The sequence below is a fragment of the Beta vulgaris genome, chromosome 6 (assembly GCF_026745355.1).
Source record: "Beta vulgaris subsp. vulgaris cultivar EL10 chromosome 6, EL10.2, whole genome shotgun sequence".
NCBI classification, from domain to species: domain Eukaryota; kingdom Viridiplantae; phylum Streptophyta; class Magnoliopsida; order Caryophyllales; family Amaranthaceae; genus Beta; species Beta vulgaris.
The window spans coordinates 65,645,096-65,788,420 of record NC_079207.1 but is presented as its reverse complement, the minus strand read 5'-3'; the positions used below and the strand labels follow the sequence as shown (position 1 = coordinate 65,788,420).

Here is a 143,325-nt window from a genome sequence, read left to right as displayed (position 1 = left end):
TTTGTGCCTTGATGATATCCTAGGTTGAGCTAATGTGAATTGAATATAAATGAGCATGTGGGGTAAAAGTGAATAATTGAATGCTATTAATCTGATGTACGGATAGATTCTATAAAGGGTGAATAATCCATGCATTGTTTGAGGGGGAACAAAAGTCAATATGCATACTTTAAGGGGGAACAAATGTTTATTCAACAATATTATATTCATAGTTTGTCATCATCAAAAAGGGGAAATTTGTTGTGCATGTAAATGTTATGTTTTATGCACATGTTATGTTTTGATGATGAAAATTAATATAATATGTTATAGCATGAAAGTATGTAACAGTTGCAACAGATGCATGAAGAAGAAAGAAATTGATAAACGAAGACTTTGAAGAAAAGAAGAATCAAGAATGAAGTTCGAGTTTATAATTTCTTAGTATAGTAACTTTAGATTAAAATGTAATATGCTTAGTAATATGCAATGTGCTTAATATAGAAATATAAAGTTAATATAATTATTATCTTCTTTGAGTTAAGAAAGTAAATAATTATATTAAAATTATATTTCTATATAAAAAGGAAATAAGTTTTCAAAATCAGAAATCAAAAGGGATTAGGAAAACGAGTTTTTAAAGAAAAAGATTTTTCTAAAAAATTGCGTTTTAATAAAAACAAGTTTTGAAAAAGATTTTATAAAAACCGTGTTTTTATAAAACGAGTTTTAGAAAAGATTTTGATAAAAACAAGTTTGGAAAAAGATTTTGTAAAAACCATGTTTTTATATAAAACGAGTTTTAAAAAGATTTTGAAATAAAATTATGTTTTGATAAAATCCGCAAGATTTGGAAAAAGATTTTATTTTCAAAAACGTGTTTACAAAATCATATTTTGGTTTGAAAAATATTAGTGAGTTGAAAAAGAAAATCTATAAGAAAACTTATCTTTTGTGTTTAAAAGATAAAGATAGAAAAAAGATAAAGTTTTATCCCTTAAATCAAGGATTAAAAGATAAAGATATTTTTAAGTGATTTTCGTCCTAAATAAGTCTTATAAAAGGGAATCAGAATTCACTTTTAAATCTCACGTTTCAGAGAGAAAAATCGAGTCTAATTAAAAGCTGAAAACTATTTCCTTGGCACTGAGCATAGCACTGAGCTAGATAGGTTTAAGTTACTATTTCATAATTGTAATTGTCCTCTATTTGCTTGACTAAGAAGCACATCATTGAGGATCGTTCTTTCTTGTAACTTTTACATTATAGAGAGTGTCAACACTTAGAGTTAAGTGTTGGGAGTCATTACTAGGGTTAGTAGTGAGGGGAATCTTATTGTATCAAGAGTTTGATATTTTAGGATTCAAAGAAATAAAAGAGTTTTTGTTTCTTGTGGACGTAGATCTCAGAGGTGAGATTGAACCACGTTATATCTTGTGTCAAATCTAATATCTTTTAAATTTATTATTCGCAAAAACGTAAATTAGCGATTTTCGAGTGTCTGGCTCAGAGCCTGGCACTGAGTCGTAAAAGGATTTTTGCGAAAAACGATTAGATTTCACCACTCAATTCAACCCCTCCCCTTCTTGAGTGTTCCCTTGGGTTCCAACAAAGCTCATTCTCTCTCTGCTGACCAGTCAAATGAACCACCAAAAAAACTCTATAAAAAGATTGAAATCAGCCCCCTTTCGTCCCACTCTTCTTCAGATTCCCACTCTCTTACCCAAACTCCACCAAATACTCCGAACTCCATTAACTCCTTCAATTCAGCCCAGTCGGATTTTCCCTTTGAAGAGTGGGATTTCGAAATTGAAGATATGGATTTGAACCAACATTTCTCTTCTGCTGAAATCTCCCAGTCTGTATCCCAAAGCCAATCTCAATCTAAACCAATAATCAGAAGAAGGAAAAGACAATGGAGGCTGGTAGGAATCCTCGTGAGAACTCAGAAAATATGAAGAAGAAGCAAAAATTCTCTCGGCACAAAAAATTTCGATCTCAACCTCTCGCCAAAGGAAGAGCAAATGATCAGTGAGCCAGAAAAAGTTAAAAGATTGAAGGTGCAGAAGAAAACGAAAGGGAAAGGAGTTTTGAAGTTCGGACTTAGCGAAGAAGACAAACCAGACACAGACTTTTCAGAATCAGAGACTTACAACTCAACTGTTTGCAAATGCATCAAGAAGAATGGAAGAAAGAAGAAGCTGGTTAAGATTAAAGGTGCGGCTAACCAACAGCCTAGGGTTCATAAATGACTATTTTAAGCTGGAATTGTAGAGGACTCAAAAGCCTTAGTCCTCAGATCTTAGGTTTTATTAATTCTACAGCTAGCTCTAATAATATTAATGTTATCTTTCTTTCTGAAACAAAAAGTCCAGTGTCTAGTCTTGAGTCTGTTTTCTCTAAGTTGGGTTATTCTGATTGTACGGGAGTAGATGCGGTAGGCAACAGTGGTGGGTTGTTTCTTTGTTGGTCTAGGAAGGTAGAAGTTTTAATTCTCCAAAAAAATCTTAACTTTGTTTGTTGTAAAACAGCCGATATGGCTGGTAATGAATATTACGCTGCGTTCGTTTATGGCTCGCCTCACCTTTCTTTGAGATCGGTAGTTTGGAACGACCTCACAAGGATTATGGAACAAAATAAGGGCAAATGGTTGCTTATTGAGGATTTTAACCAAGCTAAACACAAGGACCAAAAACTAGGAGGATCTAGTAAAATCCAAGGAGCAAAATCTTTTATGAATTGGAAACTGCAGAACAATCTCTTAGACCTCCCCTTCCAAAGTGTTTCCTACACTTGGACAAACAACAGAACAAACAATGAAGCCATATATGAAAGAATTGACAAAGCTTTCAGTAACCCTGATTGGCGAAACTCGTTCCCAGAGGCGGAGACTTGGAATCTCCCCATTTTGCTTTCGGACCATAGTCCCATCATCTTGCATCTCCAAGAAACCAATAAAAGAAAAATCTCAAGGCCCTATAGATTGGATGCGTGGAGCTTAAACTATGAAGAAGTGCAAAGCATAATAAAGGAATAATGGAAAGAAACTCAGATAGGTTCATCCTCCTTTATCCTTCAAAGGAAACTTCAAAACTCCCTAAGAAAGATTCGAAATTGGAGTCTAAGTTTCAAGGCTAAGAACAACATTGATTGGAAAGACATCAACCAAAGCCTTACTGTCCATCAAAATAACATCACTGTCATCCATCAAGCAGAATCAGATCAACAATTTCGTAACCAAGTGATTGGATCATTGGATATGAAAACTCATTATTGGAAGCAAAGAGCAAAATCGCGATGGGATGAGTGTGGTGATAAAACTTCATCTTTCTTCTACAAGAGTGTTAAACGTCGCCTAGCGAGAAATAGGCCATAAAAGATCAAGATGGTAACTGGACTACTGATCAAACTAATATCAAGAATATTTTCCTCTCGAACTTCAAAAACCTTTACCAACCAGAAACAAATGATAGAGTCTTGATATCTGAAGAAGAACCTTTTCTAGGACCGGTCCACACCCTCTCTCAAAGACACCTTGATAACCCGAATCTTCCTTTCACAAAAGAAGAAATAAAAAAAGCCTGTTTCTGCTCCAAACCCTTGAAATCCCCAGGCCCAGATGGTGTACCTCCAGTTTTCTTCCAAAAGAATTGGGAAGTAGTCGAAAGGGATGTGTATAATAGTGTGTTCTCTTTCCTCAACTCAGGATTCTTACTCAGAGAGCAGAACAAAACCTTTATAACTCTTATCCCAAAAAATGACAGACCCCAAGATCCAAAAGACTTTCGACCAATAAGTCTGTGTAACTCCTCGTACAAAATAATCTCTAAAACCCTGGTTAACAAACTAAAACCAATCATGGGAGACATTGTCGACAAGTACCAGAACGCCTTCGTTCCGGGAAGACAGATGTCAGACAATTGCTTCATCTCCCACGAAATCATCAATTGGGTGCGTAAAAAGAAAAAAGGAACCAACTTCGCTGGAATCCTAAAAGTGGATTTAAGTAAAGCCTATGATCGTATCAGATGGGACTTTGTAGAGGCTATGCTACGAAAGATGAGATTTCCAGAAAAGTGGGTCACCTGGATCATGCAATGCGTGACTACTGTTTCATACTCTGTCTTAGTCAATGGAGAGCCTTCTACCACTTTCGTTCCCAGAGTTGGTTTGCGACAAGGTGATCCCCTCTCCTCATATATTTTTATATTGTGCATGGAGGTTTTGTCCAGAATTCTCACCAAAATGCAGCAAGTAGGAGATTTAGAGGGGCTCAGAATAGCTAGAAGCACCCCTAGAATCTCGCATCTCTTTTTTGCAGATGACGCGCTCTTTTTCTTCAAAGCCAATCCTAAGAATTGCTGGGCTATAAAGAATGTCCTTGCTTCATTCTGCAACAAGTCGGGAGAATCCATCAATTTCGAGAAGTCACATGTCATTTTCAGTCCCAATACTCCGAGAAAATTCATGAAAATTCTGAGAAAACCTCTTGGAGTTAAAACAAAAGACAAAATAGGAGAATATCTGGGGTGCCCAATGGAAGTAGACGGAAGAACTACATCCCAATTTGAGAATATATCCACCAAAGTTACAAACAAAATCCTGTCCTGGAAATTCTCTACCCTATCTCAGACTGGAAAGCTCATCCTCATAAACACCATCCTAACCTCGATAGCAGCAAATGTCATTTCAATCTACCTTCTCCCCAAGAAGATCTCAAAAAACATCACGTCCATTCTGCTGAAATTCTGTGGGCCTCCTCTTTTGACAAAACCCCGATATACTGGAGAAAAAGAAGCCTTCTTGAGAATCACAAGAATATAGGGGGTCTAAGCCTCAGAAATTTTGAGAATACTAACAAGGCTCTTCTGTTTAATCAAGCATGGAGAATCCACAACAACAAAGACTCTCTCATCAAACAAATTTATGTGGCAAAGTATAAGAAGGACCTGATAGAAATGGTCATGCAGAGAAGTAAGCCAAAAAATTGTTCTTTCGCTTTTGGTAGTCTTTACAAAGCTTGCACCTCCTTCAAGGATGGTCTGTATAAAAGACTAGGCAATGGGAAAAACATCAACATTGATAAAGATCGATTTCACCCTAGTGAAACCCTGAATCCTAAGTTCCCAACTACTCATCCTCTCAGAGAAAACTACTCAACGATTGCTGATCTAATCAACGCAAACAGAACATGGAAATCCTCCGTAGTCTGGAAGCTTTTCCAAGCAAAAAACCAAAGGAAATCCTGGCTACGCACATCCCCAGAGAAGATGAAAACGATGAAATTGGATGGAGATTAACGAAATCAGGTCATTTTACCGTAAGAACAGGATATTGGTTCTTACAAACGAATGCTATTGATCAGAAAGACAATACAAGTTTTTGGAAGCATTTCTGGAAAATGGATATCTTCCCGCAATGGAAACTCTTCCTTTGGAAAATTCTCAACCAGGCTCTGCCAACTGCGAATAACTTAGTCAAGAGAAAAATAAAAGATGTCAACCCAATCTGCTGCTTTTGCAAATCCCAGATAGAAACCGCAACCCACCTTTTCAGAGATTGTGCAATCTCACGCAATCTCACTGGAGTACCTCAATGGGTATCTCAGCGACTCAAGGTACCCATCTGTTAATTCCGGAATGGATTAAGAACTTTCTCAATTTATTCAAGAAGCAGAAGGAAGATTCAGGAGAGGATATAGAGATAGACTTCATTTCTACCCTTTGGGATATCTGGATACATCGTAATGAAGTCATTTTCAAAGGTATCTCTCCTAACCCCGGTAGGATTATAGAAGAAATCAAACACAACACCGAAAGGGCTCAGAACACGAGAAAGAAGAGAAGGCACAACTTGAAGAAAGACCCGAAGGAAAATATCATAGAGGTTAAATGGGAAGTAGAACAAAATCGGTCGATAAAGGTACAAACCCTTGTAGTAGATGGAGCTTGGAAGAAGAATGTCAATTCAAACCAGTGGCAAGCAGCTATTGCCTGGAAGAACGTAAACAATGACCCAGAAGAAGAGTTTGCGGGGAAAATTTTTTGCTACCTCCCCAGCGCAAACCGAAGCCTATGCGATCATGAAAGCATTGACAGATATGCAATGGAGGTGCTCGGAGCTAATCATAAAGACGGACAACGAGGAGATAATCCGGGCTCTGAATAATCAAAATGAGACGAATAAAGAAATAGAGAAGATAGTCAAGGACATCCGAAAGTTAGCTAATAGCTTTAGTTTTGTTAGTTGTAAGAAAGTTAAAAGGGAAGAGATCAGATTAGCTCCTAATCTAGCTACTAAAGCTAGGAAAAGCTAGTCTTCCTTTTCTTATTGTTTCTTTTACCCATTGTAAAAAAAAAAAAAAAAAAAAAGAATGCTTGAGTTAAAAAATTGTGTGCAAAAGATTATATATGAGGTCACGAGTTCAAACCCCACTACTTATGTTTAGGAGTAAGGATTCCTTTATATCCCCCACTCTCGAGGGTCCTTCTTCTTACCCGGTCCCCAGTGGGGCCCAAAAAAAAATAGAGATTTTTTTAATGTAAAAAAACACCATAAAAGGAAAAGGGAAATTATCCATCATCAAAATGAAGTTTTTGTCTTCATAACGGTTGACCAGAAAGAGTCCATAAAAACTTGTAAGAACTTCACTTTTTTATTTGCATAACTACTAACTAGTGAAAAATAAGAATGCTCTGAGTAAAAAAAATTTATGTATGTGCAAAAGACTATATATGAGAAAGGATACAAAATATAAATTCGTCCAATCATCCAAGATGAACTAATTACGACAGTCTTATCCGTTTTTATATTTTCCAGATCCAATTATTTAGTTTCAAATCTATTTCTAATATGATTTATAGAAAGGCGCAATTTAAAGTAATATAGACAAAATTCGATCTCACATTTTGAATACCTCTGAAAACTTTAGTGAGTTAAGTACTCTAAATGAAGCTTTTACTAGTTAGTAGTTATGAAAATGATACCATGATAAATGAAAAAGGGCTGTACCATGATAAATGAAAAAGGGCTACCACACCAAACAAGTAATAACACACCCATTGAGAAGGACTGCTATGAAAATGACATTAGAAACATTTCAAATGGGATGTAAGGAACTTTCTATGAATAAGCACATCAAAACTTGAATCATTTGAAAGAACCCTATCCTGTTTTCTAAAGCAGAAATTAGTTTGCATGTAACCAAAGTTCTCTAAACTATCGCCCGAGAAGATCTTTGCAAGTTGCAAGATTCAAGAGAACTAGAAAAAAGAAGTCACCAGATTATTGTTTTAAAGTACGATTCGATCAGTTGGATTTCTTATCCGAAGATTGAGATGTGTTGACAGAAGTCTGGTGCCTATCCTCGGAAATCTTCCTCTGGATCTCGTCTCTTTCATTGAAATACCTCTCGAATGCCCGAGGAAGGAACCGAGGGATCAAGAAGAATAAGAGGTTGATGGAGAAATACACTAGGTTAGCAACTGCCAAGCTCCTTCCAAACCAATACCACGTAAAGTCCTGAGGAGTATACCATGCACATTACAATTAGCCCGCTAAACATGAATATAAACTGCATCTCAAATAATGTTTATGACAGGATGGTTTATATAATACTTCCAACAACGCTATGGCTATAACTAAAGACATCTTATTGCTTCTGGCTCATATAGATGATTTAGACTGGGAGCGAACATATTTTAGTTACCGGAGTGCTATTTATTGAAATATTTGGGAGGTCTTAAAATCCTAAGTACAGTTGAAACTTTTTTCTAATATAGGACAGGTTTGTATTATGCCACGAATAATCCACGAATAATCAAAGCAACTACTTGCTTTTTTTCCTTCTATTTTATCCCATTTCATCAGCTATATAATTTAAGGACAAAACGTATATAAATCTTCCTCTGATTGTCAAGTAAAATGTGAACAATGTAAGGCCTAGATATTACGTACCTTAAGAGAAGCATTGACTTTCAATGTCTTGTTTATCCAAACATCCTGCATCCAATCAAGAATAACGAAGATCCTGCGGACTGTGTACAGCAAAGGAACCAATGCTCTCACAGGAGGGGAAAACAAGGAAAGTCCGCTTATAATGTTCTCGGTGAGTATTTGAAATGAGAGCAAAAACAAATGAGGCGTTGCTGACCTGACTGCATGATCATCCCCTCTTGCAAACCCCCCTAAGACATATGCAAGAGGCAAGAACAATCCTATTGTAGTCCCCAAAATTACATAGACCCGAAAAAGCCTACTTCCCCTGAAAATCTCAATTGAGTGAGACCGGACATTGGTATAAGAAGGAAACGCAAACCGCGAAAGTGCAATGATGTAAGCAGAGGCAAAGGCAGGGAAGATAAGATCGAGAAGTGGGACTAATCCACTGATAGAGAAGACCATAATGAAGGCTACTAGTTGGAGCTCTATAACACGTAATGACCCAATTATTCCCGTGGGGGCATTTGGTTGCTGATTAGGAGTATTTGATTGGAAGGGTTTGGCTTCGAGACTTGAGGTTGGCGTTGTGGTTTTGTCAGGCCCACTTCCAGGAGCCACGGCTAAGGTTACACCAGACATTGTTCTATTACCGTGTTTTATATATTCTACTTTGGTTGATTGAAAGGGTTCTCTTACTTTGATCAAGAAAACTAAGTTGATGACTTGATAAGATAGCTTTTTAAGATAAGCCAACTTTAGTAGTTTAGCAGACTTGTCCTTGATGTTCTCAGAAGCTGCAAAGATATTGAAAGCAAACAAAGATCAGCATTTATGGAGCAGTAATGACAAATTAAATACAGAGCTCAACCTTGCATAAACGAATTAAACAAGCAATCCACTGTAATTTTAACAATATTTGAAGCTAATCTCAAAACAATATTGACTAGCCAGAATGACAAAATGTTGCTACACACTTGCACTAACTACAAAATTCGTACATTCAAACTACTAACGCCTGCCTATTTAGGCTTAAGCTACTAGCTAAATGCGTGCTCATCAACCGCATAAATTCATAAGAGCAGAATGTTCACTTCTGGCTAAACATGCATATATTCCTATTTGCTGTGATTTCTTAAAAAAAACAATACATAATTGAAGTGATAGAATACTTTCCATAAAAAGTGCTAATTTATCCAAGGCACTGCATATATTGATGATAAATATGGTTAAGAGTTGAGACATCTTCATTCGCCACAACCAAGAGTGATCTAAACCACCCCTTCATGGCAAAACAAGAGAGATTTTCAATAGTTCGGTCTGTAGGAGTGGCCTTGGTTCAATAAACGAGAACCCGGCACAGAGAGCCCAGCGAGACGGGAGTCCTCACCTTGGTCCAAGCCAGGTACAGATTAATAGACCGGCAGGCAATCATGACGCACCCAAACACATGAAACCTCATAAAAGAAATCCAAAAGAATATATATTGATAGTCCAAGCTAGGGGTGAGCAACACTAGGTACCAAATGAGATTTCTAAGAACCTGAACCCTTTGGGCCTAACCAAATATTTGGAAGTGGAACAGACTATAGAGGGTTTTGAATTCCAAGTATCCAGTCAATTTTGATAATTTAGTAGTAGCTATTTTAGTATTTAAGACCATTTTTTAAGGAAAATTTCGGAAATATCATATCTTTTAGAGATATCGAGCATATGTTATGTTGGGAAACAAATAGGAGTTGATTTATATCCTAAACCTATGAAGAGAATAATGTGCATATTTTCTCTATCAGAAATTAATAAATCAAAACCAACCAACATAAAGTTGATAACTGGCGTCTTTACAAAAGTCTCAAAGATGGCAAGGCTGAGCCATCTCAGTTTGGTAGCATTCTCAGTGATATAAGGCTGTATGCAAATAGATGTTCTTATCTATCCTTTTCTCATACTAAGAGGGGAGGGAACTCAGTAGCACATTGCCTAGCAAAGCTCAGTAAACAAACAGAAGGTCTGTTAGTGTGGTTAGAAGAGGGTCCTTCTGAAATAGCAAGGCTTGTATCTGCTGACAAATTTCTTGAGTAATAAATGTTTTGTTGTTTCCTGTCAAAAAAAAAAAAAAAAAAAACATAAAGTTGTCTAAACCACAATGCTGGAGCTTCATTAATGAAACATCTTCTAGAATTTCAAGCGTAGTAGAGGTCTATTAATTGGACCCGCTCAATAGGTACGAGGTACATAAGCTAGTCAAATTAACTAATACAATAAGAAAGATGCACTTGTTCTAATTTTAGTCTCAACTCTTTAATACTCCCTCCGTCCCAAAATATAGTTTTCATCTCATTTTACACAGTCTCCAAGACGTACCTTTAACCTACGATATCTTCATTTTTTTATTAGCAAAAAATATAAAAAGTTGATATTACGAATTTATACATTGAGACGAATCTAACAAGACTCCTCGTGAATATGTTTTTTTTTTATACATTAGTAAGAATACTCCCAAAATAGAAATAAGAACTATATTTTGAGACGGATGGAGTATTTGACTCGCTTGTACAATCTACCCAAAATGGATCGTTCCCTAACCGAAATTAAGGCACCCTACAATTTCTCTTACCCCTAGTCCTAAGTCCTAACTCCAAAATCCACACTCCACGTTATTCAGTCAAAATGTATACTTCAAAGATGAGTAGCAGTAAAAACAATTGACTAATACTAATAATTGTATCAGAATATTTGAAACAAAAGAGTCGCTTTGGCCGAGTGGTTAAGGCGTGTGCCTGCTAAGTACATGGGGTTTCCCCGCGAGAGTTCGAATCTCTCAGGCGACGAAATATAACTTTTTTCCACCATTAATTTTTGCCGATTTTCTCCTTTAAGCATTCAAAAACTACAAATTTTAGCAGGAAAAACACAATCAAAACGAAAGTACACGTATAAAAAACAGGCAGAAGAAATAGATTAACTAATTTTTCCGTAACATAATAACTGCAACAAATGGAAATGAACGTAACATTATTTGTGAGGTATAAAGTATTCATTTATTACGCACGGTTCTTATGTTACGAAGTATATTCGATCTACTAAAGAAACAAATAAATCAAGAAAACAAAAGCACCTGAAAAGTAATGGAATTAAGTAGCAAGAAATTAAAGAAGAAGAAATTCAGATGTAACTTACTTGTAGAAAGATTGAAAGAAGATGAGCTAAAAGTTCTTTTTTTTTTTTTTTCTGGAACACCGAATACAAAAACCAACGTGCAGTGGCAAAGTAAAAGAACAAGAGAGAGAAAGAGAATGGAAAGTTTGGATTTACGCTTAAGAACAGAATATTGTGCCACGTGGCAGTTTTTACTACTAGGAGGAGTGTGCTTATACTCCACGTGGCAACCTCAAAGCACACCGCATATGTTCTCGTGTCGAAGGTCTAGTTCATGAAGTATATATGATTATGTAAAGATATATTGAGTTTATTTAAAACTTTATATACAAGCTTCATTATCCACCCAAATCATTTTCCAAAACATCTATACATATTTAAAGTCAGTCTTAAACAAGAGCGATTCCACGTATCACTCTTCTAATGACATACCTTATGTAAGTTACATACGATAAAAATTTAGAAATTATATATTATAGCTTTGATCTTGTTTATATACTAAAATATTAACTACTAGATTAATTAATATTTCGTATTATCATTTTAAAGTGTAATATTAATAAATGAAATTTTCTTTATTCGAAGTATGTTCGGTCTAATAACTTGTTGAATATTATAAGCAAATGACATCAATAATATAAGGTATTAGTAAATGAAGAAATTTAAACAAATTATATGTCTTACATCAATGAAAAAGTAATTGAGCTGGTAGTATCCTTTCTAAAGTACCAAGACCGACTAACTAAGGCTTTGTAAGCATATACACAAGAAGAATAAGGTCAATGAGCAATACGCAATCAAAGAGATAGAAGAAGAGGTAGAGGTGGTAGCTCAGTGAAGTACCACTTCAAATTTTAGGGTATTACGCAGGGTTCAAATCATTGTTCCAATAATATGTTGGATTATTTACTTCTGAGCTGTTTAGCCTTATACCCAAGTGTCCCAGCCTATGAATTGGTGTATCTTACGGACTAGTAGCCTAACAAATAGAAATTGAAGATTAAGGTATATTCCATATTATTGTCCGATGGAAGTTTAACATGATGTATGTTTCGGTTTGAAACAGTTAGCGTCCTCGCAAGAGTCCGCCAAGTCTCGAGAGCTCACGTCCTTGCTGGAAAGCTGCACAAGATGCAAACGTAAACTACCCTCGGGGTGGTTTTGAGGAAACCCCCTCCGACGCTCAAGTCAGATATTTGGACCACTAGGATGTAGAGAGAGAAACAAGAGAGAGAGAGAGAGATAAGCTATTTTCAGTGTGTAAGAGAATGTACCTGCATAATAGTACCATTGGGGTATTTATAGAAGTACAATTCCTCTGACAGGGCGTATAATCCTTTGACACGTGTAGGGCTATGACGCATTTGACAGGTGGGAAGATTCCCTTTATTTTATCTTGTTAGGCGTCCGCCAACACTGTCGGTCCTAGGGGACGAACTGGCTCGAACGGTGCTTTTAATGGTTTTATCGTACTCGCGTCCATAAACTTATTCGCGGCCGTAGATGAGAAGGCCGCTAATGAACTTGGGTTATACCCATACAACTAGCCCCCCAGCATCTTTTGGGGTCGCGACCACTAAGGATGTTATCGGATGGACGCGGACATTTTTGCGACGATATTTTTATATCTCTTTTTATTTTTACTCTGATTTTTTGTCTTTTCTTAATGGGGTAGGTTTGTGAAGTGCCACGTGTCGTCGTAGGGAGTTGAAGAATTTCGAAAAGTTAATGATTACCTTTTCCGAAAATCCCGCCCAAATGCTTTATTAGGTTTTAGTGTGGCCTTGACACTTGGCACGCATCTGGGAGGAAGTTGAAGGGTTTACTTAATCCTGGCCACTCATCCTGGTATAAATGCAAAAGGCGGTTTACTTTTGGAATTTTTTATCCTCTTACTTACAAAAAATCCCTTTCTTCTTCCTCTTGCTCTTCTGACTTAGCCCCCATTATTCGAACTTCTTTTTCTCCAAAAGTCGACTTCTAGTGCTTGATTCTTGCCGAAAAGCTCGTCATTTTCTTAGTTTCTTCGCCTCGGTTCTTGTGATACTAAGAATTTTGCGTTTTTCCGACTTGCATTGTTTGGGTTTGTTCTTTGCTTTGGCTTTTGTGGTTTTCTGAGTTAAAGTTCTCAGCTTTCAAGGTTGCTCTTGCTGTGTTGGAGTTTTGACTGTCTTTTCCGGCGACTTCTGCTCTTTGTTGCTTCACTTTTTCCGGCGACCTTATATTTCCAGGTAATTCTATAATTTCTCTCCTCCTTTTCTTAAATCTTTTTTCGCGTTTTCATCATCATGTCGGACTTATCTGATAGCCAAAATGTTTCTGCCGAAGCTTTTTTAACTGAAAGTGATCCCTCTTCTCCTTATGTTGGTCCAAACTCTGAGCCTGAAAATAGCCCTATTGGGAGAACTAGGCTGTTAGCGGACATACCCCCCACAACTGATAGAGAGAGAGAGTTAAGGTCTAAGTTTCTTAACGACCCATCCACTCCTGAGGAGCTAAATTTGACTTTAAGGTATTTGACCGCTAGCCAAAGCGGCGATAAGCAGACGCTTAGGGAACTTAGGCACCAGATTCTAGCTAGGCGTATCCGTAGGCATCCGCCAGCCGATGTCGTCCCTGGGCTTGATGTCCCCCCCCCCTAGAGAGCATGCTTGGTTAGATAGTTTGGCGGATGCGGGGGTGAGGGTTCCGTCCAACTTTTACGACCGCTTGCAGGAGTCAATCACTCCTAATCCTCCTATTATTGATCTAGGTGACGACAGCAATTCTCCTAATAGCATGGCCCGAGGTGACGATAATGAGGCTACCTACCAGCGTCGAACTGACGTCTCTGCTTCAAAGGCCCCAATGGTTGAAGAGGTTTCTCTGACTGAGGAGGAAAATGAGACGGGGCCTGGGACGGGAGCTCTTTGGCTTCCTGAAGATGATTGTAATGGCCCCCTTTCAGTAGAGATAGATGAGCCCTGGCGCCGGGATGCCTTAGAGTTACACTATCCCCGAGTGGCTCGGAATTTGTATCATATGCCAGATTCTTATCGGTTGGTCGTGCCGTCCGAGGGATCTGTCGTCACTGACTGCCCTCCTGGCCATGTGGCTGTCTACACTCACCACTTCGAGTTCGGCCTTCGCTTCCCTTTGGACTTTTTTTTGGTGGATATTTTAAAGGCCTTTAACGTTTGCTTGGCTCAGCTGACTCCTCTGGCCATCCGCAACATCATCGCGTACATCTGGGTGGTACGCTTTCTCGACTTCCCCCAGACTCTGAATTTGTTTCGCCATCTTCATTGGTTGAAGAAGAACGAGTCTTCCCGTCTGGCTGGGTGGTGGTCCATTATGACGGCCGACAAGAAGATGACGGTCCAACCGAAAATGACCAGTTTGAAGGGTTGGCAAGATGCCTTCTTTTGGGTACGGGTACCAGATGACTTCCCTGTACGCCGTCATTTTACGAAGCCTGCTCCTCATATGGAGCTTCTGCCTTTGAAGCCGCTAACTAAGGAAGAGTTAGTGGCATATGATTACTTTGCATCAGCTGACTATGACACCACCTATGATGACGGGAAGGTGGTTAGGACCAGGGCCGTTCCTGAACATTATTGGGCCCGGGGTAATATATGAAAAAAGGGCCCCTAATGCATAATAAATTTAACAAAATATGCAGGTTTATAGGATAAAAACTATTTGAGAATCGACTAATTCATGTTTATCAACAGCTATTTCTTCAAAAAAAAAAAAAACTTTTTCATTTTTATATGATTAATAATTTAATATATATCTAATATTCACTCCATCTAGAAATCTGTACACTTATTAGGTCACGTAATGTAAAAAATAAGTTCTAGTGTTGTTATCAAATGTTATTTTTATTTTTTTAAAAAAAGGTGTATGTGATAGGAGTTGGTGGGTATCTTTTAGTGAAAATGAGAGGAATCACATTATAATAGTTGGACCATGTCAAAAACTACTGAAATGAAAGAAACAAAAAACAAAGTGTTCTGACTATTTGTGGGACGTATGAAGTAGCCTTTTATAAACTATATAAACTAATGACTTGACGAATAAAATCGAAAATAAAAAAATATATTTTATCACCCAACACCTATAAAGAATATTAAGAATCTAAGTATTGGCTTTAGGTTGTAAACATTATTTTTTTTAATAATTTACAATTTCAATGTATATAAGATATAAAATCATACTGACTAAAAAAATAAAATAAAATAATATGGTGGTGGAAAGGAAATGAAGATGTTGGAAATATTGTAAAAGGAAAATATAAAAGAAAAAGAAAGTAACAACTAATAAAGAACATCTTTGCCAATTGCAAAAAAAAAAAAAAAAAAAAAAACAAACAAACTTTGCCAATTGTGCACAAAAACAAAAAGAAAAAGAAAAAAAAAATGGATAATTGTAATAAGAAGATTCGAACCATTGACGTCCTGCGCTCTCAACTTTCCCACATGAACAAACAAACACCATCTTTCCACCACAAGATATATGCAATACTCATGCTGGATTAATTACTTAACCAAATTCAAATTTATGGGCCCTGGGCAGGCGCCCCGCCAGCCCCGCCCCAGGGCCGGGCCTGGTTAGGACTAAAGAGCCTTCAACCTGGCTTCCCCATACGAAGTACATCCTGGGAGATAGGCCTTTGTATCTCCGGCTTATGAAAATGGTAAGTGGTGTTGTCGGATTGGTCCGTCTGACGACTGTTATTTGCTTCATGTATATATGTATTCCCCTTTTTTTTTTTTTTTTTTAAATCCTTTTGGTTCATTTCTTCTGCAGGCCTTGATCACCTTGACCTTGACGCTCTCGGCGTTGACAGTGAGCATCGGCCGCTAACACATTTACCTGCTCCTCCCTCATCCGACTATTTAACCATGATAAGCTCCATCAACGGGCGTCGAGGAGGGAACCGCCATGGCCCTCAGAACCTTCGGAGGAGGGGTCGCGGCGCGTCCACTAGTGTTCGCGTCCCAATTGCTGCAGCTACTTCAAATGCCTCTCTATCCCCCGCTATTCCTTTGCGGTCCTCTGCCACTCGGACCGTCAGCAGAGGTGCTATAAACAGAAGGCGTACCAGGGAGCCAACTGTTGACGACTCTGCTGCCAACAAAAGGCAAGCAGTTGAAGAGCCTGGCGCCTCTGTTGCTAATGAGGTGGTGTAGGTGGAGGATCTGGACCCGAACACTTCTGAAGGTGTTCAGGGAGAGGGTGGCCTCGATGCCGGCCAGGGTAATGCTGGCGGCACTTCGCTGCTTTCTCGGTCCACCTCTTCTCTTCGAGAGAAACTGAGGGAGCTGATTGCTACTCCCAGTTTCCTTTCGAATCTCTCTCCTGGCATCTTTTATCGATTCCGGGAGTGGATCGAGAAGAAAGAGGTGCCGCTAAGCAACGCGGTTGCTGCTGCTTTCGCTCCTCAGACCGTCACTCCTGGCAAGGTCTATCAGCCAAATTGGGACGTCAGGGAGGACGAATCTTTGTACTCTGACATCCCTGAAAACGGTGGCATCCTTGCCTACCGTATTCTTAAGGGTATGCAGCTACCCTTAGATCGTCCTTCAGGCTCCCTGAAGACTCCAGCTGCTAGGTTGGCTCATGATCAGCTAGTGGTATGACTTAACTTTCCTTTTTCTTTTTCCTCTCATCTTTTTTTTTTTTTTTTTTTTATATGTAATGTACTGACGTCCCTTGTTTTCTTTCGAAGGCCAACAATGCTGCTATCGAGCTGATAGAGCAATACCTGGAGTATCAAAGGCTGACGGACACCTACAAGGCTTCCCTGGAGACCTGCCAAGGACTGTTGAAGGAGGTTGAGGAGAAGGTGGCGCCCTTAGAGGATGAGGTGCTGACTCTAAGGGACAGGGCGGCCTTGCTGGAGGAGGCTGGGAAGACGTCAAAGCTTTGACCAAAGCTGTTGAAACTGCCAATTCAGAGAAGGAGATGGCGGTTTTGGATGCTTCTGCTGCTGAAGCGCGGGGTGCCGCGAAGGCGGTTGCTGAGTTTAAGGGGTTTGATGATTATGTGGCGGAGCTCCACAAACGGTATGATGGCGGCTGGGCAGCTGCCATGAGATGCGTCTGCAAAACCGTTCCTGGTTTCGACTGGAACGTGATTGAAGATGCTCATGCTGCCGGTCAGCATCTTTCGCCGTTTGAGGGGATCCGAACTTCGCAGACGGACGCTATTGCCGACATCGACCCTCCGACTCTGAAGCCCCCCCTTCTTGAAGTTTTTGGCGGCCATCTTTAACTCCTCTTGTTCTTCAAACATTTTTAATTTCTTAATTTGTCCTGTAAAGACTTCTTCAGATTTGTAGTATTGTAATTTGCCCTTTGTTGGCGTTTTTAAACAATTGCTACATTTAATTTCGCTAAGTACTTTTTATTTTGACTAAAAGCCTTTTCTTTTAAATTGGCCGCCACGGTATATCTTTTTGTAGTTGGCCGCCAAGCCAGTAGCTTTTAATCTATGAGAAGTACTTTTGTTCATTTATGCAGTTTGTCGTATTTCCTGCTTTTATTCTTCCTTGTTATTTCGCGTTCACAATGTTCGTCGTATATGGCTTTGATTATGTCTTCAACTTAGGTGCAGGGTTTATCATATGACCGCTAATACACTTAGCCTGTTATATGGCTTTTAATTTGTGTGCTAGGTCTGTCATGTGACCGTTGAATGCACTTAGCCTGTATATGGCTTTGTTTGTGTGCTAGGTCTGTCATATGACCGTTAATGCACTTAGCCTGTTATATGGCTTTGATTTGTGTGCTAGGTCTGTCATATGACCGTTAATGCACTTAGCCTGTTATATGGCTCTAATTTGTGTGCTAGGTCTGTCATATGACCGTTAATGCACTTACTTTTTCCGTAGACGTCAATAAAGATATGATACAATAACAAACAAAAGAATTTATCAGAACGCAGGTAGTTAGTATATTATTTATGTAATTCAATCAAAGGCTCTTGGCCAATTACAATTATTGCCTACACATAATACTTTTTCAGAACATCCGCATTCCAGCAATTATTGAGTTCTTTTCCGTCCATATCTTTAAGGATAAAGGAACCGGGACCTATCTTCCGAGCGATTACGTACGGGCCTTCCCAGTTCGCAGTTAGCTTCCCTTCAGCATGCGCTTTACCAGTGGCGGCTGTTCTCCTGAGGACGAGATCATTGACCTCCAGCTGCCTTTCCCAGACTCTCTTGTTGTAGGCTTTACTGATTCTTCTTATAAGCAGCTGCTCTTCAATTCCGCCATGAGCCTTACCTCAGGTAGGAAATCCAGACTTTCCTTGAGACTGTTCATTCGCGTCTAGATCCTGATATTTCACCCGGTATGAGGGCAGACCCACCTCGACCGGCAACACTGCTTCTGCTCCAAAAGCCAGTTTGAAAGGATTTTCTCCCGTCGCTTCTTTTTCTGTTGTTCTGTTCGACCACAGACGGCAGGCACCATATCTGCCCATTTCCCTTAAATTCATCCAGCTTCTTCTTTAGGGCGTTTAGGATTTGTTTATTCGCGGCCTCCGCTTGGCCATTGCTTTGGGGTGGCACACAGCTGAGTATGCGAATTTTACCCTATACTCTGTCAGGAAAGCTTGTATTGGACGATAATCGAACTGGACGCCGTGGTCGAAAACAATAGCCATGGGGATCCCAAATCTTGTCATTATATTTTTCCAGATGAATCTCTTGACTTGGTGGGCTTTAATTTGAACTGTCGGTTCCGCTTCTATCCACTTTGTGAAGTAATCTATGCCCACTATCAAGAACTTCCTTCCTCCGGTTGCCTTTGTAAACGGCCCCAGGATATCCATCCCCCACTGCGCAAACGGGATGGGACAAAATATGGGCTGCAAATCATTAGCTGGTCTGTTGATGACGGGAGCAAATCTTTGACAATTATCACATTTCTTGACATAGCTCTGAGCATCTGCTAGCATGGTTGGCCAATAGAACCCAACCCTTAGCGCTTTTAACGCTAAAGCTTTTCCGCCAATATGATTTCCGCAAATACCCTCATGTATTTCTTCTGGTATCTTCTTCGCTTCCCATGCCGTTGCGCATTTTAGTAGGGGCAGGCTAAATGACTTTTTGTATAGCTCATCCCTGTATATGATGTACCAATTGGCTTGTCGTCTCAATTTCTTTGCGGCGAAGGGGTATTCGGGAGCGTACCCGTCAGCTTATACGCTACTAATTCACTGAACCACTCCTCCTGCTGATTTACTGTATTAACGGTCACAATTTCCTCTGAAATGCTTTTATCTTTTTGCATGTCTATGGTGACTGTTCTTTCGACGTTAAATGAGTTAGAGCTGGCAAGTTTTGAAAGAGCATCTGCTTTCGCGTTCTCCGCTCGCGGTATGGCTTGTACTTCGAAATATCGAAGTTGAGCTATCAACTCTTTAGCTTTTTCCACGTACTTTGCCATGTTTATTCCTCTAACTTCAAAATCCCCTTTCAGCTGGCCGCTAACCAACTGTGAGTCTGTCTTGAGAAGTACTTGCTTGGCACCAGCCGCCAAGCACATTCTTAGACCAGCTATGGCTGCCTCATATTCCGCTTCATTGTTTGATGCTAGGAAACCGAATCTGATAGCGTACTGGAAAGTGTTACCTTCCGGGCTTGTCATTACTATACCGGCTCCTGAGCCGCTATCAGAAGCGTATCCATCTACTTCCAATAGCCAGCTTTCTTTCTGCTCTACCTCTGCTTCTTCATACGAGGCCTCTACCATGAAATCCGCCAAGGCCTGAGCTTTAATGGCGGTTCTGGGCTTGTATTGAATATCATACTCAGATAGCTCTACGGCCCATTTCAGCAGACGACCCGAACTATCCATCTTCTGAAGAGCTTTTTCCAGTGGTTGATTTGTGAGCACCTGATGGGATGACAATCGAAGTATGGCCTGAGCTTGGCTGCTATGATGACTGCCAAGGCCATCTTCTCTACCAACTGGTAACGGCTTTCTGGGCCGTTAAGGATATGACTTATAAAGTATATGGGGCACTGTCGTTTCTCCTTCTCCACCAATAGTACGGCCGCGACCGTCTTTGGTGACGCTGAAACATACAACTGCAGTACGTCCCCTGTCTCGGTCTTGTGATGTGTAGGTAATTTTTTCAAGTGCTCTTTCACAGCCGCGAAGGCTTTGCTCTGGTCTTCCCCCACTCGAACTTTTTGTTTCCCTTCAAAGAGCGAAGAAAGGCAAGGCCTTGTCGGCTGACTTGGAGATAAATCGGGTAAGGACGCCATTCTTCCGTGTTAACCTTTGGATGTCTTTCACCCCCTTAGGTTCTGGCAAGGTCATGATTGCCTGAATCTTTTCCGGATTCGCATCTATTCCCCTTTTGCTGACAAGAAAACCAAGAAACTTCCCTGCCTTCACTCCGAACACACATTTTTTAGGATTAAGCTTCATCTGGTACCTTTTCAGCGTTCTAAACGTTTCAGCCAAATCTTCTAGGTGCTCGCGGTCAGATCTACTTTTGACGATGGAGTCGTCAACATAAGCTTCTATGTTTCTGCCTCTCTGATCCGCAAACACTTTATCGACCAACTTCTGGTAAGTGGCTCCGGCATTACGAAGCCCAAAAGGCATCGCCTTATAATTGTAAACTCCACAGTCTGTTATAAAGCCGTCTTCTTTCTATCTGCTCCGAGTAAGCTGATTTGATGATATCCTGAGAATGCATCCATAAAATGAGAGAGCATGACCGCTAGTAGATCTACTAACTGGTCTATCCTAGGCAAAGGATAGCAGTCTTTTGGGCAGCCCTATTGAGATCCGTGAAGTCCAACACATTCTCCATTGGCCGTTGCTTTCTTTACCATAACGACTTAGCCAACCATTCTGGGTAGTCACATGGCTCGATAATCCTGCCGCCAACAATTTATCTACCTCCTCTTTTATGGCTTTATTCTTGTCGCCGAAAAATTTTCTTCTTCTGCTTGATGGACGGACGACACTATCCACGTTTAAGCGATGGACAATTACAGAAGGGTTTATCCCTGGCATCTCATCAGCGGAGAACGCGAAGACGTCTGCATTCTCTCTTAAGAGTGCCACCAAATTGATCCTAACCTCCGGATCTATATCTGTCCCTACGGCCACCGTCCTCGCCGGATCTTCCGCCAGCATTTCTTGCTGAGTTTCCCCATCAGGCTTTGGCCTTGGCGTATCCTCTGGCCTGGCCTCTAACTCCTCCATTGATATTTCCATCATCTCTTCCTTATCTTTCTCCGATTCTTTCTCTTCTTGTTCATTCATCGCGACCCTTCTTTGAGCCCTTCTTTGCTTTCTCCCGGGTGGATTTGCTTCTTCCACTGGCATCCTCCTAGCTGGCTGTTTAGGGTTGTCAAATAGCATGACTTTGCTGCCTCCTGGTTCCCCTCAGCTTAGCTGTCGTCCCTTCATTGGTGACATACAGCATTGTCAGATGATAAGTGGAAACGATACCTTGGACATCATGTATCAGAGGACGTCCCACTATGGCATTGTAGGCCCCAGGAACGTCTACCACCAGAAATTCAGTCATGACATCCGGACTTCATTGCCGTCTCCTATCCGGACCGGGAGGGTCACCAAACCCTCCGGAGTTACAGACGCCCCGGTGAACCCAATTACAGGATATCGGACAGGCTTCAAGTATTCTCGTCCTATCATCAATTTTTCGAACGTTGAGAGATACAGGATGTTAGCTGAGCTTCCACCGTCTACCAGGATCCTATGGACCAAACAGTTCGAAATTCTTAAAGTGACCACCAATGGGTCATCATGAGGGAAAACCACATGCTCCTCTTTAGTGTAAAAGTAATTGCTGGCATGGCTGGCGGATGCCTCCACTTCATGCTTTCATTGAAATTGACTTGGTGCCTGAATTCTTTCAGGCTGGCTTTGGCTCCATTCACACTACCTCCATGAATAGGTCCGCCACTGATGACGTGAATTTCACTGATCCTTGATTGAACGTTCTTGTTGATTGGTTTACCAGATCTCCTTCTTTCGTTGTGCTTTATATTGGCTGAAATAGCCTCTTCTTAACAAATCTCTAGATTATCTTTCAAGTGACGACAATCTTCGTGACATGGCCGTGATCCCCATGGAAATCACACCATTTGCTTTTATCACGATTTTTGTGAAACATAGGCTTAGGACGCTGCCATTTGTCGCTATCCTTGTTCTTCAAAAAGATCTGACTTCTTGAGGTAGTCAGTTGGGTGTACGCGTCAAATCTGTCTTTGCGCTCACCTCCTTCCCGAACTTTCCTTTCACGATCCCTACGATCGCGGTCATACCTCTCACCATCCCTTTCTCGTTCATCCCCCCTTTTTACCATATGCGACTCTTGTCGTCTATCATCTCGGACGCGATCAAATTCTCGGCCCTTATCTTTCTTTTGCTTATCCTCTTTCTTCTCAGATTCACGGTTACCCACAGCTTTGTCAAACTCCTCCCCCTGATATAATCATTTGCTTTACCCAGGACGGGACCCAGAGTGGTGTAAGATTTACGACCCAGATAATTTCGAAATGGTGACCCCTCCTTGAGGCCAGTCATCAAGGCTAGCACCGCTACATCTTGCTGTAAGCGTGGAATTGAAACGGCTTCAACATTAAAGCGACCGATATAATCCCTTAAACTTTCGTTGGCCCCCTGCTTGACAAATAGCAGTTCTCCCGTAGTACGCTTGCGGCGTCTATTACTGACAAAGTGAGTACTGAATGTGGACGACAACTGGGAGAAGCTAGAGATGCTACCTGGCTTTAGACTCTTGAACCAAGTCTGGGCTATGCCTGTCAATGTGGACGGGAAGACCTTGCACCATATGGCATCATGTCAGTGTAAAGAAAATGTGGCCTCGTCAGCCACATGGTCATCTGGATCCGAAGTGCCATCCTACTTGGAGGTTGGCATCTTGATTCTCGTCATTGGATGATTCAATATATCCATGGTGAAAGGGGAGAGTTTAGGCTTGATGAGTAGGTGACCCCCCATCAAATAGTTACTAGCGCCTGAGGCACTGTACTCATGACGGGAGCCACCCTGGGCCTCTTCCTCTGAATGGTATAATTCTTCTGTCTCCAAAATGTCTTCTTCATAGTCTGACTGATCAATCCTTTTTTCCATCTCTCGTCCGCTAGGATTCAAGGATCGCATCTTTCGAAGAGGGGTGTCGTCCGCGTTCCTACCGGCCATGGCCAGTGGTCACTTACGTGCGCCGCCAGTAGGTTGATTGGGTGTGCTTTGTTGGGGTTGGCAGTCAACATTTGAATGAAAGAAGCTACAGTTTGCAGCTGTTCAGGTGAGAATTGACTTAGCTGAGCTAAATTGAGAGGTACGTTACTATTTGGAGTTTGTCCCTCGGGAGATTGGTAGTTGAATTGTGGGTTCCCCATCACCCCAGTGATGACTGGCTGCGATGAGGTCTGGCCGGCATCCTTATCTTTGGATCCTTGATTAGTGTTGTTTACGTCACCCATGGTTGTTTCTTTGCTAAGGTTGGGAGCCCCCTCCTTCTAGCGCCAAATTGTTTCGGTTTGAAACAGTTAGCGTCCTCGCAAGAGTCCGCCAAGTCTCAAGAGCTCACGTCCTTGCTGGAAAGCTGCACATGATGCAAACGTAAACTACCCTCGGGGTGGTTTTGAGGAAACCCCCTCCGACGCTCAAGTCAGATATTTGGACCACTAGGATGTAGAGAGAGAAACAAGAGAGAGATAGATAAGCTATTTTCAGTGTGTAAGAGAATGTACCAGCATAATAGTACCATTGGGGTATTTATAGAAGTACTATTCCTCTGACAGGGCGTATAATCCTTTGACACGTGTAGGGCTATGACGCATTTGACAGGTGGGAAGATTCCCTTTATTTTGTCTTGTTAGGCGTCCGCCAACATTGTCGGTCCTAGGGGACGAACTGGCTCGAACGGTGCTTTTAATGGTTTTATCGTACTCGCGTCCATAAACTTATTCGCGGCCGTAGATAAGAAGGCCGCTAATGAACTTGGGTTATACCCATACAATGTATATAAATTAAAACGAGTTTAGTAAGAATAGATTGTATCAGTAACATGTTGACAGTAGTAAATATAGGCACATCTCAATACATAACTTTTGTGGGGGACTTTGAGACGATGGATCACGAGGCGTACATTACTAGATGGTAGTTTACCATGATGTATTACAAATCTGAGCTTAGTAAGAGTGGATCGTACCCATAACACACTAATAGCAACATACATAGGCAATATCGCGAGACGCGATACTTGACTTTTGTGGTGGACATGATATGGTTGTACACATAATTAACATGCCTATAGCAACATATATAGACAACATTGTTGGAGTTTATAAGAGGTTTTTTAGAAACTCAAAAGTTTGCTTCAAAAGAATGTGAAGAGTCTCTTATTCCACACTGAAAGAATAAAAGGGAACTGTAAAGGTTTATAACTATTGGATAATATTATATGTAAAGGGATAATATTATTATGTAAAGGGTAGAATGGTACTTTACTATAGTCATAGGTCTGTAATGTACACTATATATATTGAATGTCAGGTTAACCTACAGAAGGTTAACACAATTATTTCTCACTCTTGTACATGGTATCAGAGCCCAGGATTTTCTAAAGAATTAATTTTTTTTTCCACAAAATTATAGTCGTCCTGATATTGCTTATGCTGTTAATATGGTGTCTCAGTTTATGCATGCTTCTCGTACTACTCACCTTCATGCTGTGAAAAGAATTTTCAGATATCTGTAGGGCACTCTGGATTATGGACTTTATTTATATAGCAGCAGTTCTCCTACTGTTGTTATTGCCTATTCTGATGCAGATTGGGCAGGATGTCCTGACACATGGCGTTCTACTACTGGCTATGCTGTTTTTCTTGGGAAGAATTTAATTTCCTGGCGTTCGAAAAAGCAACCTACTGTCTCCAAGTCCTCCACTGAAGCTGAATACAGGGTCGTTGCCTACACAGCTGCAGAAACTATTTGGCTCAAGCAACTTCTTGCTGACATTGGCCATTTTCTCCGCCGTCCTGTGATTGTCTATTGCGACAATGTCTCTACTACTTATCTCACTGCTAATCCAGTTCATCATGATCGTAGCAAACATATCGATGTTGACTATCACTTTGTTCGAGAAATGGTTGCCAAGGGAGGTCTTATTGTTCGACATGTTCCTACTCAGTCTCAGGTTGCAGACATTTTTACTAAAGGCCTATCTACTGACTTGTTTACTAAACATCGTACCAATCTATCCGTTGTTTCACCCCGTAAAGATTGAGGGGGTGTATTGGATAATATTATATGTAAAGGGGTAATATTATTATGTAAAGGGTAGAATGGTACTTTACTATAGTCATAGGTCTGTAATGTACACTATATATATTGAATGCCAGGTTAACCTACAGAAGGTTAACACAATTATTTCTCACTCTTGTACAATAACCATTACTCTTCCTCTACCCTTTCAGTTGTGTAGCAATGAGACTTTTAGTGGATATGTGGTGATTGGAGTCACCACACGCGCGCCACCCGGTCCGGGCCTTGGGCCTTGGGATTTGGGGAATAAAATTAACTTAACTAAATTTTTGGGTCATCAGTTTTATGACCGTTTTAATCCAGTATTATGTTACCGTTTTCCCCCTTAATGTGACAGTTTCCTTAATTCTCTCCATAACTGCTTCCATGATTCTCCCCACTAAGTGACCATTTTTCCCCCACATTTTCAACCACCTTCTTGTTTCATCTCTTTATAAATACTGGGGTAAATTATTTCATGGACACAGAAAAATAGGAAACACTTTCTTCTTCTCTGCTTTCTTTCTCCTCTAAAATCCTGGGCAATATTCAAGAGCGTTTTCAATCTGTTTTTCCATCAACACTGGAAACACAGATTCCGTGTATCCCTGGAGGTTGATTGCTACGAGTCCGTGTGTTGTTACGGGGCAAATTCAACTTTAGGGTAGTGATCTTTTCACGCCAGGGTTATCAGATAAATTAGATTTTATTGTTACCAATTTTCGTTCCTACAATCTCGATACTTAACTTTATTTTATGGTGGATTTTGTGACATTAGATTATGGGCCAATTGACCAATTTGGTAAAAAAAATTAGCACCTAATGGCAATTTGGTAAAAAAGTTAGCTTCCGTGATAATTTAGTAAATTAACTTAGCTTCGGATGATAAATTGGTAAATAAACCTAGGTTCGGGTGACAAATTGATAAAAATAGTTAACTTTTGCGACAGTTTGGTAAAAACAATTGAGCTCTTGCGACGTTTAGGCCAAAATTTTGAAAACCTATTTTTTTTTCTTTTTATTTATTGTTGAATTCAAGGGTATCTCCTTTTAATTAATACATACAAGCGAGAATCATTAAAATATTATTTCACTCATCACATGTGGAGAGCAAATGTATTCATGTATGTGTGTGATATTTTTGAGATTTTCTTAGGGATAATTCAATGCATCATTGTCCCCAAAGTTGTCATATATCTTCATTAGAAGATTGTATTCATCTTAAAAATTATCCACAAATATATTAAATACATTTCAATACATATCGAATACAAATGTTATTGTTCTCAAATGTTAGTTAGAATGAAAATGGAGAAGAAAATATAGGGGATAATTGGGTAAATAATTGCATATAGAAAAAAGAAATAATGGTGAAATTAATAAATTAAAAATATTCTCTTTTCTACACAATTATTTTTTCTCTTGTTTGCATTCTAATTAACATTCGAGAGCAACCTTTCAAAAAAACATTGAAAAACAATAACATTTGTATGCAATATGTATTGAAATTTATTTCAATATTTTTGTGGAATATCTCTAAGATAGATACAATATTTTAATGAAACTATACACTCCAAAGTAACAACTTTAGGGACAATAATACATTAAATATTATAAAAAATATTGAATACATTTGCACTTAAACTATGATGAGTGTAATAATATTTTTATTCTCCTCTTGTATTAATTAGAATGGAAAGAATATATGGTAAAATAATAAGTGATAGTTGGGTAAATAAATGTGTGGGAAAGAAGAATAAAATTTAACAAAAATGGAAAAGCATAGAAAAATAGATTTTTAAAATTTTGGCCTCAACGTCTCAAAAGCTCAATTTTTTTAATAAATTGTCGCAATAGTTAACTTTTTTTTATCAATTTGTCACCTGAACCTAAGTTTATTTACCAATTTGTCTTCCGAAGCTAAGTTTATTTACCAAATTGTCACCGAAACTAACTTTTTTACCAAATTGTCGTTATGTGCCAATTTTTTTACCAAATTGGTCAATTGGTTGTAAATTATGAGGCAAAGTGTTGAGATCTGAAGAAAAAACAACGACATAAAGTTGTTTACATTTCATGTAAATTCAAAGATGCCCATAGAAAAATAAGATATTATATTGTGACATTTCTATTTTAAAGAAACGTAATAAGTATTTTTAAATAAAAAAGTAGTAGTTTTAAAAAAATAGTTCCAATTAGATTGTCAAATCAAAGGATTAGACTATTTGGATCTATAGATTGTTCCATGAGTAAAACGATTTACAGTAGTTAATAGTAGATCGATTATTGGTCCGGTCATGGTTGTGTGATGGTCTTAATTGGGTCGGGTCTTAACGGGGTCACATCATACAATGTGGTGGCGCGTTGGGCCAAACGAGTATTGGGTCAGTAAGTGGACAAGAAAAACAAGGAACAAAGAGAGTCAAAAGTAAGTATGACTGAAAACGAATCTATACATATAATATTATTTTAAAAATCTATTTTATTTTTCAAAATTATTGGTTTTTTTTTTGTTCGTTGACCCTGTCCAATAACGGCCTTGTTCAATAAAGCCCTATAAATTTAACCATAAACCTTTAGCCATTAAACTACTATGGCCCTGTTTGACAAATAGAGTTTAGAGTTTGTTGTTAGAGTTTTAACTTTTTGTTCAGCAGATTTGACTGCTGATTTGACAGTTTTTTTTTTATAAATGTGTTTGGTAAAAATTAACTAATTACTAAAAGCTTATTGTCATTTGTTTGTGTAATATGACATTTATAGACATTTTAATAGATATGTGTAGTATTATTATTAGGGGCAAAAAAGTCATTAAACATATTTCTACATAATCCATTATTTGAAATGAAATACAAGTTTCCAAACACAACCTAAAGAAAAAGCTCATAATAGGAGCTTTTTCATTTTGAGAGTTTTCATTCCAAAACTCTCTCTAAAACTTTCTTTTACCAAACACCCCTTTTAGAGTTTTTGACTGGTCAAAACTCTAAAAGTGGTCCAAACCTCTCTTTTTGCTCCAAAATTCTACTCCCTCCGTCCCATAATATAAGTCCCCTTTCCTTATAATGTGTCCCAAAATATAAGTCTTATTTCTATTTTCAATCAATAATTATGCCCAAAATATCCTCATGAAAATAATATAATTCCCAAAATGTCCTCATAATTTCACCTTTCAATGCACCATCATTAATGACAAAATGGAATCTTTTACCCCATTGAACTACTCTACACATTAAACCATACAACATTAATGTCAGTTTTTATTTTTTATTAAAAAGAAAAACACAATGCAAGTGTTTCCCAATAAAAATGATTATTTTTATTCAAATAAAAGAAAATTTCACTTTACCTTAATTCCCGCGTAAAAACAGAATCAGGACTTATATTATGGGACGGAGGGAGTAATTGTCAAATAACCCATGATTAGATCTAGTTGATTGTAATTAGATACAATGAGCCTTAAGATTTTGGGCTAATCCAACAGGTTTAACCAGTAAACCCATATATCTGGGCTCGGCGCTTGGGACACCGGGAAAGTCGAATGGAATACCGAATCTTATATCTTATATAAAAAGGGAATTGGGGTTTGGGTGCACAAGGGTATGTGCACCGACCCAACATTCCACAAAATTTCAACTACTGCCCCCATGTATGATGTCACTTCCTTCTTCCTTTTTTTCTTTTCTTTTTTTGTTTCCTTTATTTTATTATTTATATCTCAAACACAACAAGATATCCATATAATTCGGAAACTTGCTTTCCCTTCACCATAATCTGAAAACATAATGTACTACTGAAATTATAGTACACATGGCACATTTGCAAATCAATATACATAAACTGAGATGAGATCAACCTCCTTTTATTTCTTTTTTTCCTTTTTTCATTTTATATTAGGTGACTTTTTTTTATATAAACAATATTCATATCTTCACTCTATCCTAACTTACACAATACTTTCTTTTTTATCTCAATTTTTTTTCTTATTTTTTTTGTCTTATCCCTTGAGTTGACTAGGCAATATAATTATCCTGTCCTCTCTTTTTTTTTTTTTATTTACTTTTCTATATTCCTTTTTTGCTTTTGTTTTTCCTTTTTTTCCTAGGAGATGTTTACAATTTAGATTACTTTCCAACACCAATACACCATGATATCTTCTACCATGTCAATCACGCTATTTATGCACCATCTTAATTGTTTAATTCTTTCATTCTCTCTCCTCTCATTAGGGATGGCAAAGGATCGGTCTTGGATCAGATTATACATAATCGGACTTTATCCCTATAAGAAGTCATATTTTAAATTTTTAGTTCGACTCCTATTCGGACATCCTACTCCGAAAATTCGAGTTTGATCCGACTTAAAATTCTAACATACGACTCCGATCCGACTATTTCTTAGCCCCATTTTTTAATAAAAAAATCTTCTACAATACATATAATCTAATTATTACTATTTTATTAATAATCGTATGAAAATTATATATAATTAAATAATCTAAACATTACTATTATTTTTAACAATCATTTCTTCAGTAGAAAAATCTTAAATAATACAATTGTCTTTAAGTCAGGGCCAGATTATACATACATAACACATTAATACAAATAATAAAAGGATTAATTGCCTTAAAGTCGGAGTTGGATCCGGGTGTCGGATTTTTATATGGTATCCGACTCCAACCCTCCTCCGACTCGGAGTTGGACTTTTTAAACGAAATCGGATCATTTTTTTTATCAGAGGTGAATCCATTTTCTTCTTTCGGATTGGATTGTCATCCCTACCTCCCGTGTTTGTTCTATGCTCCCTCAACTCGATTTCAAAAACTGCATTTTCGCGGGCCAAAAGGAATGATCTCTAATGAGTAATGCACGAAACTTCTATGCAACCAACGCCTCATTAGCTGATTCACAAAATGGGTCTTATGCATCCCGTCTTTGACATATAGTTTTAAGTTATTTCCTCCGTATCAACTTAAATGCAACAATTCCCTTGACACCAATGTTATCAGGATCGGGATCCTACTTTGGATCGTAGGGGCTGGTAGAATCGAATCGGTGGGATCGGATCGTAGGATCGTAAGATCCTACAATTCGGTGAAATAGAGATAATCCATAACCTTTTAAAAGTGGGAAATTTTGCCACTATTCAAAGGAATAGTGAAATGGGTCACAAAAGCATGAATTTCACTGTTTATAAGCATGGGCAAATCTGAGCCTTCCATCACCGCTACATCTCAACCGCCCGATTTACTTCTTCTCCCTTCTCCTTTCGCTGGCACATGTATCTCTCTCACTCACTCACTCACTCACTCTCTCTCTCTCTCTCTCTCTCTCTCTCTCTCTCTCTCCCTTTCTAGATCTAGAAAATTTAGGGTTTTGGCTATGGTTGAGCACGCAGAAATCGAAGGCCAAATCAACGCTTGAGAAGATCGCCCAAAAAAATCACCAATGAGACTCATCTTCCAACTCCGATTCCGAATTCGTCAGTCAGTTAATAGCTCCTCTCAATCGTTCGCGGTCAAGGCGGAGGAGATGATGAGGATGATAACAAGTTTTAGAGTGTATTTTGAATTGTAAGTAATATATTTTCATTGAATTCGATTTTTTTTTCAGGGTTTGGTGTTGATGTTGAATCTATAAATTTGGGAAAAAAGCTAATTAGATTTTCTAATCCACTCTTCTCTTCCGAACTCCCCTGTAAATTAAGAAAAAAAAACTCGTGTTCTATTTTTGCTACAGCTTTCAAACCTCTACTCACAGACGGCACACAAATCCAACGTTTTTCTCAAAGCGTGGTAGTTTTCTCTATTTTAATCTTTAATTTCTTCCATATTTTCATAAACGAAACCACAATTTAGACGAATTTCAGTTTTCGTTGATAAATTTGAATTTCTGTTAAATATATTTGCGATTTCATAGGGTTTGTTCTGGCGGGTAAAGGAAGCATTTCTCAACTGGAATGTATAGTTTGCCTTTGAAGAAATTACATGGATACTCATAAATCTGGGTAAGATTAGCTTTTTGTTGGCGATTTTAAGATGATTTTATTTTGTTTTGGTTGCTTTTGTTTGTTCTTGTTTAACGTGATAATCAGGTTTTTTATAAGAAAAAAAATGTGTCCAGAGCTTTTCTTCTGTATACTACTAAAGATGGAAAACATATCAGGTGATCTATATTATTTGTTTTGTATATGTGAAAACAATCTTATGTGCCCTTTGGTTTCTAGAAATTGAGGCGCGCTTTGGTTCTGTTTACTAAGCACCACTTTACATTCTTTCTTTCCTGTTTTAGTGTTTTCAGACAGGTTGTATAACTTTGCCTTTTTTCCTTTTTAAAATTATGTACAGGAGAAAATTTATATGAGTTGAATTCAACACACATTAATACCCATAATATTCATGCAACTGGTTGCACGTTGACATCAAGTATAGTAGCTGAGTTAGCCAAAGGTTTATTTACTGATGCTATCACCTGTTATGGTGTTCTTTCTTTAATTTTGCCGCTATCTCTGTAGGTGTCCATGTGTTATTAGGAGGTCATTGATACATTGGCTCTGAAAATTTGCACGCTTTATGTGTCATCACTTTCTTCTCAACTTTTTATAGATTACTAAAAGGAGGATCATTACATGGTTATAATCTCATCTTATACATGGATCTAAATTAGGTCTATAGTACATTCTTCTCTTACTTATGCTATCTCGCAAATAGGGTAACATTCAAGCAAGATGTCTTGGATGAAACTGGAGACATGGCTTTCACATCATTTAGCAAAGAGTGTGAGAACCCTATGCAAGCTCCTGTCTGCTGAAATTTACTCACAGTGAAAGACGTAAGCATTTTCCTTTTTGTTACAGATCTTATTTTTATTATTAGTATTAAACAGTGCAATGTTTTAATCTTTGTGCAATGAGGTAGTCTACAACCCGTATGTTGTAGCAAAGAAACCTATGATAAGCACAATGTATATTATAGTTACAGACATCATAGATGCACCTAAGACAAACCTCCTTAAATGCATGAGCAAAATACATCAGAGAGGAATAGTCATATTCAAATACTGGCTTACGATAGCTTGTAGAAAATTGTCCTATTAGAGTTAGCCCATCATGATGTACCAAAGTGGCTCTCAATGATTTGCTTCATGTTCCCCTGAGTGTCAGGTACTTCTTTGTGCTATATTTTCAATTTTGCATACTTTAGGAGACGGGTTGTATAGCAAGTATCTAAATCTTTTCTTCTATGCATAAGCAGAAGGGATAGGCTCTATGTTATTTTATGTCACATCATCAAGTTTGATGGCATTCATTTTGCAGGTTAGCCTATTATATTCATGGATTAGGGTCTAAGGATAATGCACCTCATGAATATCACATAATTTATGGGTGTTGATTATTAACTCTCCATTTTTAGTTGATATGAAGTAAAATCATACACTTGGGTAAAGCATGAATTACAATTCTTTAGGTTTGGGCGTAACCACTATCAAATCAATTGCTCTTTTGAATTTAAATTAGTTATACTCATTCATTTAAAAAGGTGTTATGCTTATTATGTTATTCCTTCTTTTATCTTCTTATCATTTCTTCTTTCTCTTTAGATCTTATAATCTTGGCTTTTTAAGTTGGAGAATTGACTTTCTTGGCCGGAATCCGGCATTGTGGGTTGTTCTATATTCATATGTCACTGGATAGAGGCATTGATATTGGTATGGGTTAGAGTGCAATCTTGGAGCAGGGAAAAATTTGAAGACTTCAAAACAATAGATAAAATGATAATATCTAATATAGTAGATACTAATCATATGTATTAAACAATTTTTCATTTATTTAAATACGTTTTTGGTGGGTAAACACAGAAATTAAGCTTTCACAGATTAGTGAAATGTCCTTCAATACAAAGGCGTCTTAATAAACATGACCTTTTAAAAGTAGCAAAGGTTTCTACTATTCAAATCAATAGTGTTTTGGATGATAAAAGCATGAAATTTACTATTCCTAAGCAACTGAACATCTTAGCCCTCCAATCTTCATTCAATCTCAACAATCCGATTATTACTTCAGCCATCTCCTTCCTCTCTGTTTTTCTATACAGTCGATTCTCTCTCTTCTTTCTCTTTGTTTCTCTCACTTTTTAGGGTTTGATATTGTGGGCATCAATGGCGAAAATTAAGGATAGGGATGAGGATTTCAAGAATGAGGGTTTGATATTGTGGGCACTCACAATCAATGTCCACATCCTGTTTTAGCTCAAGCCAAATATCTCAACGCCGAAAGCCTACCCGTCGGTGGTGGTCAAGAAGGAAAAGCAATCACACCCATAATTTATTCCAGCGAACGCTTCAACGACGTTGTTTCCCGGTTCACAGGTACCTCTCTCCCCTCCTTTTTTTTCTCCTTTTACCTTCTCTTTCTCTCTCATTTTCTTCTATTTTCTCATTTTATTCCCCATTTTTTTCTCTCCAAAACCAGATCTACTTGCTTTGGGTTATGTTTTCAGTCATTTCATCATCCACAATTTCGCTATTCTTTCCACATTTTCTCCCCTTAAATTACGGCTCCATATCCAGGGTTCTATTCAATTTTTCGCTATATTTTCTCTTACAACCGGGTTTCAGTTTCTTCTTTTACAGGTTCGCTTATGTGTCTATGTTGGCCCCTTTCACAAGGTTAGATTTACCATATCTAATTCACCTCATTCAGTTTCTACTATCTCTTCCATGCTGGATTTTGAATTTTTTGTTGTTTTGGTCGAATTTGTTTGTTGTGGTTGGGCTAAATGGAAGTGGGAAGAACAATATAATTGATTTTATGCTCTTTTTCTTTGGTAAGCGTGCCAAACATGTAGTTCCAAAAAAAATTGAACCAATTTCCTGTAATTTTGGTCAGAATTAAGTCAAGATATCAGTTTGATAATGATCTTTCTATTGAATTGCCTGATTAAACTGTTTATGATTTTCTCTGTTTCTTCTTTTTAGTTGTTTTGGGGTTGCCCATTATGCTCAATCCTCTTAATCCTTTTAATTTGCAAAGAATAGAGCTTAAGATTGCCACAACCTAAATTAAGTATTGTACTTACTTTGTCCGATTTATGATCAAATCTATCAATGTGGCATGGTAAACATTAAATAATGGTAGAAAGTGATTAGTCTTTCTCTATTTTATTAATTTCGCAGGGTTTTTAGGTTTGGGTTCAGAATAATTTGGAAGATATATTTTGCAATTTCAACAATATTTCTTGAGGCTCTAAATGATGGGTTGTTCACTTTATAACCCTATCTTTGCTTCATTTTTTCACTATTGATAGCGCTTTACTTATAAAAGCTATTAAATCACCTTGGTCGTTAATTACTCAAAATATATACTAGGTTTAGTACATAAGTTAGGCTTTTATCACCTTGGTTGTTAATTACTCAATAATTAGTATCTTATGTGTTCCTGAATATAGGGCTTTAATCATCTGATTTTGGTAGTTTGACTGGATTTAAAGTATAAGATATTTTGATGCTATGAATGTTTGATTTTGGTGTTGTTGTAATGGTTATCGTTATCCATGTAATCTCCATTTATGTCATGTTCCTCAGTGACATTGTATTGCCTTTGATGGATACAATGCTTATTTTCATGTGGCAGTTGCTTAGGCTGTAGTAACACTTACTTTTACTTGAATAGTCTGACCTGATTATCTTGATAGTTTGTTCTTTTTTCTCTTTTGATCAACTTTTAAATGTATAAGGGGAAAACCGGAAAAAAACCTTTTCCATTGCACAATAACATCTGTTTAGGTCGATGAATGAGGAACAAGATAACCCGGCTTTATAATGCTTTGGAACACAAATTAGATGTCCTACATAGCACTTCAACAATATTAAAAGTTCAACAATGTATGCATCAACATCCAAAAGTATGTGGACACCCACACAAATGGGAAAACTACAGTTTGAAGTTCAGTGTTAGCCGAGTCAGCCAGAAACCTTTGATCTCAACACAAACTCAGTTTAATGAATTAATACATGTTGTAAGCACGCAATGTTCAACTCATATCTGGTGTTTATTTGATCAGGAGATGTATTTTTTTATTTTGTAAGGTTCAATGATATAACCATGTTTGTCTTGTGGTCTCAGGCGCCATTCAACACTTGGCAGGCATGAGAGACTCTAAAAGTCATTGTAGCTGTAAATAAGGACACAGATGCCCCCATATTTCAGGTAAGGAAATTAGCTTAATCATCTTTGTGGCTTTTGCCTTGGATGTATATGCCTACTTGTCATAGGTCATAGTGATACACATTATCCTTCTTCTACCCACTTTGTTTTTTCGTTTAATATTCACCCCCATGCTCCGAAGGCCGAAGGGGATCACATCCTTCATTTGTAAGTCCTCCAACTCTATATGTTGCGACTTTCACCATTCTAAGATCAATTTTGCACCAACTTTAACTGTATTTTTCACTTATAAGTTCAATATGTAAGGGAGAAATGAAATTACATGGGATCATGTTAGGTCTCTCCAATGCATATTTTCAAATATTGATATTTATGATTTTCATTATATATAAATTAAATATATTGTGTTTCGAGATCTTCAAAAAGCGAATGTTGCAAATGGATGGGTGAGACTTGAGAGGGATCATCTTTAATAAAAACAAACATTTGGTTTTTTGTCTTTCCCGCTATTCAAAATTGTAAAATCCCTTTCTTTATGAAAGTACAAACTATGGGTCTGTTTGAATTATTTGATGCCTTTCCCGAGAAAGAGTTCATTTAAACAATAAATAGGCCCATTCGAAGTACATGTTTCACGACCTTTTCACTGCATATAACAACTTGAAATTTGTATACATGTCTTTTTTAAAAATGAATACGCATTAGTCTAGAGTCTATTAGAATCCGAGTATCCTAATTCGAGCCTAGAACGCCATCCCAAGGTTCTAACCCGAAACCTATGGTTAAGCTAAAACACCTCCTTACTAAGCTATGCATGAGTATTATTAATATTACATTTTCTGTAGTTATGGTGGTCAAATTTAGTGTGCTGAACTGCCTTAGAATTGTGAAGGTCGCAAAGGCTTATAGTTGTTCATTAGTTTTGCTTTGTCAGAGTTTTGACCCATTTCCAAAATAAAGGAGAAATTCAATATCGTCAATCATAATTTTATCCGACCTTAATGAAGGATGCACGCTTATGTGAAGTGGGGGGTACAAGTATAGTATCATCGTTCTTGTAACTGTAAAGCATCTCCTGTCTTCAAAATTGAAAATTGCTTCATCTATTAGGTTTTTAAGAGAGAGCTTGTTGCTGCGGAAGCCCTGTGGAGGCATGGAAATGACACTCATCTCCCCATTAATCTAACTTCATCAGGTTTGCTCATACTTGTCCTTTTCTAATTTTCATTCCACTTCTTATGCCCTCTTAATTTATTTTAATTCCAATTTTGCTTAACAAATGTATCTTATAAATATGGTACGAACCCATATACCACGTATGGAACAAAATGCGAGTACAATGGTCGATTTGTGGTAAATTTCATCCTTTTCTCTCAAAATTTGATCTTTTCTGAGTTTGAGACTGACCCAGTTAACCGAATTCTTTTTAACACTGAAATTTACCGTCTAATTTGAACTTATGCGGGTTTGTTGCAACTTACATGATGATTTGAGTTGCAGAGAGCTATTCCAATTAGAGTGTTAGTAGTGGGGAAAACAAAAAACGGTCTGATGTGATTCAGCTTATTGTTGATGAATATAAAGATAAACTTCAGCATTATTGTAGTGCTAAATTGTTGATAATGTCTTTGGTCCGTTCTAATTCGAAATATGCGCGGTATATTGTTTTTTCTTTAGATTTTAGTTTGGCCTTACGGTTGCTTCGTATTTTTTCTGCTTGATCGTAATCTTTTTTCCCTAGGCCTCACTGTTGTATTTTTGTTTCTAACAAATCGTAGGGGAGCATCTCATGATTTATACAACGAGCTAAGACAACAAAAGAAGATTTAATGAGCTTGCAGAAGAAATCTCTTTGGTCTAGAAAGTTGGAGGAGGTATACAACTTGCTACCTTATTCTTCAGCGATTTCTTAGTGTGGGAAATTGATGCTTTTCTTTTGCATCCACATCTTTCTTCTAGGTTTTTTCGTTCTATTAATTTATCATATTTTTACTTTGTTTTGTTTGTGATGTTTTAATGTTTAACTTTTATTGGATGTTTTGGGTGTCTGAATTCCGTGGTAGTTAAGAATATAAAGTTAATAATAATAAAAATAGCTTTTTTTTTCATCAAGCACAGATTACGCATAGAAATCTGGTCTTTCATAGTTTTTTTCATTTCTTTGTCTTCAATTTGCGGTTACTAAAACTTAAGCTTGTAATAGCTAGCTTGGAATAGGATGTCGTCATGAGAAACTCTAAAATCGAAGGTCACTCCGAGCAATTAGTTGCAAAATCGATGTTGTAATCCATGATTTCCAAGTTCTTCATCTGATTCAGTTGCTATTTGGAGTCCTCAACCGATTTTCGTTGCGTTTTGTTTGCTTTTTTGGACTAATTTGTGGTATTCAATTGTTGTTATGTATCCACGTTTAAGTAACATAGGTGTGCGATTTTTTGACTAATTTTTTTTCTAATTACTTTTGGATTAATTTTGTTTAATTTCAATTTAATTACCATTTTTTTGTTTAATTTAAGCTAAATTCTTTCAAAATTGGGTGATATACTAGAGTTCGAATTCAGATGAGTTCGAATTTGACATCGAATATGAGTGATTGCCTTAGTCCATATTCTCTTGTTATTAAGAAAATTCACAGAAATTATAAGCTCATCACCTTTATACGCCTGAAGACATGTTTCTTGATAGATAGTAGTTGCAAGAAATTTAAGCCTCGATTTGGCTATCATGTCGTGGTAAAACTTTTTATTCTCTGCATTAGTATTACGATGTTTTTTTCATGAAATTTTTATTACTCTTGTTTCTGTCAGAATGAATCTGACCCCTTCCTATGTACCCTCTATATGTAGTGGATAATTTAAGAAGCTAGCATTTTTTTGGTGGCAGGGTTCGGGGGTTAGAATGTGAAAAGTAATTTCACCTTCTTCTTCCCAAGAATTGGACCTATCACAAAAATATGGTTAGGTCTATAGCTCTGTAAAGAAAATTTGCCTTGGGTGGGATTGATTTCAAATCTAAGGTCAAATAGAAACAACCACAAGCAAGTATGGGGAAGGAAGGAGAGCAAAAAACGATCAAGATCAAGGGAGGGGAGGAGAGGGGAAGGGGGAAGAGTAGTGAGCTACCATTGGGAAGAGCATTTCTTTAACAGTGTTTGAGCATGCTATTAAAGTGTTAACAGTCGTTTCTTTCTTTTCCTTTTTTAGTGTCCCTTTAGCTGCTCACTTACACGCTGTAATATTCTGTTTGGATGTTCCATGACTGATTAAAAAGTTCTAGAAGTCCGTTCACTTATTGTCTTCATTTCCCTAATTCATTAAATTATATTCTTGGTGCATTATCTTCTTTCTTGGATTAGCTTTGTTTCTCTTGCTATAGGATCACTTACACAATGGGGTTTCTTACTTGATATTTTTGTCCTGGGTAGTTCAGTGTGCAAAGAATTGACAATTTCCCGATCTAAAGGAACCTGCACTTGAGTTTTTTGAGACCAAGTCTAATGGCATGCCGTGCTATGTTTAATTATAAAACTTTATTGTCTTTTTGCTTGCCAATTTTGCGATCTTCTTAAGAAATCAACTTTTAATTTTTCTAATCTTATGTTGTATCTCTAAATGTTGCAGATCCTGGTGAAACATGTATGGGTAGTGAAGATGATGGAGGACAAAATCAACGAAGAAATTGCAGCCTTGGAAAGTTCTCGAACATTTGCTTTACTGGTTACAAAGGTGGCAGTTGAGGGATCTGCTCTAGCGATATCGAAGTGCTAGATAAAATAAGATTCAGCAAATGAAGGGAATGGCGTAAAGTGTAAACATTAGATGTCTCTTGGTCGTGGCAAGTACTCTGAGATCCCTTGGAAAAGGAGTTCTAACATGTTTATGGGAACATACTATCTACATTTCTATTTTCTTTATGCGGATTTAACATTCTCTTGTGTTTGATAGGAAATTTGATCCTTTAGGATCTATATTATGGGACATTTTATCTTAACCTGACAAATTTAGCAACTTAGAATTTTTCAAATGTTCTTTTTTTGGGAATTTAGCGTGATTGCTTCAGATAGATTGAAATTAAATGATTTGGTCTGAATTTAAATTTTCCTTCATAGTAGTAAGAAGTTGTTAGATCATCCAATGATTGTGACCACCATCTCATTGACCACATATTTCTTGATATATACTTTGGAATATCAACTTTTATAATATTTTACATATGTAAATTTAAAAGATATAAATATTTAAACATTTATATTGGTAAGTATGAAAAAGGTAAAGTTAACTATTAAAAGAAACGTAGGGAGCAGTAAATGTGATTACACTTTTTTCTTTTTTATACTCTAGCTCATAGAAACAATGTTAAAAATTCATCTTCGTCTTACATAAAAAGTTAATATTGCCTATACGTATTAAGATAATTAACATTTTTGGGGTCTTATGTGGATTAATTCATGATGGCTTTGAAGTTTGAATGAATGGAATTTTTTTATTAGTAATGTTAGTATAGAATAGCGTTTACTAGCTACTCAAAGTATTTTTCAATCCTAGAATATGTCAAATATTATGTTAATCATTTTATGCCAGAGCCAAAGATAGTCATGTAATTGAGGTTTGTAATGGCATATACAAGTTGCTTTCTCCATTTCTCCAAAAAAACAAGATAGATTATCTGACCAACATCGGCCAAGTTCACTAGCCCTAGCAAAAAGAAGACAACATGAGGAATATGGCTATATGGAATGAAAAATAAGAGGAGAATACGGCAATTCTTAACTGAAACTAAAAGTAGCAATATATATCACTAGATGAAAAAATGAAGTTATTCGAAGAAAAAAAGTGCTCATTGTGATAATTATTAGAATAACAAGAATAAGCATAGACCAATTGACCGAATTGATGCCAATCTAGCTACTTCTAACCAAGCGCGCGCGTAGCGCGCGGGCAAACCACTAGTTATACTAAAATATGGTGAAAACCTCATGTTAAAAATTTACACATATTAATAATGATTTTCTTAGTTAGCAAATGATGATAGTTTTTCAATACAATAAGATTGAAGTAACATGCGATCAAAATCTAATAGGAGAAATATAATATGTGAAATTACTTTATGATTTTTATATGGTAGGATCGTATCGTAGAGTCGTAGGATCGAGAATCGTGTTAAGATCCTACCATGTGATTTTTTGTGGTTGAGTAGGATCGAAAGATCTACAAAATTAAGATCCTACGTAGGATCGGGATCGGTGAGGTCCTCCAGGATCGTAAAATCGTAGAATCGTAAGATTCGGATCGGGATTTTAATAACAATGCTTGACACAGACTCCTAGGTAAAATTTCTTAAGGTAAGATTAATGCAAAAGTTTAGCATGTGTGTAGATTGATAAGGAGAGAAAGTGGGGCCAAAAAATAAAGGGGAACCAAAACTGGGGCATTTTGGGGGGGAGGGGAGCTATGGGGACTGCATGTGGGAGTAAATTTTGGCTCCAAAATTATTTGCTCCAAAATTTCAGATTTTTAGGACATATAATTTTGACACGTAAATTTCAAATAAGCAGCCCACATAAACATTCATGATAAATCATATCAACATGAATATTTAAACAACACGTGTTATCGTAGACACATGAATTTGAAGCAAAATTATGACAAATGTCAGCATGCATGGTCATTTATTAAAAACTGGTATTCAATATATACTTACACAAACACACACACACAAACACATACACACTCAAACAAATACTACCACAACTTTGAAAATATTGTTACTTGTAATGGATGAAACACATCGAGTAATGGAAATAGGGGAAAAAAAAGAAGGGCTGCGCAGGAAGGGCTGCGCTTTTTATATAAGCGCAGCCCTATAAATGAAGGGCTGCGCTTTTCTACAAAAGCGCAGCCCTACCTAACAGAAGGGCTGCGCTTTTGTAGAAAAGCGCAGCCCTTCTACTTTATAGGGCTGCGCTTTTTTTAACAGGCGCAGCCCTATTGGGCCTTAAAATAAACCCTCGCTCATATCAGCACGCATCTCGTACACTTCAGCACGCATCTCACAAAAGAAACCCTCGCTCACAAAAGAAACCCTCTTCTCTCTCTTCTCTCTCATACGCTCCCCCCTCTTCTCTCTCTTCTCTCTCTTCTCTCTCATACGCTCCCCCCTCTTCTCTCTCATGCTACTGCATTTCGAGAAATCCCCTCCTTCGTTCGTCTGCAAATGGTTTATTTGAGGATGTTTGAGAAATTCCCTCCTTCGTTCGTCTGCATTTCGAGAAATTGAAGTAACACCGTGACGTCCGTGACAAACCCGTTCGTCTGCATCTTCATCATCTCTTCGTCGTCTCTCACAACAAAAACAACCACCGTCGCATCAACCCCGATGAGTTGGTCTTCAGATCTATAATTTAGGGTTTTTTTTTTTGCATTTTTGTTCATTTGTTCATCTTTTTTCATTTTTGTTCTATTTTTCGTTCCTTTTTTTCTATTTCCAGTCGTTCGTTGCAACAATTTCAGATCTATAATTTTAGGGTTTTTCTTCATTTTTTCATTTCATTATTTTTTTTGTTACATTTTTCGTTTCTGATTTTGTTTTTTTTGTAATTGTGATGTAATTTATTTCGATTTTTCTTTTCGGGATATTAATTTCTTTTTTTTGGTTTGTATTCAATTCATTTTTGTAATTACTATGTAATTTTTTGTAGTTTTTTGGGATATTTTTCATTTTGGTGATTTTGTTGCAGTTATTACTTTTGGTTTTTTGTTGTATTGTTTCTGTTTTATTTTTGCGCAAATGGTGATGGCGGATAATGAATTGTGTTTGTATATGGTGTTTAATGTCAATTATGTTGTTGTTCGTAATATTTCTCTATATAAAAAAAATTTTTTGGGTCAAAAAAAAAAATTTTTTTTTTTTTTTTTTTGGTCAAAAGGGCTGCGTTTTTTACTAAAAAGCGCAGCCCTTCAAGCTTGAAGGGCTGCGCTTTTTAGTAAAAAGCGCAGCCCTTCTAAGCTTGAAGGGCTGCGCTTTTTAGTAAAAAGTGCAGCCCTTTGTTGTGAAGGGCTGCGCTTTACTAGCGCAGCCCTACTTGAAAAGTGAAGGGCTGCTATTGAAAGGGCTGCTGTAAAAAAGCGCAGCCCTACAGGCCATTTTTAGCGCAGTCCTTCTTCATTTTTCCACTAGTGCAAGCATTAAGATAATTTTGCGTGACATGCTTATACAACTTAATCTACCAGTGCCATGCTATGGAATTCATTCTGCCACTGATGACAAACTGAAGGCATACGTTGAAATTCATGGAGTTCCAAACTTTCCACATACACTAAGATTCGTCGGAATAACTTCTACAGAGGTCAATCTTTCACAAGAAACTGCAGCTTGAAAAGCCATTAGCTTTCTTCGAAATACATACAATGTTGACATTGGAGATTACAATTATTATCAAATGAAATTGCTGGAAGATAATTACCGACACTTACTTTTTCTGTACAACAAAATGTTTTAGAACTTATTTGTGTTATTACATAATGTATCCGAATCTAAGATTAAAATCTATGTAACAATCTATATAAGATATGGTAGAATATGTATTTACCTTTTTTTTACAAGTATTAATATATTTGTATTATGTTTTTTTAAGATCAGATTGTTTTATTTACCACATCCATATTATGTCATAATTATTTATCTAAGGGTATAAATGTTCTGACACGTAAATTTCAAATATACAGTCCACATAAACATTCATGCCAAATCATATCAACATGAATATTTAAACAACACGTGTTGTCGTACATATATGCATTTACAGCAATCTTTGTGGCACATGGCAACATGCATGTCACGTACTCAATATATATTCACACACACACACACACAGATAGAAAGAAAGTGAAACACATACACACTCATTCAAATACTACGAAAACTTCGAAAATATTGTTGCTTATAATGGGTGAAACACATCGAGTAATCAAAACGAACATGAAAATAATTTTGCATGACATGCTGACACAACTTAATTTACCAGCGGCACACTATGGAATTCATTCTATCACTGCTGACGAATTGAAAGCATACGTTGAAATTCATGGAGTTCCAAATTTCCCACAGACACTAAGATTCATCGGAATAACTTCAACAGAGGCGAATCTTTCACAGCAAACTGCAGCTCGACAAGCCATTAGCTTTCTTCAAGTACATATAATCTTAACATTGGAGACTACAATTATTATCAGATGAAATTGTTGGAAGACAGTCACACGACACTTACATCAGCTATACAAAAAATATATGAGACCTAATTGTGTTGTTGCATAATGTATTCATGTTCAAAATTAGATTTTATGTAATCAACTATGTTTTATTAACTATGTAATATATGGTACAATATGTATTTGTCTTTTTTCACAAATACTAATATCCATATTATTTCATAATTATAGTTACTTTAACAAATATTATTATATAGAAATGACAACAACTCAATTTCTTTATCTATCCTTAATACAATATTATAACAAATAAAAAAAATGTATATACATACATCATATCGGATAACTATCAACATTTTACTTAAATCAAAGTCATTCAATACTATGACACCTTTTTATAACTGACTAACTGGTTGACACATATACAACAACTTTTTAGACACGTATAATAAAAGTTTACATTGAATTGACCACCTGTCTTACACGTATTTTTGTAGATATCTACATCAAGACACGTAGCTGAAATTAAGTTTGTTCATAGTTTACCTTTCACAAATCTATTTCAGTTCATTTTGTATTCTATATAAATACAAAAAAAAAATCAACAAGTACAATAGTTCGTCCCTTACATAGTAATTAAGAATGTACTCATACAACTTACATATCTTAAAATCTCAAAAACTATTTGCTTATAATTGATTAACACTCTCCTTTTCTATTTCAGTATCAATGGAAGAACCACGTCGAGTAATTGAGGTAAATATCAAAATTATATTAAATGATATACTAATGCATTTAAGTCTACCACATGCAGATTTTGGAATTCATGCGGCAATTCACGACAAAATAGAAGCATATGTCGATCTTCATGGAATTCCAAACGTTCGTGGACCTCTACGATTTATTGGATCATCATCTACACAACTAGGCCCTTCACAACAAAATGCAGCAAGAAAAGCAATTAAATTTCTAGAAGAAACATATAATATTGAAGTTGCAGATTTCAACTACTATGAGTTCAAAATATTGCAAGATACAAATAGCCATCTACTTCAAGAATACAATGACTATATCCAAGATCAAAGATAAAAAAACTTGATGTTGCTATCTCTTAGAAAAGTATATTTTATGTAAAATAATATATCATAGGAATGTAATATTTGTTTTTTTCCTTCGATGTTTATATCTTGGTCTACATGTAATTATGCCCAAAATTAAGCTTTTATATATGTATCTTATAAATTGGTGTGTATGTAAATAATATTTATATATATAACTTATTATATGAAAAATATTATTCCAAAATTGAAATTATTGTTATAATTCATGTTGGCTACCGCGTGCGTAGCACGCGGTGGTCCAACTAGTATGCTAAAAACTAAAAAGCGCCCAGAAACTTCCATAGTATATCCATATCAAAATGGTCATGTATTCCTCTAAAAAATGCCCATGTATGTGACGTATCCCTACAAACAAAAAAAAAAGAAAAAGGAAAAGAAGCCATGTGGCATGTGAAATGTGCCTTCTTAATTTGGTTTTAAATTTCCTTTTTGTTTGTGGTTGTGGAGACTGGTGAGCAAAGGAGCTGCATGGACCACCTAGCCACCTAGGCACCTACCCTTCATTTTCTAAGAGCATGTACAATGGTTGGTGTCTCTCCAACTAGCTCTCCACACTCTCTCTCCTATTCTCTCTCTTCAAGCTACTCTCAAGAGCCATGTTTAAAAACACCCAACAACAATAAAACTCTTTAAAGAGCTCTCCATTCAACTTTTCATTATTTTGTGGTCCCCATGTCAATAAATGAACCTCATTTCATATTATGATTAAAGTTATATAAATTAAGTTATTCATGTAAATTAAATATAATTACAAATTAATCTTTTTCATAATTTAAGCAAAGTAGAATTTTTAAAAAACAATATAATTATGAGTGCTAATATTTAATTTTCATAAATTTGGCATGGAATGAAGAATTAACCTACAACATGAAAAACTAATTTTTAAATATCCAATATTAGGCTCATTTTATAGATAAAGGAAAATTATACTGTTGGCATAATAATTATTACCATCTTTTTTATAATTTTTATAGAAAAGATCATTAAATGGTTGCATGAAGAAAAAAGAATTGAAGTAATTACAATAAAAAGTGGGTCCCACACATTGGAGAGCCATCTCTCCATCCACCCAAATGGTATCTCCCCCAAGAGCCCTTTGGCAAAGTGTCTCCATGGAGAGACACCCAAGACACACCCAAGAGCCCCATTGTTGGGTAAGAGGTGGCTCTCCATTTTCTCTCTCCTTGGAGAGCTAGTTGGAGAGCTAGTTGGAGAGCCCCATTGTACATACTCTAAGTTGATTGAGATTTTATATAATGCCCATATTTCCCATAAATAAAAATCTTCATATGCTTGTGAGCCACAAAAATAGCAACCATTATTTTTGTGCAAATACTTATTTATCTACCAATCTTATTTCATATTATCTCACAATTGTATAACAAAAAATATAGTCAAGTGTGATTTTATTTGATTAGTCTTAATGCAGAATGTCATGATATCAACTTTAAATTTTTTAATCATACAGCGTGTGGCAGAAAATGTTGCATGTATGTAGAAATAGATGAAGTATCAATCTCAGCATTAATGAATGGAATATCAACTCCATGAATATTATTAAAACTGAATTTGAATAATAATATAAAATTTTCATAACAATATTGATAACTAAAAATAAACAAATACAATAACTTGAACTAAACCCACAATGTTCAACGACTAACGCGCTCCGATACTAGCATGCGTAATCAAATTCGTACCCGAAATGTCATGGACCACGATATAAATAGATCTAAATGTACTCTAACTAACCCAGATTAAACTCGCAGTTAAAGTTGGCCGGTTCATGAACCGCCCTCGCCCCCATCCAAGCGACCCGTTTGTCACCTATTCCTATATATATACTTGATCAACTAGGCGATTGCCATTAAATTAGAGGTAAACCTCTTCAAATCCAAAATATTTTTCGAATGTTAAGGGTGCGTTATCTTAAAATCATTTTTCTTCATTAAACTTAGTTGAACTCGGATCATTACAAATTTGTTTATAACACAACCAATCCTACTGAATTAACGTAATTTTCACCACATACTCATTGAGTTTTTTCGAAAAGTTCATCGTATATCCTTGATGTTTTAAAAATTCATTGTATACCGTTGAATTTTTAACAACTTAATTTATCATACACCTATATATAAAAACTTAATACACCATATATTCTTATGCTTATGTTAGTTTAATGTCATTATATCGACTATTTTCTTATTTTAAAAGTTAGTCGTTGTTTGTTTTATTAAATTATATACATTATAATTTCATATGTAATCAACTTTAAGAGGTTATTTGGTTGATATAAAAACATATAAATGTAAATTTCAAAGAAGTATCAAACTATAATGAAGTGAGTTTGTTTGATTGACTTAAAGTTACATAAAGATGGAAGTTCTTAAAAAGTTCTTAAGAAGTATAATGAGGTGAGCTTGTTTGATCCATATAAGATAAATGGATTATCCTCCAATAAGGAGCCTTTTCTTTTCATAGTTAACCAAGTAACATTTGACACATCCTAAGAGAAAACATACCACTTCATACCTCGGTTCCAATAATCCAAGCCAACAAGCACTCGATAGCCGGAAAACGAATAAACTCATGCATAGACCCAAATAATCAACATTGTGAATAACACACTAAATTTGAGAGTCAAGATTATAGGTGTAAATGAAACGAACAACTCGCGAGCTATTCATGAATGACGCGGTCAAATCTTGACTTGAGTGAGCTCAATATTTGACTCGAAAACTCGTGAGAAGTCCGAATACAAAATTATCCATAGCAAAATACCTAAATTCAACATATTTTCTACCTTAGGTTGCTTTAACCGGAAACACTTGCAATCAACTCGAGATCTACGTAGTCAAAGTTCGACTCAGTCAAAGTTTGATCAAGACTCAATTCAAGGCCGATTAGAAATGCTAATGAGTCAAGTCGAACTATCTCAAACTCGAACTCAACTCGTATCATTTACACCCCTAGTCAAAACACCATCTACGTAATGTAATTGTAAGTTGATCAAACTAATCATCACTTCATCAGTTGAGCTTGGATGGGCGTCTCATCGTGAGAGGCGAAAATGACCTTTCACAGGGGCATTTTTTACATTTCGTGCAAAAAGACAAAAACTAACACTAAATTTTTGAAATGAGACCACTAACTTTCCATCACACACATTCAAATTTTATATAAATTAATATTTTCTTTCTTTCTATGTCATATAGTGTCATTTCTCTTAACACTCTATCTAAAAGAAACAAGTAAATTAATAAAGACCGGAGGGAGTACTTTAGTACCGAAAAGAGGAGAGCACTCATGGTACACCCGGGTGTACCATGAGCATGGTACACCCAAGTATTTTTGTAATAAATTACAACTTGAGGGGCACGTTTGTAATTCCGCGGACTCTCTCTCATCTTCCTCTTCCGCGTGCTTTCACTGCCATTTTTCCGACGATGCTGCTACTCATTTCCAACGGGATGTGTGACGACGACGGTGACCGTTCAAATCTTCATCGTTGTTTCAGAGCTCACTTCTCTCAATTCTTTCTCTCTCTTCTTTCTCGCCGGAAACATAGAAATCAAAACTTCCAGTATCTGAAATTCGCGAGATGATGATGATGAGGCGACTGAAATTCCACGATCTGAAAGTCGACAGATCTGAAATTCGCGAAACAAAAAGAAACAAGTTGAAATTCATCGATTTGTTTAATTTATCATTGTTCATTTGTGTTGTTCTTGTTGTTTTGCTCATTGTTGTTCATTCGTTCAATTGATTTGTTGTTGTTGTTGTTGTTTTGTTGTTGTTGTTTCAATAGTTTTCTCTCTCCTCCTTCCTTCCAAACACAACAATGGAGATCTAAAATTCGCGAAAAAAAAAAGAAATTTTCAAATCTGAAATTGAGGAAGAAGACAATGAGCAAATGACAAAGTTTGCTCGTTTGGGTAAAAGTGTGCTCATTTTCTTAAATGAGTAGAAATGCTTGTTCATTTTACTCATTTGTTCATTTTACTCATTTGCTCATTTTACTCATTTGCTCATTTACTCATTTACTCATTTACTCATTTACTCATTTTGCTCATTTGCTGAAAATAGTGAGTACACCCAGGTTTACTATAAAAATTCTCGCCAAAGGCCAAGAGTTTCTCTCATCAGTTGAGTGGCAATTTCCACAAATTACATAAAAGCAACAACAACAAATAAAGAAAATAGGAAAAACAATTCAGGTCTTATTACATGGAGTTAAGCGAATAAGAAGGACCCCAAGTTTGCACTTTTTCACCCTTTGGGACCTATCCTTTTTTTGTGCACCATTTGGGACCTGGGTTAAGGAATCCGGTAAGTTAACCAGACTTTAACCCACCGGAGGTATAATAATAATAATAAAAAAACAAAAGCATTAAATATTCAGTAAAATCCAAAAAAGTAACCGTTGCTTCATTCAATGCATAAATACATGGGTTCCATGGAACATGGAACAAATGAACCAGTTTTCTTCATCCAAAAAAATCAAAAACACCATGTTAATTCTTCCCAAAAAAACTGTATAACCTATAACCAAAAAAAAAACTCCATTGCAGCATCTTTGAATTAGTATTGGCAGTCCTGCAGTGAAGAAGATGAATCACAGTCAAGTATTATGCTACTGTGCTAAGGTTGCCAAAAAAAGGGTGTCAAAAACCCTCAGAAATCCATTCATGAGGTTTTATATTTGTGAGAATTTTAGAACAAGACATGGGTGTGAGTTCTTTGAATGGATAGACATTCCTCACCATATTGAATTGAGCAACGAAATGGTGGCATATATGAGGAAGAGGATGCAGCTTGAGGATGAAGTGCAAGAGCTGAAAAGAAAGATTAAGAAAATGAGAGTGTTTATTGTAGTGTTAGGGTTGATAATTGCAGTGTTTGTTAAGAAAATGTGAAGTAGAAATGTAGTGATTACCTTGTAAGCTTATCTTTTAAAATAACTGAGTTGGTCCTTTGTATAATGAACCAAATGTCCTTGCATTGCTTGATTGTGATTGAGTTATGTTTGATGCATTTGACTGTGATTGTGATTGACTTAAATTAAACACCTGCCAAATGATAACTAATTAGTCTGTTGCAAATTTAAAAAAATATTCTCTTGCAAAAAAAAAAAATGAACAAGCATACAGTTCTTACCCTTGCTTCTGTCTGGAATCCATTTCCACCTTGCTTTTGTTTCTTCTGTTGAGTTGGTGGTTGAGGGGCTGCTGGTTCCTTAGGTGTGCCTTGACACTTTCTCTTATTGTGTCCTTGTTCCCCACAATTACTGCACCTATTAATCACTCCTTTCTTTGACAACTTTGTGCCACAAGTAGTTACCTCTCCTAAGGATGGCTTTCTTTTAGTTGCGCGTCTGTTGTGAATTTTTTTCAGTGGTGGTGCAATGATAGGTTGGTAGGGTGATGTAGGCCATTGTTGAGGTCCATTTAGTGGCTCTAGTGGGAATTGGTAAGCTTTGAGGTAGGTTTCTTTAGAGAAATAATGGGACACATAGTGTTCAGGCAGCTCATGTGCTTTCCATATTGCAGCCACTGCATGTTGCATGGAACACCACTGAGTTGCCAAGCATAGCAACTGCATGTTCTATCTAACAAGCTGACAACATACCTTGTTTGTGTAGCTCCTTCTCTAACTCCATAAGAGAAGTGTCCATCCCAAAATGCAGACCAACCTCTTGCATCAACCTTTGATTTTTCCAGCCTTAATTGAATCCTAGGGCAGATTTCAACTTCCTTCTTTGAGATGAAGTCTCTCTTCTTGTGCAACCTCTCCATCAAACCTTCTCTAATGTCTTCCAACATTGTTATTATAGGTTTGTGCCTTGAAGATAAGATGTATGCATTGAACACCTCATTCATGTTGTTATCAATGCTATCACACACTGAAGTTGTGGTCAAGAAGGCCCTGACCCATTTTTTTGTGTTCCTTTTCTTCAAATCAGCTGCAGCAGCCTTTGATATATCACCAAAAAGCTCCATGTGTCTGTTGAAGTCAGCCTCTATTGTGCTTTTAGCAACCTTCCAAAACCCTCTTCTATATTCTAAGCCACCACCAAAGACTTGCCTAAAATTGCAATAAACATGTCTTGCACATCACCTTGTGTCTGCTTTTGGCCATATTTGGGACACAGCATTTAGCAAACCTTTTTGTTGGTCAAACATGATTGTGTAACCATGACCATCACTTGTCCCTAAATCATCTGCCAAGAGCTGTAAAAACCATCCCCAACTGTCTGTGGACTCCACCTCAACACATGCCCAGCAATTGGGAACATTTGGTTGTTCCCATCCCTTCCAACAGCTACAAGTAATTGCCCACCAAATGGACCTTTCAAAAAACAACCATCAATACCAAAGAATGGTCTGCAACCAGCAAGAAACCCAATTTTAAGTGCATCAAAACAGACATACAATCTTTCAAACACACCTTGGGTTAGTTTAAACTTTATTGTGTTATTTCTGTTTGACTTTAGCAACTCTTGTGCATATCTACGTAGTAGACCATACTGCTCCTCATACTCCCCTAGTATAAGTGCTTGTGCCTTTCTTCTGGCCTTAAGAGCAAGCCACAATGAAGCTTTAATTCCTCTTTCAGCCCACAATGTATCTACTATCTCCTGACATTTAATGTAAGGGTTAATTTTGAACTTCTGATGGTAGGTTTTAGCAATCCAAGCTGCCCTAATTTTCTTCACAGTGGCTAACCTTCCACAATTGTGTGGGGGAACCAGGGTCTTAACAACTAGGTGTCCTTTTCCCCTTTCAAGTGAACACCAAACATAAAAAGGACACTTCTGTGATTTGCACCTAGCCCCTACCTTCTTTGCATCATTTTTGCTAAAATATGTGTCTCTTCCAACAGTTAAACAATAGTTGGTTACTGCATCCCTAAACTCATTTGCATTCTGAAACTGTTGTCCCAAAAAGAAAGGGCATTCCTCCTGCAGCAAACCAACTTTCTTAGTAGTTGGATGGTTGTTCTTCTTGTTTATAGGGGCAGGGGGTGGTAGAAGATAGCCACAATCACCCTCATCTTCTGAATTAGGAGGGCTATCTAAGTCAGATGACTCATTCATAGTCAGAGCCATGGTCATCACTTATACCCTTCCTCTCAGCCACTCTGTCAAGTGACTGAAGCTCCTGATTGTATGCCATTTCTTTCTTTTTTAAATAAAATGATGTGCCTTGCCTCCATCACTTCATCATCCTCATTGTCAGTTCCTTGGTCATCATAGTCTATATCAATTGATTCAACAGACCCTAAGCTAAGTGATTGAGTCCTATTTGCATCATCCACCCTTTGCTCATTTTCATCAACATCTTTCACCACATGACAAGTTTCCACATAAGCATTCCAAACTACATCATTTTCATCCAAATCAATTAACTCTCTATTATGATTGTCAATTTCATCAACATTTATAATTTCAGTGGGAAGATCCTCATGCTCTGTGAAAAGATCAAGCATCCTACACTTCTCCAATAAACTTAAGAACATGCCAAAAGTTGTACTATCATAGTCCAAGAATCTAAGACCAAGCTTTAGTTCCTTAAATGGATCACAATAGTGTAACTTTATCACATTCTTATGTCCTAGAGAGTTTATCAGGGACCTAAGATAATTAACATCTAGATCAGATGGTAAATCATCTATAAATCTCACCTCACCCCCTTCATATACCAAATCTGGTTTATGCACCCATCTTCCACCATGATGGACCACAATGCACATACTTATTTCCATGTTTTTAGTCCACAAAACTACAAATTAACAAAACAGGTGAACAAAATAAGTAATAATTAAACACAATATGAGATTTCCAATGAATTCATTCCATTCAAATAGAAGTTAGAATACATATCAATTCACTTACTATTGGAAATGGATTCTTACAATTACAAAAGGAATCCATTTCCATCATTAAGTGCAACTTCAAATCATTCTGATATTTAAATCAGGGCTATCTATCACCAAAAAAACAAGAAGCCCTATACTACCAACCCAAACTCCCTGCTACAACAACCAAATAACCCAAAAAAAAACCTACATGTACTACTTGCAAGCAGGGGACTTCAACCAATCACTCATAATCTTCTTCATCCAAGAAAAAATCAGCATCATATTCAGCCAACCATTCATACAAATAAGCAGAATTGTTCTCAATTATGTCCCAGCATATCCAATTGCGGAAACGGTTAGCCCAAACAGCAGCCCTTTCAGGAATCCACCACTTCCAATTCCACATGTCCCTCCATTCCCTACATACAAGTGAGACTACCCCTTGTCACGTCTGCTCAGCTTGGGAACACATGAAAAGTCATAATCTCAGGCATCAACAACACTGGGTGGGTAGCTTCACTTTCTTCAGCCATTTTATCCTTTAAAAAATAACATCTAAAGTTAAATATGGACTAAATAAAAAAAACCTAATACCCTATGTTGTAGTTAGTTCATTTCATAACTAAAATCAAACAAACCCTAAGTGTTCATCATAATTTTTAGCAGATAAACATGCAAAACAAAATAAAACCACCACACAAAGTATAATCCGAACAAAAAAACAACAAACATGAACAAAGAAAAATTTCAGAATTTTGAATTTCCAAACCTACAAGAACCAAAAACCCTCCAACTGACCCAAAAAAAAAACTGAATTTTGCTAAAAAAGACAAAAATAATAGAGTTTAGATGATTACCACAAAGATATAAGCAAGAAAAATCCGAAAATTTTGGAGATGAAGCTTCTTCTACTAAGCCCTTGTTTTCGCCTTTGAGAGAAAGATGAATGAGAGTTCTGAAAGAAACAGGGGAGTGGAGTGTAGTGGAGTGGAAGATAGAATGGCGCCAAGTACAGGTAAAAGATTTCTTTAGCGTTTTTTTTCTCTCTCAACTGACATAATTTTTTTTGGGAAAAACAACAAATGATAGCTTTTGGGGGGTTTTAATTGTCAACTGGCCCCACAAGTTAACCAAGGTTAACTTTTATGCTCATAATCCCGTTTTGGGTCCCAAACGGTGCAAAAAAAAAAAAACAGGTCCCAAACGGTGAAAAATTGCAAACATTGGGTCCTTCTTATTCGCTTAACTCTATTACATGCAGTTAAAAACCTCGAAACTCTCCCGAAGTTACACAAAATCCTCCAATAAAACACACCCACATGTCAAAAATATGTAATAAACAAAAAAAAAAAAAAAAATCTCCATCTCACAAATCACAATTTTCTCTCTCTCTCTCTCTTCTCACTCCATATAACTCCTCCCCAAATTCAACACTCGCGCGCCGTTTACGTTCACCACTCTCCATTTTCTCTCTCTTAAACTTCTCATCCTCTCTCATTCCTCCACGTGTCCTCCTCCTTTCCATCTAATCTATCCGTTAACCCTAAACTTTTCTCTCTCCTCTCTCTCTTTTCTCCCCCCCAAAAAAATAATTAAAAAAATAAAAAAAATGGGAAAAATACTCTGCGACAGCGCCACCGTAACGGATACATTACCACCACAATCTCCACCGTTGCTTAGTTGGAGGGACCCCCACCCACCACATTCTTTAAAAAGCACCGTTGATTTACCGGCAACTACGTCATGGGATGACGTCACTGGGTTAGAAGATCAACAGAAGAAGAATCTTTCAAGGTTACAAGCTAAAGGTGTTCTTTGGAAACACCCAGATGATAAAAAATTACTTCCACCTGTCGTTTTTAGATTGGTTCATGGCGGTGACGTGGACGCTGACGGCAACTGTCTTTTTTCGGCGGTTGAAAAAGCGACGGAAAATGAACAAGATGGTCAGTTTGAGTGTGGTGGTGGGCCCAGAGAGTTGAGGAGGAGAACGGTAAAAAGATTTGAAAATGATTTTGAATTGGGTCAAAATGATGAGAGAGAAAAAGTTGAAGTTGCTATTAAGAATTTGTATTCACCTGATCTTAGATTTGGTTGGGGAATTCATATTGTACAAGAGATTAAATTGTTGGCGAAGAAATCTGAACGTCAGATCTTTGATGATGCTATTCTTCAGCTAATTAATCTTGGCATGTTAAGGTATTTATTTTCATTTTTTTTAATGTTGATGTAAATCTGCTTAATTTGAAGTTGAAATTTATTTCTGGGTTGATAGTTTGTTCATGTAAATCTTGTATTTTCTGGGTTTTTTTTAAAGATTTTTTTGTTGAATGTTGATGTAAATCTACTTAATTTGAAGTTGAAATTAATTTCTGGGCTGATAGTTTGTTCATGTAAATCTTGTATTTTCTGGGTTTTTTTTAAGATTTTTTTTGTTGAATGTTGATGTAAATCTGCTTAATTTGAAGTTGAAATTAGTTTATGGGTTAATAGTTTGTTGATGTAAATCTTGTATTTTCTGGGTTTGTATTAATGTTTTGGTTTTTTTTTGAATGTTGATGTAAATCTCCCATTAATTTCTGGGTTAATAGTTTGTTAGATGTAAATCTTGTATTTTCTGGGTTATTTTTTTGGTTTTTTTTGTTGAATGTTGATGTAAAACTGCTTAGGTAGAATTTGAAATTAATTTCTGGGTCGATTTAAATCTGGATTTATATTCTTAAAATTTGCTTTGTTGAGGTAATTTTAGTTTCTTTTTGTTTTTGAGAGCTCGTTTTTTTTAATTGGGTTTTTGTTTAATGTAGATCTGTTTCATTTGGAAATTGCAAATTTTTCCTGATTTTCTTGAGCTGCTGAATCTTGCATGCAACGGTATTATTTTTCCAGATTTGTTTCTTTTTTTTCTACATTATTTTTTTTATTTTTATAATGTGGATCTGCTTACAGTTTATCTCAACTTTGTAAATTTTCCGAAAGATGTTCACATTTTGATCTTATTTTTCCCTTGAAAATTTTGACTTAAATTGTTGGTGAGGAAAATATATTGAATTATGAAGCTGAAATGACATGTCAGTCTAATTTCTAATCGGACATATTTCTAAAATTCTTGCAGGATTTTTTTACATTTTGTGTATGTCAGAATTCCTTTTTTTTTTTGGGTTGTGTCTGAAAATTTCTAAAATGTCATACACTTTTATATTTTGTAGCAAAATTGGAATCTTTGGTTGCAATTTTTTAGTTTATCTTGTGTAGTAGTCTTACTAGCTCTGCTAGTATGGGTTTAAAATACTCATACATTTGAATAATAATACTCTTTGTTGATTTTTACTGTGGTACAATGATTTGTATATGCTTCATTTAGCTTTCAACTTTGTTGGGTATTAAATTAGTTTTCTTTCATTATCAAAAGAAAAAAAAAGCTTGCAACTTTGTGTTTGATTCAAAACTTGTATATTCATCTCGGTAAATCTTGCTATTAGTTATGCTTTACATATTAGCTATGAGTAGCAGTCATTTTGGCTGGAACATGTTTGGTGCTTTTCTTTATGGGGTTGTGTTTGTGTTTTTCTGTGGTTGAAGAGAAAATGCAGCGGAGACTATTTACAAAGAGAGATGTATTGCGGTGGACGACGGCCCGAGTTGGGCTAAGTACATGTCTATATCTGGTTCACCTGATGATGAATATGATATCATCACATTGCAATATACAGAGGAGGGTTTGTTAACTGTAGATGAAAATAGAGAAGGTCGAGCAGCCGCTTTTGGGGATGATATCGCCATTGAGTGTCTTGCAGAAGTGTTTAAAAGAGAAATTTTTGTGGTAAGATTAATGGTTTTGCATTTGTTGTGCCTCGTATTTTTTTTCTGTTCAGTACACTTGCTTTTGTAGAGTCTCCAATGCACATTATTGACCATCGATATCCTTTAGTAGTACTCAGTGAAAATTCGATAAATTCAATATTTCGTCAATGTACATTAATTCAAATCTCACAATATCGAACATGACTATGTTTTCTGTGATATATACTGTTCTACTTAGTGTCAAAGTTTTGATTATTTGACCATTAGATTCTGTGAGTAAACAACCAAAAATATGGAGGGGTGTACCTGTTAGTGATCATTCATCTTGTTACTTGTTTAAATGGTTGGTTTTCATGTTACTTCTTGAATTCATGTGCCATTGTTCTTTCTTTTCTCTATGTTTGGATTTGGCTGATGGGTGATGGACCTACTCATCCCCTTTTCTCCATAGAAGAGTTTTTCTCTTTTCCCCTTTTCCCACTTCCACCAACCATGAAGTACGATTCTTTAATAAATGGTGGAGTAAAATTTGAATAATTGCCAATGGATATCAGGTTTCATGGGTTTTGACTGTGTAATTGAGTGTCTCGCTAATAAAATTTAACGATTATGCCGAAGGAGATATATGACTTTTTGGTACATGGATACTCTCAAACGATTTGCTCATGTCTAGATGAATGCCCCCTTGGATTCGAGTTAAGTTACCGAATGGAGCTAAATCGATAAATAAATGCGCAAGGGTATTGGGTTTTAGTGTTAACTGTGTAATAGAAGATTAGTCCTTTTAGTGATGCTTGAACAGTATTACTTTAATTATTATGCTAAAGGAGGGAATAGGTAGAAGCATTAGCCTTTGTACTTTGGAGAAGTTCTGCTTATCTTTTGAAAAACAATGTTTTTATTGCTGTCAATTACAAAGTCCTCTCATCATGTTTTGTGCTTTTACAACCTGTAGTGGGATCAACATAGACATTATAAAACACCCTTTTTGTAGCTGGATTCCCACCTCATACGTAATATTGGGGAGAAAGTTGTGTCTTATATCCAAGTTCCAATTAATAAACTTCATCGTTTAGGGATTGCTTTTACACCTAGTAGAGATGTTCAATTCTGAGGTTGGTTGTATAATTGTCTGTGAACTTTATCTTTAGGTATTGCATTTTACGCCTTGTCCTCCAAGTCCACGGGCTTGATTTTGGATTAGTCTAAAACTGTGTTTGATTGGGAGGAAAACAGTTTTTAAGAGAACTTGTTAATCCATTTTCCTCCGTCTGGCACTCTGGCTCCTTGGTTGAAATGAGTTCTTATAGGTGGAGTTTATTTTCCTTAGCAAAAAAGAATGTCATCATCACTTCCCTCCTCTTCTCCGCTCCACTTCCAATTTGCCGTCTCTCTTACTTTCTTGCAAAGTGCTAACAAAGGATAATAGTTTGAAACCGATTCCACCAATTGCTTCCCAAAGGAAGTAATATTCAGCTCAAAATGTTCTCTTTTGAACTAAAAAGAACCTAAACAGCTCTTACATTTGGTTCAAACTTCAAATCATCATCGCTCTTCATGAAAAGTGAGCTCTCCAGATATCACATACTAGCATCATAGAACTTCAATTCAACATCAATACTGTGGCTGATATAGTCTTCTAGTGAATTGCAAATTGTCTGGCAACGACTGAACCTAATTGCTCAGGACTCGTATGAACTTGACTGTGCTTTAGTTCATAACCGTCTCCAGCAATTTATGTTCATTTTGCCTCTATCTTCTCACATCAATTGCCTGCTTGCTCATCCAAAGCTTGCATTCTACTTTGTTGTTGTAGGTGCAAGCACATGGATCGGATGCTATGGTTGATGAAGACAATTGTGTTTTCTTCCTCCCTCACCGCCCAAGGGGTGAAATTACTGGACCTCCGCTCTTCCTCTTCATGAAAGGGACAGGTAATGGATCTTTTACTCAGTGTCGCTATATTACATTATTTATGTTGAAATGGCTAAATGAAGAATATCTTCTCCTCTGAACATAGACGAGGAATTACGACGTGAGATCTACACTAGGTGCATTTAGCAAATTGCCCTCTCGTTTGCATGTTCAGTGGAGAATAGTTCTCCAAATAGCCTTACTTTTGTTTTTTCCGGAAACTCTTCTTACACATTTGTTCAATACAGGTTGGTGTGGTGCCGGAGCTGATCATTATGAGCCATTGATTGCCCATCCTTCTGCTCCCGTCTCTCAAGAGAAGGTTGCTTTTGTACTGTGAGGAGTAATATTACTTTAGATTATGCAGTTTTGTGGTAGAGGTTTGGATACTAGGAGAAGCAGAACCAACTCTAGATTTTTTTTTCCCAGAATGATTAGCAGTAGATTTAGTAGAGTTCATATTCTTTCGATAGACTGTAGAGCGGGATTTTTGTTTACTATCCGATTCTTTTGCGTTCAAGACATGGAAGATTCAGTCGCTTCTGGGGCTGATTATGCACTGTGTTTGAGCTCTCTACACTTGAGCAAACCCCGTCCCCTAGGGAAATGTAATTGATTTAGGAGGGTGGTTGTTCTTTGTGTCTTGTTGAGTTTGCTGTTGTTTTATTTTGCTATGTTGTTTCTGAGGTAGAAGAACTCTTGTATTTTTGTCTCTGGAATATGATATACACAATCCTTGTGTAACGGAGCACAAACTCCTATTCTCTAAGAGAAAAGACAGCTTTGTTTCAAATAAGAGATGTGAAATCTCCTATTTTATATTTGGGGCGACTGAAGTGTACTGTGTATTGTTGAAAGGAGAAACTTTTAGTAAAATCAGGATGAGATTAGTCAAGATCAGCTTTTTTCTTGTAATGATAATGTTCAACGCTCGTGTAACTTAAAATTTCTTTTTACTGATAATCAATTTCCTCTTGTAAAAAAATTTCAAATAGAAATAACAAAAGAAAATGAAAGGAGTAACATTTAGGCCTTCCTGTTAAAAGAAACAAAGAAATGTGTTCAATTTAAATTTTAGGTCGTACTCTTAAAAAAGGGAATATCCTAAATCTATACTGTACTTAGTAATAGGAGTAAAGATTCCTAATCATTGGATGCCACTCACCAGTCACCAAGCTTTTTTGGTGTAAGCGATTAGGGATTTACCTTGTAATCTAAGGTCACATAATCCCCCTTCTTACCAACTAAAATAAAGAGTTTTCTTTCTTTTTTTAATCTTTTGCAAAATAATTGTCATATTACTTTAAAGTTTAAACGTAATTTTAATTTAGACAAACGAGTCCAATTATTGGAGTCATATCATGAATGTGGGGGTGTTTGATACACTAGTAGGTAGTTTGCTTGAATTTTGGTCAAATTTATTGGAAAGTCGAATATTGTTTTTCTTAGGTCTTTTGTTATGTAATGTTAAATTTAAACCATATGCACATTACGTGTGATCTCTTAAAATATCTATCTTTAAATTATCGTTTGAATAACAAGGTATAACAAGGTAACGGCCTCATATCTAAATTCCATCCACAACGGTATCTTTATCGTTCCTTATACTCTAAATCGGCAAAATTTCCCTAATCTATTTTGGTCCATTGGCTAGTAAGTTAAAAACTGTCTTCCCTTAATTCTCAAAAGGAAAATTGATACTAGGTTCCAACTATGGACACTGTCTTTTATAAGTCTCAAAGTTGATTATTTTATATAGGACCTAAGTATGGGTTGTTCTGAATTTCATAGGCCCATATATGAAAATCACAACAATCCATATTTAGGTGCTATGTAAAACAGACAAACATAAGTAAGTTGAACTTTATTAGTCCATCTACAAGAGGCGGATAGCTATTCAAAAGTTAAAGTTTATCAGAATTACAACCATCCATACTTAAGTACTATAGAGAATTATCAACAATTAGCCGTTGGGATAAATGACCGATAGTTGAGACCTCGAGTATCAATTTTTTTTTTCTAAAAACCTCCAAAGAGATGATTAACAGTTAACACATGGATTAGAGTTTAGAGAAAGACCTAATTACCGTCATTTTCTCTCTTTGTCACATGATACATTGAACCATCCTTAGGCAAGTAAGCAACCCTTGGAGGATCTCAAAGGGTCTCACACTCTAACCCCTCGATGATTCCCAAGTTGTCATCAAACCCTTTCATATCCTTCAATTAACAATTTGCCAAAAACCTTAAATTAAGCCTCTCACACCAAATTACTCACCCCAATTTATTTTGCAATCAATCAAAATATTACTTCTATTGGAAAGAAAGAGTAAATGGCAACTCTTTCTTCACCTCATTGCGCTTCTTCTTCTTCTTCTTTCTACTCATCATCATCATCATATTCTTATTCTTCATCAGAATCTCGACATGGGTCTTTTGGAATGGTTAAAATTTCTTCGATTTCAAAAAAACCTGCCCAGAAAAAATTGGTTTCTACACAACAAAATCGAAAAAACCCAAATTCAAATGCTGTTCGTATGCAAGATGGTTAGTTCATTTTCTTCTCCTTTTTTAATCTAATTTGAATTTGGACTAATTATTAATTGTTTGCTAATTGGGTTTATGAGATTTGTGGTAAAGATTTGAGCTTTGATTATGTAATTTATATGTCACCCACCAAAATCTAGGAAAAGTTTGCAACTTATGGATTTTAAAGATTTCTCTTTTTTTGGGTTTGTTTGTTGGGATAAGAATAGCTTGGATTATGATTTTATGTTATATAATTTAATTTCAAAAAAATGTGAATTATATGTTGTTTATGTTAATTGTTAGTGCATTAGCTGAAATGGGGATTTTGGGTTTTTTTTTTTTAGGTGCAGTTGCTACAAAAATAACTCCTGTTGAAGGTGAAATTACATCAATAAAGACATTGAAAGATGGGATATTATCAGCCACATCTTTACAGGAAAACAATGATTTGTCTGGGTTTGATGTGAAGAAAGATGAGTCAACTGTCAGTATCACTGTTGTTGGGGCCTCTGGTGACCTTGCCAAGAAGAAGATATTTCCTGCACTTTTTGCTCTTTATTATGAAGATTGTTTGCCTAAGGTTTGCATTATATTTATTGGACTTCAAATAATACTATGTAGTTTGTAGTATTGTTTTACCTTCCAAACAACCTCTTAAAAAGTTTTAAATACCTTCTCTGTAATGTAAATGTTTATGTGATGATTTATTTGGTTATGAAGCACTTCACTATATATGGATATGCAAGGAGTAAGATGACTGATGACGAACTTAGAAACATGGTCAGTAAGACTCTTACTTGCAGGATTGACAAGAGGTACCATTCTCTCTAGTAGTACGTTTCAATTATGTGAAATGGGGGTTGTATTGCTCGTGTTAAATGTGTGTTGTGCTTATGAATTGAAACTCGTATTGTTAGGGAAAACTGCGGTGAAAAAATGGAGGAGTTTCTTAAGAGATGTTTCTATCAAGCTGGACAGTATGATTCTAGGGAAAACTTTGCAGAGCTAGACAACAAACTCAGGCAACATGAGGTATCATCTATACCATTATGCCACTTCTCTTACCATTGCAGAGTTTTTTTGAAGGGTTTTGGACCCAGTCGTAAGCAGGACTCTCAATTAGTTTGCTTACCTCTGTAGCTGATTGAAACTGGGTAGTTTATCCCCTTATTGATGACTTAGTTTCTGAGACATTTTAAACTTGGTTAACACTCCGCAAAATAATTGCATTAATATTGGTGCTCCCCAAGTAGCTCTCCAAGGAGAGAGAAAATGGAGAGCGAACTCTATCCCAATATTGGTGCTCTCCAGTCGCTCTCCATGGAGAGAACTTGGAGAAATGCTCACCCCCAAGAGCATTGAGAGAGCATGTTCTTGGCATAATATGATGACACATGTCATTGAAAATATTAAAAAATAGGAATTAAAGATAGTAATAAATTGGAGAGCATATTGGAGAGTGATACCATTGTTAGCAACTTTTGAAGGGGTGATCTTGAGGAGAGAGAAAGTTAAAAATGAGTTGGAGAGTTATCTTGGAGAGCTATATTGATGTTTTTGTAAAGCAGTGTATCTTCTGGACTTGATGCTGTTTATTTAAGCTTGTAATCTATACTCCCTCCTCTTTTTACCATTCCCGCTTCCTTTCTCCGCATTTACTTTTTGTTTCACACTTTTATCTTTTCTGTCACAAACACATGCTATGTGATTCCAAGGACACCACCACTGTCTTGCATTCCTTGGTAACTTCCAAAAACGAAGTGAGAATGAAAAAAAACATACAGTGGGAGTATAAGATATGGACATAAAATATGTAGACATATTATAATGAATGTGTAATGCTATATCTGCTCAGTCATGTTAGCTATGTTGGCTGACTTGGTTCTTGACTTCTACAGTCTGAATTGCCAAGAGCAACCAAGCACTGGGGGGAGTTTCTTATTGTTTTCCTGTTTCTTGCAGTCAAATCATTTGATTTCTATGGTTATAATACCATTGGTCTATATTATGGGACCTATTGTGTTATGAATTGTAGTCTACAGAAAATTGATATACTGATAATAATGTCCTGGATTTTCCATGTAAAATGTATATCAAAGTAAGAACAGTAAAATTTCTTCGGGTAAAAACTTCATGTCTAGTGGCTGCAAGAACAGTAGCTTACTATTATATTCTGAGTTTCTAACATGATCATATTTTTGGCCTATAATTTTGACTATATTGCTATCATTGTTGTAGTCTGGAAGGATCGCTAATCGCCTATTCTATTTGTCGATTCCACCAAACATCTTCATAGATGCAGTGAGATGTGCAAGTTTATCAGCATCCTCTGCAAATGGTTGGACCCGGGTCATTGTAGAGAAACCTTTTGGTCGGGACTCAGACTCTTCTGCTGCTTTGACTAGAGGGCTTAAGCAATACTTGAAGGAAGATCAGATTTTCAGGTGATTTTCTATACTGATTTTTTAATACTGCACTTATACTGAAACACAGGTGAATTGTCTGACAATCATTCTATGTACAGGATAGATCACTACCTCGGGAAGGAACTTGTTGAAAACTTGTCCGTTCTTCGCTTTTCCAACCTTATCTTTGAACCCTTGTGGTCGAGGCAGTATATAAGAAGTGTTCAGTTAATATTCTCTGAGGATTTTGGGACTGAAGGACGTGGCGGGTATGCATCTGTTATCAAGTAGTATGATTTATACTTTGAAATTGTTTTTTCCCCCTATCATGAACTTATTCTTCTTTCTTTTGGTGTTAAAATTAGGTATTTTGATCATTACGGTATAATTAGAGATATAATGCAGAACCATTTGCTACAAATCTTGGCTCTCTTTGCCATGGAAACTCCTGTTAGCTTGGATGCAGAAGATATCAGAAATGAGAAGGTTTTGCTCGAACCCTCCAGTTAGTAGCCAGTGACTATCCATTTTGCTCATGGCTCCTAACTAGTTTTTATATATTTGGTGTCTTCCAGGTTAAAGTTCTTCGGTCTATGAGGCCCTTGCAACTTGATGATGTGGTAATAGGACAATACAAGAGTCACACAAGAGGGGGTGTTACTTACCCTGGCTATACGGAGGACAAGACTGTACCCAAAGACAGCTTAACCCCAACATTTGCTGCAGCTGCCTTGTTTATAGACAATGCGAGATGGGATGGTGTGCCTTTTCTTATGAAAGCTGGAAAAGCACTGCATAATAGGAGGTACTAATTTAGATTTGGATATGCTACGTCGGTTATCAAGTTTTCAGTTGTGCAGTGACCACATATAGATAATTCACAAGTGGTGTTCTTTTTTCAGGGCTGAGATAAGGGTTCAATTCAGGCACGTACCTGGGAATTTATACAGCAGAAATTTAGCTACACATCTTGATCAGTCGACGAATGAGCTTGTTATCCGAGTGCAGCCTGACGAGGCTATTTATTTGAAGATCAATAACAAAGTTCCTGGTTTGGGCATGAGATTGGACCGTAGCACTCTCAATCTTCATTATGCAGCAAGGTAAATTTATAGTGTCAAGTGCAAGTTTTTTTCTGAAAGTATTTAGCATTGAGGATATTTTAGTTTACATCATGTGCACGTCTTGCAATTTTCATTATGTTGGTTTTGATATCGTGTACACAAAATATCTAACTCAGATTCTATCGACACCCCAATCATCTTGATCCACGGGCTACTAGATAAAAACTTGCAATAGAGAGAAAGGAAAGAGAAAGTTATGCTCGAAATTGGTAGAATTTAAACTAGAACTAGCAAAGAAGTCGATTTAAAATATGTGCATATATATTTGTAATGTGAAAAGACAAGCAAAAGTCTTAAAATCAGGAAAGTGTTTCATAAATGCCATGTCCTGCACCCATATCTGAATCTTGAACCTTGACGTTCTCGACACTTGGATATGTTCCCGTATCCAGAACTCAAGACGTCGTACGGCAGCTGAAACTTACAAGTTACAACCAATCATTTTGACCTTTATAATGTAGGTATGCAAAGGAGATTCCAGATGCCTATGAGAGGCTTCTACTTGATGCAATAGAAGGAGAAAGGAGGCTGTTTATCCGCAGTGATGAACTTGATGCTGCTTGGTCACTCTTCACACCGCTTTTAGAAGACTTAGAACAGAAAAAAGTTAATCCCGAGTACTATCCCTATGGAAGTAGGGGTCCGGTTGGGGCGCACTATCTTGCTGCCAGATATAACGTTCGATGGGGTGATCTTGGCTCAGAGCAATAAGTCTTCAATTCCTCATATATCCATATTGCTGTATTGAAGAGTTGCATCATCACCGCATGAGGTAAAACATTTGCTTGACCATATAGGATAGTGTAATAGAAGAACGGATGCTGCTACGAAATGGAGCTCCAATCAATCTTTGGTTTTTCTTTCTTTTGGTCCATGTTGGATGATTTTTATTGTGCAATAATTGGTAGACTAGGAAGTGGGTCAATTCTTTGTTGTACAAAGCCTTTAAGAATCCGGTTTTATTGTACTCTTGTTGTTTATTTTATGTTGCATAATTATTTGATATATGAAGACATGTGACGAGTGTCTAATGAATGGAAATACAAAAAGGCTAAATGGAGAACTTGTTCCGCACCAAACAGAGAGATGGAATTGGTGTGAGACTACCAAGTGAAGTTACAAAAATACGCCTCCTCACATGTTAGGTGGAGAACAACTCTCTAATAGCGTGACTCGTATATTTTGCCCCTTAATCCCAGGTCTTAGCAAAGAGCTAATCATGATATTCCCTTCCTCATAGATAAGCAATATGTGTGTCAAGAATATCAAATAAATGTCCTTGAGATTGGTCTCCTTTAAGATCGATTTATGAATTTATCATTCTCAGCAGAGAACATCTCTATTCTTATTTCCTTGGGCATCATATTTATATGCACCATTTTGCTAACAAGCATTATCTTCTTTGATAATTATGTTTAGTATGTTGGGTTGGGCCATTTTATCAGTTATTTGGTAGACATGAGACTTTGAGAGTTGGCTTTGCAGAAACATTTATAATGCTTGTTTCTAGTGAAGTTGTCAACTTGTCATTAGAGCTAAAGTTCATATTGTTGGAAAGTTAAAAAAAGAGTGCTCAACTGCTCATATGAATATATATGATGGAAAACAAAATCTCTCTTACTCTAACATCATGTTTGGTTAGTGGTACCAAATTGTGGTAATGGTAATGTTTTTTGGTGTAAGTTGTTGAAGACCTGTGCTTTCCTTCATAAATTTCCATTACCACCTAATACCATCTTTCCAAGCGGCAATGAATGGTAATGAAATTTTAGTAAAAACATATATGTTTTGAGATAAAGTGCATTGCCATGAAAGTTTAAATGAGAATGCCTTCATAAATTTGCACTAGAAACCATTACCCTTACCACCATTTAGTACCGCTAATGAAACAGGCCGTAAGTACAATCTTAATCCTACATCAGAGTATAATGTGCATTATATTCCTTGTTTTTATGGAGAAAATTAAGTACAAGATACACTAGCCACCATTTTGTAGACCTTATTTATTTTTATTTTTTTGATCCATATGAGCCACGAATGTAGTACAAAGAAGGAGAGGGGGATCCAAACATGTGATCTATAATTCATAGTACCTCAATTTTAACCACTAGGCCAAGATATCCTTGGTATTTTATAGACCTTATATTTCCTCAGTATTTTTTTTTTAATTGCAACGTTTCCCTTATTTGGAAGTTTCATATTAATTTTGATATTCCCTTTGTTTCCTAAAGATCTTTCCTCTTTCTGTTTAAGTGTGTTTTCAAAAGATCTTCCCTCTTTTACTTTATTTCTTATTTGGAATTTTTTTCGCTTTTTACCCTCTCATGTCCCTATCATATGGTCCACCATTATATTATTAATTCAATTTTACTCTCTTTTTTTTCTCCTACTTTAACCTTTTTTTATTTGTTTATTTATCTTAACCCCTTTCTCTTTCCTACTTTACCCACCCCACACCCTATAATAATGGATCCTCCTTGGTATTTGTAACAGTAACAAGGAAGATATTTAGGAAACGGAGGAAGTATATCCTTATTTGGTAATATCTTCTCTTTATCTTTCTCCTATCATACGAATCCTAGTGTTTATCTATTTCTATCTTTCTCCTTCATAGGTATTTTATTTTTTTGAGGGGGCCTTCATATGGATTTTTTTAGTGCTTGTTTGGTTGAATGTAGGAAGCGCAAAATTTCTTGGAATATTATCTTCCCATGTAAGGTAGTGTTTAGGAACATGGATTTCATTTGAAATTATGGAATTCAAATGTGAAATTCTAAATGATGGATTTGCAAATGACAAGGTACTAGGAGGAATTTCAGAATTCTAGTTATTAACCCCATTTTGTCATATGTTGGAATTGAGTCAAATCCAATTCAGATTATATATCTTTCCCAAACAGATGAATTGGTTCAATTCAGAATTTGCAAATGAATTCCACATTCCCAAACATACCATTGTATTTCCTAGGAATTGCGAGATGTTGTTGGGTGATTCAAAGAAATGAAAATTTTCATGGGAATTTCCACTTACCTAGGTCCCCCTAGGTAAGTAACTTCCTCCATTTTGTGGGAGGCGAAACTTTTTAGGAATTTCTACTTTCCATGAATTTGTCAATCAAACAACACTAAATAATTTCAATTCCTACATTTCTAACTTCCTATGTTAAATAATGTTAACCAAATAACAAAATGTGCCAATAACATATATTTCCTCCGTTCTGTTTTAAATGAAACATTGGATGAAATGACACTATTCACTGATCAATTTTAACTCCAATTTATCGCTATTATATAAAGAAAAACATAGTCAAGTGGGATCTTGTTAGATTCGTCTCGATGCATACTATCAAATTATAACTTTTTATATTTTTTACGTTTACACAACTAAAGATATTAATGACTAAAGAAGCGCGTTGGGTTGCGTGAAAAAGCAAACGTTTCATTTAAAACGGAACGGAGGAAGTATTGTAATTATTATAGAACGGAAGAAATATTTTTGGATGACAACCCACCTTCCCAATCCCGAGTTTTCACTTCCTGCCTCCTATTAGTTCTTAGAACCGTCACAACACCTTATCCTCTGCATACCCACCACCACAAACCTACAATCCCATTATTCCTATATTACCTCGATGGCTCTTACTCTTGTTTTTAGTGAAAATTTTAGCTGATTTGACTACCATCACTTTGTTGAACCTCAATAATATTTGTTTGTCATGACTGTCAACCAACCATAACTACATAAAAACCTAAGAAATACTCTCCCCGTCCCAAAATATAGTTCCCATTTTCATTTTAGGTGTCCCAAAATATAGTTCCCATTTTCATATTTAATTTCACATTTTTCCGTAATTTGTCTAGAAAAATCGTGTCCCATCATTTATTTGTTTCTTGAATTTTGTTTTTTCCTTTGTTTATTCAACCAAAATGTTATAATTAATGCTCTTTCACCAATTATCTCCATTCTCTCTCCTAAAATCATCTTTTCCCATACAACATTTATTTAAATAAACAAAAAATCTTTACTATCCCAACTTGCATAAATTATCGTGAAAAAAGGGAAATGAGAACTATATTTTGGGACGGAGGGAGTATATTATAGTAGGAATTAGGGCATGTTCTCTCCAGTTTATTTTCAGTTTAGTTTAGTTTAGTTCAGCTTCAATCAGTTCAGTTCAGCTTCATTTTTTTATAAAAATTTTGTTAAATATTATTATTATGTTGGTATAATTTATTTTACTAATTACTTTTATTATTATTATTATTATTATTATTATTATTATTGTTGTTGTTGTTGTTGTTGTTGTTGTTTTTTCTATATATTATTTTGTTTATTATAGCTTTACTCATTATTATTACTATTATTATTAGGAGGAACATGATTTAGGTCAAAGTACAAATAAACCCACGTTTTTAGCCCATAAACCAATCAAATTGCGTCAAGACGGCTTATGATGTAATTTTCGCGGTCCAACCCAATCATTATTTTTATTACTAAATATTATTATATGATTAAATCTAATTATTAAATTAATAATATTAATTTACTTCTTAGATATTATTGTTATTATATATCATCATCAAGTATTAATATATTAATACAAATAGTATAAAATAATAATTATTAATTATTATTATCATTAATTATTATTATTAATTTGTGATTAGTAATATTATCTATTTATAACTATCATTTAAAAATATCCAAAATACTATTAATATTATTTATTATTATTACTTATCATTATCATTATAATTATTATTTAATATTTATATTATAATTGTTTAAATATTATTTATATATTTATTACATTCAATTTAATTCAGTTCAGTTCAGTTCAGCTTCAATCAGTTCAGTTCAGTTGTTTTATGCCGAAGAGAACCGGCCCTAGGAGTATACTAAAGCAAAAACTAAAAATTATATATGTCAATCTTATTAAAAAATTTCCACCAAAATATTCTGTGAAAGATTCAAGGGAATAATAGATTCTATTTTTTTAAAAAATATATATCTTTTGAACAGTAAATCTTAGAAATTCTTCTTAAATTATTTTTTTATTAATGAACTTTGTTCAAATTTTATTTTTATACATATATTACTATTATATATGAGAACTCTCGAGAACTTTAGTGTCCATCCTTTTTGACAACTATACTCCCAACTAGAAAAGAAAACTAAAACACTTACCACTCTATTAGTTTTAAAATTAAAAAAAATAAAATAATCTAGTAAACTACAAAACAATTACCACTCATCATTCGACTTCGCATGCATAGCACGTATGAGACTAGTAATTTATATGTCAAGGGAAGTTTCGCCCAAAAACTAGTAAAGTAATATTGCCTTATATTTGAAGTCATGTTTACATATAATTATCCATTACGTGAAATGAATAACTAGTTATAAGATATACTTAATGTTAATTAGTGTGATTTTATGAAGGAGAACTCATTATAAAATAAAGATTCATGTAATTTACGAATAAAATATTTTAATATCGGAAGAAAAAAATGAAAAGAATATTATACTTTAATTGAAAAAGTAGGTCCTTATTCTCGTGTATCTTATTACTTTTATCATTTTTTCTTTTGGTGACCCTAGGTCCCAATTCAAGGTTAACAAAAGATGACATATTTATTTTTCCATCGAAATTAAATGAAAAAAAAGGAAGAAAAGAGATGATGTTTGGTTCTAATGATAGCTAGAAAAGAGTGATTATGGAAGCTTTGAACTGAAGTGAAAATAAAAGTTTAACATATGATAGTTTGATATGTCATTTGTAAGCTTTCAGTAGGTCCTCCATTTGTCTCAACTGAAGGAAACAATCTTATCAAAGCAAAGGCAAAGATAGAAAACATAAAAAGAGTCACCTCCACTCACTCAAGACCAATAAGTAGAATTTGCTTCTTTAGAAATTAACTTTAGATCTGACAGAAAAAAGAAAAAATGAGAACAATGAATGAAACCCTAGAAGATCAACATGGTATTCAGCTTTCAGCATAAGAGTATGTACCTATAGATTTCATTATGGTCCACATTTTAGCAGTTCTTTTCAAGAATTTTGTGCAAGTATGTATATCTCTAATTTTTCAATCATTCATTAATTGAGCAGAATTTTCAGACCAAATTTAGATAGATAGCTTCCTTATCTTTGAAAGGTCAAACATAAATTTTGTCACTTATCATCAATAAGTATTGATTTTAGACTCATCAACTGCATGAATCTCAACATTAATTGATTGACACTCTCAAATCTCATCCATTCCTAATAACAAGGCAAAAGTAAAAAGAATTCGGGAAGCTACTAATTAATTTGATGTATGACAAACAAAGAACGTCGATATTTTATCCCAATGAAATTAGGCCGGTTTTATGAGTTAAATTTCATTTTCGGTGACCACTGACATAAATCCTCTTCCATCGTTCGTCAAAAAGCTATATGCTATCGTAAACCTAATGTCTTCATATCCTTTTTAATACGGTCCTCAATTCAAATCCTTTTCCACCTTCCCCAACTCTCCAGTATCCTTCTTGCTAATGCCTTATCTAATTAACATTTCACATGCCAAAACTACATAATCAAATTGCTTATCTTATGATTGTGGGACTTTAATCTAACCTCTAATCTTTGGATATGCTTTGTTAGCTAGGCAATGTTTACGTTTTGGAAATCTTGACATATTCTTAGGGAGTGCACATAATTACTCTTTCTAAAAGAAACACAAGAACTTGTATATAAGGGTGGGTTTATTGTATACAATAAGATTTACTAGTATAAACTAACAAAAAAAAAACAAAAAAAAAGGACATCCTCAAAATATTTTCTTTTTTGTGACTTGGAGTATCAATTTTGTAGTGAAAGACTATAAGGTATCTCCAAAGCGTTTTCGGTATCTTAAAGTACTCCAATACATCATATTAAGGGTATGTTCTCCCCAACTTAGTTTAAGTACAGTTCAGTTCAATTCAGTTTTTTTATGTCGAAAATAACATGCCCTAAGACTTTGTTCTTGGAGAAGTAATTCATTCAATTGTTATTTCATTTTTGGTTATATCCATTTACACGTTCATGCTAATAAATTAGACAACATTATTTCATTTTTAAGTACTTCTATATAAGAAACAACATTATAACTTAAATAATTAAGATTCACTTGAATTGAGTTACTTTTTTCTTTTTCAAAAATCAAATATTCACAATTTAAACCTCGTTTTACCATCAATTAAAAGTGCAAATTTCCAAATTGTCATAATAATAATAATGATGTGGTATTTCCTTCATTCCAATTTCTTTATTCTTTTTTTTTTCTTGCCATAAACTCCAAAACTGATGTCAACTTATTGTTACACAAATCTGTCCCTTTGTAATTAAATCACTAGCAAGTTTGTTACATGAGTAAGTAAGTACACATTTCATGGAGGTTAAAACTGTAGCTTCACAAGAAGGTCACTTCAAATTTCAAAACCAAAGACAGAAAGCAACATTTCATTGGTTTGAAGTTTGAACACACTGAAAAAAATTTAACTACAAAACTGCCATCTTGACAAATACCCACCTCCTATTTCTTTCAATTTCATAACCCCCAACAACAAATCTTCCCTAAAACCCTCAAAAAAAAAAATTCTCTCTCCTCAAAAACCCTCTTTTATTTTCTACCTATGCAGCCATCAACACAAGGAAAAATGCCCACTTTTCTAAACCAAAATCAACAAATAAACCCTTATTTAGACCTAAAAGAATCTCAAAACATAATCCCAAATTCAAACCAAATAATTACTACTACTACTACTAGTAATTTAGATGATAATAATAATAATTGTATCATCAAAAAACAAAACCCACCAAAAAGAAAATCAAACAAAGATAGACACAAAAAAGTTGATGGTAGAGGAAGAAGAATTAGGATGCCTGCACTTTGTGCTGCAAGAATCTTCCAATTAACAAGAGAATTAGGTCATAAATCAGATGGAGAAACTATTCAATGGCTTTTACAACAATCAGAACAAGCAATTATTGCTACAACTGGTAGTGGAACTATGCCAGCATCTTTTTTATCATCTTCAGTGTCCTCTGTTTCAGAACAGAGTACCACTATTTCTAGTGGAATTTCTGGAATTTCAGGTGGTTTTAGTTTGATAAATGCAAATTTAGGAAGAACCCATTTTCAATCAGGATCATGGCCATATGGGTCTAGCTCTGTTCATGATTCCGGGTTTTCGATTCGAGATAATTTGGATTCTAGGAACAAATTGGGAGTTCAAGGATTAGGAATGTCAAATTTGAATATGGGTTTGGTTAATTTTGGACAACAACAACAACAACAACAACAACAAGGAAGAGATAGTTTGGAACTTGGATTATCACAAGATAATGTTGGTTTTGGTGTTTTCAATTATGGAACAATTAACCAAATGTATCAACAACTTAGGCAGAATAATAATAACAATAATAATAGAGAAGAGGTTGATTTTGGCAATGATCAACAGCAGAAATTTCTTGATGATGGTATTGGTGGTGCTTCTCAAACTTCAAGATAAAGTAAGATATTAATGTGTTTATTTGTTGCAAAGATGAAGTTTTTTTTTTTTTTTTGGTTTTGTTATTTTTTCTTGATAAAATTTGGAGTGGTGTGAGTTTATTGATCCAGGTTAATATGAAAACAAGATTTTGATCAATGGAAGAACTTTTTTTTTTTTTTTGAACTTTTGAAGTAATTCTTTTTCCCCCTTTTTTTGGGTTAAAGGTTTTTAAATTTGTTATTTGAGGGTTTTATTAGTGGGTGAGAAAAATGAGGTAGAAGTTTGAAGCTTTGATTTTCTTCCTATTTTTTGAATTTTGTTTATTTTGATGTATTGGATTTGGTAAGTGCTATATATTTAAGTAAGATGTGTGTAATATAGTAAGTGTACTTATTTATGTTGCAAATATGCATTTGAAATGCAGAAGATAAATGGAAATTCTCTTGGTTTGAGCTTTTGGGGAAATGCTTAACTTGGGGTACGTGTACTACTGTAATCCTCAAATTAATGGGTTACTAAGCACAAATACTAAGAAATTTCCAGTAATTTGATACATAATTCAAGTGTGACTTATATAAATCTGCTTATATTATGTTAGGATGGTATTTTATAGGACAATCTAGGGAAGATGATCCAACACTTGGTGAGTGATCTTGATACTTGATAGTATGCCAATGTTACTAACTAATTTGATTTTTTAAAAAAACTCATCGTTTTTTTTTATATATGCAGTCTTAGGATGCATATAAGTATTAAGCACATTCTCTGTAATAGTACTTACTCCCTCCGTCCCTTAATAGAGTGCCCATTTCTTTTTTGGACACTATTCAAAGGTAAAGAAAGCCCTCAAAAAATATTTCTAATATATAAAAAAACATAGTCATGTGGGGTCTTGTTTGATTCGTCTCATTACGTACATTAAGAAAATCAAACTTTTTATAATTTTTACTAATATGAAATTAAAGATATTAACGATACAAAACGTGCATTGGCAAACGTGCATTGGAGAAATGGGCACTCTATTAAGGGACGAAGGGAGTAATTTAGAAATTTATAACGTAATCATATATCAATATATGTAATTAATACTTTATTGATTACATAAACTTCGATTTTCTTAAGATATGAATCCCTTCATTCAAAGTGTCTAGTGAGAGTTAAACTCCAAACTTGAGACTAGAAGGTGCAATTTTTTTCACTAAGTCAAATTTCGCTTGGTGTTCAAGTAGACATTTGGTGAATCTTAATTATATGTTGTATTTAACTAATACTCCTTCCTTTATATAAAAAAAGATGGAGAAACGAAGTACAAAAATTTTTCTTCCTTTTCTTTAACTAATTATTTTTTTAAAAAAAATTATATATCAGTAGTTGGATACATAGTTAAGACCTAAAATTTGGTTTTTCTTATTGTTAACAATATGAAATTCAGCACTTTTTGCTAGTGAGATCGTATTACTTTCATGCACAGGGATACTAAAATTGCAACACTCCCTACATGATGTAATAAAAGTAATTTGCAAGCTAATCATAAGAAACCCAAATTTTAGGTCTTAGTTGTAAAGTAATGAAGCATCAACTTTATGTCTTATTTTCTCTTTCTTCTTTTATATGAGTATATATCATTTATAATTTATTCATAAATTTAAAAACGATAGTTATATGTGTAACCAAGTAGTACACTTAGAATTACAACAAGTAATGAGTTAATAATATTAATGAATGTATATATTATTTATAATTTATTCATAAATTTAAAAACAATAGTTATTTGTGAATAAAACCAAGTAGTACACTTAGAATTACAACAAGTAATGACTTAGTGCTCGTTTGGTTGAATGTAGGAAGTGTAAATTTCTTGGAATATTTTCTTCCCATATAATTGTATTTTCTAGGAATCGCTAGATGTTGTTTGGTGATTCAAGGGAAATGAAAATTTCCATGGGAATTTCCATTTACCTAGGTCCCCCTAGGTAAGTAACTTCCTCCATTTTGTGGGAAGTGGAACTTCCTAGAAATTTCTACTTCCCATAAATTTGTTAACCAAACAATTCCATTTCCTAGGATTTCTAACTTCCTATGTTAAATAATATTATCAAACAACCCCTTAATAACATTAATGGATGTATCAGGCAAGATGAGGAATATTTTTTTTAAAAAAAAAACGGGAAGAAGAGAAATATATGGTGGTTTTGTAAGAGACCGCCTACTTTTAATTAAAATTAGGCACGACCCAAACCCAATATTAAGAAGAGAAGGAATGACTAATATAGTGTTGGGTTTTAGAGTGAAATGAAATGGATTTCTTAGAAAAATTCAGTCTTGATTTCATCTAATTTTATATTAAAATTAGACCGTCTATTTTAATAATTTGTGGAGAAATATCTTACATTGTACTTGATTATGATTCGAATTTGATTCATCAAAACTTAATTTAGTTAATTAAATATATTAGAACCTATAATTATTCTATATTTTACGGGAAAATAACACAAATAATTTACTGAAGAAATAAATCTAATTTGAAATACATTAAGGTAGTGTTTGGAAACTTTGAATTCATTTCAATTCTTTGATTTCAATTTTGGAAATTGAAATCCCAACATTCAATTTCAATTCATCTGTTTGGCAAAGCTAAGAATTTGAAATTCATGATTCTAATTACCATGTTTCTAAAATCCATGTGATTTCATTTCCAAATTGGGGATTTTTTTAATAAAAAAAAATCAACTAATAAACTTCTCCCTACTGTTAAGGATTCTCTCTTCTTTCTCTCTCCTCTTTCTTTTCCCATATTTCTGAAGCTTTTTGCAAAATCCATGGCCGCAATGGAGAGAACAACATGAAACTTTCATCGTCGAGTTGTTGACACTTCGAAACCGAAAACTGTACAACACTAAAAAAACAATACCGAGGTTATCGAAATTGGAGATCTAGAGAGAAACACAAAGCTTGAATAAGCAGATCCATGGCTGAAAATAAGGTAAAATTTTAAATTAAAAAAAAAATAGCAGAGAGAAAGTAAGAATTTGGTGATAGATGAGAAAAGAGAAAAGCTTGTGAGTGAGAAAGCTTGAGGAGAGAGAAAGCTCGCGAGTGAGAAAGCTTGAGGAGAGAAAAAGCTTGCGAGTCGCCATGTGAGAAAACTTGAGGAGAGAGAAAGCCCAACACAGAAGAGAGAGAAAGCTCAGTGTAGGAAAGCACGTTTTTTTGGATTTCAAATTACAAGTTTTGATATTGGATTTCAAATTCTCAAATATGGGCTTATGTTTTAAGTAGGTTGTAATTGGGCTAATTCCAAATCCAAATATTTTTGGGTTATCCAAACATGTTATTTCGTTTACCAAAAAAAAAAAATGTTATTTGGTCAAATCCAGCATTTTAAATGAAATGCTTAAATCCAAACAGGCCATAGTAAGTTAGAACAAAGCTAAAAGCACCATCCTCAAGGCTCTTTGAAATTAATAATAATCAATTAATTATTGATGTTCTGTTCCATTTTCTTGGAGCACGAAAGTATTAACATTGTACAATTGATGTGACAAGTATATCATGTGAAAGTGAAGTGTTAACCACTTTTCCTTGACTAGTCTTACATGCACGCAATGCGTGCGATAACGTGTGATAACAAATGAAGTAGAAAAAAAATTTAATTGGGTAGAATAATTGTCTTTACATTTTATTTTATCAAAAAACAGATATTTTAAATGTCCTACTTTCCTCCCTTTTTCATTCAAATGAAACAGTTAGTTATCCTCTATTTTTTTTTTCTTTTTTTCCTTTTTCTATTTTTTGGTGTCCCCCATGTGTTGCCTTATAGAATAGAGATAAGGGAAGAATTTATCCAAAATTCCAAATGTATCTCTCAATTGTTTGGGCCAACTCTACAAATTTTGATAATCCCAAATCCCAATAATCTGAAAGTCTAACAGCAAATGGTAAACAGCATGCAAACACACGAATCTAACGAGCCCACCAAGAAATTATTGATCATTGTAGGCTCAATATCTACGGTGTCACTTGGACTTGGCCCAAAATCTGTTGAATTAAAGGATAAATTGCACTATTTTAATGCCCTAGCCCCAGGCAGGCAGGCCCGAAATCTTCATTTGGTACAAATCTATCCAAAACTTACTAAATGAACAAACTATATTGATGATACTTCAATTTATGTATATGACCAGCAAGTGATAGTTTAGTAGTGCTATGATGGCAATAGGATGGGTCTGAATCGGGTTCATCTGGATCCAAACTCAAACCCGTTTATTTTTACAGACTCAGCCCCGTTCCAGATCTGTTGGGTCTAGATTTTCAGACCTAAATCAATTGGGTCTAACAGGTCCACAGGTCCTAAATGAGTTCTTCTAGTTTTAAGTTTTCATCACATTTTTGAATATATGTAATTAGTAATAATTTTCACCCTAATATATATAGTTCCTACATCCATGCTGAAAGCATTATCTAAACAAAATTTTAAAACTTAACTCATAAAATTTTGAAATGTTACAACTTATAAAGTTACAAGTTTTAATTAGATGGAACTAACGAGTTCACAAAATCACATCTCATAAAACCTTAAAAAAAATTCAATTCATGTATATATTTGTTGAAATCAGTCAAATAATGTCTACTTTCATCTTATAGGTAACTTAAATTTTATAATAATGATGTAAACAACACTCAACTCTTTAGTTATAGGTTAAAATTAGAATAATTGGTTTATGGCTTGAGAAAACTAGTTATTGTTCTATGCATGATGTGTTAATATCAAGGACAATGTACAAAAACATAAATGTTGGTACACATAGTGCAGAAAGGTCATCATCTGTTAACTAATCATGTTTCTCAACCAAGACAACTAACTTATGGGAAATAGTTTCCACTTTCCAGTAGTACTCTCAACATGATTCACATGCAAGGAAAATAATTGTTGTATCTCACAAAGCACACAAAAGGCTGAGCATGTACTAAGGTGGTGTTTGCATTTGGGAAGTTATTCTTTTCTTGTCTTTGAAGTTTGAAATTCCTATGTATTCTTACTTCCTTGAAATTAAGAAATATTGTTTGGTTGAGCGAAGGAAGTTGAATTTTCATGAAAGTTCCGCTTTCGCTTACTTAGAGGGACTAGGAAAGCAACTTCCCCCAATTTGTGGGAAGTACAACTTCCTAAGTTTATGTTAACCAAACAACCTCTTCAATTCTAACTTTCTAGAAAATTAAACTTTCCATGAACTAGATAGTCAACCAAACAACCTCTAAATATACAGACGCTAGTGTTAAATTAAAAACGATATCTAATTCAATCAATTACTTGGGACATATATGAAGGTAAAACCCTAATTGATATAGATAAATCGAGTACCTAGTACAGACAAAACTACACGCACACAATTCATGCATTCTGAAGAATTAGAGTTTATTTACTACATGAATACATATTCTAATATGCTACACAACTATAGGAGTCGATGAATTAGTTTGCAGAAAGAGCAAAGGTGAAGCCCTGATTGATAGAGTATGATCATCAAGTACTACAGATGACACCATTATACCATTCAGTTATTGGCCTCAAAATTTTATTTAATTTGAAACCCCAAAAGTGATAGCTAACTGCTCTTATCTAAGGAAAGAGGTTATAGCTATAGCTCGGTGAAGTACCATCTCGGAACCTCAAATTACAAGGGCTTGTCCAGGATTTGGATCCTCATCTAAATAGTATGTTAGGGAATTTCTCTTGTGCTGCTATAAGGGCTAGTGGATGTAACATTAGACCTGTTGTTTTATGGGATTTAAAACATAGTACCTAGCCTCCAAGTTAGTATGTCTTTCAGATATAATTAATAACCTGGCAAAGATTGGCCCTTGGGACAATCATGTTATAGATCAAGTAATGAAACATAGTTATAGATCAAGTAATGGATAAATTGTGTATAATTGTCTAAACAAAGAATATAGAACATATGGATACAGTTTAAAGGATACTTTAATTTAATACAATTAAGGCGAAATTTTGTGTGACAAAAAGCTCAAGGAAACAGTAAAAGTTTTAAAAAATATACATATGAAAAATTATTGTTCAGAAAAGTTAATTTAAAAATCTTAAAAGGTTGAAAAGTCATATTGCATTTGTCCCACTATCTTTGCTCCATTTATATCTTCTTAGTATGTCCCAAATATATGCTTCCTTCTATGATTGGTAAAAATTTACTCTATGGTTGAGCCCACACTCACTAGACACTTGTATGTTAATGCAAATGGAGCTAGTAAAATGGAATTAAGCAAATACAAAAACAATTTACAATTAAAGTTAATAGATATATAAACAAACAGTGGTATGATTGTATCAAAACTTAAACGTATAAATCATAATACTTCCTTCTTGTACGTGTGGGATGAACCAAATTCTCATTGAATTGGATTTTTCCATTAGAAGGGGATCGTACATGTTCTGCATCATCCCTTGTAGATACTTCTCTGTATGAGAAGACACCGACTAGTTTTATTATGCGGCAACTCATGATGTTCATATCGATCTAATTTTTTTTTTTTATTCATTACAATATTTTTTCTAACTTTAATCATGTATTTTTGACTATCTTACATACCAATATTTGTCGGCTAAACTTTAACACATCTACTAACTAGTAAAATATCTTAGATCACTTTCGAGAATATGAATTAATAATAAGATAAATGTAACATCTTACTTACTAATAATTGTTTATATTAAGTCAATTTTTTCATTCAATTTTACAGTTACTACTATTATACTAAGTAATTAAATAGTGCAAAACCCAAAATTGAACTTTTATTCAGACTCCCCAACTATCATGTAAATGTATCATTATATTCTTGGCTGCTTTAAAACTCTCTCCCCACCACCATCTAAAATTACTAACCACCAATCGCTACCACTGACGATTACCACCGACGACAACAATGTGTTACGAATTAAACGGACAGTAAGAGCTCTAGTTGATTCGAGAGTGGAGGCATTGGTGAAAAGAATCAAGCTTTTGAATTGAGAATCCTGCTTGATTTGGAAAGATAATGGATGACAGTGATGAAAAAAAAGAAGACAAATGATATACAGTGCCCATAATATCGATGGTAAAGCCAGAAGATCCAGGTAGATTTTCTTCAATATAATTTATGGGGGTGAGAAAACAACAAAAGTAAAAGACTTTTTATGTAATTTTTTTTTGTTTCTTGGAACTTTGATCAGTTGTTGGCTTTTACTTTGCCAAAACTCTACTATTACATGCATGTACGCCATGTACGAGCATAAAGTAAAGATGAGTTGAATTAAACGTGATAACTCATTTTAGAAAGTTAGAGTAAATTAAATGGACAAAATTGTTACTGCTACTAATAATTCTCAACTGGCCTACCTATCAAGACTTTTTCTTGAAAGTACAAGAGGTTGTATATCAAATTAGAAGATATTAATTGGGATTAGTGTACTTGCTACAATGCTCATATCTCTTTAACTTGTCTTGTTTATATTTAATTAAATGGTGTTAATTATAATTATGTGTTTCTTACTCAAATTGTTCTCAAGAAAAATTATGTGTGGTCTACCCAACTGTGAGAGATTATTACTTAATAGTGAAATCATGTGTAATTATGGGAGGTTAGATGAACCATTAAGAGAAAATATGGAATTATCTGTCAAAAAAAAAAAAAGAAAATATGGAATTATTCTTGCTTTTAAGCAAATTATTTATTTTTAGAAAATAGCTAATGACAAATAGATTACTTAATTTAAGAGAGAAAATGAGGACAACTGAATTTGGGATTACACAATTAATTATGAGGTCATTCTCTCTTCTCTTTTGATGGATTTGTGTAATCATTTTCATTTACCTTGTATTTAAAGAATATAGAATCAATTTTGGGGTCCAACCAAAAACTTAATATGAACCGATTTTAGAGCTGCAACCATTAGCTTCAACTAGTGGTTGGAGCCTCAAAGTTGATTTCATAATCTATCATGTATTTTATGTTGATTTTTAGTAAAATAATAAGTCCAAATGTATGGAGCTTGTAATTCAAGAATCAAGAATATACAATATGCGTGACTTGGACTCTGAAATCCTTAGTCTTATTGTATCAAAACGACTCTTCCACCGTTTCATTAGATATTAAATTTGTTTTCTTAACTCGAAAAAAAAAATCTTAGAATAGTTCCTAAGTGGAATAGGTTCAAAAAAATATAAATAGAGATAAGGATATCAACTATTATACACATCAATACTTGCATGCATGACACTAAACACGAGGATCAATATCTCCCTAGGACAAAACACATGACCATGAGCAAAGTAATAACGGATTGCTTGTCCACGTTCCATATATTAATTAGATGGTGATGAAATCCTTACATTGATATCAATCTTAGTATCTCCTTTCTTGCTTCATAGATTATTCAAATTTTGATCAATTTTAATATTTAAATTTTGTTCAAACAAGTGAAGATTTTGGCGAAGATTACACAATTTCATACCCTCATATGAATCATGTTTCTTTTATAAAATCAACAAAGCAACATAATGTATACCAATTAAATTCAAGTGATTTCATTGATTATCTTCATCAATAGAGATTATCTATATATTTTATAAAAAAAAGTGATGGGGCATGAAAACCCTACACCACTATTTAATTTTGGATTGACCTAATTCTTTTGAAATTAATTTTCTTTTCATCATTAATATATACTTATATATTTGTATTTAAAGAATGTGAATAGGGAGAAAAAGAATGAAGAATTGACTAATGATGGGGGAGCCGCCTTGGTTGGAGAGGCATGACAAGCATGAAAATTAACATTAATCAAAGAAAGATAGACCAAGTGTTAGATGAGGGGAGCAGAAATATGTAATTTGTGGGTTCCCTTTTTTATCAGTGACATGCTCGGATTAGTTACATGCGTCTCTCTTTCTTTGGCTTTCTCTCTCCTCCTCACTCTTTTTTTTTTTTTTTTAAAGAAAATTAGCCCGAAGACCAACTTATATTAGGCTACTAGCCTCACAAACCCGTTCAGAAGCCGGGTACAAAACTAAACAACCCGAAAGTTTGGATCCTTTTCGAGAACTCATGGTAAGATGAGTTTTCTCTTGGCTGCCTCGCATAATGCCCACTCATCCAGAGGTCCAACAAGTCCAAACCTCCAACATTTTTGAATTTTTGCTTTGACCAAAATTTAAACGTTGGTCTTCTTCAAGGAAGATAGGAAGCCGTACCAATAAACTCAAAATTTCTTGGTAATAGCCAAAAATAAATACCCAATATATTATTAGAATAAAGATTTAAATTCTAAGCTATCCTCTAAAAGTGGGAGTGTTACCCATTGAGCTCTTACTTCTCAGTTCTCCTCACTCCTTTATTACTTCCCATTTTATTTCTCTTCATATATAGTTAGTAGTATTTCTATTTGAGCTTGCTGTTTTAGTCCCTCCAAAACTCTTCGCAAAACTCAAAAGCCAAACACCCCCTTAACTTTCTCTCTCCTCTATTTTGCCCACACAAACTCTACTCTTCACCCACCTCAAAAAAATAAAACATACTCACTTAGTTATATCATATACACTCTCTCAGTAAAATTTATATTGAATAAAATAAACAGAGAGAAAAAAAAGGGGTGAAAAACAGAGTACTAAAAACAGAGGAATTTTTTAAATCCAATTCTTCATCGTTTTTCCTTCAAATTCCTCTCTTTTCAAATTATTTGCTTGTTTTTTGAGGTGGGGTTTTTAAAATTGATCTTTTTAATGGATTGTTGGACGCCATCTCTTAAAGTAGACGAAGAATTTCAGAAATTGGTATTGCGTATGAACCCTCCAAGGTCAGAAATTTCTTTCAATTTCTGGGTTTTTGATGCTTAAATTGAAATGGGTTGATTTCAATTTATCAAGAAATGGTCGAATTTGATTGAATTTTGGGGTTTTGATGTTCATTTTTTCTGGGTTTTTGCAGGGTTACGGTTGATAATTCATCAAGTAGAAATACCACTTTGATTAAGGTAATTATCTCATTTTTCATTGAATGATTTTTATTTATTTTGGTGAATTCTTAATTGTGAAAAAGTTTACACATTTAATCAATTGTTTATATTTTCTTGGTGAGATTTTGTAGGTAGATAGTGCAAATAAACGGGGTAGTTTGTTGGAGGTAGTTCAAGTTCTAAATGACATGAACCTAATCATCAGAAGGGCTTATATTTCTTCAGATGGAGAGTGGTTTATGGATGGTGAGCATTTATTTTTCACTTTCCTAATTACATCTTATGATTTTAGTTGGAGTGATTAATTATGATGTGAACATCGAAATTTATGTGCCTTTTTTTTTGTTTTTCTCTAATTTAAGTTTAATTTAATGATTTATGTCTTGTAGTATTTCATGTCACGGATCAACATGGGAATAAGCTATGTGAAGATGATGTAGCAGAACGAATTCAACAGGTAAATTGTCTTGGAAAATGAGCCTTTTAAAAGAAAAGGGTAATTTTGATTTGATTAATACTAGTAGTATGTTGTGTTGGAGTAGTTTATACAGTTATGTGATTAATATATGAGGTACCTAAATGAAATTATAAGATTAAACATCAAATTGGCCAACTATCCAAAGTAATAGTCTATCATGAACTTTGAGGTACTGTTACTTGTGGTATCATTTTTTTTCCCCTATTTGATGACCATGTATTGGTTGACAAACCACATTCTATCGTCGCCTTTTTTTAAGTCTACATAGTACCTTCGTGGTTTTAGAAGTGTCTCAATGGTGCTCTTACCTTGAAGATTTTCGTTTTAGTGATGTTTTATGCATTGTAGTCTCGTTTTTGGGATTTAGAACCGATTTAATGAATTTAATCTTCTTATTAAAAAGTGGGGGAAAATGGGTTTAAGGTAATTTTTTCTCACTTTATAACAAGAAATTAACTAATTGAATCGGTTTCAGACCTAAAAAATGAGTTTAGAACATGTAGAACCTATCACGAACAGAATTTATTATCTTAGTGATAATGGTGGGGTATCATTGAGACACTTCTAAAACTATAGGGATAATGTAGAGACGTCGGAAAAAAGTGAGGATACAACGTAGCTTTTCAACAAACGGAAAAAAACCCTATAGAATACCCATTATTATTATCTGAGGGCATCAACCTTCATGTTCACCTTTAGAAATGGTGCCTCTTTATAGAAAAATGTACTACTTTTTTGGCTGAACCAACTTTAATTTGCTAAAGCATACTACTTGTGGCAAGGAATGTGAGAAGTCTAGGTTCATGGTTACAGCTGAAGGTTTTAATTTTAGATTTACATGATGCAAAGTTTGTGTTCAGTAATTGCCATAGTTGGTGGAGCCCTTTTTATCTTTTCTGTAAATGAGTGGTTAATATGTTTCACCTGTCTAAAAAAATTCTGCTAGTAAATTTTTTTCTCTAGTGGGTTGCATGTGAGCTCCTGGACTATTTTGGTTGGATGTGATTTGTGTAGGCTTCACCACTCAGGAGACTACTTTGTGAAAGAAGTCTTTAAGTTTTTTCCTTTTTTTGTTTTTCAATGGAGAAGACAAAGTGAGCGGTATTCCTACATTTTGGGCCAAAATTAGCCAAATTTTTCACATGATTGTGTCCTACATCTTGAACTATGTACCTGTAAGTTTCCACATCTTTTGTGGGAAGAACCTTATATTCAAGATACAAGAATAAAAACACCACCTTTTTTTTTTCTTGTAAAACTTGTACAAGTAATAAGTAGTAGCTCTGTCTTATTCTCTTACTGAGGAAGGATTCAGCCATTTTCTGAAACTCTTGCATGTTTATGCCCAAATGTGTATAGTAGCCATAATCATGTCAGAAAGTCAAGCAGTGTTACCTAAAGCAGTAGTAATTTGCACAGAAATGTACCATTTGCATGTAGTAATTTGCTTCCTGATTTTGTAAAACTAGCACAGAAATGTACCATTTGCATGTAGTAATTTGCACTTTTCGGATTGGAGTTGGGAAGGAGTTCAGTGAATTAGCTAACACTGTGAAGTATCTGACACGAATTATTCAGTCCTCACATAATGACATAATACGAAGAGTCCATTTAACACAATTTATATATGTATGCACCTTAGATAGTAGATATGCCTTTGTTCTCTGGATTCTTGGCCCTTGAAGTGACTGACTAATTGTAACATTACAGTCACTAGGACCGAGAGCACGTAGCTTTCGATCCAGGAGATCAGTAGGAGTGCAGGCTGCTGTGGAGCACACAACTATAGAACTGACAGGAAGGGATAGGCCAGGCCTGCTCTCGGAGATCTTTGCGGTCCTGACAGACCATAAATGCAATGTGGTTGCAGCCGAAGTCTGGACGCACAGTTCGAGAATGGCTTCAGTGGTTTATATCACTGATGAAGCAACAGGGTCAGCCATTTATGATCCTGATCGTCTGACCAGGATTGAAAACCTTTTGCTAGCAGTGCTCATGGAAGATCGGGATAAAAGGAGCGCTAATACCGCGGTCTCAGTTGGGGGAACTCATACTGAGAGGAGGCTACATCAGATGATGTATGCTGATCGAGATTATGATATGATGAACATGAATGGTGTAATTCCTGGTTGTAGCCAACCTAGAAAACCTCTTGTAACAGTGGACAACTGCTCAGAGAGAGGGTACACTGTTGTGAACTTGCGTTGTGCAGATAGACCCAAGCTTCTTTTTGACACAGTTTGCACTTTGACGGATATGCAGTATGTGGTTTACCATGCTACACTCATAGCAGAAGGCCCAGAAGCTTATCAGGTAGTTTATGTGAATTTTCTTTGTTATGTAGGTCAATTTTAATTAAGCTCCCCTGAAAACGAGGTCATTTTTTAGCTTACTAACGATGTTATCTGTATATATAAATATTTAATTGATGCGATGCTAAAGTTAATCCTCTTTTTGAATAGGAATATTACATTAGGCACACAGATGGATGCCCCATCAGCTCAGAAGCAGAGAGACAACGACTTATTCATTGTCTAGAGGCTGCTATAAGCAGACGAACTTCTGAGGTACGAGTTTCAAATTGAATAAGGATAAACATCAAACTGTGATGTTGCCAAACAAGAGAATTGCACTTTACGTCTGAGTCCACTTTCTCTTTCTTGTTTGGTAACAAATTGTTTGGTGTTTAGCGATACTCTTTAGCTATGTGTTAAGAAATGTTTTTATGCTTGTTGTACAGGGTATAATGTTGGAACTTTGTAGTGATGATAGAGTTGGTCTTCTCTCGGATGTAACACGGATATTCAGAGAAAATGGTCTGTCAGTCACCCGAGCTGAGGTAACAACTCGGGGGTCTCAAGCCACAAACGTGTTCTATGTGATCGATTCTTCAGGGAATCCAGTAAAAAGCCAAACAATTGAAGCAGTTCGAAAAGAGATTGGTCAGACGATTCTCCGGGTAAAAGAAGATGAGTACTCAAAATCCCCTCCTCAAGAAAGTGGAAGGTTTTCCCTAGGAAATCTCTTCAAATCAAGATCAGAAAAGTTCCTCTACAACTTAGGGCTCATTAAGTCATATTCTTGAGCATCTTGTTGGTGAAGTAGTAGGCATTGCCCACTGTATATGTTTCTCTAGGCTTTGTTTGGGCACACAATTCTATTAGGTTTGACTAAAAAAGTAAGCTTCTTTGTAGAAAAGCTTTTTAACTGATCTTCTGATTGATTATCTTTGGTTCAGCCACAAAAGCTTTTTTCTCTTCAGTCCACATCCAACCTTGTAAAGTCTCATAGCAGTAAATATTATGTAAATTCTGTCTGCATCTTTTCCTTTCCTCTAAGGGGAAAGGACACTGTAAATAAAATCTATTCATGTCACCTCATTTCAGTGTCTAAAAGTGTTGGACTAAGATATTTTTGCATGTCAATTATTTTGTGGGTTTTACTGTTATGCATGTTCTTTGGATTCCTTTTTCTCATGGGATTCCTATATATACTGAATCTGGAATATGCTGTGACCCCAATATAATTTAAAAGTTTGACTTTGATACACTCCTTCCATCTTCTTTTACTCGCTATATTCACTATAGAAGATGTTTGATTTACATGATATCATATTTCTTAGCATGTGGTTTCTATATTATTTCTACGGAGTAATCTATTATTCTTATATATTGTCGTTTATAAAAACTGTCTTTATCTTTTCTATTTTTTTGGTCATACAAAGGGGAGGGTATGGCCCTCCTCCGGCGGTCCGGCCCCTTAATTAATCACGACTTTGCATATTTCTTCTAAAACTTGTGCTAAACCACGATGCGAAATACTAGGTTATCTTAGCATAAGCTTGTGCCCAATTTAGTGTCATATGATGTCAAAGAACATCTGGTGATCAATTTCATGAGGGTTGACGAGGTGTTAACTATAAATTTCAAATGGATTGTAGCTCCATTGCTACTATGGTAAGAGTTTGACTACTTTCTAATTAGTAGCAAATTTCCATTATTCACCATTCATATTGATGGGTGAAAATCGCAGCTCAAACTATTCAAAATTTGTATATTGTTCAAGTGTTTCATAGATGTTTTATACTCCCTCCGTCTTTTTTTATTTGCTACAAGCACTTTTTCACAAAGACCAAGGAGGGAGTGGGGACCATTGACATAAATGGAATTAACAAAAAAGCAAATAGGTAAATTGTGGGACCTATGTATTATATATGGAAACATTTACAAAATCAAGAAGGGAGTGATGGCAAATTTGTAAATAAAGTGTGGGACCTATGTACTATATATGGAAATATTTGCAAATGTAGCAAATAAATTGAAACACCCCTAAATGGCAAAATGTAGCAAATAAAAAAAGACGGAGGGAGTAGCTTATAATGCAACAAATAAGTTTGATGGGGGGTTATCACCGACGAAGATTGAAATGTTAATAAATGATTTATAAGGATATCATTCTCTTTGTTGGTCAAACAATTGTGAATTCCTTATCTTTATTGAAAATTTATATTTATGATTTAGTAAGTTTTTAATGCGGTTAGTTGTATGATATAATAATAATTTGGTTGCGCGTCTGAATGACAAATTAAGTATATTAAGAAATAAGTAATTTGTAATCCCTTAAATTCATATAAATAACTCAATTATATCAATAAGTAACCTTAACAATTATAAGTAAGGCCTTGCATATCAATTACTAACCTCAAAAATACAATAATTAATATTAGAGAACGTATTGTGTCGGACTCGTCCGACCATAATCTTGGTCGGACGACTTTCAGGTGGTTCCAATTTATTTTCAGTTAGTCTTAATTTTCTTTCAGGTAGTCTTCATTTTTTTTCAGGTAGTCTTCATTTTGTTTTCAGTTAGTCTTCTTTGTTTTTCAGTTGGTTTTTGTGCTTCAGTTAGACTTACTTGGGTTTCAGTTGGTCTTTATTCTTTTTCAGGTAGTCTTCATTTTTTTTCAGGTAGTCTTCATTTTGTTTCAGTTAGTCTTTTTTTTTCAGTTAGTCTTTTTTTTTTTCAGTTGGTTTTTGTGCTTCAGTTAGACTTACTTGGGTTTCAGTTGGTCTTTATTCTTTTTCAGGTAGTCTTCATTTTTTTTCAGGTAGTCTTCATTTTGTTTCAGTTAGTCCAACTGAAACAAAACAAAGTCCAACTGAAAGAAAACAAAGTCCAACGGAAAGAAAACAAAGTCCAACTGAAAAAAAACAAAGTCAACTGAAAGAAAACAAAGTCCAACTGAAAAGAAAACAAAACACTAACCTCTGCTTTCTCTCACTTTTTCCTTCTTCTTCATTCCTCTTCTGCCAGCTTAACAAAATTGTGGCAGGCAACAGTTATTTGGTGAAGGGAAGGGAAAGTAGTAAAGAATGAAAGTAACTTTCTCTCACCAAATAACTATACTCCAAACTCATGTCCTCTCCCACGAACTTTCTTTCTCCTCCTTCAAACTTCCAATTTCAACCTTCAATTTCCGCCATGGAAGATCGCTTCGAAGACGAAGAAACTGACTTACCCACTCACACTCACAGATCATAATATCTCGTCTTCTGAAGAACATACGAGGCAGCAAAACGAAGCTTGATCAATGCGTGGGATCGAATGTTTGAAGAAACAGTTGATCAAATATAAAGTGTTCAAATCAATGGTTTCGGCATTGATGTCAAGAGGATGTGGGAGACAACGCAAGAACTACAAATGATGGGTTATAACATCATTTTCTCTCTCCTCCCCTCACCTCTGCTTCGCTGCACACATCTCTTAAAATTGTACCGTACTGGGCAGCCCGTCTGACAATATGTATTGGGTCAGACGGTCTGACCCAATACTTTCACTTAATATTATATGTGGATTGGCAGTACCGTTAACTAAAGGTGTTATCAATCCGCATATAAGACTTAGCGTATTGCTGGTGTTCTTTTACTTTGTTGTTTGTGAGCTTCCACGATGCTGATAACATATTAATTCTTGATACTTTGTGCCTAAAGTATGTGATTAAGTAATATTATAATGAGTTGCATTATGCAAAAGAATACAACTGAGGGAACCATTTATCATAGTTTCCAAGGAGCATGGTGTCCTCTTATGTGTGTGTTTTTACTAATTAAAGTATTGTACTTGAAAACACCTCCTCCCCCTACAAAAGTTTATAAGGTAAAATTTATAAAAAATTCACACCCAAATATTTAATGTACTTTACTTTAAAATTGTATTGGAATCAATCAATAATCATGACAAAAATCATCAACCAAAAGATGTGGTGATGAGCAAAGCAATGAGTCAGCAGTCCGTATGCAAAGGAGCAACTATGCTAAAAGATTCCAAAAGAAATCAAAGTCTCATCCATATAACCGAAAGTGGTTGATTTGGATTCCAAAATTAGGCACACTAGAGGAATTTTCTTTCAAACTAGCAAGTTGATTTCAAGACAAAATCAGAAAAAATTATTGGATAATACAAATTTCCTCCACAATTGGACACTTTTTCATTTTTACTTTTATATTCAGATGATCCAATGATGTAGCAACTAGCAACCCTCTTTTTAGTTTTCCCTTCTTCATTGGAGTAGTTTGTTAGTATTTTCCTTTTGACATTCACAAAAATTATTAAAAGAAACGCTCTAAGTAGACCTAGTTACTAAATGGATTAAATTAGTCATTTAAAGAAATTAACTGAGTTATTATTAGATTAATTTTCTTTTTAATATTGGGCTCACCATTGCCTAATTTTAATTTAAAAGTATACGATTTCTTACAAAACAACTTCTAACATTTACGACATGTTTGGTAGTTGGTCATAAATGGTGGTAATGTGAATGAATTTGTGTGTAAATTTGTGAAAAATATTATTGTCCATTCTCATGATAATGCTAATTTATCCTAAAGTATCCACTTTCCTTCTTGAATTTTCATTTCCATCCAATACCACTTGTAGGTGGTAATCAGTGGTAATAAAACTTGCTTCCCCTTGGAGACAAAAATACAAGTTTAGGGATGAGATTGCTTGCCCATGGAGAAAAAATGCCTCCCCATGGAGACTTTGCGGCGCTTTCCTAATAAAATTACACTTAAAATTTATTCCCATTACCGCAATTAATTCACGACTATCAAACAGGCGTTAAGGTAATCTGAATTCTTTTTTCCCCCTTTTCTATTAAAATGGATGAGGTTTGGTGGTTTGACATTATGTGTAATACTCATACTTTATATGTATGAGATTCTCATATATAATTTCATATTAGCCCTTCAACTTTAATAATTCTTATCACTATATATTTCATTATGGTTTGACATTATGTGTAATCTTATACTTCAGTGTGAGTAATCTCATATGTAACATGGTTGAGATTTGATGGCATGTTCTCGTCGGCATAAGGGTGCGTTCTGTTCAACTTAAAAAATTAAGTTTCGGGTCCAATAAGTTCAGATAAGTTGCAATAAGGTCTAATAAGGGCAATAAGTTCCAATAAGGTCTAATAAGGTCCAAAAAGTTCCAATCAGGTGCAATAAGTTCCAATCAGGTGCAATAAGTTCCAATCAGGTCTAATAAGGTCCAATAAGTTCCAATCAGGTCTAATAAGGTCCAAATAGTCAATGTTTAATAAACATGTGTATTATTGTCCATTATTTTGTTATTCATAATTTCATATCACTATTAGCTAATTATGTTATTATTAGAATTTTAATTAAAGTACCACAATGATTATATAGTATTATACTTGTATTAGTGTCTATTATTTTATTATTTATTTGTATTATGTCTATTATTTTATTATTCATATTACTATTAGCTGATTATTTTATTAAAGTACCACAATGTATAGTATTATACTTGTATTATTGTCTATTATTTGATTATTCATATTGCTATTAAATAATATTATAATCATGGTCAAATAATTAAGGTTAACAATAATAATAATAATTATAATTACAATATTTTGCAATCAGTCTTTAAATAACTAGAGATAACATGTTACATATATAAATGGTAAATTTTTTTTGTTAAATTAATTATCATAAGAGATAATTAATAATAATTATTTTTTTAAAGGATGAATTTTATTAATTATTACTTCATAATAAATTTTGAGGGTAGTATTTACGTTAGGGGTAATATTTATATTACTAATACTCAATTTTTTTGTCTAATAAGGTCAAATAAGTTTCAATCAGGTCCAATAAGGTCTAATAAGTTTCAATCAGGTCCAATCAGGTCTAATAAGTTTCAATCAGGTCCAATCAGGTCTAATAAATTTCAATCAGGGCCAATAAGGTCTAATAAGTTTCAATAAGGTCAATAAGTTCCAATAAGGTCCAATAAATTCCAATCAGGTTCAATCAGGTCCAATAAGTTGAATCAGGTCCAATCAGGTTTAATAAGTTCCAATAAGTTCAGTTCAGGTTCAATAAGTTCAGTTCAGATAAGGTCCAATAAATTCAGGACCAATAAGTTGAATAGAACGCACCCTAAAACAGCTGAACTGAACTGAATTGAACTTAAATGAATAATGATATGTAAGAGTAAAAATTTTGTCTAGAGCTGACTGAACTGAACTGAAAATAAGCAGAGGAGAACAGGCCTTCGTAATTCATATCATACCAACCATTATTGATGTGCATGGCATATAAGAATTTGTATCTAGGACAAATTTTGTTCGATGATTTTTTTTCTCACAAGTACAGTCCACTTATAAGATTTTCAACGTATATAAAAACTTATCAATAGGTTCAGGATCTCGTAGGTGTTCATAAATCATAAGTGTCAAGTCATCATGCACGAGCTTATCCATTCTCAAAATCTACTGAAAGTTCGGACAAAATTCGGTCAAAACTCATACAAAACCCGGTTAAAAATCGATTCGAGTGAGTTCGACTCAACTCAAATTCGATTCAAAATGCTAACGAGTCGAGTCGAGCTAACTCAAACTCAACTCGCATCATTGCCACCACTACCAATGAAGAATGAATAAATATAACTTTTCTTGTCACAAAATAGAAGGAAAAAGCCTTCAATCACCTAGGTCAACCTTGATTTTTCATACTGCTTTAACTGAATTTCTATTCATCGCCCTGAAATTACAAATCTCCCCAACTACCATGTAAATGTACCATTACCCTAACTGCTTTAACAACTCTCTCTACCACCACCAACTAAAATCACTAACCACCAATCGCTACCTCCAACCAACCAACAATCACCACCGACGATAACAATATCTTCCGACGACGTGATTTTTTTTCCGACAAGGTATTTTTTTTCCGGCAAGGTATTTTTTTTAACGAATTTCATGGGGCTAACGTGTGGCCTGCATGTTGGTCCCATGGACACAACGTTTGGCCTGGATGTTGTGTCCATGGGGCTAACGTGTGGCCTGGACGTTGCCCCCATAAACACAACATCTACACAACGTCCAAGCCAAATGTTGTGTTTATGGGGCCAACGTGCAGGCCACACGTTAGGCTCATGGAATTCGTTAAGGTAGTGTTTGGAAACTTGTATTTCATTTCAAATAATGGAATTGAAATCTGGAATTTAAAGTTTGTATTTCAATTCCTAATAAAAGGGGTTTGATAGAGGAGAGAGAAATAGAGGTTTAATGGAGGAGAGAGAAAAAGTGTGGGTTTATTCATGGAGTTGAGATGTGTATGAAGAGAGAATTTCAAATGACAAGGTAATAGCTTGAATTTGAAATTCTACTAATATAGGCTTTTGATAAGAATTTGGACAAATTCCATAATTTTAAATTCTATGCCATCCAAACAATAAATTTCATCCAAATCCAGGATTTGAAATGAAATCTTGCTATCCAAACATAGCATAAAAAAGTTTAAGTCGTCAGAATTTTGTGCTCGTCGATGGTAATGGCGGAGATGAGAGAGAATATAAATTAGAGGAGGAGTTAAGTTAGAGTAAAAAATCAAAAAAATATAATAAGAATATATGATACTTTTAAAGGGAAGTTGGAGTGAGTGGGCTATGTTTAACAATCCCTGCCTTAATAGTGTCACTCGTTTACTTAATAGAAAGTCTACCGACAAAGAATCTGTGTATATTGAGCAGTTCTGTTAGGTGGAAAAGCTGAGTCATAGTCTGGCACCACCAAAATTAGCAAACATATGAGTACACATCAACACATGTCACATTGTGAATCCGCATCAATATTGAATTCGAGCTTAAGCCCTATGTCCCGCCCACGCATACGGCCTTCTAATTTCTAAATGACGGGCTTCAAATTGTCACGTGAAATACTTGTTTATAACGGAATCTACCATCTTCTTGAATCTTGGGTCCACCATAGGATCCTCCTAATCCTCTCCAAAGCACGCGTCGGCGTGGGTCAGCAACTCTGTCCTCACTACTACCGCCGTTTCATAAATAATATAGTTCGAGGATGTAGGAGGAAGTTGGTTGTGTGGTACTGTGTTAATATTATGTTAAAGTAAGGAGAAATAAGAGTTATCTAGGGCAAAGTAGTCCCATGTGTAGTTATATTTTTTTCCGTGAGTCGAATTGTTGCATTAGTTAAAGAACTACTAAAAAAAAGACAAGTGTTGCATTAGTTAAAGAACTACTAAAAAAAGACAAGTGTTGCATTAATTTGGAGCAGGGGAACTATTACACTCATTCACGCTTTTGGATATTCTTCGGAGTGAATAAAATCATTTGAGACATAATATAGGATTTATAGGAGAGCCTTTGAAATATAAATCATGACTTACATGATTTAATTGGAAATACACAAATGTAAAGCATCCCAATCACACAGGAGTTACTGCAAGTCATCTGAGATGTCTCATATAAGTAACATTATTGATTCCAAAGTGTCCAGAAATTTGGATCTGAAAGTCATAATTTATGCTTTATGATATTTCAAGGGCTTGAGCAACAAGCCTCATGGAATTCATCATAGGATTAGGGAAGACCGCTTAAAAGCTAATATGTAACAAAAAACTTGGCATATGATGGTCTTCGTAACCATTATGGGTTTGATTTTAGGATATATAAACAAGCTATCAAGGACAGTTTAAGCCAATGTAGCGGGTGTCAATCACTAGAGAAATATCCCAAGGCATCATGAGGTCCTCGAGAAGGCCTTGAACAAAAAGCATGGTAGGACCTAAAGAAGTCCAAATTAGCTCTATAACAACCCAATTTGAATGTTATACTTCACACTTCCCAACAATCTGAATGCTCGAGCAACAACCCTCATCCTAGGATCATTTGAGACCATTTGAAAGCTAATCCATGCCTAGAAACGTGCATATACGGTCTTTCAAATAATTTCATTATTAGATTCGGGATTTACAATCCAAGTTGTAGAAGACATTATCATTCAATATAAGGTGTTCCAACCACTCGAGAGTCACTCGAAGTCATCTTGACTTTCAGGAAGGTCCCATATAAATAAGATAGTCGGGTACGAAAAAGTTCATAATAGCCTAAAAGTAGTCGAATTTAAAAGCTACAAGTCACGCTTTTGGACATTCTTGAGGCTTGGAAAACAAACCACATTGAATTCATTCTAGGTCACAAGAGACCATTTGAAGCTAACTATGACTAAGAATGGGCATATGGTGGCCTTTAGACTTATTTTGAGACTGAATTGAAAACATACAAAATTAGCTATGGAACGCATTTTTAAACACTGTAGAGGGTCCCGATAAAACTAGGATATTTTGTATGCATCATGAGGCGCTTTGGAAATTCCCATACTATAAATATTATCTCGTTCATAAAAGTCCACAAAAAGCTCAAAAATTGCCTAATGGAAGGCTATAATTCATATTAGTTCCACATGGACTTGAAAATACAAGAGTAAATAAAAAGAAGGGTTAAAAACATATGGAAGAGAAAGGATTTAGAGCAAACCAGTTCATGAATTTACCACTATTCATACTCTCAATTAAAGATTATCTAGCAACTTTCTAATTAAATCAAGAGGGAGATCGAATTCTATTCCCCAATATAGTTATTGGCAAAAAGTTTATAAACCAAAAAAGGAAGAGCCAACCCATAAAAGAAGATAAAAGAGGTAGACATATTTTTTAAAAAAAAAAAATTGGTAAGAAGAATTTATTTGGGTTGTCCTCGCATAAGTCTCCCACCCAGAGGCCCATTACAAACCAGCCACCCCCAACCCCTCCCCCCTCCCCCCTTATCCCAAGCAAGTGTTTGGGGGTAAGAATTGAGCTCCGGACACCATGGGATGCCTCCTAGGGACATGGGAAGTCATTGGAAAGGAGTCATGTGGCATGGAACGAATATGTGGATGTCTTTACATTCATTTCGAGGCAATTTGGGTTTCACGAGAAATGTATAAATGCGGTGTTTAGAGGCTTTTCAAGGTAATGCAAATGGTGCCAAGAACCCGCGCAACGTTACTCGTCACGTCGGCACTCCTAGGAATATTTTGGGAGAAAATATGAGCAGGTTCGGAGAAGTCCAAAAATATGCTAAAAACAACCAAAATTGAAGGTTATAATACACACGTTCGGACTTTTTCAGGGCCCGAGCTTCGGACGCTACGGGATGCCTCCTAGGGACATAGGAGGTCATTGCAAAAGATTTATGTGACTTGGAACGAATATGTGGATGCCTTTATATTCTTGTCGAGGTAAAAATGGGTTTCACGAGAAATGAAGAAATGGGGTGTTTAGAGGCTTTTCGAGGCAACACAAATGATGCTAAGCACCGGAACAACGTTACAATTCACGTCGGCTTTCCTAAGAACATTTTGGGAGGAAATATGACCACGCCCGGAGAAGTCCAAAAATGTCCCAGAAACACCCAAAATTGAAGGTTTATAATACACGATTTTGAACTTTCCCAGGGCCCGAGCTACGGACGCCATGGGATGCCTCCTAGGGACGTGGGAGGTCATTGCAAAGGATTCATGTGGCTTGGAACGAATATGTCGATGCCTCTACGTTCATTTCGAGGCAATTTTGGATTTCACGAGAAATAAAAAAATGGGATGTTTAGAGGCTTTTCGAGACAATGCTAATGGTACGTACCAAGCACCCGCACAACATTACAAGTCACGTCGGCAATCCTATGAATCTTTCCTGAGTAAATATGACCAGGTCCAGAGAAGTCCAAAATGTCCCAAAAACAACCAAAGTTAAAGGTTATAATTAATACACACTTTCGAACATTCCCAAGGCCCGATTTCCGAACGCCACGGAATGCCTCCTAGGGACATGGGAGGTCATTGGAAAGGAGTCATGTGGCTTGGAACGAATATATGGATGCCTTTATGTTCATTTCGATTCAATATTGGATTTAACGAGAAACGAACAAATGGGGTGTTTAAAGTCTTTTCGAGGCAACGCAAATGGTGCCTAGTAGTCGTGCAACGTTACAAGTCACATCGGCTTTCCTAGGAACGTTTCGAGAAAAAAATATGTCCGGGCTTGTAGAAGTCTTAAAATGTCCCAAAAATAGCCAAACTAGAAGGTTATAATACACGTTTTCGGACTTCCCTGAAGACCGAACTCCGAACGCCGCGGGATGCCTCGTAGGGACATGGTAGGTCATTGCAAATGAGTCATGTGACTTGCTACGAATATGTGGATGCCTTTACGTTCATTTCGAGGCAATTTTGGGTTTCTCGAGAAATGAACAAATGGGTTGTTTAGAGGCTTTTCGAGGCAACACAAATGATGTCAAGCACGCGGGCAATGTTGCAAATGATGTCAGCACTTCTAAGAACGTTTCGGAAGAAAAAATATGGTCTGGCCTGGCTAAGTCCAAAATTCCCCAAAAAAGACAAAATTAAAGGTTATAATACACGCTTTCGTACTTTTTCGTGGCTCAAGATTCGGACTGCACGAGGTGTTTCCAAGGAAAATGGGAGGTCATTGGAAAGGAGTCAAGTGTCTTGGAACGAATATGTGAATGCTTTTACGTTTAATTTGTGGGAATTTTGGGTTTCACGAGAAATGACCAAAATGCAGTGTTCATAAGCTTTTCGAGTCAATGTAAATGGTGCCAAGCACTTGCGCAACGTTACAAGTCACGTCGGCTTTACTAAGAACGTTTTAGGAGAAAATATGAACAGGCCCGGATCGGAGAAATCAAAAAATGTCCCAAAAACAGCCAATTGAAGGTTATAATACATGCTTTCGGACTTCCTGGGGTTCGAATTTCGAACGCCACGGGATGCCTCCTAGGGACATGGTAGGTCATTGAAAAGGTGTTATGTGGCTTGGAACAAATTTGTGGATGCTTTTATGTTCATTTCTAGGCAATTATGGATTTCACGTGAAATGAAGAAATGCTGTCTTCAGAGGCTTTTCGAGGCAACACAAATGGTGCCAAGCACTTGCGCAACATTACAAGTCACGTTGGCTTTCCTAAGAACGTTTCGGGAGTAAATATGAACATGTTTGGAGAAGTCCAAAAATGTACAAAAAACAGCCAAAATTGAAGGTTATAATACACGCTTTGAGAGTTTCCCCCGGCCCTTGCTCTGGACGCCACGTGATGCCTCCTAGGGACATGGGAGGTCATTGGAAGGGAGTCAAGTGACTTGGAACGAATATGTTGACGTCTTTACGGTCATTTCGAGACAATTTTGTGTTTCACGAGAAATAAACAAATGAGGGTGTTTAGAGACTTTCGAGGCAACGCAAATGATGTCAAGCACCCAAGTAATATTACAAGTGATGTCGGCACTCCTATGATCTCTCTGGAGAAAAAAATACGACCGGGCCTGGAGAAGTTTAAAAATACCATAAAAACAACCAAAATTGAAGGTTATAATACACGCTTTCGTACTTTACCGTGGCCAGAGATCCGGACGACACGAGGTGCCTCCTAGGGACAAGGGAGGTCATTAGAAAAGAGTCAAGTGGCTTGGAACGAATATATGGATGCTTTTACGTTCATTTTGAATAAATTTTAGGTTTCACGAGAAATGAACAAATGCGATGTTCAGAGACTTTTCGAGACAATGCAAATGGTGCCAAGTACCCACGCAACGTTACAAGTTACGTCGGCTTTCCTAGCAATGTTTCGGGAGAAAATATGACCAGGCCCAGAGAAGTCCTAAAATGTCCTAAAAACAACCAAAATTGAAGGTTATAATACACGCTTTCGGACTTTTCCGGGGCTCGAACTCCGAACGCCACGGGATGCCTCATAAGTCATAGGGACATGGGAGATCATTGGAAAGGAGTCATGTGGCTTGGAACGAATATGTGGATGCATTTACGTTCCTTTCGAGACAATATTGGATTTCACGAGAAATGAACAAATGCGGTGTTCAGAGCGAGGCTTTTCGAGGCAATGCAAATGGTGCCAAGTACCCCCGCAACGTTACAAGTTACGTCGGTTGTCCTAGGAGTGTTTTGGGAGAAAATATGACCAGGCCGGAGAAGTGCTAAAATGTCTCAAAACAGCCAAAATTGAAGGTTATAATACAAGATTTCGTGCTTTACCGGGGCCCGAGCTTCGAACGCCACGGTATGCCTCCTGTTGTAGCCTGAAATATCGGCTATAAATGGGAAAGGTGGCCTCATCATAACTTTACATGTGGCACTTTGCTGTTGCAGTACAATACATGGCCCAGATTAATATTGGACTAAAGTACACCTTTTCTGAATAAGGGAAGTTGTACTAGCCAAGGGCATATTTTTATAATAGATGATGGGCACTCTTCAATCAATGATTGCCATGTGTCATAATATTATTGCTTAGCCAATCAGATTCTCCCAAATTAGGGTGACATCAAGGTACATCAGTCATTTCAGACACTATAAATAGTCCTTGAAATCAGGAGAAAGGTATGTTTTTTAGAGCATAGTACTGTTATTCTGCCATAAATACTCTCTCTCTACCTTCGCTCACTAAAAAGTTCTTTTTCTACTCCTGATACCTGACTTAAGTTTCGGAGGGGGAAATACCACCCAAACCTTCAGGGTGGGTCTCTTTTTGCAGATCTGAAGGCGGAGCTTAGGTTTGGAATTTGAGTCCTGACATTGTTGCACAAGTTTCCTATTGTTTCCTATTGTTGAACCTACTTTTATAGTAGTACTATTTACGAGTCAAGTACTATGTAACACCTCCTATGGACATGGGTGGTCATTGGAAATGAGTCATGTGACTTGGAACGAATATGTGGATGCCTTATGTTCATTTCGAGACAATTTTGGATTTCACGAGAAATGATCAAATGTGGTGTTCTAGAGATGGCCACGAGTACAGGCTGATCCGTGGACCCCAGTGGGTCGAGGTAAGATTTCACGGTGCAGGACCGGACCGTTAATTTTTCGGTTTGGATGGGCTGGTCCACGGGCTGAAAAATCTTAGCCCACACCGTTCTGTTACCAATTTTCATGGTTCGAGAAGCAGTTCTGGCAGTTTGTGGGACAGGCGGGTTAGCGAGCTGGCATGAGAATTTTGTTTTTCAGTTATATTATTATTGTTACATTAAACCTTTAATATTAATTAAAATATATAATTATTAATATTAATGAATAATTTCATTATTTTTAAATTTGATTGAATTATAATATATGCAATTTGATTAAAATATACTCAATTCGGTTGAATAATTACTTGGGTTGGGTTGGGTTGGGTTGGTCCGATTCATGGGTTGGGCTGGACCGCTTTCGTGGACTAGGCTCAAGCAATTTGGCCCACAATCCACCACCAATTTTATGGTTCGATCTATGCTGGACCGGGCTTTTCGGAGACTCAACCCACACGATTCAAAAGGCAGCTGGGCTGGATGGAGTGGATTGGCCCGCACTGTTGACCATCTCTATTAGAAAGTAATATTATAGTAATTTAATTACGTCATAATCCCATTTTTCAATTTCGCACTAGAAAAAAATTATGAAAAACTAATAAAATCAATTACGAAACTTATGAGTAATAATATATTTGATTATTGTAATTACCCGTGACACCTTCCGTGCTAAATATACTAGTTATTATTAAAAATGGAGCAAGTGTACGCAGTATGCGTGTTACTCTTTTTTATCATCCTTAGTATTATCAATTATTGTTTTTCAGCGCAAGTGTGTGCAATACAAATATACACATTAAATTGAGTAATGACAAATTAAAAAAGGCTTTCAAAAATCTTGAACCAAATCAAAGAGGGTCCTACTTCATCCAGTGGAATTGGCTTTTGTTTAGTTTTTACTAGTTTTGTTAGACAGCTCAAAAGATGGACCAACACACACACCAACTTGAAGTAAGGGTACTTGTGACTTGTGATGGAAGACGACACTACAAATTGTCGACGGTGACACTAAAAGAATGAAGATGGCCTCTCATCGCAGGTTGTGTGGATCAAATTTGACATTCCCACAATAGCCAGTCTCATCAGTCGGACAAATTTTTTCGCAAAAAAGTGTTGCCAAATAAATCCTTTGCTAAAAATATTATGCTTTTATTTTGAATGTTCTATTAGCTATTACACAAAAATCTTTCCTAGTTGAGCAAAATAGGTTTAATTTCTCCTACTTCAAAGTACTTAGCTACCCTTTTCTCATGCTTGAGCTTGAGAAGCTTCTGGTCCAGTGGGTCCGTACAACTCACTAGGATAAGCAATATTTTGAACCGGAAAAAGCAACAACCAATGAAACTAAAGACAGATAAAACAACCAAACTATAAGACAAATAAACCTCTCCAGACTAGACAAGTGAGCGGCGAGCCTATGCAAAAGGTTTACTTAAGATATGCTAGATTCCACCAAGTATACAAATGGAACTTATAACTGTTAAGACTTTTCTTGACGTACATTAGGGAAAATATTTCAGAAAAATACATGTAAGACATTATTTTTGCCAACACAGAAATTCAATACAGTTCATGTGATGAGGCGAGGGAAAAAAAGAAAGCGAAGCCATATGCGGAAATATGTGTGCAACTTTTCAAATCATTCAAAATGGGAGAGCGTTGCAGCTAATAATAATTCATACCACGGGCAAAGTTGTGAAAGTGCCATCTGAATCATAGAACATTTAGTAAAGATTTTACAACAGCATATTGACATCATTACATAGTTCATTATTATCCTCGAAGGATAGCTACGGCATAGCCAAAAGTACTGTGAAGTGCGAACTCTCTCTAGTGCCCAATTTAATAACCTGGGGTGTAGTCTAGAGCTACTGGATTTCTCTATACTGGGAAAACCTAGATGAAAAGAGGTGCACACAAAGAGACAAACCATGCAAAGTAAACAAGCCTCCCGATGGAAATCAAATCAACGAGTCAACATGATAGGGCCAAACCTAACAGCTTGTAAAATGAGGTAGATGCTACAAACAACATGAAGTCGTGCATCATACCATTGGAAGCTCACCACAATCACTGATGACAACCCTCTTCCTTGGACGGTCACCTCTGTCGGTCTCTTGGGACTCGATAGACCTAACTACATCCATGCCTTCCAGAACCTGCCCAAAGACTACATGCCTTTTGTCTAGCCATGGTGTCTGCATTTATACAGCCAGATATCAATCAAAGTTAGTACAAAATACGTGCATCTCTCATCTCCAAAATTTATATGCACAGGAAGGGCACCAGTTGCCAGCTAACAAAACATGTCTCACACGGGTGTGGAAGTCATTAAATCGGCGGCGAAGAGTTATTCACAAAATCCATCACATCACCTTAAATCAAACACTAACTCTATCTGCTACATAATGCAACTCACTCCTCATGAGCTGATGTAATGCACACAGTTGCTACTTTCAGATTATCTAATACATGAAATACTTAGGTTCTGTTCAACTTTATTTGACCTATTCCCGAAAAAACAATTTCAGATAACTTAAGATAAGTTTCAAGAAATTTTAATAATTTTAGACAAGTTCCAATATGTACATATAAGTTCTAAATTATGTTCCAATAAGTTACAATATGTTCAAGTCAGTCCAAATAAGTACTGATCAGTCTAAATCAGTAGAATAGAACACACAAAAACAGGAAGACAGGTTTTAGACGCTGAATCCTGCAACAAATTTTCACATGTCAATGAACACTACCTGATTTCATTTACGTGCAAAATAAATACGCATAAGTGGACAGTGGTTCACAGGAGGTGGTCCCAGTACTACACTTCAGCCGCAAGAGACCAGGTGCTGCAGGTATGGGTTGCACCTGGAGAGTGGTGACTCTACAGTTTAAATTTAAAATCTTACGCGCTGTGCTAAATGCTATATAACAGATTCCCAGAAACAGAGAACTTTTACAGGACATGCAAGTTGAGTTTAGGTGATAGTTTTGCCATAAGAATGGAGACCCTATGCTTATTTTCCATTTGTATGTAATATTTGTGGCATGAAGTGAAAATGGACAAATTTGCTTGGGATGCCATTTTGCAAGCATCATATGTCCAATTGTCTACAAGAAGGTTTATTATATGGTGTGTATGTAATTGTAAATGTATTCTTTAACAACTGGATACTCTTTATAACACAAATCGTAACTTCTAAAGTTTAACAAAAAAGGTGAACATAAATAATTTCCATAACGTACACCAAGTAACACAAACATATGTAAGTGCTAAGAATTAACTACAGTCAAGGACATTTAGGAGATGATAAGAAAGAAGAGGGAAATCAGGCGAGAGGAAGAAGGTTATATGATTACGTTAGCGAGATCAGTGTGATTCTAAGTCCCTAGCCCACATTCCAGAGGGGTTGCTCTCCATATGGAATCTCCACATAACAATTTTCAATGCTTTCTCTATCTAGATTTGTTCAATTTGTTACATTTTCTCCTGTTGCTTGCTCTCCACTATATGTAACTAACTATTTCTTCTTTCACAAAAAAGCCCTGATTCTAGCATTTCATATATCATAACTAGTGCGTGATTTTCCAGCCTTGTCCTTGCTATTTCTTCCATATGCTAAAGTATTGGGGTCCGGATTGATCCTTAGCATTACCTTGTTCAATCTGGAAGAGGGGAAAAGGTTGTTGAAGGGTGGAGGAGTCATCCCTTGTTACTTCAAACTCAGGCAGGGTGTTCCACTTAACCAAGTTACAAAATTGCCTTAGTAATATGCACACGTGCTCTTATTCTACCTCCATAACCAGGTCAAAATTAAGCTCTGGGGGAATGTGAGAGGAAAAAGGTTAGTCTCCTATAGCACGTTTGACTCCGGAGACATGGAACGGAGGACAGTGTAGTCCATAAAAGTGTGCAGACAAGTCAATATAGAGTCTCCAGGCCAAGGATTGTCATTTGCCCCACTAAGGCTTACACTTGGAAACTGATTTCCCTCTCGTAGCCAGCTCAATGTTTATCATACGGTGCTGTGCCTAAGAGTAAATTGGCCAAATCAGTTAAGAAGGCATCCCTTTCCTTCAAGTTCTCTTCCAATGATTTCATCAAAGTGGACCCTTCGACAAAACACGCTTGGTGTGCATGATCATTGACAGCTTTAAAAGGGGTACAAAGAGAGGTATGCAAGATTGTATTATACCAGAACTCAGCCCAAGGGAGCCAAGATTCTCAGGTTCGTAGCTTGCCATTAAAGAAACGAACATAAGCTTCCACACAATTATTTCCCACCTCTGTATGACCAATGAACATTAAATTTGGAGGTGGTGCTGCACAATTGTTGAGTTGAGTCTTCTTTACCTTGAACAGCTCTTGCCCTAAAGTGGCTCAAAAGGGGGGGGGAAACCATGAGGTCTCATCATTTCCTGAACAACAGTGCTGATTCCTGACAATGTTGGAGCTAACAAAAAATATTTGATGCCAAAGCATATTACACAAGTCCATGGAGATAGCCTCCCGCACCTGACAGAAAAAAAAAGAGGTTGTAGAAACTTTATAGGATTGAGGGCGCTAAATTCTGTTGTTGACAAGTGGGGGAAGCCAGGACATATTCGGCCACCATCCTGCACATCCCTGTAATATTATTCACTTGTCAAGCGTTGATTGGTCTCAAAATCCCCTGGGTGGCCATCAAGGAGGGAATAATGATACTCCTCCCCTTGGACAGTTGTACCATTATATGCCCTGCTCCATTGAATAATGCTTAGGCACTTTTTCCCATGCCTCAATGTCTTGTTACGCAAGGTTCCGTTCCATTTGAGCTTGGTTTCCTTCCCATTATACTCCATGTGAGGTAACCAGAAACCCCCAAAAAACAAAAGGGTAACCACAAACCCCCCTGTGTCCTTGGGAAGTTTTCTGGACAATGCATCTAGCACCCTATTTTTGAGTCTAGGTTTTATAATGGATATCAAACACATACCATAATAATTTGCTCATCTAACTTTGATTTACTTCCTTGACCTCTCTCTGCTCCATGCTGTACTTAAGGCTTTGCACTGCCAACACAATAGCCATCAATTCTCTCTCATAGACTGTCTTCAGTTAATCCCAAGGGCCCAATGCGTGACTGTAGAAGGCAATATGCTTCCCTTCTTAAAGGTATACAACACTGATTCCAAGACCACAAGCATCGGTTTGCAAAATGAAGGACTTTCGAGAAATCAAAGGCTGCAGTGCCCTCCCAGTGGGGTTACATGAACTCGTGAAGTGCAATTGCCCAAACCAGCGGCTGTACCCTGTAAAGCCTAAGAAACCTCTAACCTCCCTTACATTCATTGAGGCTGGTCAATCAATCATGAGCTTCACTCATTCTTGGTCTAGTACTGCCACACCCACTGCAAAATTAGGAAGTTCCAAGAAACCAACCTTGATTTGCCAAATCTACACTTCTTTAAGTTTGTAGTGTTGGTATTCAACCAAGGTAGATAGCACAATGCCCAAGTGTTCTGATTATACACCAGAATGTGATCAATAGAGACAAGGAGAAATGGCTTAAACAAGTCATTCATGAGGGCATGAAAAGTGGCAGGGGCTGTCGTAAGCCCAAAAGACATTACCAAAAACTCATAAGTTCCCTCTTGGGTTCTAAAAGCCGTCTTTTATACACCCTTAGCATTCAGTTACCTAACCCTTACCTAGAGATAACTTAAATTAAGATCTACCGTAGAAAACAAAGTGGACCTTGCAACTCATCTAAGAGTTCATCAATAAGTGGTATTGGGTATTTGTTAGGCATTGTGAAACTGTTCAACACCTGATGATCAACACATAAATGCCAATACCCGTCTTCTTTTTTTTAACTAGGAGCACAGTATTCGAGAAAGGGCTATTTGATCCTTGTATGCCAACATATTTTTTGGGCGCTGAGTAGACCTGTTCAACGGGCCGGGCTGGGCCATCAGAGTCCCAATTTTTTTATCATTGTACAGCAAGTAAACGAAATATACTAGTCAAAGGAACAAACCCAAAAAAAACCCACCACAGGATCGCAAAGAAACACAAAACCCACCTCAAAACTACTATCAGAATTCAGAAGAAAGAAAAAAAACCATACAATTTTCAATCAAAAACCCTCCACCAAGAAAAACCCACCACGGAATCGCAAAGAAAGACAACCCACCTCTAAAACCACAAAATGTACAAACAAAAACAGGAAAAGTAATCCAATTTGAAATAAAATGAGAATGAAAGAATCACCTTAGAACATCTTCAGCGATGTTAAGGCCTTCAATGGCCGTTTGGCAGTTCAATTTTGAAAGAAAGAAGAAGAGAGAAGAGAGAAGAGAGAGGGAAGAGAGGAGAGAGAGGAGCATTATTAGGGTTTTTAGACAAAATGCGGTTGAAAGGTTGGACCCTGTACAAAACACAAGTGACTCTTTTTTGACCCGACCCGACCCGCGAATGCATCATTAGAGTCAGTTGTTCGACCCGACCCTATTTTAATTTGGTCGGGTCATGACCCTATAATATAGAGTTGGGTCAAGGGCTTTTTTTGGAGACCCGACCCATTGAACAGGTGTAGCGCTGAGGGTACAAATATGGCCTCACACTCACAAGGTCACCACTACCTTCTTTCAACAGATTAATATGTTCATGTCCCTGAGGAAGGTGGAACACATCTTGGTATTGGTGTAGCAAAAGCTTTTTGGGTTTTAGGTGGGGGTTCAATAGCATCATTCGTCCTAAATTCCAGTAGGGTCATCTCTAACAAATACCCTCCTCCCTCCTTAAGAATGATTCTGAGCATGGCTTTCAAGAAGATTTTTGGTGCCGACCAGGGAAGATTTCTTTGTAAGTATGACAGTTTGCTCACCCACCTTAAATTCATGATTTGCGTTTTGCAGTTGGTGTTGATATTGCCTAGTTCACTATGGCGGAAGGCCATAGGTAGATTGTCTTCCACCATTTCAACTCCCTGCATATGCAGTCCATGGCTTCAACTTTAGGACTGAACTGCCTCCCCTGAACCTACAGACACCCGAAGGCCCAAAGCCCATGTCACTGCCATAAAAACCCAATCTTTGCACTGCTACAAGGGAGATAACGGTGTTACACACGGATCAACCATTTCACACCCTTGAATTTGTCCCGCACTCCCACTATTATTATCATATATATTAGGGTTTCAGATACCCATTACAGGACTTACAGAAAATTCTGATTGTACAACTTTATGGAAATATTCAGAGGTTTCTGTGTTTGGATAATCCACCAAGGCGGCCACCTTGCCTCCCTGAGTTACCAAGATACTGCGCTCCCAATGACTGCAACAGTGCCTGGACATTATTTCTCATTGCATTTGAAGCACTGCCCTTTTGATTCATGTGTTAAGCTCGGTAGTGCTCCTATTCCTCTGGTAAGAAAGATGAGAGAAGTAAATGGCATTGGATCTATGGGTATATAAATGTATATTGATGGTTTAGGTTGTGAAAATATGATGATGTGGGCTTAATTAAACTATTTCCCTTCCCATGGCGTGAGTCAGCCCTTTCAGATGTGGCAATCCTAAGCTGTTCCCTAACTTTTAAGGCAAGGTCCGAGGCAGGATCAAGAGATCTTAATCCCAAGAGCCTGACTTCATCCCGTATGTCTTCCCTCACCCTTTGATATATTAGCTCATGGCTCTCTCTTTGGGTACTTCATCCAGTCAGGTCAATAATTCAATGAACCTTCTTCAGTAATCCACCACATTTCTTAACTAATCAAGTTATCAAGATAGAACCACGTTCATAGAGGCTTCTGGTGGAGGTAGCGCGGAATTGGCATAGAAGCATTCCTTCGAACTCATCCCAATGCCTTATCTTCCTACTTCAATGGCGACCACCAATCTACCCTGGCTTCCACCTGGTCCTCCTCACTGAAATGACGAACTGCAAAATTCCTCTCTGCCTGTCCTAAAGATCCACCTATCTGGATTCGATCCATTGAACAAGGGAAATTTCAGCTTCCTAAATCTCCGGTTTCCCCCCAAATCTTTCGCCACCATTTACGCTGTTGAACCCTCCATTAAATCCAGCGAAACTACCTCCAACCCAAAATCATCGGATCCGCCACCACCATAGGGAGAAGAGTGGCTTTTCTTCTTGGAATTTTTCCTGTGGCCCCGATAGCGAAACAACTAGATCACCCACCTTCATAGAGATAATGATAAATTCATAACTAGGCTTCCTCATCGCCTGATCCATATTCTTCATCAACTATTGGGAGTTGTTGATGAAGGTCTTAGAGCTACAACCTCTGAATTTGGAAAGCTCCTGCTCTACTACCTATACCCTCTGTGTTATCATCCGAAGCCCCCCTCCCCTAACCATTAATGGGTCGACAAACTTTACAACAAATTACTAAGAATCAACTACCCTCTATGACAATTAAGAGACAATTGACTGAGACGGAAGATGGAATTAAGGCGAGAAGAAAAAGATAATATGATTATATTAGCGAGATTCAGTGTTGACCCCAATTGAATACAACCTAGCCCACTTTTGGGACCAGGGGGGTCCACATAACAATTCTCATTTCTCAATGCTTTCTCTATGTGGCTCTCCTCTATATGTTGCATTTTCTCCTGATGCTTGCTCTTCATGGCATGTAACTAATTATTTCTCTTTTCAGAACAAAGCCCTTCATTCTAGGTGTTCATAACTAATTCCTCATGTGATTTTCCACCCTAACCGTTGCTCTTTCTTTCAAGTGAATAGTATTGGGGGTCCGGATTGATCTTTTGCAAACTGTTAAAAAGATGCACAACAGAGGCTAGCAGACACTAGAATCGCTTACCTTACCTCAGTCATGCTAGATTAAGTAATGAAAATTATATAGACTATATCAGAGGATATGGCATTCAAGAGAGTTTAGTGATAAAGTACCTTGACAGTGCATATAAAAAATTGACTGCCATTGGTATTGGGCCCTGCATTTGCCATGCTGAGAACTCCAGCTCCAATATGAGACACTGCATAGAATTTCAAAACAAATCATAAACTCATGAGACATGACTTCGCAGAAATCCAGATCTAGCACTTATAAAAGCAAAATGCACCTCAATTTCGAAAAAGCTTAAGCAAATTTTTGATCTTGAACCAATTTCAACTTACAATTAAAGTTCTCGTCCTTAAATGTACGCCCATATATGCTTTTACCTCCAGTTCCCTGCAAAAAAAAAAAAAAAGTCCACTTTCAGGGTTCATTAAAAATATATATAAAAAGAAGTAAAATGCTAGTGGCTGCTGACAGTGCTGTACATAAGGACAAGCTATATCTCATTCGTCTGCATAAGGAGAGATTTACGGAATAGAGATAGTGTTGAACTTGCAAATAACAAAGAGAACAAATAAACTAAGGTATCTTATAGCTGTACATTAAGTGGCTTAAATACATCACAATACGCTAGCTACTAACTTGGCAAAGACATATGGAAAAACATAGATGAGAGGTCATCGCTTACAAGGACCTGGAAACTGCAAAGAAAGCATAATGCGGTAAAATAAAAATAATAATAAAAAGAATCAAATGGCCCTTCAACATCATTTCCTCCGAAATATTTCACTATTACCACAACAAATTAGAAAGTTAGTCATGTAATTAAATTGCAATCTTGATTCTTGCGTCCAGTGAGGATGAGTGCTACTATTCTTCCATTATATATTCTACTGTCTATATACTTCCTGAAATGGCATTGCATAACCAAAAAGCCAAAAACATCAAACTTCCACCCAACATACCAAAAGAACCAAGCAGGTCCCAGGTGAACAGATGGCTGGACAGCTTAACCCAGTCAGTCAATATGGTATTGAATATCGGCTGCATCTCCACAATGCAACCGCATTGTAAAGGTTTTTGAGCTTATCGCGACCGGGTTCTAAGGCCATGTAAAGTACTTCCGCATCAGTTGTCACGAACGCAAACGAGATTAGTAATCATAATTGGAAAGGTTTACTAATTCAGGAAAAAATCCTTAAACTCATGTCTCCAAAGATACAATATCAATCTAAGATCTTTCCCACATTTCCAATAGAAGTGTCAATTCACAATCCTTCCAACACTCCTCTATGTTCTTACACAGCTGTTGATTACCCTGGCATAATAACAACGTAGATATGGAAAATGCTGTGAAAACCGACTACTAATCTACAAGAAAGTTCAAGTATACTGCACCATGATAGGTGAGTAGCCACACTTTTTACAAAAAATTGCATTTCTGATATTTATTACAGAAAATAGGTCCACCTGTAACGCATTATATTTTGTGATAGTAAAGACGCAAAGACATCATGGCTGATTAACAGAGCTATAGGGCAACTCAATGATTAACTCAACATAAATGACTCGTCACTGAGAGCAAATTATGTAGGTTCAACAGATGTAGTCACTCTTCACTAATCAAGTGATTATATGCATGAGTGTCACTTGACGTTTCTTGATTTTGTAGATAAATTGCTCCACAATAACTCAAGGGCTTGGGATGTTAGTCATTATCCCTCCTTTTGTAAATAGGGGACGCGCCCTTGGTGTCTTTCTATGCTACTTCTTTATTACTTATCGAAAACTTATATACATGACTCACTTGGAAACAACTTGACTACTATGTATAGCAAATTACAAGAGAAGTAGAAAGTTAAGGTACCTTAACTCCCTATATTGTTAGATCCCCTCAGCTTGGGTGCGAAGTGGGAGAAATTTGGCTCAACAAAAGCTGAAGCATCCCAAAGCCACCCCATGTCCCTACTAGAACCTATAGATCATCCTAATAAGAGCTCACTCAGAACTATGTGAATTGGAACAATGATATTGAATGGAATTCATCTGGTGATACCAAGTTCAAAGCAATCCTATAGGCTGGCTGCATGTCCAGATAAGTACTTGAAACATGCCTGAGAAAGTAACATTATAAGAATCCCTAAACCACATTCAAGAGAACTTATTAGACAATCCAATTATTTATTAACTATCTGGAGTCCTGGACCATAGATTACAACATGAAAATGATCTCTTTCTTTGCTTTGATTCATAACTTCCACCTGTTGCACATTCTTGGGACATGTATATTGAACCATGTTGGACGCATATTGCATATGCTGAAAACCTACTTTGACAAGGTAGGAGAACTTGGTCTGAGAAGAAAATATATGGTTTGTACATAATAAAGGTCCACATAACGATTTAGGCCATTTGGCACTCGGAAAGAAGTTGGATGAATATTACATCTGACTATCTAAGAGAAAAAGAGTTGTACATATTAGATAACTTAATCATGGAAAATAAGGAAAATTATACAGCTAAATTAGATCAGCAGTTTGATTCCATTTTGAAAGCGAACCAAAGAGGAAGAATAGGATATAGAATCCATATGATGATTGAACCAAAAACGTTAATACAAGTACATGTTTCCCTAGTGTAGGAAAGTAGGAAACTCATTCCATTTGAATCCAATTTATTGCACTATACTACTTGCATAATCAAGAATCTCAAAGGCTTTGCTAAAATTAGTAGGACCTAAGATTTGAGTCACACTTCAAACAATTTAGTCTCAAGGTGTATATTCATAATGTGTGAGTCAAATCCTATGTCTTTGCCCTGATTTTTTTGTTTGATTTTCACTGGAGTAAAATTATTATTACTGAAATGTACCTCATAGATATGCCTTACAAAAGGTTAGAACTTAGAAGACATATACAGCTGAAGATAAACAGTCGCAATTTTCGCTTCTGCAATATCCATTCTCCCATACAAAGATATAGTAGTGTAAGTTTTTTATTCCCCTTTCAAAAATCTAATTTCAAAGTGTTTAACCTGATGGAACTACCTACACCAAGTACCAATTAAGATAATATATAGCCAACACCTCTTGGGATTGCCCCAAAACCCAACCCAAGCCCATATATTACATTGGATCTCAAGAGAATTGCACAGTTAAAACAGAAAGTCAAGCTAATTTATTTTTTAGAAAAAAGGGAAATGCAGAAAACAATAATGAAATGGTTCTCAAAAATATACATTACAACTTGATTACTTAAATAGTCGATTGATTAACTTTCTTGTGCAAATCCCTACAAGGAACTAGAGGAAATATCATTGCCACGAGTCCCTAAACTAAATCAAGCCCAAGACCCAAATTCATCACCCCTGCAAGGTCAGAAGCCATACATGTGCGACCCTTTCCAGAGACAAGTCCACAATCTAAGAACAACAATCTGACGATAATCTTCAAGGTCATGACCAGCTTAACAAGGGAGTTTAAGGTCCATATTGTCATGGAAATCTTGGGTATCAAGACATGCTAATGGTCTCACAGGTACCAACACAAAATCTAGAGAAAAGTTGATAGGAAAAGTCTGCAGGTTGCCCAATGATCAGCAGATGATAATGAAACAAAATTCCAATTATCAGTGCCAAGGATACCCCTTTCTAACACTTGAGAAAGTCCACAATTTCCCAAAATAGAGCTATATCACAGGTACATAAGACCTTCAACAAATATATTGGTGTTTTTTTAATATCGCACCAGAATTGATCGTCTTCATTAAAGATCCCCTTGGTGAAGCGGTGAAGAAAACAGAGAAACGGTTAAGCAGAGAAGAAAATAACAAAGCAGTAATGTGAGAAAGGACCTTAGTAGGGTCTTGAGAGGTCCAAATGCATAAAACTCTTACCCCTTGGCAATCTATACTAGAAAATAGGTTGTTCCCAGGGGGCCCTAAAAATGCTTTCATGAAAAAGACAGTGAGTAAAGCATAGCATAATTTAAGTAATCAACTTTAATATCTTACTAAAACAACCAAGCAATAAAAAAAGTAAAAACAAGAATAATAACAATTTCAATGGCGATAAGCCGATAACAGATGACCAACTAATCTATGCCACAACGTCTTGATCCTTCTCCAACGAGAAAAGCAAATTATGATAAAAAGTGTTTATAGGCTCCTGTCATGATGATAATTGCAGCAAATAGATGGAAAAATTAAAATGCTATGAACTGATTATAGTGATACAAAATTACAAAGAGGAAGTTATGCACTCCTTGCAAAAGTGACTATTCATCTTTCTGCTCAAAACTTTTGACAGCAAAGTCTATAATAACTAAACAACCTCGAGTAATGTGGAAGCAAATCCATTAAACTCAGCCATATACCACTGTCTGGACAGCAACAGGTAGTGTTGCTCTAAGCACAAGTTTTCCTTATCTTACACCAATCTTAAGAGCCAAGTAGCTAAAACCTCTGTAATTAGAATTTTTTATATATATATATATGTTTGAGATCCAACTCCATTGGTCATTAATCCATCTCCGTCACTGCAACACAGATCCCCTAAAGGAGTCCCAATAGAACATTTTATGAGCAACAATCATTTCTCTCTTTTTAGAAAAAGGCTCCAACAATGAACTTCAAAAGAAGTCCTACACTTTGCTTATTCATCATAAACGACAGTTGAAAGAAAAAGGAGAAACGCCATAACCTTGGACCAAAGGCAGCATCTCTCTAAGCAGGGCAGTCTCCTTCAGTTTGTATGACACAAACCTACTCCAATTAAGAGCGCATCCGCATTGTTGGAAGAAACTTGTAAAAGAGAGAAACTTCATCTTCACATTGGATGCCAAATTTGAAGATCTCTTCTTTGGAGATCCTAAAAATTAAAGCTCTAGTTCTAGAGACTCTAAGAACTGTAGCTAATCTTTAAATTCATAGAGACCACAAGTTCATTGCTTCCTTTGAATAAAAGTTAACTGAGAGTCTACAGTTAAGCCAAAACCTGAGGTATTAATTAACCTTTTTTTAACTTATGATACCAACCAAAACTGTTTCATACTCTTTTCAATTCCACCTAGATTTGTCACACATCTAAAGATACAACCGTCCACAAAAATCTACTGCTACGAAAAAGTGAGCAACAATCTTTTATCATTCTGATTATGCAACTAAGAGACTACATTAAAAGAACTAATTGTTCATTTTGAATTTGTAGCTCTACTTAAATGTTCAAAATTTAAACACCATTGCATTACCTCATGAAGTGAATACAACACAACTCCAGACCTATAATTACACTTAGGCACGACTACATTGCAATAACACCATATAAACCGTTATGCATGTACTGATTTGTGCTACAAAAAGATTTATCTTGTGTGCTAAAAAAGTGAAAAATATCCATGTACATTTATGTTAGAGATATCAAAATCCTAGAAGCTGAGATAGTGATAACATACATTTCCTTTGTCAAAATCTCCTCCCTGAATCATGAAATCCTTGATAACACGGTGAAAGGAAGAACCTTTGTAACCAAAGCCCTTCTCTCCTGTAAAGAAAAAAAGAAGTACAATTATTAAGTCCAAACATTGGATTCTCAAGCAACCAAAACAAATCTTAAAGCAAAAAATTCCAAAAGCCTATTTCAAGAGATAAACCTGTGCAAAGAGCTCTGAAGTTCTCAGTAGTTCGAGGGACATCATCACCAAAGAGACCAATCACAATCCTACCAGCTAATTTCCCTACTGGATTACCAACGCTTATGTCGAAATATACTTTATTCGTCACTTTTGATTGCAGAGGAGTTTCCTGCAGATTAGACTACAATATAAACAACACCTTGTTAGCAAATAGATAATTTTCGCATTGCCTCAAACCTCATATCATGCATCTAACATGATTATGCTAAATGACCCTTACTTCTCCCTAAAACAATAACAGTACCACCATTTCGTAAAAAACAATCATATCATACTACTCCTATTTCATAATATACCGCATTTTAACCACATCTACACATATTAGCAAATACAAATTCGGATAAAACTAGTTACAACTTACATTAAACTCTTACTGAACATTAAATAGGACTTAGGAGTATATAACATTGCATTGATTGAAAAAATGACTCAACATTTGGGGGGAAAAGGATGAATTATTATTCGAAAATGTGACAGTATTATGGAGACTGAAAGTAATCCATAAATATAACTCCAGCATTTCAAGAAGACATAGTATACGAGCAAGAATTAGAATCAAATCACCTCAGCAGAAGCTCGAACAGAGGTAAGAAAGTTAGGTTTCCGGTGAAGAGAAGAGGGCGAAGAACACTTGAATGACACGCAACAGAAGGAATTCGACGACGACAGAGGACTCCTAGGAAGTTTGAGCGAGCTACGAGCAGCGGAATTTACTACGGAATTCGCCGAAATTACATCTTTTTTGCTGGAGATTGAAGTAACATTGGCCTGAAAAGTGAAAATCGAAGTTTTTTGAGCAAAAATTAGAGCTAAAGATTAATATTGAAAGTTTTGATAAGTAGTATAAACGAAGAATTGGAAATTTCTAGGGTTTTACTTGTGTTGCGAAAGAAGCCGCCATTGATGGATGAAGCTCGAAGATACGAATATGCGTTGAGTTTCTGCTGTTGATGTTGTAAGCGTAGCGAGTGTGACCACAGATTAAAAGCTGAACCCAACACAAACTCTTGGTAAATGGTAACTCATTGTTGGAGTAAGGGTATTTTTGTCAATTTTAGATTAAAGGTCCCAAATTATCAATTAGAGTCGATTTAGTACCAGTCATCGGGTAAGAATTTTAATACAAGCTATTTTGTATAAGTTTGACTCTGATTTGATACTAGTTTAATTTTGATTTGGTATCAGCATATTGTTGGAGTCTCTAAAGAAGAATTCCAACAATTAAACGTCAATCAAAGTTCAACCAACAATGTACATTGATCAAAATACGGAGAAATGAGAACAACACATGTGCACGAATATGTGAGATTGACATACAAATGAACATTGGTAGCATAGAATGGTGTGGGAAGGCCTTTGAAGTTATTTTAGTTGGTTAAGGAGATATTTAGTTATTAATACATTTTGTTGTGAAAGTCAATATATGAAAGTAAGGAAGAAGCAATCAGCACACAACATGTGAAAGTGCAAATTATGAAAGTGAAAAACTATAAAAGTATATCTATAAGGCCAATATGAAAGTTATGAACAATTAATTCTTTGTAAAGTCGTCGTATAATAATAGGACTACATTAAATATTACTTTCAAGCTATTTACATACAACATTCTATTTTTTAATCCATTAATCAAAAGGTCATCTAAATTACAACAAATAGAGTCGTATAATAAATGGACCGGCGGCCTACGTGTTGAGTAACGATGATGCATCCCAATTGTCGTTGCAGCTCGTAGCCATAGGCTCCTAGTTAGGCCATCCATTCCCGGTCAGGCATGGGAGGCCAACTTCCTCCCCATCCCACACACGGTGGGGTGGGGAGATGCGTCATGGCCAGGCAGACGTGCCCTCAGCCTAAGGACTTCGGGCGCAATTTCGTTCAAAGACTTGATGGTTCACGGGATTCTGCAATTCACGCCAAGTATCGCATATCGATATGTTCTTTGTCGATGCGAGAGTCGAGATATCCGTTGCCGAGAGTCGTTTTATCTCTTAATAGTGGATGTCACATCCCGACACCGGAAAATCGATGCACGGGACAAGCGCACTCCCATGTGCCTCAGATCTTCCACCCCCGCCCCCTTTTGCCTTCCCTTAGCTTGTTTGGAACTGCGGTCTCTAGGCCTGGGAGAGACTGCATATGGCACCGCATGCCCCTTCGAGGGAACGAGTATGCCTTCAAAGGGCCTCCCACGACCCTCGAGTGCATCCCATGGGAATCGTGCACGGTCCCTGCCCGCGCCTGGAGTCGTATACTATAATGCACAATTTTTCCAGTTTTTGGGCCATTTTTCAAATTACTGGATCCCGATGACTTTTTTCATCTCAGACCTTCCTAGGCCTCCTTGGGTGCCTCAGACCTTACTTTCATGCCAACTTTTGCCTTCCCTTGGCTCGCTTAGAATAACGCTCTTTAGGCATAGGGCTAGGAGGGGACTCGTATGGCACCGCATATCCTTTTCAAGGGCACGAGTGTGTCTTCAAACAACCTCCCGCGGCCTTAGAGTTCCCCTCATAGGCCTAACGAGCGTCGGTACCTTGGCCCCGCGGGAGCCCGAATTGATGGACTATATTGCACGCTTATTCAAGATTTCGGGCCATTTTTCGACTTCCCGAGGCCGGTCGACTTGTTCGTCCCGGACCTTCCTAAGGCCTCTTGGTGCCTGAGGATCCCCTCGGGTGCCTCAGACCTTCATTCCCTACCCACTGTTACCTTCCCTTGGCTCGCTTAGAACAACGCTCACTAGGCGTAGGAGGGGATTCGTACGACACCACATGACCCTTCTAGGGCACGAGTGTGCCTTTAAAGAACCTCCTACAACCTTGGAGTGCACTCATGGGTACCGGTACCCAGGCCCTACGGGCGGCCGGATTCGTGGATTATAATGCACGCTTTTTTCCATTTTTCGGGCCATTTTCCTAGTTCACGGGGCTCGCCGACCTTTTTTCGTCACAGCCCTTTCTAGGGCCCAGGGGGTGCCTCAGGATCTCCTCAGGTGCCTCAGACCTTCATTCCCTGCACACATTTTCCTTCCCATGGCTCGCTTGAAACAACGGTTGCTAGGCCTAGATAAGCTCAATGTGGCACCTCATGTCCCATCCAGGGCACGAGTGTGCCTCCAAAAGGCTTTCCACAACCTTGGGTTACACTCCATGGGAATCGGTGCTCAGGCCTCGGGTTCCCGAATGTGTGGACTATAATGCATGCTTTTTCCAGTTTTCTGGACATTTTTTCGACTTCTAGGGGCCGACAACTTTTTTCGTCTGGGACCCTTCTACGCCCTCCAGGGTGCCTGAGGATCGTTCTGGGTGCCTCAGAGTTTACTTCTCCTGCCTCGTTTGGAACAACGCTCGTTAGGTCTAGGCAAGGCTCCGAATGGCACCACATACCCCTTCCAAGCCGCGAGTTTGCCTTTAAAGGGCCTCCCACTGCCCAAGGGTGCACCCTACTAGCACCAGTGCTCAGGGCCCGCGGGCATTCAGTTTCGTGAACTACGTGACGATTTTTTTAGTCTCGGACCTTCCTAACCCCCGGGGTGCTTGAGGATCTCCCCGGGTGCCTCATATCTTCCTTACCAACCCCCTTTCCCCTTCCCTTGGCTTGTTTGGAACAACGGTCGTTAGGTTTAAGAAGGGCTCCAGATAGCAACAATTACTACTTCTAAGGCACGAGTGGGCCTACAAAGGGCCTCCCACGGCCCTGGGGTGCACCTCCGCGGGCGTCCGAATTTGTGGACTATAATGCATGCTTTTTCTAGTTTTTGGAACATTTTTCAACTTCCCGAAGACCGACGACATTTTTTTGTCCCAGTTCGTGGAAGGGCTCCATATGGCACCGCATGGCACTACCAGGGTACGAGTATGCCTTCAAAGGGTGTCCCATGGCCCTGCGGTGCACCTCATGAGAGCCAGTGTCGAGGCCCTGCGGGAGCCCGGATTCGTGGACTATAATAATGCACAATTTTTCCATTTTGAGTTAGTTTTTGACTTCCCGGGGCTCAACGACTTTTTTGACTCGAGCCTTCCTAGGCCCCTTGGGGTGCCTGAGGTTCCCCGCGGGTGCCTCAGACCTTCCTTTCCTGCCAACTTTTGTCTTCCTTTGTTGGTTTGGAGCAATGCTCATAAGGCCTCTGAAGGGCTCTGGATAACAACACATACCCTTCCAAGGCATGAGCATGCCTTTAAAGGGTCTTCTACGACCTTGGAGTGCACCCCATGGGTACCGATGCTCAGGCATAGCAGACCTCTGGATTTGTGGACTATAATGCACGTTTTACCAGTTTTCGTAAGATTTTTCGACTTCCTGGGACCCGATGACTTTTTTCGTCCAGGACCTTTCTAGGCTCCCAGGGTGCCATAGGATCCCCCGCGGTGCCTTGGATTTTCATTCACTACTCACTCTTGCCTTCCCTTGGCTTTCTTGGAACAACGCTCGCTAAGCCTAGGAAGGGTTCCATATGGCACAACATTCCCCTTTCAGGGAACGAGTGTGCCTTCAAAGAGCTTACCACGACCTTGGGTGGCACCCCAAGGGCACTGGTGCCCAGGCCCCGCGGGCCCCCGGATTCATGGACAATAATGCACGTTTTTTCAAGTTTCATCCCATCTTTCGACTTCCCGGGCTCTGACGACTTTTTTTGTCCCGGACCTTTCTAATCCCCCCTGAGGATCCCCGGTGCCTCAGACCTTCATTCCCTGCCCACTTTTGCCTTATCGTGGCTCGCTTGGAACGACACTCGCTAGGCCTATGAGGGGTTGCAGATGGCACTGCATACCCTTTACAAGGCACTAATGTGCCTTCAAAGGGCCTCCTACACCCTAGGATGCACCCCATTTCTTATATGGCGCTTTTTGTTATATTCGTCGTATATTAAATGGACTCGCGGCCAACGTACATTTTTATAAAAATTATATTTGTGGTTGAATTTCGCACTTGGTAGGAGCAATGAGCCCTAATTGACACTATGAAAATTTTAGTAGACTAGTTTCAGAGTCAATCAAACTCAAGGGGATAATTTACGAGAAATATATAACAAACTTATATTTAATTTATTCTTATTTCTTATAAAGACCGAGTTAACTATCCTTTTAAATGATCCATAATTATTTTTGAAAGTCGGATTTTTTTGCCTATATAAGGCCAAAGAAATTCCAAATTTTATTTAGAAAAAGAAGATAAATTAGCATTAAAATAAAATGACCAAGCATTTACCATACAGGCTACATCACTCACTCCCTAAACAATGACATCGAGGCTAAGACCCTCAATTTTAGTTCAATCAGCAAAAAACCCATTTGGCCTTGGATCAAATTGCTCAAAAACAACTCATTCACCTCCTAAATCTCCCTCTTTTCAAGCTTTGGTAGCCAATATGTCCTCAAATGAGGCTATGTCAAATGTACATTCTCCTGCTAAACTCATTGATTCTCACCTCCATGTTTGGGCATCTCCCCAAGAGGTGATTTTCTAACCTGAATTTTCTAACATTTCTTCTATTTGATTCAGGTTTTTCTTTATCAATTTCTCTTCTTTTTCATAGTAAAGGATTTCTGGTATCTTGTTTGAATTAATATTCATGCATTTTTTCCCTCTCTGAAAAGGCTACAGAAAAATTCCCTTATTTCCCAGGCCAAGAACCTACCTTAGCTGGACATGCTGATATCTTGCTTGAGGTAAATTTCTTGTGTTTTTATACCTCTTGTGTGTAGTTGGATTAATAATTGATTAGCTTAATCTTAACTGGGTATTGTGTTTTTGCAAAAGAATGTGAATTATACTGTATATTTTGAGATTTTGGTACATAATTTTATGCAGTTTCATGCCTAAAATTTTCTTTGAGTTGTTGAAGAAGAGATGTTGCATGCCCTATTTGTATTTTTGTTGTCTTTCTCCTCAAGAAGATGATTGTTTTGTCTCTTCAATAACAACAGTGTATGGAAGAAGCAGGTATTGATGGTGCATTAATTGTGCAGCCAATTAACCACAAATTTGATCATTCTTATGTTACAAGGTCTGTGTAAATCACTCTTTACAATATTAAATATTTCAGCTTAGATTTAATTTGGATATCCACTCCACTATCTTGCATAGGGTGGCAAACAAAACATAGATTGCAAAGTTGGGTATTCGCCAATGCTGCATAGCACTCATTTCATATTATCTGACCATATGACTACGTTTTTTTATTTCAGTTCATTTATCTTACTATGTTTTGTTTGTTTAGAATCCCAAAACTCTTTGACTTGCCAGTTTTTAATACCAATGCTATATAGAAGTGTCTTCTCTTCATGTGGATTTCACTTATATGAACTTATTTGGAACTTATCGGCCCTTCTCAGCCCTTATCGGAAGTTATAATTAAATCTGAACTAACATGAACAATTGAAGCTTATTGGACCTTTGGACCTTGTTGGAACTTTTTAGACTTAACTTATATAACCTCTTTTTTGTTGGAGTTAAGGCTTGGAAAAGCCTTGGCTCATTTTGTTGTTTGTCGTGGGAGGGAATCTCTCCTTGTTTTTATATTCCCTCCCTCCTTCCTTCTATTGAGTTGGTTCTAGAGATGCTTTTGTGGTTGGATGTCATGTTTGGGCTTGCTATCACACGCGCGCCACCCGAACCGGGCCTTGGGCCTTGGGGAATTAACTTAACTAAAGTTTACTTATCAACACCTATTTTCCTTTAATATAAGTGAAACAATGTGAGCAGTCAAATCCTAAGACTTCTTAAAAGCTTGCCAGACATTAAACGACAATAATATAAAATGAAGGGTGTGTTTACTGGTTAGCGTAACCAAAACAGAAAGATAAACTCCGTTGACATTGTAAAATTTTCTATGCAGTATGATTTTATCACATCGGCCAAACTGCTATAGTGCTTTAAACAAATATGTTCGTTCTTCCTCTATTTTGATTTACGAAAGTGGAATCCGTGAAAATGTTAAATCTTCATACCATCTCTTTGACGCACATGAATCATTGTCTCATGATTTTTATTCAGCATTTTGAAGAGATACCCCTCCAAATTCTCTGGTTGTTGCCTAGCAAATCCTGCTGATGATGGAAGTGGAATTGAACAACTAGAGGATCTTGTCTCCAAGGTGACTGCTGGTTTACCTTATCTCATAGTACAATGTTTTAGCTGTCTCTATATACATAATGCATTCTTTCTTTGTCAGGATGGATATTGTGCAGTTCGTTTTAATCCATATCTATGGCCATCTGGTCAGAAGGTAGTCATCTTCAATACTTTTCGAGTCACTAACTACCTCTGATGATTTTAGTTATTTATCTATCATACTTCTGTTTTACTTTTGATTACTTTGTATTATTTGGATGTATATGAACCATGAAATGTGATGAATATTGTGTATGTGATGCATCGACTTCTGCAGATGACAAATGAGATAGGCAAGAAAATGTTTTCCAAGTCCGGAGAGCTCGGTATACCAGTATGCTTCATGTGTATGAAGGTCTTGCAATGATACCTGATTGTCTCATCCTTGTGTTACTTCACATCTCTATAGACAAAGTTTTACTTATTTGGAATTACAAAGACAAAGAACTAACGTACCATTTTGTGACATCGTCATCGTTTGACTCAATGTTGAACTTTCAGGGTCTAAATATGCATTTTTCTGAGATTGAGGAACTGTGCACAGAATACCCTTCAACTCCTGTATTAATAGATCATATGGGTTTCTGCAAGCCGCCAACGTACATCTCTTGTTGGTAAATTTCGCCACAAGCAGCTTCCAAATTGTCAGCTTTCTAAAATTGGATGTCTTGTGTTTGTACTTTGTTGCAGCAATGATGATGAAAGCCCGGCCTTCTCAAATCTTTTAAAGTTATCTCGATTCCCACAGGTGAAAATATGGATTAGAGTACATGAAAATTACACTTATTCGTTTTCCTAACTATACATAGCTATATGTTGGTATCTTACTCGGACACTTCATTTCCATTTCACTTCCTGGAGTCTGTGGACAGTTGAAACTTCATTATGGACCAATAATATAAAAAATTCTTGGTGAATATCCCTATACATGAACACAACTGGCATGAAATTGCAGTTCGAAGTAGCATAGGTTTACTGTGATCGCAACTAAAGCATACAAACTCACACATCATATACTAGTGAGATGCTAATTAACCTTAAAGAAATATTGCTCGAGATTAAACATATAATTTTATTCAATGCTCACTATCATCTGCTTGGGTGTCCGTGTAATCCATTTTGATGTATGTTACATGAGCAGGTTTATGTAAAATTCAGTGCCCTGTTCAGGATCTCCAGAGAGCCATTTCCATACCAGGACTTGTCCTCTCCATTGTCTCAAGTCGTCTCGAGCTTTGGTGCGAATAGAATTATGTGGGGCAGGTAATGATTTGTATCATGCTAGATAGATGCATGTGATCTAAAAAGCAGCAAAAGAAAACTAAATAATCAACTATTGCAGTGATTTTCCATTTGTGGTCTCCGAATGTGGTTACAAAGCAGCAAAAGAAGCCGTATCTCTAATTGCTAAACAAGCAGACTTGTCACCTTCAGAGTTGAATTGGATAATGGGTGGAACAATCATGAAGCTTTTCCAAGGACATTGGCTTTGTACCTGAGCTTGATGAGATCTTTGGTGTATCGATGGTGTTATCAACTAGTTTAATTGGTAAGGTTAGAGTTGGTACACGTACCCCATGATCGAGAATTGAATTCTGTCTACATCATTGTCCTTACAGCTCCGCATACACTCCAAAGGAGTACATTTGTGCAATAACTTTTTATGGTATCTATAAGGGACGACTTTTATGCTGATAAACAGTAACTCCCTTGTTTAAATTGAAGACTATCATCTACCATTTGCTTGATCATCCATAAATATGAATTTACTTTTATTATGCTTTGAAGTATCTTTTATAATTATAAGTGATCTTTTCAACCATAAAATGTAATTTTCTGCCTTTATTTCACTACTTGTTTGGATGCATGAACATGATGTAATTTTCAACATGGATCAAACATTGGATAGAATCAAAAGTATTGGATGGAGGAAAATTGTACAATCAATAATATAATAGAAATGCTTGATATCTAAATTTCAGTTATCTTCTATCTCTTCTTCTATTTCCAATTCTGCAGAGGAGCTCTCTTCTATAAATTGTTGTGGGAAGTAATGAAAAAGGTACAAAACCTGTACCATGTGACTTGGGACTACAAAATCTTCGTCCAATGAAAAATTACATCTTTTGGTTGGCATTGGATTTTTATCAGATGGGTTTCTTCCACAAACAATTTGAGATTTTCCATATATATATCATAAAACAGAATGTTTTCATCTTTTTTTGTAAAAATTCTAATAATGGAGTTTAAAGGAGAGCATTAATTGCACCCAACAATCTCAGATTTGAGCTTCCACGATTAGGCTAAATTTGGTCAAATCTATACAAATATATTAAAAGACGTGTGTGACAATTGTCCAATATGTACATAAGTTATGTCGATTAATAAAAATAAGGTCAAATTTAGCTTGCAACAAGACTTGAACCCATGACCACTTGCTATTATGATATGATGCAATTACCATCTCAACAAACTTTTAATCATGCTTTAAGTGTCCATAATAAAAATTTAAATTACCATCTAGGAAAAGACATAATACAATAAGAAGCCACCAGAGAATCAACCCCTCTTGGTAAAAATAAACGCGGAGGTCATCGCTTTGCATTATGAAAAAAGAAAACCTCACTTACAGATCAACAGAAGTGGAAGTATAGATATGTAAATCAATAAACATTAAAAAAAATCTAAAAATCTATTTAGCATGGAAACTCTCATGAAGACCATGTTTTCCATTTCCAAAACTCGAGAGTACAAAATTTCTTTGAAAGACCAGCGAGTTTCCTGCCTCAATGATCTTCAGTCACAAAATGATATTTTCCCAACTAAAAATGTCTTAGCTAACTATATAGTCTATGCCCTATTAAATATATCTTTTGTCGGTAATAAACAAAACTACATCAAATTTCGATGCAACAATAGTTATTTAATCCTAAATTTTGGATTTCACGACAAATGAACAAATGGGGTGTTCAGATGCTTTTTCGAGGCATCACAAATGTGCCAAGCACCCGCGCAAAAGTTACAAGTCAAGCTTTCCTAGGAATGGTTTAGGAGGAAATATGACCAGGCATGGAGAAGTCCAAAAATGTCGCCAAATTGAAGGTTATAATACACGCATTCGTATTTTGTCGTGGCCCGAGATTCGTACGGCATGGGGTGCCTTCTAGGGACATGGGATGACATTGGAAAGGAATCAAGTGGTTTGGAACGAATATATTGATGCATTTACGTTCATTTTGAGACAATTTTGGGTTTCACTAAAAATGAACAAATGCGGTGTTCAAATGCTTTTCAAGGCAATGCAAATGATGCGAAATATCCGCGCAATGTTATAAGTCAAGTCGACTTTTCTATAAACATTTCGGGAGAAAATACGACCATGCCCGGAGAAATCCAAAAATGTCCCAAAAACAACCAAACTTGAAGGTTATAATATACGCTTTCGGACTTACCTAGGCCCGAGCTCCGAACAACACGGGATGCCTTCTAGGGGCTTGGGAGGTCATTGTAAAGGAGTCATGTAGCTTGGAATGAATATGTGGATGCATTTACGTTCATTTCGAGGCAGTTTTAAATTTCATAAGAAATGAACAGATAGGGTGTTTAAAAACTTTTCAAGGCAACACTAACGGTGTCAAGCACCCGCCCAACGTTACAAGTAACTTCGACTTTCCAAGGAACGTTTAGCGAGAAAATATGGCCAGGCACGGAGAAGTCCAAAAATGTCCAAAAACAATCAAAATTGAAGGTTATAATACACGCTTTGGGACTTTTTTTGGGGCCCGATCTTCGAACGCCACGGGATGCCTCCTAGGGACATTAGAGGTCATTGGAATGGAGTCATGTGGCTTGGAACGAATATGTAGATGCCTTTATGTTCATTTCGATACAATATTGGGTTGCACGAGAAATGAACAAATATGGTGTTCAAAGATTTTTCGAGTCAACACTAATGGTGCCAAGTACCGGCGCAACGTTACAAGTTATATCGGCCTTCCTAGGAACGTTTCGAGAGAAAATATGATCAGACTCGGAAAAATCCAAAAATTTCCCAAAAACAGCCAAAATAGAAGGTTATAATACACGCTTTCGGACTTTCCCCGGGGTCCGAGCTTCGAACGCCACAGGATGCCTCCTAAGGTCATGGTAGGTCATTGGAAAGAAGTCATGTGGTTTGGAACGAATATGTGGATGTCTTTACGTTCATTTCGACGCAGTTTAAATTCACGAGAACTAAACAAATGTGGTGTTTAAAGACTTTTCGACGCAACACTAATGGTGTCAATCACCCGCAGAACGTTATAAGTCACTTCGGCTTTCCTAGGAACGGTTCGAGAGAAAATAAGGTTGGGCACGGAGAAGTCCTAAAATGACCCAAAACCACAAAAATTGAGGTTATAATACACGTTTTCGGAGATTTTCGGGGTCCGAGCTCTGAACACCACAGGATGCCTCCTAGGGACATAGAAGGTCATTGAAAATAATTCATGTGGCTTGAAACGAATATGTGGATGCCTTTATGTTCATTTCGAGGCAATTTTGGGTTTCACGAAAAATGAACAAATGGGGTGTTCAAAGACTTTTCGAGGCGACACTTATGGTGCCAATCACCTGCACAACATTACAAATCACGTTGGCAGTCCTAGTAATGTTTCGGGAGAAAATATGACTAGGCCCGGAAAAGTCAAAAAATGCCCCAAAAACGGCCAAAATTGAAGATTATAATCCATGCACGCTTTCGGATTTTTTTGGGGCCGAAGTTCGAACGCCAGGAGATGCCTCCTACGGGAATGGGAGGTCATTGGAAAATCCATGCGGCTTGGATCGAATATGTGGATGCCTTTACGTTCTTTCGAGACAATTTTTGGTTTCACGAGAAATGAACAAATGAGGTGTTTAGAGGCTTTTCAATACAACACCAACGGTGCCAAGCACCCATGCAACGTTACAAGTCATATCGGCTACCCTAGGAACGTTTCAGGAGGATAGATGACCAGACCCGGAGAAGTCCAAAAATGTCTCAAAAACAGCCAAAATTGAAGGTTATAATACATGATTTCGGACTTTCCCGCCGCCCAAGCTTCGAACGCCGGGGGATGCCTCTTAGGGACATGGGAATTGGGAGGTCATTGGAAAGGAACCTTGTGGCTTGGAACGAATATGTAGATGCATTTAGGTTCATTTCGAGAAAATTTTGGGTTTCATGAGAAATAAACAAATATGGTGTTTAGAGACTTTTCGAGTGAGCACCAATGGTGCCCAGTACCCGCACAACATTACAAGTTACATCGGCCTTCCTAGGAGCGTTTCGGGAGATTTAATGATCACGTCTGGAAAAGTCCAAAAATTTCCCAAAAGTCCAAATTTTTCCCAAAAACAGCCAAAATAGAAGGTTATAATACACGCTTTCGGACTTTCCCGGTGTTCGAACTCCGAACGCCACGGGATGCCTCCTAGGGTCATGGTAGGTCATTGGAAAGAAGTCATGTGGCTTGGAACGAATATGTGGATGTCTTTACGTTCATTTCGAGACAGTTTAAATTTCACGAGAATTCAACAAATGGGGTGTTTAAAGACTTTTTGACGCAACACTAATGGTGCCAAGAACTCGCCCGACATTATAAGTCACTTCGACTTTCTTAGGAATATTTCGGGAGAAAATATGGTTAGTCCCGAAGAAGTCCTAAAATGACCCATAAACCACAAAAATTGAGATCATAATACACGTTTTCGGAGTATTCTGGGTCCGAGCTCTGAACGCCACGAGATGCCTCCTAGGGACATGGGAGGTCATTGGAAAGAAGTCATGTGGCTTTGAACAAATATGTGGATGCCTTTACGTTCATTTCGAGACAATTTGAGTTTCACGAGAAATGAACAAATGAGGTGTTTCGAGGCTTTTCAAGGCAACACCAATGGTGCCAAGCACCCGCGCAACTTTACAAGTCACGTCGGCTACCCTAGGAAAGTTTCGGGAGAAAATATGACCAGGCCCGGAGAAATCCAAAAATGTCCCAAAAAGAGGCAAAATCGAAGGTAATAATACATGTTTTCAGACTTTCCTGGGCCCAAGCTCCGAACGCCATGGGATGCCTTCTAGGTACATGGGAGATCATTGTAAAGAAGTCATGTGGCTTGGAACGAATATATAGATGCTTTTACGTTCATTTCAAGACAATTTTGGGTTTCACAAGAACTGAACAAATGAGATGTTCAGAGGCTTTTCGAGGCAACAAAATGGTGCCTTGCACCCGTGTAACATTACAAATAACGTCGACCTTCCTGGGAACGTTTCGGGAGAAAATATGTCTAGGCCCGAAAAAATACAAAAATGTCCCAAAAACAGCCAAAATATAAGTTTGTAATACACGCTTTCGGACTTTCCCGGGGTCGGAGCTCCGAACGCCACGGGATTCCTCCTAGGGACATGGTAGGTCATTGGAATGAAGTGATGTGGCTTGGAACGAATATATGGATGTCATCACGTTCATTTCGAGTCAATTTTAGGTTTCACGAGAAATGAACATATGGGTCCTTTAGAGGCTTTTCGAGGAAGAACAAATGGTGTCAAGCACCCGTGCAACGTTACAAGTCACTTCAACCTTCATAGGAACGTTTAGGGAGAAAATTTGAACAGGCCCGAAAAAACCAAAAATGTCCTAAAAACAGCCAAAATTGAAGATTATAATACACGCTTTCGGACTTTTTCGGGGTCCGAGCTCCGAAGGCCACGGGATTCCTCCGAGGGACATGGTAGGTCATTGAAAATAGGTCATGTGGCTTGAAACGAATATATGTATGTCTTTACGTTCATTGCGAGGCAATTTGGGTTTCACAACAAATGAACAAATGGGGTGTTAGAGGCTTTCCGAGACAATACAAATTGTGCCAAGGACCCTCGCAACGTTACAAGTCACGTCGGCACTCCTATGAAAGTCTAGTGAGAAAATATGACCAAGCCTGGAGAAGTAAAAAATATGCCAAAAACAAGGTTATAATACACGCTTTTAGACTCTGCTGAGGCCCAAGCTTCGAACACCACAGGATGCCTCCTAGGGCTATGAGAGATCATTGAAAAAGAGTCATGTGGCCTGGAACGAATATATAGATGCATTTATGTTCATTTCGAGACAATCTTGGGTTTCACGAGAAATGAACAAATATGGAATTCAGAGACTTTTCGAGGCATCACTTATATATGGTGCCAATCACCCGCACAACGATACAAGTCACGTCGGCACTCCTAGAAATATTTCGGGAGAAAATATGACCAGGCCCGGAAAAGTTCAAAAATGACCAAAAAACCGCCAAAATTGAAGGTTAATACACGTTTTCGCATTTTCCCGAGACCCGAACACCGAACGCCAGGGGATACCTCCTAGGGGAATGGGAGGTCATTGGAAAAGTCATGCGACTTGGAAAGAATATGTTGATGCCTTTACATTCATTTCGAGACAGTTTTAGATTTCACGAGAAATGAACAAATGAGGTGTTTAAAGACTTTTCAAGGAAACACAATTGGTGTCAAGCACACGCGCAACGTTACAAGTCACGTTGGCTACCCTAGGAACGTTTTGGGAGAAAATATGACTAGGCCCGAAAAAGTCCCAAAATGTCCCAAAAAAAGCCAAAATTGAAGGTTATAATACATGCATTCGGACTTTCCCAGGGATTGAGTTACGAACGCCACGACATGCCTCCAAGCGACATGGGAAGTCATTGAAAAGGTGTCATGTGGCTTGGAACGAATATGTGGATGACTTTACGATGATTTCGAGCCAATTTTTGGTTTAACGAGAAATAAACAAATGGGGTGTTCAGAGGCTTTTGGAGGCAACATTGATGGTGCCAAGCACCCGCCCGATGTTACAAATTACGTCGGCTTTCCTAGAAACGTCTCGGGAGAAAATATAACCAGGTCTAGAGAAGTCCAAAAATGTCCCAAAAACAGCCAAAATTGAAGGTTATAATACACGCTTTCGGACATTTCTGACACCCAAGCTCCGAACGCAGCAGAATGCCTCCTAGAGATATGGGAGGTCAATGGAAATGAACCTTGTGACTTGGAACGAATATGTAGATGCCTTTACGTTCATTTCGAGACAATTTTGGGTTTCACGAGAAACGAACAAATATGGTGTTCAACGACTTTTCGAGTCAACACCAATGGTGTAGCGTGGAACGAATATGTGGATGTCTTTACGTTCATTTGGAGGCAGTTTAAATTTCATGAGAACTGAACAAATGGGTGTTTTTAAAGACTTTTCGACGCAACACTAATGGTGCCCAGCACTGCCCAACGTTATAAGTCATTTCGACTTTCCTAGGAATGTTTTGGAGAAAATATGGTTAGGCACGGAGAAGTCCTAAAATAACCCAAAAACCACAAAAATTGAAGGTAATAATACACGTAATTTTTGGAGTTTTCCGGGGTTTGAGCTCTGAATGCCACAGGATGCCTCCTAGATAGGGACATGGGAGGTCATTGGAAAAAAGTTATGTGGCTTGAAACGAATATTTGGATGCCTTTATGCACATTTCGAGGCAATTTTGGATTTCACGAAAAAATGAACAAATGAGGTGTTCAGGGACTTTTCGAGGCAACACTTATGGTGCCAAACCGCCAATCACCCGCCCAACAATACAAGTCACGTCGGCCCTCCTAATAATGTTTCGGGAGAAAATATGAGAAGGCCTGAAAAAGTCAAAAAATTCCTCAAAAACAGCCAAAATTGAAGGTTATAATACACTTTCGAACATTTTCGGGGACCGAACTCCAAACGCCACGAGATGCCTCCTACGGAAATGGGAGTTCATTGGAAAAATCATGCGGCTTGGAACAAATATGTGGATGCCTTTACATTCATTTCGAGACAATTTTGGGTTTTACGAAAAATGAAAAATTGAGGTCTTGTTGCCACAAAAAAAAAGTAGGCGTAAAATTCTATTTGTCAATACTCATTCTGCTACGGCTTTAAAATAACAAGCCTAGTATCATGTACAAGTACAGCCTCTACAAGGGTATTCTTAGCTAAATTGCCCAAACTATAACAGCCCTTCTATCACCCCTTCATGAACAGGTAAACAGGGTAAATATAGGCCGGAGAAAATGAATTTCCAAAAATGAAAAAGAAAGCTTTACACCCAAAAAAAAGGAAACTGTACACCTCTTGGTAGAACTGGAAAAAACATTAGATACAACTAACTATGACACTTGTACCAAAAATACTAACTAATCTTCTATCCTTTGGATCTCTCCCATCATGATCCTGTTGCTAGTTACCTTGAAACCAAGAAGAGCTGGATCAATCTGCCTTCCTTTCTTCCCTTTCTTCTTCCCACTTTTACCACCTTGGCCAGCATCACCAGATTCTGAGACACCTATTGCATGTGCCTCGGGTTGAGGCGGTTTCTTAGCATTGCTCTTTAACATGTCAATAAATGATGTCTCTGATACATCAGAGTCACTACAAGAATTAGTCCGCCTAAATCGCATATCCTTCTTGGTAGAGGTATCAGGAGCTTGGACAGTCGTGTTGCCTCCTATGTCCCGCCGTCCACCTAAAATTCGTCATACCAGTTTCGCAATATTAGCTTTCTAATCAAACTGAACTTTTAAAAATATTTTTCTACTAATATATTGATTTCTCATAATTTCACAATGAAAAAACAGCTTGTCATAATTTTGCTAATCAAACCACAATTGTGTGCATTCAAAACCTAGAAAAAAAAGGGTTGTACATACTCCAAGCTCCAGACTGGCTTCACTGTAAATATATAACTTGATCCGTCTCTGCTACATACAACACCAAAGGGATTCACCAACATGCAGGGTGTGTTAAAGGCTTAAAGCTCATACACAATCACCAGGTTTATGATGAAGTAGGAGAAATGGTAGACTCAATTACTCATATACAATGAGCTGACTGGCTAAAAAGAAAGATGTCAATGTCATACACCGTTCTATATAAGCCAAAGAATAAAACCTCGAACACAGTACCAAATACCACTAACAGCAAAAATGTAATACAACGATGGGCCAGAGTACTCCATCCTTAAAAAAGGTGACATCTTAGTTCTCTAAAATCTAGTATATTCCCCAATAGAAACAGTTCCAACAAAACATCAACCATATTATCAGAAAGCTACTTTTATGATCTTTTACCAACATGAAGATGATAGTAAGTAGTAACTCAAGTAAACATCTAATTCATTAGGACAATGTAGTGCGAGGATGTGCATACCGTCAGAAGTTCCAATTAGTGGATTCATCCCTTTGGTGGCAGCTTCAACTACTAGATCAGTCAACCCTTCTTGACAGGACAAAGGACGAGATACAGGTGGACGTTTAAACAAGACGTTTTCTGACCCTCTGGAAAGAACAGTAGGTATCCTGCGCCGAAGAAACCAATTTCAGGAAGGGGGGAAAATCAAAAGGCTCAACTGTAAGTGTTAAAACAAACTGCAACACAAAGAAAAGGGGTAAGGAGAAACGACTAGATCATCTAAAAAAGCAGAGACAAAGAACCAAGAGTAACTACTCTCTTCTGTGACATCATCAGAAGACACTGATGTTCAACGGAAAGCAAAGACAAAATTGCAGTTTCCAAATGGTATTCACATGCAGAAGCACATTTCATAAAGGTTGAAGCACATTCGGAACATACTTCAGGTCCACGAACATTGATGGAAACTAATGAAAAATTAGGGTGAAAGCTGAATGCATCTAAAACCCTTTCACTGAAAGAAAGAAAATTAGAAACACATTTGACTACTACAAAACTCTGATTCAACTCCTATCTAAACCTTAAAGTCTCAAGCATAAATTTTCTAAAGAAACAATTGGGGAGAGGGGGTGGGGAGCCTTAAGTTGTTCTGGACCAATGCTCCCACCTCACAACTAAGGTTAATTACCAATTATTACCAGGGTGGTAATTACAATTAGTAGCAAGAAGTGGGAGCATTGGTCACAGACCAAGCAGTAAATGCTCCTCCATACATAACCCTCCTCCAACCAACCAACTAAAAGGGTTTCCATCGACATTTGACAGCACAGAAACTTCCTGTTTCTGCACAGACTCTGTTCTCTTTAGCCCCCAGCTACAAAGAGACCATCACAGCAATCAACTCACAATCGTTACACCAAAGGGCATCTAATAATCTCTTCAAAGTCAGAAAACCTCCTTCCGCACACCTCCTCTGTGCTCCCTCTCTAATCACCAATGTCAGCCACCAGCTACATGGAAACCACCAAAGCAGTCAACTCTCCGTCATGATCAAACGTCCCAACTTTTCTTCCTTGCTCTTTATCAATTGATATCTAATAATTTGACACATAAATGCTAAACCTATAAAAGGTAGAATAACAATAGCTAAAACTAAGTCCAGAAGAAGAAAAGTGCAGGGACAAACACGAACCATCATGCATCGCGCACACTTGGAGCTACAAAAGGATGAAGATTTCTCACGGAAAAAAATCGTCAAAGCATCTGCTGTTTCAATCTTTCTTTTCAGCTCTTTCAAAAGTTCAGAGATTCAATAAGTTTAGATAGCACCCCTCAAAAAAAATTCAGTATGTTTAGACATGACCTAAACTATAAAGACAGACTACTGCAATACAGTCCTGTTAGAAATTTGATTTGCATATTTTTATCAACCAAAGTACCCACAACCTGATTATGCACAGAACCATATGACCATTGGTTGAAGTAATATAAACTGCAGGAAACATCAAAACAAATGATAGGAATAATAATCACTAAATTTTTCAACCAGATATAACAACTATAATAAATAAATATAAAAAATAAGTGGAGTACTGTACAGTTAAAGTGAGCAAAATTATTCACCCAACATAAAAAGAGAAACAAAAGTGAGCAAAATAAAGCAGCATATACTACTTCAGAGAAAGACTTTGCACTAGCCTTCTAATTTTGCGTAACAAACATTGCTTATTAAGTATAGGAACAAGACTTTGCTCTACATGCCTTCTATGTTTAGGTAACCAACATTGCTTATCTAGTTTAGGAGCAATTGTGCAGAAGAACTGTAATAAATCACATTCTAAAAGCTACCTTTTAATAGAATTTAATACCTTACAAGACAATTTGTTCAAGAAAGAATACCATTTTGACATTTTCTTGAGCTCCAGAAGTTGAGTAATAGACACCAAATGGACTGGTTTTGTGGTTAATATTAATGTGTAAAACTCACAAGAACCATCAAAGTGTAGTGTTAATTGAGCAAGCTATCTATTTGTTTGGAAAAGCTTTACGAGGTTGTTTGTGGAAGTGGTGTATAAACAGAATTCTGAAAGGAAGATTATCGTATTCATCAAAGTGACTGTCACCAAAATATGGACTATACTCCACCAAATCACACAAACGCACAGATCCATTTTTTGGCACATAGTGCATCCTCAAAGCAATTCTATCAATTTATTCCCCATCTTCATCAGAAATCAATATCATACATGGGTAAAAAGGTAATACACTGCTTACAATTACAACAGTACTTAATGCTAAAGATTGCCAGCAGCAGATTCATTACCTATCAACCTCTTCAGTAAAGGAATTAGATCGTCCAATTTTTTCATTGTAGAATCCTCCTTGTCCAGCTGCAAGCAACATAAATTATTATTACTTCCCACCTTCCAAAGATTTGCAAGCATTACCAGAAGTGAATCTCAGAAAATTTACCAGCAACCCCAATCGAGCTCTGCCTGTTAATGGAACTGGCTGGTACCTCCCTGCCATCCAATGCTGCCACTCCATGTTGCTTGGACATACTCTCAGGAATTTCCATTACTGATCCTTTCACCATATCTTCAATTTTGGGAGCCCACTTCTTCCCTTCCACCTCTGAGAATTCTCGGTCAATATAAGAGTTGCCACTCGCATCAGAATTAGTGTATATCAGAGAAGCACTTCTATTTATTCCAGGGTAGATAGAATCTCCCTCCATAGCTATTCCAGGGTTGGATCGACCAGTCAACCTTGCAGTACTGTCAAAACCACCACCCTGTTCATCAGCTAAACGGAGCTGAGTTTGCTCAGCTGATATATTCACAAAAGATGGAACAGCTGCCGGATTGGCTAAAGCAAGGTCATGCTCATGAGCAAGGTTAAACAAATGCTCTGCAGAGTTTGCTCCATGAAAAAGTCCAGATGGTGTTCTTCTCTCCAAAGGTGGACCTTCATTCATATTTAGTGGTTGGGTAGGTTGATGGTTAGATTTTTGATGTAGCAATTCCATCAACAATCTCTTTGAATTGTCTTCATCAAATTGTTGCTCCCTCTTCTGTTGCTCAGCATTAATGTGCAGCTGCTGGATATGAGATTCTATCCAATCATTCGACATACGGCTATCACTATCAGGCCAACGACCCTCGGCATCAAAATGTGACGAATTGAATTCATTCTGAACAAAAGGGTGGTGTGGATGATGACTAAGGTTCCCAGAATTTAATGAGCCCAGTTGACCTCCAGAGCGCACATGACCATTTGGATCTTGAATATCCAAACCCTGCAGTCTGGCCATAGCATTAGCCATTTCCAAGTTCACACCTGGACCTCCACCTTGCATGGACATTGCCCGATCAAAAGGTATTGTCCCGGGGTCATATAGACCTCTTTTCAGTCGTTCTTGCAGTTGAAGATTTCTTTCAATTTCTCTTAGCTGCTCCTCCTGCTGTGCCCTTTGCTGCTGTTGTTGCTGTTGCTGCAACATATCTAGAGGGCTAAACGGAGGTGGGCTGAAAGCAGCAGAATGACCTCGCTGAGAGCCAACAGGATTGCGAAGAAATTGCTCTGGTTCGTCCACTGGCCAAACGGAGCTAATTGGTCTTCCTTCCCCCATTTCTGGTCGCTGCCTTAAGCCCATTGACATCTGCCGTGCTTGTAGCTGCTCCTGCTGAAGCATTTGATGAGATCGAAATTGTTCATGCCGTGTGTGCTGCATTAGTTCTAAGAGATCCGCCTGCCTATCTTGATGAGTTGCTTGGCCCATCTTCGCCTGTATAAAGTGATCCAAATATGGATCACTGTGCCTTGAAGACTGATTCAAATGGGACTGGGAATCACGTAGAAGCTGCTGCTTCAGCAGCATCTGATCCAATCCTGTACTAGGATCTATATGAGATTGAGCAAAGCCAGACTCGCGAGCATGTAAGAGCTGCTCAAGTATATGTTGCCTAGCTTGGGACTGTTGTTCCTGCAAATAAATTTTCTGAAGCTGCTGCTGTTGTTGCTGCTGCTGTTGTTGTTGTTGCTGCTGCAAATGATGTTGTTGGAGCTCAAGCTGCCTCTGCTGTTCGAGAGCCAAGATATGCTCAAGTTCAGACAAAGGTTGATTAGAAAGCTGTTGATGGAGAGAAGCTCGGCTTGGCACTTGTTCTAAAGGTGACTCATTTAAGTGGGTAAATTGAGACAACAGATTCCTCTGTTGGATATGCTGCTGCTGGAGTTGTCTTGATATAATTTGCTCAGCTAATTCCCGATGATTGGACTCTTGATCAAGGTGAGGAAAGTGATGAGTCTCCAATGACTCTCCATACATGTTCGAGTTAGATATAGGACCTTTGTCATAAAAGTTGGACCATGTTTCCTCCAACTGATCAGGAACTCCGCTGAAAGGAGAAACCCTTCCTGGCGAATGACCCATATGATGACCAGGAATACCAGCAGTAGAGGGCATACTTGAGGGTTGGGCTTGCCTGGTTGGATTTCCTTCAAGTTCAGACCATAACAAGCCAAAAGGGTGGAGCTTATCATCTTTGAGAATGGGCATGCCGGTTTCTTTCACTTCATTCGGATGGTTATGAAACCCGACTTGATTTACCATTGGCCCATCAGCACTTCTCAGGCGTCTCCCAACAGGGTTGCCGCTACTTCCAGGTCTTCCAGGAAATACAATTTCTGCAACACGAGTAAAATGTTGATTAACATCATAGCATTACATTCACCAATGTGAATCTCAAAAGCATATAATGATTCTAAGAGAAATACCTTCATCCTGAGCAGAAGAATCATGAAAGCTTTTCCCTTCGGAAAATGCATGTTGTGCCAAATCATCACGCTCCAGCATCCGAGGGCGAGCAGGCAGATTTAAATGATTATCCAACTCTGACAACCGCCAACTTTGGCTATTCAATGTGGACGGATCATTGATCTCAGTAGTATGCGCAGACTCTCCATTATCTATCTTAGAACTCAGATCTGAGCTAATACCAAGACCTTCTTGAAGCATCAGATGCGGCATTACATCACCCAGCTCTTGGAAAGGAGCATGTTCTGGAGCATCTACTAAGCGAACTGGTAAATCAGGGCCAAAGAAACCTTGTTCAAACCATGAGATGATGTCCACACCAAGAAATGGACCCTGTACCTCTCCCTGAGGATCACGGTAATATAAGCTTAACTCCTCAGGTGGTACGCCATCTCCCACACCATTAGTATCTCTCTCACTCTGGGCATACAGACTGTTACCCCGACTATCATCAAGAGATTCTGTCACAAACAAAGAATTAGAATCATCAGGAAGTTTAGAACCAATATCAAAAGCAGTTCGATCGACTTCAGCAGCTTTAAGGTTAGCAATGTTGTAATTATCATCACGAGTCTTAGCCGCGTCAGCAATTCTCGAAACTGCCGACATTGGTCCCTCAGATACTGTGCTCCAAACTTTAAATTCTGATGCATATTGAGCATTTATTTCTGAAACATGCAATAATATTGTGATTAGAGATATTGCGCTTAAATTATATTCTGTTTATAAGAAAACATCAAGCAAAGTAGAAGGATCATCACCTTCAGCCTGAGTAGATTTACCACTCATGGGATCAAGGAAACTAATAGCCTCCTCATTATTAGCAGGAATATCACCCTCATTATCCACAACAGAATCCAAGTTGCCAGTGCCTGGTCAAGACAACTTTCACCATCAAAACGAAAAGCTCGAACAGTTGCTTCTTAACCAAAATTAAAGTGATTATGATTATTACCTGTAGCAGCCTCAGCTACCTTGCTCTGTCTGTATGCACTGTAAGAAGCTCCACTACCAGTGACTTGCCCCTTCCATATATCATTAAGTATTGCCTGTTGGAACGGCATAATATCAATACCAGCAAATATAAAGATTTAAATATCCCACTTAGAAGGGCCTATGAACACATTTCTTGTCTGCTGCGGTTTTGGGAATGACAAGAAAATAGAAACTATGAACATCACATAAAAAAGAGAGTTAATCAAAGGACTAAACAAAGTATTTCATCATAAATCTCACCTCCTCCTCGGTATCTGGTGCAACAAAAGCTAATGGCACAACAGCCTCCATCTGAGTTATGGAGGGCACTTCTTCCATGGAATCAGGCTTGGAATAAGTAGTTGCATCAATCTTTTGTGAACGGTATATGTCAAGAAGCTTAGCTCTGGGGTAACAAAATGACTCCGCTGTAAAATTTGGTTTCCCAAGTATATGCTCGTCCTTGTCAACTTGGACAGTGCCACTTGTACTGCCCAGTGGAGGCTTCACATTTGGTATACCACTTGACCTCCCTCTTCCAACAGTAAATCCCATGTTGTGACCATCTACCTTTCCTTTATCAAGGCCAAAGCCTGGAGCAGCACGGTATGGAGTAGGTGCACTTGAGGTAGGTTCCATCCTATGGCGAGGCCTCCACTTATTATCACGAGACTCAGCATCACGATTACCACTCCCAATCGATTGACTATCATTCTGAGCATCTTCCTTTTCATTATCTGTTTTCCTCTCAGGCCGTGATTCTTTCTCCTTGTCATCAGGACCCCACCTAGAAGACCATTTGCTGTCACGCCTTGTCTCATGGTTAGAGTTGCGGGTTGTTGGGTCATGCCAACGTTCAGCAGCGGGCAGGTTTCTCGCCTCTGTACTTTCCCTGACAGAAACATTTTCAACACGGCGATCAGTTTTCCGGCGTTCTCTTCTACCAAGTAATCCAGTTTCCCTTTCCTCCTCACGCCAACGCCTGGTGCTTTCATTCTCAGAAGCAAGTTTCCTCCAGTCCTTCTTGTCATTTTCCTTATGAGTTGGATCAGTGGAGTTTCCAAGAGAGAGAGTGATTGGGCTACGGATATCCTGTTGATAAATAGAGAAAAGATTCCAGTTAATAAATATAAACCAACTTTAACTACACATTATGCCCCCTGACTACAGTCTTGGAGATAACAGTAATAATTATTAATGGCCAAATGAATTTTCCATCTGAAAAACAAAGGGATTCCAGATACATTTAGCTCAAACCTCTCCTGAGGTTTCAGTATTGGCTTGCATAAAATGACCAAAACAAGTTTTTCCCATTAAATTCATGATAATCAGAAGCCAAATACTTTCAACATCCTAAACCAGCAGGGGTTCCCATTCTCTAACACTGAGCAACTCCAGCCACAGAAAATTTCCCATGAATCAGGCAAAAAGACAATGATAAACAAAATAATAGAAAAATTCAAAGACAGACTAGAAAATCTAAACAAATTACTTCTACGATTCAATTCTCATACGATAACTTTCCAATGTAGACATTTACCATAATCACATTGACATATCAAGACAGGCAAAGCTCTTTTGTGAAGTCAAGTAAGAGAGCATACACAGAAGGGGTGCTTCTCATTCTCAAATAAGTACATAGCTAGAGAACCCAATCATACTGCACTACAAACAATTTACATCAACTTCAAATATCACATATCGATCAGTTCACAGATCAAAGAAGAAAAAGGCAAGACAACACCAACATGATATGTATTCAGGAAAAATTAAAAGCAAGAAACCATTACAATCAGTATGATTCCGAACATAAGCTGGAAACAAAACCTTAATACACAAATTCAATTTCACATGAGATGAAACACGACGTGTTATTATGAACTGAGATGCTACAATATCTATGTATTAAGAGGAAAAGAAAAGGCAACGAAGTTTTAAAAAAAAAAAAAAAATGACAAACACACCGGCTTAGCATCACTAGGTTTAGCATAAAGCCATTGAGGGGACAAAGGAATGCTATTCTCAGAAGCTGCTTGATCTGCATCGATTTCAAAAACAAAAAGTTAGTAGTTACAAAACAAGGCGAAAAAATCATTAGAAAGATATCATACCTGAGAAGACGTAAAATCAATTAAAAACCCATCACTACCATCAACTATACCTTTAACATCATCAAGGAACCCCATAGTGATCTTTTCATCATCAATTTCTAGTGAGGCTTCAAGACATATAGCAAGTACATTAGACACTTCGAAACTTAAAAACCTTACAATCACGCCAAACCCGTCAGCCAAATTACTCGTTAAGTAAATTAAATCATAATCTATACAAACACCACCCCCACAAAATAAAATAAAAATCATCCTCATTTCCATAAACTTAAACACTCATTTCAATTTTAGGGTAACAACTTAACATCAAACAAAATTTCACCATAAGCTAATAAGTTGTATCAACTACTCATAAAAAAAACAAATCAAAAATGGGATACTGATAAGTAAATCAAATCCGGATACTTCAAACTTACGGATTACACAAACAAGTCATTTCATTATCGCAAATGAAACATAAATCAAACCCTAAAACCCACGAATACTAATTAACAGAAAAGAAAAAAAGGATTCTTGTATTAGATCAAAAAAAAGCCCTAATTCTACACTACAACGAAGAAATCAAAATTGACAACATCTCAAATCTACAAAAATCGGCCCCAAATTGAAAAACCCCCAAATCAAGAAATGACGAGAAAGTAAAAGGGTTTACCTTTGGGGGTCGATAAAATGAGATCGTCAGGCAGATCAATCTTGCGGTTAGCCATTTTTGAGATTGAGATCGAAATCGATGGCTCAGATTCGGCGAAATCGATAGGAGAAAAGAGGAGAGAGAAAGCGAAATATAGAGAGAGAGAGAAAGAGATGCCGGAGATTATTTTGGGGAGAAGGAGGAAAGAGAAAGATTAGGGTTTCGCGCAGTGTTGCGAGAGCACTTGCAGGAGAGAGAGAAGGAATGAGAGCGCAAGGAAGAGAGTAGGAGAGAGAGAGAGAGAGCTGAAATGGGTGAGAGACGGGAGGGGTATGGGTGGTGAGAACGGCAAAATCAAATCATGAAACTTTGGTACTACTAATATTACTTACTACTAATCTATAATCTATAATCCAACTTACTACTAATCTATAATCTATAATCTATAATCTATAATCCATAATCTATAATCCATAATCCATAATCCATAATCCATAATCCATAATCCATAATCCATAATCGATGTAATCGATAATCGATAATCGATATAATCCATAATCAATAATATATAACCAATTTGAATCGATAATAATCTATTTTTATTCAAAAAATTTGTATATAGAAATTTGTGTGATTTTCGCTAAATGAAGAATTTTGTAAAATTATTCGTTTATTAGGTGTTAGGGTCAAAATATGGATAAAGGGGGTCGGAATATTGTTTTTTTAGGGAAAAGCACAATAATGCATTAATCAGTGGACAAAGTGTCCGAAAGTACATATAGATAAATTTCTGAAGGACAGTCATTTTTCCAAAACTTATTCTACCCCAAATGGCACTATCTTAGCAAGGTGATGGACTACATAATTCTCACCTCTCTTAACATGAGACCATCTAACAAAAGCCAAACTAGACCAAAAAAACAAAATGTCCTCTAGAACACGATCGAATTCCGACATGAAAACGACAGTTTTAGAAAGGCGAGATACAAGAACTTGGCTATTATATCTGACTCCACAATGATATGCTCATATCCAAATCGAAGCACTAGCTTAAGAGCGAAAATGAGAGCTTTACCTTCTCCAATTTCGGGTGCCCACCAAGCACGAACGCGTCGGGATGCCATAAACAACACCCCTCCTTTTTCATCTCGAGCCATAACACCCATACCAATCCACCCCTCTACATCATCATAATTGAACCATCGATTACTGCTTGATGCTTGACGAGGGACCGAGCTTTTATACACTTGTTGGGTGTATGTATTATGGTCGAGAATCATTCTATCAACACGAGCTAAAAGGACGACATTAGGAGTGGTTGTTCCATTGAAAACCATGTCATTTCTTTCCATCCACATGCATCATAGTAAAATTGTTGCCCGTTGTCTTAACTTCCCATCACCCTGCTTCCAACTTGTGAGAGTTTTAACCCAGCTTTCACCAACAATATGCAGCAGCGCACTACATCACCAGAGCTCACGAACCCGAGAGCACTCAAGTAGAGCATAAGTACTAGTCGCATCCATCACTTCGCACCAAGGACATTGCGCATCATCGATCAAATATCGGCGTCTTAGAAGGGCACGGGTGGGCAAAGCGTTCGAACATAACCGCCAAAGAAAGTGTTTTACCTTTGGAGACACCTTCATGTTCCATATCTCCCTCCACGCAACATGGCGATTCTCCAAGTCACCACCATTACCGAGCATGTAAGTCATTTTTGTAGAGTATAATCCGTCCTTTGAGTATGCCCAAGTGAGAACATCGCTTGCATGGAGCTCTCTCACTTAAAGGTATAGCTAAGATGTGTTATTGATCTCTTTCATTGAAATGAATTGAGATTAAAATGGTTTTCCACTCCACCCTCGAAGCATCAATAAGGGCACTTACCTTTGAAACATCATCTACTCGCGGACTTGTGATAAATCTCCCTTCCTCTCCTACAACCCAAGTGTCACTCCATATGTTCACTTATCACCGTCTCCAATTCTCCATAGCACTCCTTCTTTCACAAGAGCTTTCGCACTCCATATACTCCTCCAAAAATAGCTCCATGCAAAACCCAAAGAAGATTCAAGGAAAGACCTCGTTTGATAATACTTAGCTTTCAAAACACGCCTCATCAGAGAGTCGGCATGCTAAACTAATCTCCAAGCTTTCTTACTAAGTAATGCATCATTAAAAGTCCACAAATCTTTAAAACTCATGCGACCCATAAATTTTGGAGGATTGGTTTTCATTTGGTTGTATATTTTATCAAGCTGGATAAAAAGGGAAATGACTCGTTGATGGGTTATGCAGGTTTCGAGGTAAGGAGAGATGCAAAGGTTGAATTTATGACCTATGTGGCTATGTGTATGTGTATGTTTGTTCCTCTCTTATTTGTTTTAAAATTGGAGATACTCTTATGTCATGCTCATTCAAGTTTAAATGCTTATAAAATAACTACTCAACATACATTAGCTTAACATTGATCACCAATTGACTTAAGTGTCGGAGTGGGTTTCTTAGCAAAACCCCTCATCATAGTTTGTTCATAATCGTTGGTCATCATCTATAAAGGAGATTCATCGCATTGCTTTGTAGACAACCCATCAATACTTTGTTGTTATCATTAACTTATTAACCTAAATGTTTTAGTCAAATGCATAAATATTTTCCGTTTATTATATGATGATAATTTGGATAAATCCACCGTATATAAAACTTGTCACATCTTGAATGCTGAAGCTTCTTGACTAAGCCCACCAAGACTGTCATCCACTATGAAACACGACAATGTTGAGAATGGCCCCAGCTCTGCTCACACGACAATGTCGACGATGGTCCGGCGATAAGTTTAGACCAATATCTATAAGTGTTGTGTTGGTCCTGACGATGGCCCAAAACCATAATGTGAACATGTTGTGGAGGTGGTTATTGCATAGTCTTAAACCATTGCTCTTTCCTCATCACCTAATTGGTTATAATGGATGTCGAAAGTTATAAAGGACAAAAGTTTAGATTTACATTAGTTTTAGGCAATTGATATGATTCACTTACAAACTATTAGAGCTTATTTAAACTTACCTGAACTCGCTATAGCTTATTTTTAAAAGTTATTAAAACTTGTGTATTTTATGAACTTATTATGACTTATATTTGAACGTTTTTTCTTAAAACTTATTT

The 143,325-nt window shown here is 36.8% G+C and overlaps 9 protein-coding genes, 2 long non-coding RNA genes, 1 other non-coding gene and 1 pseudogene across 25 annotated transcripts; 7 read left to right on the top strand and 6 right to left on the bottom strand.

Moving 5' to 3' along the window:
• Nucleotides 1–7,040: 7,040 nt before the first annotated feature.
• Nucleotides 7,041–11,213, bottom strand: LOC104897528 (hypothetical protein). Its single transcript, XM_010684413.3, has 3 exons — nt 11,098–11,213; nt 7,936–8,714; nt 7,041–7,500 (listed from the first exon to the last, which is right to left on the bottom strand). Exons 2-3 carry the CDS (start codon nt 8,557–8,559, stop codon nt 7,288–7,290), a joined length of 837 nt encoding a protein of 278 aa, XP_010682715.1. The 5' UTR covers nt 8,560–8,714; nt 11,098–11,213; the 3' UTR covers nt 7,041–7,287.
• On the top strand, nt 10,667–10,748 carry TRNAS-GCU (transfer RNA serine (anticodon GCU)). The gene has a single exon. It is a non-coding gene; the product is annotated as a tRNA-Ser (tRNA).
• Nucleotides 11,214–22,149: 10,936 nt separating the features above from the next.
• LOC130591894 (uncharacterized) lies at nt 22,150–23,246 on the bottom strand. The gene is made up of 3 exons (XM_057395854.1): nt 23,096–23,246; nt 22,659–22,882; nt 22,150–22,545 (listed from the first exon to the last, which is right to left on the bottom strand). The coding sequence occupies exons 1-3, from the start codon at nt 23,244–23,246 to the stop codon at nt 22,150–22,152; spliced, it is 771 nt and encodes a 256-aa protein (XP_057251837.1).
• A 7,264-nt stretch (nt 23,247–30,510) lies between these two features.
• Nucleotides 30,511–39,436, top strand: LOC109133887 (uncharacterized). 9 transcript variants are annotated; one of them, XR_008969739.1, is made up of 9 exons: nt 30,511–30,969; nt 31,136–31,191; nt 31,316–31,403; nt 32,107–32,227; nt 33,569–33,763; nt 33,867–34,063; nt 36,672–36,756; nt 37,340–37,435; nt 39,182–39,436. It is a non-coding gene; the product is annotated as an uncharacterized LOC109133887 (long non-coding RNA). The 9 variants fall into 9 exon arrangements; XR_008969743.1 differs by lacking the exons at nt 37,340–37,435; nt 39,182–39,436 and having other exon boundaries at nt 34,013–34,063; nt 36,672–36,690; XR_008969747.1 differs by lacking the exons at nt 37,340–37,435; nt 39,182–39,436 and having other exon boundaries at nt 34,028–34,063; nt 36,672–36,686.
• A 14,642-nt stretch (nt 39,437–54,078) lies between these two features.
• On the top strand, nt 54,079–59,285 carry LOC104897527 (hypothetical protein). 2 transcript variants are annotated; one of them, XM_010684412.4, is made up of 4 exons: nt 54,083–54,948; nt 56,329–56,569; nt 58,367–58,484; nt 58,713–59,285. In XM_010684412.4, the coding sequence occupies exons 1-4, from the start codon at nt 54,359–54,361 to the stop codon at nt 58,802–58,804; spliced, it is 1,041 nt and encodes a 346-aa protein (XP_010682714.1). In that variant the 5' UTR covers nt 54,083–54,358; the 3' UTR covers nt 58,805–59,285. The 2 variants fall into 2 exon arrangements, with proteins under 2 accessions (XP_048502431.1, XP_010682714.1); XM_048646474.2 differs by lacking the exon at nt 58,713–59,285 and having other exon boundaries at nt 54,079–54,948; nt 58,342–58,480.
• Nucleotides 59,286–60,551: 1,266 nt separating this feature from the next.
• On the top strand, nt 60,552–65,537 carry LOC104897526 (glucose-6-phosphate 1-dehydrogenase, chloroplastic). The gene is made up of 10 exons (XM_010684411.4): nt 60,552–61,011; nt 61,338–61,573; nt 61,714–61,808; nt 61,911–62,025; nt 63,232–63,437; nt 63,518–63,667; nt 63,764–63,884; nt 63,974–64,203; nt 64,301–64,501; nt 64,984–65,537. The coding sequence occupies exons 1-10, from the start codon at nt 60,798–60,800 to the stop codon at nt 65,231–65,233; spliced, it is 1,818 nt and encodes a 605-aa protein (XP_010682713.1). The 5' UTR covers nt 60,552–60,797; the 3' UTR covers nt 65,234–65,537.
• Nucleotides 65,538–71,939: 6,402 nt separating this feature from the next.
• Nucleotides 71,940–73,494, top strand: LOC104897525 (transcription factor TCP20). The gene is made up of 2 exons (XM_010684410.4): nt 71,940–73,061; nt 73,467–73,494. Exon 1 carries the CDS (start codon nt 72,182–72,184, stop codon nt 73,058–73,060), a length of 879 nt encoding a protein of 292 aa, XP_010682712.3. The 5' UTR covers nt 71,940–72,181; the 3' UTR covers nt 73,061; nt 73,467–73,494.
• A 7,504-nt stretch (nt 73,495–80,998) lies between these two features.
• Nucleotides 80,999–86,906, top strand: LOC104897524 (hypothetical protein). The gene is made up of 7 exons (XM_010684409.4): nt 80,999–82,889; nt 83,021–83,066; nt 83,180–83,294; nt 83,438–83,505; nt 85,237–85,839; nt 85,989–86,093; nt 86,267–86,906. The coding sequence occupies exons 1-7, from the start codon at nt 82,816–82,818 to the stop codon at nt 86,609–86,611; spliced, it is 1,356 nt and encodes a 451-aa protein (XP_010682711.1). The 5' UTR covers nt 80,999–82,815; the 3' UTR covers nt 86,612–86,906.
• Nucleotides 86,435–89,587, bottom strand: LOC130591706 (uncharacterized). Its single transcript, XR_008969738.1, has 2 exons — nt 88,920–89,587; nt 86,435–88,839 (listed from the first exon to the last, which is right to left on the bottom strand). It is a non-coding gene; the product is annotated as an uncharacterized LOC130591706 (long non-coding RNA).
• An 11,890-nt stretch (nt 89,588–101,477) lies between these two features.
• Nucleotides 101,478–115,315, bottom strand: LOC104897522 (photosynthetic NDH subunit of lumenal location 5, chloroplastic). Of its 2 annotated transcripts, none has more exons than XM_010684408.3 (7): nt 115,160–115,315; nt 114,847–115,050; nt 114,241–114,403; nt 114,043–114,131; nt 108,932–108,986; nt 108,704–108,789; nt 101,478–101,982 (listed from the first exon to the last, which is right to left on the bottom strand). In XM_010684408.3, exons 1-7 carry the CDS (start codon nt 115,181–115,183, stop codon nt 101,830–101,832), a joined length of 774 nt encoding a protein of 257 aa, XP_010682710.1. In that variant the 5' UTR covers nt 115,184–115,315; the 3' UTR covers nt 101,478–101,829. The 2 variants fall into 2 exon arrangements, with proteins under 2 accessions (XP_010682710.1, XP_048502308.1); XM_048646351.2 differs by lacking the exon at nt 101,478–101,982 and adding an exon at nt 102,530–102,649.
• Nucleotides 115,316–116,108: 793 nt separating this feature from the next.
• On the bottom strand, nt 116,109–116,260 carry LOC125499129 (5.8S ribosomal RNA; annotated as a pseudogene).
• Nucleotides 116,261–119,479: 3,219 nt separating this feature from the next.
• LOC104897520 (hypothetical protein) lies at nt 119,480–123,173 on the top strand. 2 transcript variants are annotated; one of them, XM_010684407.4, is made up of 10 exons: nt 119,481–119,737; nt 119,880–119,951; nt 120,210–120,289; nt 121,279–121,378; nt 121,457–121,510; nt 121,673–121,750; nt 121,897–121,994; nt 122,086–122,143; nt 122,537–122,658; nt 122,738–123,173. In XM_010684407.4, the coding sequence occupies exons 1-10, from the start codon at nt 119,522–119,524 to the stop codon at nt 122,892–122,894; spliced, it is 1,035 nt and encodes a 344-aa protein (XP_010682709.1). In that variant the 5' UTR covers nt 119,481–119,521; the 3' UTR covers nt 122,895–123,173. The 2 variants fall into 2 exon arrangements, with proteins under 2 accessions (XP_048502563.1, XP_010682709.1); XM_048646606.1 differs by lacking the exon at nt 121,673–121,750 and having other exon boundaries at nt 119,480–119,737.
• Nucleotides 123,174–130,326: 7,153 nt separating this feature from the next.
• Nucleotides 130,327–140,526, bottom strand: LOC104897519 (uncharacterized). Of its 3 annotated transcripts, none has more exons than XM_010684405.4 (11): nt 140,179–140,526; nt 139,577–139,633; nt 139,380–139,453; nt 137,677–138,507; nt 137,396–137,489; nt 137,202–137,312; nt 136,401–137,108; nt 134,094–136,310; nt 133,945–134,011; nt 131,640–131,788; nt 130,327–130,956 (listed from the first exon to the last, which is right to left on the bottom strand). In XM_010684405.4, exons 1-11 carry the CDS (start codon nt 140,231–140,233, stop codon nt 130,628–130,630), a joined length of 4,692 nt encoding a protein of 1,563 aa, XP_010682707.1. In that variant the 5' UTR covers nt 140,234–140,526; the 3' UTR covers nt 130,327–130,627. The 3 variants fall into 3 exon arrangements, with proteins under 3 accessions (XP_010682707.1, XP_048502406.1, XP_010682708.1); XM_048646449.2 differs by having other exon boundaries at nt 136,401–136,901; XM_010684406.4 differs by lacking the exon at nt 139,577–139,633.
• Nucleotides 140,527–143,325: the final 2,799 nt, after the last annotated feature.

Bases quoted from the DNA above. Each gene is read 5' to 3' on its own strand.
- LOC104897528 (XM_010684413.3), bottom strand. From the start codon at position 8,559: ATGTCTGGTGTAACCTTAGCCGTGGCTCCTGGAAGTGGGCCTGACAAA. The intron at 7,501-7,935 runs GTACGTAATATC...TATACTCCTCAG, and splicing joins AAGTCAATGCTTCTCTTAAG to GACTTTACGTGGTATTGGTT.
- LOC130591894 (XM_057395854.1), bottom strand. From the start codon at position 23,246: ATGCGATCCTTGAATCCTAGCGGACGAGAGATGGAAAAAAGGATTGAT. The intron at 22,883-23,095 runs GTAACTATTTGA...CCACATTGACAG, and splicing joins GTACAGTGCCTCAGGCGCTA to GCATAGCCCAGACTTGGTTC. The intron at 22,546-22,658 runs GTGCTAGCCTTG...TGATTATATCAG, and splicing joins GCTTACAGCAAGATGTAGCG to GGGGAGGAGTTTGACAAAGC.
- LOC104897527 (XM_010684412.4), top strand. From the start codon at position 54,359: ATGGGAAAAATACTCTGCGACAGCGCCACCGTAACGGATACATTACCA. The intron at 54,949-56,328 runs GTATTTATTTTC...CTGTGGTTGAAG, and splicing joins ATTAATCTTGGCATGTTAAG to AGAAAATGCAGCGGAGACTA. The intron at 58,485-58,712 runs GTAATGGATCTT...TGTTCAATACAG, and splicing joins CCTCTTCATGAAAGGGACAG to GTTGGTGTGGTGCCGGAGCT.
- LOC104897526 (XM_010684411.4), top strand. From the start codon at position 60,798: ATGGCAACTCTTTCTTCACCTCATTGCGCTTCTTCTTCTTCTTCTTTC. The intron at 61,574-61,713 runs GTTTGCATTATA...TTGGTTATGAAG, and splicing joins ATGAAGATTGTTTGCCTAAG to CACTTCACTATATATGGATA. The intron at 64,502-64,983 runs GTAAATTTATAG...TTTATAATGTAG, and splicing joins AATCTTCATTATGCAGCAAG to GTATGCAAAGGAGATTCCAG.
- LOC104897525 (XM_010684410.4), top strand. From the start codon at position 72,182: ATGCAGCCATCAACACAAGGAAAAATGCCCACTTTTCTAAACCAAAAT.
- LOC104897524 (XM_010684409.4), top strand. From the start codon at position 82,816: ATGGATTGTTGGACGCCATCTCTTAAAGTAGACGAAGAATTTCAGAAA. The intron at 82,890-83,020 runs GTCAGAAATTTC...GGGTTTTTGCAG, and splicing joins TTGCGTATGAACCCTCCAAG to GGTTACGGTTGATAATTCAT. The intron at 83,506-85,236 runs GTAAATTGTCTT...GTAACATTACAG, and splicing joins TAGCAGAACGAATTCAACAG to TCACTAGGACCGAGAGCACG.
- LOC104897522 (XM_010684408.3), bottom strand. From the start codon at position 115,183: ATGGCGGCTTCTTTCGCAACACAA. The intron at 108,987-114,042 runs GTATGTTATCAC...TTTTTTTTGCAG, and splicing joins GAGATTTTGACAAAGGAAAT to GGAACTGGAGGTAAAAGCAT. The intron at 108,790-108,931 runs GTAAGTTGAAAT...AATTCTATGCAG, and splicing joins TAAGGACGAGAACTTTAATT to TGTCTCATATTGGAGCTGGA.
- LOC104897520 (XM_010684407.4), top strand. From the start codon at position 119,522: ATGACATCGAGGCTAAGACCCTCAATTTTAGTTCAATCAGCAAAAAAC. The intron at 121,751-121,896 runs GTCTTGCAATGA...TTGAACTTTCAG, and splicing joins TATGCTTCATGTGTATGAAG to GGTCTAAATATGCATTTTTC. The intron at 121,995-122,085 runs GTACATCTCTTG...ACTTTGTTGCAG, and splicing joins GGTTTCTGCAAGCCGCCAAC to CAATGATGATGAAAGCCCGG.
- LOC104897519 (XM_010684405.4), bottom strand. From the start codon at position 140,233: ATGGCTAACCGCAAGATTGATCTGCCTGACGATCTCATTTTATCGACC. The intron at 137,109-137,201 runs GTGATGATCCTT...TGCATGTTTCAG, and splicing joins TAAATCTACTCAGGCTGAAG to AAATAAATGCTCAATATGCA. The intron at 136,311-136,400 runs GTATTTCTCTTA...CTCGTGTTGCAG, and splicing joins TTCTTCTGCTCAGGATGAAG to AAATTGTATTTCCTGGAAGA.